This window comes from Nomascus leucogenys, chromosome 12, assembly GCF_006542625.1.
Source record: "Nomascus leucogenys isolate Asia chromosome 12, Asia_NLE_v1, whole genome shotgun sequence".
Taxonomy (NCBI): domain Eukaryota; kingdom Metazoa; phylum Chordata; class Mammalia; order Primates; family Hylobatidae; genus Nomascus; species Nomascus leucogenys.
Window position 1 is genome coordinate 64,580,139 of NC_044392.1, and position 144,179 is coordinate 64,724,317.

Here is a 144,179-nt window from a genome sequence, read left to right on the forward strand (position 1 = left end):
CCTCAAGAAGTGTTTGAGGAAAAGGTACAAAAAAGGTACTTTAAAAATTATTTTCTTATAGTATTACCTTCACACTTCTGCTAGGTCTCCTCTAGAAACACCAGTTCTCACACATTAAACCCTTAATCCACCCAGGGAACATTTTCCTACGTATAACTGTCCCTCATAAGTTGCTATAGATGCCAGATCAGTTTCTAGCCCTCCAATTCTAGGAGCTAGTGCTACACAGAGTGGGTGCCATACCTATTATTGTGTTACTTTTTCTTTTGGAAGCGTAGCCTCCAAGTCTTTAAGCCGGAGTCTGAAATTAAAATGTCCATAGGACCAGGCACCTGCCATAAAGATTGAAGCATGTGAAAGCACATGGCCATCTGTTTGACAGTACCTAGGTCACATATGAAACCCTTTTGCCTTGACAAAAAAAAATTATCTGAGCATGACGGCTTGTGCTTGTAGTCTCAGCTACTTGGGAGGCTGAGGTGGGAGGATAACCTGAGCCCTGGAGATTGAGGCTGCATTGAGCCACGATGGTGCCACTGCACTCCAGCCTGGGTGACAAAACAAGACCCTGTCTCAAAATAAATAAATAAATAAATATTTCTGATGAATCTGAGTTGTTTTTCTGCCCCGTCTTCTGCATGCACTTTATTCAAGGGCAACTTGCCTTCCAGTTTCTAATTTATCTATGTTTTTTTCTTATTTATAAGCTTCCTTGAACTTATCTCTTAGCCATACATTGATTGGGTCTTCTGTCTATCATCTAATCCAAAGCATAGATCAATGGGTGGTCAAGATTCTTGCCTCTGTTTATGATAGTTGTTAGTTGCAGATAATGGAATCCACTAAAGGTAATTTAAGAAAAAAGGCATTAGATGGTATTAGAGTTTCTGGGAGGATCAGGAAACCTAATGGTTTAGGTTAATGTATGTATGGGATACTATACATCTGGAAACAATATGTCCAGGAGATATGTATGACTCACTTTTTAAGACATACTGTTAAAGGTCTCAGCTTTTACCCTACTTGCAACCTAACAACCTAGCCTTTTGCCGTGTGTGTATGCACACTACAGAAAAACAAGACCTGTGGGTCAGAGACAAGTCAATGTATTAATAATAGCAAAAGCCAGATCAAAATCTTTTGCCAGTTCCACAAGCTACAAGGGAGATGCAATGAGGACCAAACTGTGCCTGCACATTCAGTGGGTGCATTTCAAGAGAGAAACCCCAAATTAGGAAACTATGATGTTATATATATGGCTGCTGATGACCAGCCCATTTTTCCCCTCTTCTTCCTTGTTGAGAGATAGAGATTTATCTGCAGTACTCAAGGCTATTTGCTATTCGAATATCCTTGAAAAGATAGTCCAAGATGTGCGGAAAGGCCAGATCCATGGAGAATACCTTGGGACTATTCTAGCAGTAATCCCACTGCTGTCACTGCCTGCAGCTCAGCATCCGTGATGTTGGAGACTGGATACTAGAATCTCTACCTCAGCTTTTCCAGAAGAGCTGGTCTCACCTATACATTAATTACCTTTATTCTATAATTCACCTAAGTTTCCTATAGGCACATTTGCTTAGCAGAACCTAAGTCACAGATGAAATCTTTACTTCAGGGAATCTGAGAATTCTAGGTTTAGCTTGCTAGCCTATGTCACAGGAAAGCACACTGGAGGGGGTTAAATGAGTACCGAGTTAGGCAATGTTACAGCTGTAAGGATCACTCTGGGGGTATGCAACATACATACATACATATTATTCTTCTCATACTTGAGTATCCTAACAACAATTGCAAAAAGCGCCCTTACCTAATATAATGCAAAAATTCATCCTCTCAATGAAAATGTGGTAGTGATGGGGGCAACTAAAAATGGAATACGAACCGTAACAAATGAACTCTACTTAACAACAAAAATGTAACTGCGCTGAAGAGGTTAGGAAAGAAAAGTACTAACCTTGGTAATTTTAACTTTGGAAAATAGGATTTTGAATTTATATGGAAAGGCTGAAGACAAAAAGAACTATACACAAATACTGCACTCTAGTTAGTAGATTTATTTCTTACCGGTGTATACATTAGCAATTTTTTTTTTTTTTTAAAACCTTTATTTTAGGTTCACGGGCAGGGGTGAAGTTTTGTTACACAAGGTAAACTTGTGTCACAAGGGTTTGTTGTACAGATTATTTCATCAGCCAGGTATTAAGCCCAGTACCCAATAGTTACCTTTTTCCCCTCCTCCCACTTCTCCCACCCTCCACCCTCAAGAAAACCTCAGTTTCTGTTGTTTCCTTCTTTGTGATTATGAGTGCTCATCATTTAGCTCCCACTTGTAAGTGAGAATATGTGGTATTTGTTTATCTGTTCCTGCATTAGTTAGCTAAGGATAATCGCCTCCAGCTCCATCCATGCTCCCACAAAATACATGATCTTGTTTTTTTGTGTGTGTATGGTTTTCTTTTTTTTTTTTGAAACAGGGTCTCGCTCTGTCTGTCGCCCAGGCTGGAGTGCAGTGGCGCGATCTCGGCTCACTGCAAGCTCCGCCTCCCGGGTTCACGCCATTCTCCTGCCTTAGCCTCCCAAGTACGACTTACAGAATGGGTAAGACTACGGGCGTGTGCCACCAAGCCCAGCTAATTTTTTGTATTTTTTAGTAGAGACGGAGTTTCACCATGTTAGCCAGGATGGTCTCAATCTCCTGACCTCGTGATCCACCCGCCTCGGCCTCCCAAAGTGCTAGGATTACAGGCGTGAGCCACCCCGCCCGGCCGATCTTGTTGTTTTTTTTGTGGCTGCATAATATTCCATGGTGTGTATATACCACATTTTCTTTATCCAGTTTCTCACTGATGGGCATTAGGTTGATTCCAGGTCTTTGCTATTGTGAATAGTGTTGCAATGAACATTCGCCTGCACGTGTGCTGTATCCTTTTTTTTTTTTTTTTTTTTTATCTGAGGCAGGGTGTCACTCTATCGCCCAGGCTGGAGTGCAGTGGCACAATCATGGCTCACTGCAGCCTTGACCTCCCCAGGCTCAGGTGATCGTCCCATCTCGGCTTCCCTGGTAGCTGGGACCACAGGCATGCACCACCACACCCAACTAATTTTTGTATTTTTGGTAGAGACAGGGATTGGCCATGTTGCCCAGGCTGATCTCAAAGTGCTGGGATTATAGCTGAGAGCCGCCGTACCTGGCCACATATGTCTTTATGGTAGAGCGATTTCTATTCCTCTGGGTATATACCCAGTAATGGGATTGCTGGGTTAAATGGTAGTTCTGCTTTTAGCTCTTTGAGGAATAGCCATACTGTTTTCCACATCGGTTGAACTAATTTACACTCCCATCAACAGTGTATAAGTGTTCCCTTTTCTCTGCAACCTTGCCAGCATCTGTTATTTGTTGACGTTTTAATAATAGCCATTCTGACTGGTGTGAGATGGTATCTCATTCTCGTTTTGATTTGCATTTCTCTGATGACCAGTGATGTTGAGTTTTTTTTTCATATGCTTATTGGCCACATGTATGTGTTCTTTTGAAAAGTGTCTGTTCATGTCCTTTGCCCACTTTTTGATGGGGTTGTTTGTTTTTCTCTTGTAAATTTGTTTAAGTTCCTTATAGATGCTGGCTATTAGATCTTTGTCAGATGCATAGTCTGTAAATATTTTCTCCCATTCTGTAAGTTGTCTGTTTACTCTGTTGATAGTTTCCTTTGCTGTGCAGAAGCTCTTAAGTTTTAGATCCCACTTGTCAACTTTTCCTTTTGTTGTGATTGTTTTTGGCAACTTGTCATGAAATCTTTGCCCATTCCTATGTCCAGGATGGTATTGCCTAGGTGTGTTCCAGAGTTTTTATAGTTTTTGGTTTTACATTTAAGTCTTTTTTTTTTTTTTTGAGACGGAGTCTCGCTCTGTCACCCAGGCTGGAGTGCAGTGGCGCAATCTCGGCTCACTGCAAGCTCCTCCTCCCGGGTTCATGCCATTCTCCTGCCTCAGCCTCTCTGAGTAGCTGGGACTACAGGCGCCCGCCACCACGCCCGGCTAATTTTTTGTATTTTTAGTAGATACGGGGTTTCACTGTGGTCTCGATCTCCTGACCTCGTGATCCACCCGCCTTGGCCTCCCAAAGTGCTGGGATTACAAGTGTGAGCCACCACGCCCGGCCACATTTAAGTCTTTAATCCATTTTGAGTTGATTTTTGTATACGGTTTAAGGAAGGGGTCCAGTTTCAATCTTCTGCATATGGCTAGCCAGTTCTCCCAGCACCTTTTATTGAATAGGGAGTCATTTCTCTTTTGTTTTTATCAGCTTTGTTGAAGATCAACTGGTCATAGGTGTGCATTCTTATTTCTGGGCTCTCTACTCTGTTCCATTGGTCTATGTACCTGTTTCTGTACCAGTACAATGCTGTTTGGTTACTGTAGTCCTGTAGTATAGTTTAAAGTTGGGTGATGTCTCTAGCTTTGTTCTTTTTGCTTAGGATTGCCTTGGCTATTCGGGCTCTGTTTTGGTTCCATATGAATTTTAAAATAGTTTTTTTCTAGTTCTATGAAGAATGTTCGTAGTTTGATAGGAATAGCATTGAATCTGTAAATTGCTTTGGGCAGTAGGCCATTTTAATGATATTGATTCTTCCTATCCACAAGCATGGGATATTATTACATTTGTTTGTGTCTTCTCTGATATCTTTGAGCAGTGTTTTTTAATTCTCATTGTAGAGATCTTTCACCTCCCTGGTTAGCTGTATCCCTAAGTATTCTATCCTTTTTGTGGCAATTGTAATTCCCAAATTAGAAAGGGATTGCCTTTCTAATTTGGCTCTTGGCTTGGCTGTTGGTGTATAGGAATGCTAGTTATTTTTGTACATTGATTTTGTGTTCTGAAATTTTCTGAAGTTGTTTATCAGCTGAAGGAGCTTTTAGGCTGAGACTATGGGTTTTTTTAGATATAGTATCATGTGGTCTGTAAACAGAGATAGTTTGACTTTCTCTCTTCCTATTTACATGCCATTTTTTTTCTTTCTCTTGCCTGATTACTCTGGCTAGGAACAATTCTTAAACTACCTCATGTATCTTCCAAAAGTAAGCAAGTAAATAAATGTCCTGTAGATAATGAGAGCTGTGTTTCTCACTGTCACAGAAATAAGTTATAAATAGGGAAAGAGAAGAGGCTAGAATGAACCCTTTGGTATTGGAATTGAAGGTATTTCAGTATTTAATTATGGTTTTATTTAAATATATTTTAAAATATATATTATAATAATATATTTTAAAATATATTTAAAACCATGATTATATATCCATACAGAAATTGATATAAAAATATGTATAACATATATTTCCCAGCTTTAACTGCTGAGAGGCCCTTGAAACAATTATAATATTATAATAATATATTTATAAATACGTATTTAAAAATATATTTAAAACCATGATTATATATCCATACAGAAATTGATATAAAATATGTAAACATAAATATATTTCCCAGCTTTAACTGCTGAGAGGCCCTTGAAGCAATTATATTCCAGTAGCAATATCTAGTGCCCAGATATTGGTTTTTAAATTCCATTCTTCAATAAAAAGGAACCAGGAGTCCCTGAAGAAATGGCTGATTCTTGGGCTGAGGTGAAGAAAGTAGAAGAAAAGACTGTAACATCTTATGGTTACAGAGAGTAGTAAAGAAGTGCAGGCCAGGCGCGGTGGCTCAAGCTTGTAATCCCAGCACTTTGGGAGGCCGAGGCGGGCGGATCACCAGGTCAGGAGATCGAGACCACGGTGAAACCCCGCCTCTACTAAAAATACAAAAAAGTTAGCCGAGCGTGGTGGCGGGCGCCTGTACTCCCAGCTACTCAGAGAGGCTGAGGCAGGAGAATGGTGTGAACCTGGGAGGCGGAGCTTGCAGCGAGCCGAGATCGCGCCACTGCACTCCAACCTGGGTGAGAGAGCAAGACTCCGTCTCAAAAAAAAAAAAAAAAAAAAAAGAAGTGCTTAAAAAGATGGTTGAGCCATGTCAAAAGGATACAAGATCCACCTTGAAGATGTTCCCAATGGCCAATCAAATCTGGGACGATTTGAGCAACAAAGTAAATGATAAATATAATAATAAAATGAATTATAGTTCACAGAATAAAGTAAATATCAGAGTCTATACTGTTGTCAATAAATAATTGAATAAATAAATAATTAGGGAAGAAACGGCAGCTCTTCCTTACAGTAGAATGCCACTTAATAAATGTAAAAGTGGTAGAAACAGAAAATCATGATTTGGCAAACACTACATGGTAATAATTGCTAGAGACAAGAAATATCATGGGATGTTAAAATTATTGTATAAAAATATGATAAGAAACAGGATATTTGCACAGTCTCAAAATATTCTGCTGCAAGATTTTAATTATAAAGGGAAAATAGTAACTTTATAATGAATGAAGCAAGGCAGACACAATTTAAACCAAATGATCAAAGTTGACATTACTTTCTCATCAACAATGAGACATGTCAACATTATGTAGCACCCGATGTACTGAGAAAGACACAATATCAGTTCTGTGATATTCTTTTCAAAAATACATAACTTGAATTCAAACATAGAAAACATCAGACATACCCAAATTGAGAAACATTCTAAAAAGATAACTGGCCGGTCCTCTTCAAATGTATGCAGGCCATTAAAGACAGGAATTGTTCCAAGTTGGAGGAGACTAAGGAGATACGACATCTAAATGCACTATAGGGTCATGGATTGCATTCTGGAACAAAGAAGACGTTTTCTTCAAGATAGGGTTAGTATAGAACAAATCTTACCATGTCCATTGCTACACTGGCCTGTGACACCTCTCACCTGGGTTACTAAGATAGCCTTCTTGGCTTCTCTGCTTTAAACCTTGTCCCCTGTGCTCTATTCCCAACCCAGCAGCCAAACTTTAGTCTTACAATGTTCCTTCGCAATGGCCCCTGATTTCGCTCAGGGTGAAAGACAAAGTGTTTACAACGGCCTAGGAGACTCTCCAGGATCAGGCCTCTCTCCTCACACCGTGCTGCAGTTCTGCCCATCTCCTTGTTGTTTCTTGAACACCCAGACACGGTTCTGACTCAGGACCTTTGAATGAACTGTTCTCCTGGCCTAGAACACTCTTTTCTCAGATGTTCCATAGCTCATTACCTCCATTCTGTCTTTTATTTAGTAATTCCTTTTTCAACAAGGCTTAAGCTGATCACCCCGTTGAATACTGCAAACTGCATGCTCCCTGCCCCCACACTCTTGATGTTCCTTACCCTGACTTACTTTTTCTTCATTCCATAGCAGCAAACCTTAGCTTTTTGAGGAACCATCACACTGTTTTCCACAGCAGATGTACTATTTTACATTCCCATCACAGTGTATGACAGTTCCAATTTCTCTACATCCTTGCCAACACTCATTTTCTATTTTTTATTATAGTCACCTTAGTAGGTGTGACATGGTACCATTTTGTGGTTTCAATTTGCATTTCCCTGATCATTAATGATGTTGAGCATGTTTTCTTGCACTTATTGGGCATATTTAACCCTCTTTTGAGTTTTTTTTGTTTATTATATTTTAATTTCCATGGTTTTATTTTATAGACTGTTTTTGCTTCATAATTGCCCTCACTAGTTTCATAACCTCCTTTTCTTTTTTGTGGGTGCTATTTCTACTTTATATATTGGAATGTTAATATATACTATTTCAAAATCATTTTTTCAAATCATCGTCCTTTTATGAATATTTCCATTCATGTTTTCCCATTTGTCGGATCTGCTGACTGAAAGACATTTTCTAATTCTTGTTCAAAGGATCATCATCATCTGACCATGCTTCCTCAGTGGCCCTACAGTGTACATCACCCCAGGGCAAGTCCTGTGTTTCCTGCTCAGTTCAGTGTCCTCCCCTTGTGCAGGTGGATCAACTTGGACCAGTATCTGGTCCCTGTGTGATGTGGATCTCGTCCAGTCTCAGACTCTCATTTGTCTCTGCTTTTGGCCACAGGCAAGGTTTCTACAGCCTTAACCTATCACATTGCCTGGGAGTGATCGTTTTCTCCCGTTTCACACTTCTTCCTGTTCAGGTGCAGAGCTGGGTGCTGCAGCAGCTGCAGGCTGCTAGAGTCTGCTGAGAAAGCATGCCAGAACCAGGAAGGGAAACCCCCTTTTCTCCTACAGTGTTTCTCTAGCATCCTGTACTGACGAAGCCTAAAATCATGCCAGCTGGCAAAGGAAAGCTATTTAAAAGGTCCAGTACCATATTTGCAGAGCAAGCAATAGAGAAGGAATGAATCTGGAACTGAGAGATAATATACTGATAATGCTCAGTAGATTACAAATATCTTTGCCAACTCTTTAACCCTTTCAATGATGCCTTTAGAGAAACAGAAATTCATAATTTTAATGTGTTCCAAGTTATAAGTTATTCCTTTATAGTTAATGAGTTATTTTTGTGTCCTGTTTAAGAAATCTTTCTTGCTATGGTTATGACAATTTTTAAATGTTATTTTCTAATAGCATTACTGTTTTATCTTTCACTAGAATTGATTTTTTTGCATGTGATGTGAAGTAGTCATTTTCCATGTGGTTATTTAATTACCCAGCACCATTCATTGAAAATACTATCCTTTTTTTTCCCACTGCTTTTCAGTGCCACCTTGGTTATAGATAAAATATCCATAATGAATCTGTTTCTGGACTCTCTGTTCTGGTTGTCTGTGTCTCAGTTGTCCCACATGTAACTATATCTAACCAAATAGATCCTTCACCATTTAGTTTCTAGGTCTACCCCATCTAAGTAACCACATCTTACATCCTGAGTTTATCATTACCTTAATTTCTTGAGATATAAGTTCAATTGTGGTAGGTGAATTTCCAGAGTATATATCTTTATTGTAGTTGTTTTAACTTTACAAAAAGGGTCTCATATACTTCATGGGGGACTTTTAAAAAACCTAACATTATATGTACTATTTATGGTTTCTCCAGAAAATGTTGAGGGTTTAGCTGAGGCACACATGAGCTAAGCTGCCTCTATGTAATGTCTGCCAGTGTTTGTCCTAATCTCCATCTCAGGCTAGCTGAACACCTTCCCCTGCCTTAGAATTTCTCATTTCCTTCCCATCTCACTCTCCACACTCTTTTACTCCTGCGTCCTAGGATCACCTTGCAATTAAACTACCTTCTCACAAGTCAGGCTCTGTTTTCAGGCAAAGTCGAACCAGGGCAGTGGATAACTAGCTGCCTCTGGCACTACCCCTCATAGTTAATAATAGCAGAAATAATATGACACTTACCAGGCACTAGACACCAGACCAGGCAATTTACATATTGTACTTTATTTAATGTATATAATAGCTTACGATGTAGTCACTACTTGTTATCCCCATTTTGCCAACGATGAAACAAGCACAGAAGTTGTTAAGTTCAGTCATGTGCTGCGTAAGACAATTTGGTCAACAATGAACTGCATATATGATGGTGGTCCCATAAGATTATCATATTGTGCATTTACCATACCTTTTCTATGTTTAGATACACAAATACTTACCATTGTGTTATAATCACCCACAGTGTTCAGTAAAGTAACAGGTTGTATAGTTTGTAGTCCAGAAGCAATACCATATACCCTAGGTGTGTAGTAGGCCATACCATCTAGGTTTGTGTAAGTACATTCTGTGATGTTTGCACAATAACAGAATTGCCTAACAACACATTTCTCAGAGCACGTCTCCATATTTAAGGGACGCACAACCATGGCTTGTCTGAGGTCACATAAGTAAGTGGCAGAGCCAGGATGCAAGTCAGAGCTGTCTGGTGTCTGAGTGCATGCTCTCAACCACTTTTCTATACTTCCTGTCACTGCCCAAGGTACATCACGAAGATTTCATAAAAGACAGGTGAAATAGAACTATGTGAACAGAATGCAAATGTAAAGTAAGATGCTAATATTTATTAGGCTGAAAGATCACAGAGGGCATAAACAGATGTCTATCCATTATTTAGCCCCACTGCACCTACTCTGTGGTGGTCAGTAGAGCTGGATGATTGATAATTATGACCACAAGCAAAGTTCATCATGGCCAAGGAATAGAACTTGAACGTTCACATTTCCCTTCTTCTGTGAGGCGAATGCACTTTCCCCATATCTACTCTCTAAAGACCTGACAAATGCCAGTTAACCCAAGAGCTGGGAGAACCTGGGACAAAGTTGGGTTCCTCACATTAAGGCTTAGTTTCCTTAACATCAAGTGTGGCAGAAGCATGATGTAGCAAAAGCATGGACTTTGGAGTTAGGCCCACTTGGATTCAAATCCTAGCTCAGCAATTGCTGGCTGTGTGACATTAGTTATATTATTTAATCTCTCTGAATATCAATCTTTTTACAGAAAAAGTTGGGATGATTTTAGCCTATTCATCAGGACTTAGAAAAATTTGCAAGTGGCAAACACTCGAAGGAGTGTAAGCAACAAGGGAATGTATTAGTTCTCTTTACGCAGGTGGGTCTAGATCACTGTCTTGTGATCATGCACTCTCTCTCCCCCCCCACCCCCTGCAACACACATATACACAAACACACACACATGCATACACAAACGTCTCTGCTAGCTTTTATTTGATTTTATTCTGCAGATAATCTTCATCTAGTTAAAACAATCACTACTGAAATCCCCAAGCTTGTATTTTTCCAGTGGAAATACTTGTTTCACCTAACAATTATATTTCAATCTCAAGAATGACTCTAGGCCACACGCAGTGGCTCACGCCTGTAATCCCAACACTCTGGGAGGCCAAAGCACGTGGATCACCTGAGGTCAGGAGTATGGGACCAGCCTGACAAACATGGCGAAACCCTGTCTCCACTAAAAATACAAAAAATTATCCAGGCGTGGTGGCGGGCACCTGTAATCCCAGCTACTCAGAAGGCTGAGGCAGGAGAATTGCTTGAACCTGGAGGCAGAGGTTGCAGTGAGCTGAGATCGCACCATTGCACTCCAGCCTGAGCAACAAGAGCAAAACTTTATTACACACACACAAAAAAAGAATGACTCTAATGGCCTTCATGGGAGTCATGCATGACTCCTGGTATCATCATTGTTTCTAGGGGAACGAAGTGCTAAAATCTTTCTGGACTGAAATAAAGTACCCATTGCTGAGGTTAGAGTTGGGAGAGAGTAACACCAACACTGTTCACCTCGTTAGAAGTACACTGGATAGGGGAAAGGTGAATTTCTAAGGAAGGACTTTGGAACCAACAAAATGCAATATAACCTGTGGTATTATGGTGAAAACAGGCTAAAATATGACATATAAAGCACCTGGTATTTTATGCTTGCTTCCGACTACACTGAAGGAACCATTGTTCCTGCTACAACAATTAGCAAAAGCCAACTAAATTACAAAAATTATGGTGTTAAATGCATCAGAGCATTATGGAGGCAATCAGGACAAGATAAACTGATAAAATCCAGAGACATGAGAACCCTTCTGAGGTGAGATGAAAAGAGCCAGCCACCTTTTTTCTCTGCAGACATTTGCCAATTTTGTACACATGCTGAGATATGCCCAAGAAGAAAGCCAATTGCTAAGGAAGGGCGAAATCAGCAACATATTTAAAGGTCACATTGAACTAGAATGACATGTGGAAAACTTCCGGGACCCCAAATACGTGACCAGTTTTCAAAAGGGCATTTGCTAGTTTCCGGAGTCATACAGGAGGCTGTTAAACCTTACCAAAAGCTTCTAAAAGGCAGATTGAATTCTCTTACAGTGTTCTCATGGAACTTTTAGAAAACAAAGACTTACCACGGAAAAGTGTCCACCTCAAACGTGTGTCTTCCCTTCAAGACATTTGCCAGATTTGAAGCTACACGGAGCAGGAAGCCATAGAGTTGAGCTGGGAACTTCTGATGATGAGAGATGAACCCCCTTAAGTCTTTCAAAGCTTAAGAAGAGATAGATAACCACCAACTGTGAAAGCCAGCTAATTCCAATCTATTTAGGGATTGAACTGGGTCAGGATTGAGTTGCAGCTTTTGAAATATTCATCTGCCTCTGATTTGTCCCTGTTGCTCTGGAATGACTTCTCTGGGATTTTGTTTGACAGTTCGTGGTTATCTGTCTCTTCTTAAGTTTTGAAAGACTTAAGGGAGTTCATCTCTCATCATCAGAAATTCCCAGCTCAACTCTATGGCCTCCTGCCCCATGCAGCTTCAAATTGGCAAATATCTTGAAGGGAAGACACATGTTTGAGGTGGACACTTTCCCGTGATAAGTGTTTTCTAAGCACCAAGAAAACACTGGAAGAGAATTCACTATAAGAGAATTCGCTCTGCATTTTAGAAGGTTTTGGTAAGGTTGCATCATCAGTAGTTTAATATTGAACACATAGCAAGGGCTTCATTAGACTTCTACTAATTTTGAGAAAGAAAACCTCTACATTCTGTGCCTGTTTTCCCCAGGACCCAGTGTGAAGCTCCATGTTGATCTTCCCAGTATCATCATTTGTCTAGGACATGGTGCCTACCTCTTTCCATTCTCATTTAAAATGTGTCTGGTCTCATCATTCCATTCCCAGCCAACAGGAAAAGGTAAACTATAGGCATGATAATATTAAAAGTAATGGCAAAAACCACAATTACTTTTGCACCAACCTAATAGGAGCTCTTTAATGAACTCGAACTGGCAAAATATGTATATTTTAACAGGACAGTTTGAAGTCCCCGTCTATACAGTTGGCTCATTCCATACTTATTAATGGGTGCCTCTACATAGAAGCCACTGTGTTGAGTACAGTCTGTGATATTTCAGGAACCAGGCTCCCACAAGACTTTAAAAATGATGAGGGGAATGATGTATCCCGGAGAATTCAGAGGCTGCTCTGCACTTTACATACATCCTTTCATCTTAGGCTGAGGAAACACTCAGAGAGCTTATCTGCTAATAACATGCTGCAAAGAAGACTGTCCAAACGTAGGAAGGGAACACTTAGAAAGTTTTCTGGAGTGTTAAAGGGACGAACACTATCGTGTTAAAGGATTGAGAGGTCAGACATGGATGTGAGATGGGGGAAATTTTAGAATAGCTGGAAAGGTGATGTTTTGGCTGCTTTGACGTGGGTGGGGAAAAGGGTTAGTCTCAGACAATACAAATGAACAGTTACATGTTGTCCTCACCTAGGAAAGAGCTGTGGAGATGTTAGGAGCCATTTCACATCTGACTTGGATTGTGAAACGTCAGTCACACTTTTCAACCTTTCAAAACCCTGTTTTTGTAAGGTAGGAATATTGCCACCAGGTGGCAGCAGTTATCAGGATTAAGTTTTTACATGCAGGCAGGAAACACCTAGGAAAGATGAGAAAAGCAATTAATATAGTTTTCCATAGAAAATTTTTTTTATTATACTTTAAGTTCTAGGGTACATGTGCACAACGTGCAGGTTTGATACACAGGTGTACATGTGCCATGTTGGTTTGCTGCACCTATCAACTCATCATTTACATTAGGTATTTCTCCTAATGCTATCCCTCCCCCAGCCTCCTACCCCCCAACAGGCCCCGGTGTGTGATGTTCCCCGCCCTGTGTCCAAGTGATCTCATTGTTCAGTTCCCACCCATGAGTGAGAACATGCGGTGTTTGGTTTTCTGTCCTTGTGATAATTTGCTGAGAATGATGGTTTCCAGCTTCATCCATGTCCCTGCAAAGGACATTAACTCATCCATTTTTATGGCTGCATAGTATTCCATGGTGTATATGTGGACATTTTCCTAATCCAGTCTATCATTGATGGACATTTGCACTGGTTCCAAGTCTTTGCTATTGTGAGTAGTGCTGCAATAAACATACGTGTGCATGTGTCTTTATAGTAGCACAATTTATAATCCTTTGGGTATATACCTAGTAATGGGATGGCTGGGTCAAATGGTATTCCTAGTTCTAGATCCTTGAGGGACCGCCACACTGTCTTCCACAATGGTTGAATTAATTTACATTCCCACCAACAGTGTAAAACGTTCCTATTTCTCCACATCCTCTCCAGCATGTGTTGTTTCCTGACTTTTTAATGGTTGCCATTCTAACTGGCATGAGATGATGTCTTACTGTGGTTTTAATTTGCATTTCTCTGATGACCAGTGATGATGAGCATTTTTTCATGTGTCTGTGGCTGCATAGATGTCTTCTTATGAGAAGTGTCTGCTTGTATCCTTTGCCCACTTTTTGATGGGGTTGTTTGTTTTTTTCTTGTAAATTTGTTTGAGTTCTTTGTAGATTCTGGATATTAGCCCTTTATCAGATGGGTAGATGGCAAAAATTTTCTCCCATTCTGTAGGTTGCCTGTTCACTCTGATGACAGTTTCTTTTGCTGTGCAGTAGCTCTTCAGTTTAATTAGATCCCATTTGTCTGTTTTGGCTTTTGTTGCCATTGCTTTTGGTGTTTTAGTCATGAAGTCCTTGCCCATGCCTATGTCCTGAATGGCATTGCCTAGGTTTTCTTCTAGGGTTTTTATGGTTTTAGGTCTAACATTTAAGTCTTTAATCCATCTTGAATTAGTTTTTGTATGAGGTGTAAGGAAGGGATCCAGTTTCAGCTTTCTACATATGGTTAGCCAGTTTTCTCACCACAATTTATTAAATAGGGAATCCTTTCCCCATTTCTTGTTTTTGTCAGGTTTGTCAAAGATAAGATGGTTGTAGATGTGTGGTATTATGTCTGAGGGCTCTGTTCTGTTCCATTGGTCTATATCTCTGTTTTGGTACCAGTACCATGCTGTTTTGGTTACTGTAGCCTTGTAGTATAGTTTGAAGTCAGGTAGCATGATGTCTCCAGCTTTGTCTTTTTGCTTAGCAAATTGTCTTGGCAATGCGGGCTCTTTTTTGGTTCCATATGAACTTTAAAGTAGTTTTTTCCAATTCTGTAAAGAAAGTCATTGGTAGCTTGATGGGGATGGCATTGAATCTATACATTACCTTGGGCAGTATGGCCATTTTCGCAATATTGATTCTTCCTATCCATGAGCATGGAATGTTCTTCCATTTGTTTGTGTCCTCTTTTATTTTGTTGAGCAGTGATTTGTAGTTCTTCTTGAGGTCCTTCACATCCCTTGTAAGTTGGATTCCTAGGTATTTTATTCTCTTTGGAGCAATTGTGAATGGGAGTTGACTCATGATTTGGCTCTCTGTTTGTCTGTTATTGGTGTATAGGAATGCTTGTGATTTTTGCACATTGATTTTGTATCCTGAGACTTTGCTGAAGTTGCTTATCAGCTTAAGGAGATTTTGGGCTGAGACAATGGGGTTTTCTAAATATACACTCATGTCATCTGCAAACAGGGACAATTTGACTTCTTCATTTCCTAATTGAATACCCTTTACTTCTTTCTCTTATACAACATCCAAAATATGTGAGATTCTGCAGCAAACTGGGAGTACCTTCAGGATTGGCCTGTTATCTTCTTTAGAACTAAGTTCATCTTAAAAATTTAAGAAGGTGGACATTTCAACACCATCAAGTGCATTTAGGTGACATGTTTAACCTGACTTCCTTGAATGACCTAGTTAGTAAACTAGTCACTAGTAATTTGGTCACCAGGCAAATCAAGCCTGCAAGAAAGGAAGCCAATATTCAAAATGCCATGTTACCATCTAAACCCATACAAATTAGTTTATTTCCAACAATAATAGGTAACTTCAATAATGAGAATCTAACTAAAGCAAGCTCCTCCAACAAGACCAAGACAGCATCTCTTCTTCTAAGGCTTAGGTTTTGCCCAGAATTCCCGATACACGGAATAGCCCATACCAACAGTCATTGCTCCTACGACAAAGCCTTGGGCTGCCACACGCATGTGGATCAGATGAATGGACATTTTAGTATTTCCCCTGCTCTTCAGTTTGTATAATCCATATGCAACAATTGCTGCAAAACCTGCTATTCCAACGGGTACAAATAGTGCCTCTTTAGCTTTTCGATAAGTTTGGATCCCTGATCTTCCTCATATGAAGGAAGGGAAACACCTGTGTCTGTTGACATAGTGATTGCTTGAAGAATCTCCCTAGAGTGAGAAAACATCTCACCCGCCAACCGGCTTCTGATCCCTGCATGCACACCCAGTCCTCCCGGCTTCTCCCCACCCCTAGAGATATAATTTCCAGAAAGTTCTCAACACAGTTACTGAGAGATAATCAAATTCAAGTCACTACAAGTCATCTGAGGTTTTTCGGCAGGTACCAATCTGCTAGAACAATTATAATATTTGCAAAGCCAGAGTTAGAAAATTCTATCTGCTCCCGTTTTCTAGAAAATAGCAACCAATGGCCTTGCACAGTGGCTCATGCCTGTAATCCCAGCACTCTGGGAGGCCAAGGCAGGTGGATCACGAGGTCAGGAGATAGAGACCATCCTGGCTAACACGGTGAAACCCTGTCTCTACTAAAAATACAAAAAATTAGTCAGGCATGGTGGCGGGCGCCTGTAGTCCCAGCTACTCGGGAGGCTGAGGCAGGAGAATGGTGTGAATCTGGGAGGTGGAGGTTGTAGTGAGCCGAGATCGTGCCACTGCACTCCAGCCACAACAGAGTGAGACTCCGTCAAAAAAAAAAGAAAGAAAATAACAACCAACAAAAGCTCCCCCATAGCTTAAGGTCTGTTCCACTTTGCTTATCATTTGTGGGGTGGGGACAAGACTTATTAATATGTGAGTGTTCCCCACCTTCCTCTAACACCCTTCTGTCTTCATTGTACTAAATAAAGACCTTGGCTGTCCAATTCCTATATTTTTGTGAAAGAGAATTGGGGGACTGCCAAAAACCAACAGATATTGGTGAGAATGTGGAGAAAAGGGAACACTTACACACTGTTGGTGGGAAAGTAAATTAGCACAACCACTATAGAAAACAATAGGAGATTTCTCAAATAACTGAAAATAGAACTACCCTTTGATCCAGTAATCCCACTCCCAGGTACCTACCCAAAGGAAAAGAAATCATTATATCTAAAGGACACCTGCACTCACATGTTTATTGCAGCACAATTCACAACAGCAAAGTCATGGAATCAACGTTAAGTGTTCATCAACAGATGATTGCATTAAAAAATGTGGTATACATATTTCATGTAATACTACACAGCCAAAAAAAATGTTTTTTGCAGCAACATGGATGGAATCAATGGGAGAGAAAAATAAGGAGGCAGTCTCTGCCTGAGTATGGAATTGCAGCATAGACATTAAGGACTCCGTAGTCCTTATCAGAGGCTATTATCACAAGCGAAATGATTCAGAAACAGAAAGTCAAACACCAAATGTTCTCCCTCATAAGAAGAAGCTAAACATACGGAGTGGAATAGTAGACAATGGAGACTACAAAAGGTAGGAGGGTGGAAGAGGGATGATGGATGAAATACTGCCTATTGGGTGCAATGTGCACTATTCAGGTGATGGGTACACTAAAAGCCCAGACTTCACCATTACACAGTATATCCACGTAACACACCTCCATCTGTAACCCTAAATCTATAAAAATAAAAACAATAAAAATAAAAAAAAAAAAGAGAAAGAAAACACATGGATAGCTAATGACAGTTTCAGAAAAGCATTTATCTCCCTATTGTCACCTGTCAGCCCATACTCAGTTGTCTGCTTGTTGAATGGATGCCTTCTGATTCTGGTCCAAGTACACTTTTATCCACAGGTGGACTTTCTCAAGGAGAACAATTTTGCTGGGTCCATGGTTTGGACCATTGATTTGGGTGACTTCTCAAGGTCCTTCTGCAATGAGAGGAAATACCTGCTCATAAGCAAGCTGAAGTCACACCTGAGTCTGTCCTCAGGTGCGTCATGACTAAGTCCAACATGCTGTTCTGAAGAAGATGCAGGTTAGGCTGCAAAGAACAGCAAAGACAGAGAGGCCACGGTGCATGGAGACAGCCAGGGAACTTCTAGGCCCTCACAGCTGAGAAAAAGGGATACACTTACAGAAAGTGCCCTCTTAGAAATCTGTTTTTTAGTTGTGGGATCAGTGCTAAGTTTGATAGCTAGAATTTGAATACACTAGATACCCTAGACCTAGGCCTTGTTGCTCAGAAAAATTTAGGCCAGGAACTGGGAATCCTGAAAACCAGCTTAATATACAGACATGTCTTGTTTTATTGCACTTCACTTCATTGTGCTTTGCAGATATTGTATTTTTCACAAATTGAAGGTTTGCAGCAACCCTGTGATAAGAAAATCTATCAGGGCTGTTTTTCCAACAGCATGTGCTCATTTTGTGTCTCTATGTTACGTTTTGGTAATTCTCACAATATTTCAAATGTTTTTACTACTATTATTTCTACTATGGTGATCTATGATTAGTGATCTTGAATGTTGTCATTCTAATTGTTTTGGGACACCAGTAATAGCACTCATGTAAGACAATGAACTTAACCAATAAATGTATGTGTTCTGACTGCTTCACTGACTGGCCGTTTCCCTATCTCTCTTCCTCTCCCAGAGCCTCCCTATTCCCCAAGACAGAATAAAATTGAAATTAGGCCAATTAACTAACCCTACAATATCCTAAGTGTTCAAGTGAAAGGAAAAGTTGCATATCTCTCACTTTAAGTCAAAAGCTAAGCTTAGTGAGGAAGGCATGTTGAAAGCCAAGATGTGCCAAAAGCTAGGCCTTTTGTACCAGTTAGCCGTGTTGTGAATGCAGAGGAAAAAGTTCTTGAAAGAAATTAAAAGTGCTAGTCTAGTGAACACATGATTGATAAAAAAGTAAAACAGTCTTATTGCCATATGAAGAAAGTTTTAGTGGTCTAGATAGAAGATCAAACCAGCCATAACTTTCCCTTAAGTCAAAGACTAATCCAGAGCCAGGCGCTAACTCTCTTCAATTCTATGAAGACTGAGAGGAGTGATGAAGCTAAAGAAAAAAAGTGTGAAGCTAGCAGAGGTTGGTTCATGAGGTTTAAAGAAAGAAGCCACCTCTACAACATGAAAGAGTAAGGCAAAGCAGCAAGTGTTGACATAGAAGCTGCAACAAGTTATCCAGGTGATGTAGTTAAGATCATTGGTAAAGGAGGCTACACTAAATAACAGATTTAGTTATTTAGGTAGCTAAGGTAGACAAGACATCCTTCTGTTGGAAGAACATGCTCATCTAGGACTTTTGTAACTACAGAGGATAAGTCAATGCCTGGCTTCAAAGCTTCAAAGGACAGGTTGACTCTCTTGTTAGGAGCTAATGCAGCTGGTGACTTTAAGTTGAAGCCAATCCTCATTAACCATTCTGAAAATCCTAGGTCCCTTAATAATTAATGTTCAAATTACTCCGCCTGTGGTGTATCAGTGGAACAATAAGGCATGGATCACAGCACATCTGTTTACAGTATGGCTTCTTGAATATTTTTAGACCACCGTTGAGACCTACTGCTCAGAAAAAATGTCTTTTAAAATATTACTGGCCGTTGACAATGCATCTAGTTACCAAAGGGCCTGGATGGAGATATACAGAGAGATTATTGTTGTTTTTATGCCTGCTAAACACAACATCCATTCTGCAGCAAATGGATCAATAGTAATTTTGACTTCCAAGTCTTATCATTTAGGAAATACATTTTATAAGGCTATAGCTGCTGTACAGAGCGATTCCTCTGATTAATCTGGGAAAAGTAAATGGAAAACCTTCTGGAGAGAATTCACCATTCTAAGATACTATCAACAACCTGTGTGATTCAAGGGAAGATGTCAAAATATCAACGTTAACAGAAGTTTGGAAGTAGTTGATTCCAACCCTTATGGATGACTTTGATGTGTTCAAGACTTTAGTGGAGGAAGTCACTGCAGATGTGGTGGAAATAGCAAGAGAACTAGAATTAGAAGCGGAGCCTGAAGATGGGACTGAATTGCTGCAATTTCATGATAAAACATGAACAAATGATGAGTTGCTTCTTATGGATGAGCAAAGAATGTAGTTTCTTGAGATAAAATCTACTCTTGGTGAAGATGCTGTGAACATTGTTGAAATGACCACAAAGGATTTAGAATATTACATAAACTTAGTTGATAAAGTAGCAGCAGAGTTTGAGAGAATTGACTCCAATTTTGAGAGAAGTTCTACTGTGGGTGAAATGTTTTCAAGTAGCATTGCATACTACACAGAAATCTTTCATGAAAGGAAGTCAATTTGAATTTGATGTAGCAGACTTTATTGTTATCTTAAGAAATTGGTACAGCCACCCCAACCTTTAGCAACCACCATCAGTCAGCAACCATCAACATTGAGGCAAGATGCTCCATCAGCAAAAAGATTATGGCTCACTGAAGGTGTAGATAGTTGTTAACATTTTTTAGCAATAAAATATTTTAAAATTAAGGTATGTACACTGTTTTAGACATAATGCTATTTCACACTTAATAGACTACAGTAGAGTGTAAACATAACTTTTATATGCACCAGGAAACCAAAAAACTTGTGTGACTCATTTTATTGCAACATTTACTTTATTGTGGTGGCCTGGAACCGAGCCTGCAACATCTTTGAGGTATGCCTGTATATACTGGCATTTATCTCTGAGCTAGATCAATTCTCTCACTCATGGCAGTGCACCATTTCCTAATTTAGATGCATAAATTTTGTTGTCTGGGTCTTGGTGAGGATGGCTAGAGGGACATCATAAAAAGGATCAGGGACAAACACTCAGGTGGCTGATGGGTCTCAACATATGAAGCAAGAAACTCCTGCCCTTCATGGGCTTTATATGTTCCTTGGATTAAGCATCCCTTGGGGCAGGTCCAAAACTGGAGACAGAGAAGTGGAAGATGCTCTCCGAGAGGTTCCTTAGGTCTCTAAGGAAATTAATATAATTATTGATTTTTAGAACTGTAAAAACCTATGAGAGATTATAAAATGATTTGCTTGGCTGGGCATGGTGGCTAATGCCTGTAATCCCAATACTTTGGGAGGCCGAGGCAGGTGGATCATGAGCTCAGAAGTTCGAGACCGGCCTGGCCAATATGGTGAAACCCTATCTGTACTACAGAACACAAAAAATTAGCTGGGAGTGGTGGCGCATGCCTGTAGTCCTGGCTACTCAGGAGACTGAGGCAGGAGAATTGCTTGAACTCAGGAGGCAGAGGTTGCGGTGAGCCAAGATCGTGCCACTGCACTCCAGCCTGGGCGACAGGGTGAGACTCTGTCTCAAAAAAACAAAAAAAAAATTATTTGCTCAAATTAAACAGTGAGCCAGAAAATTTTAGTGGTTGAGAGCATTCTACTGGTAGAGGAAAATGAAATATTAAACTTCTGAATCACCGTGGAAGAGGAAAGAAGGGAAAAACAGTGCTGAAACAAAGCAAGCAAACACAGAGCACAAAAGACAAAGCATAGGCCAGGCGCAGTGGCTCACGCCTGTAATCCCAGCACTTTGGGAGGCAGAGGTGGGTGGATCACGAGGTCAGGAGATCGAGACCATCCTGGCTAACACAGTGAAACCCCATCTCTACTAAACATACAAAAAATTAGCCGGGCATGGCGGCGGGTGCCTGTAGTCCCAGCTACTCGGGAGGCTGAGGCAGGAGAATGGCCTGAACCCGGGAGGCGGAGGTTGCAGTGAGCCGAGATTGTGCCACTGCACTCCAGCCTGGGTGACAGAGCGAGACTCCGTCTCCAAAAAAAAAAAAAAGACAAAGCATAACAAGGTAACAAAAACCCAAATATATTACATATGACAGAAATACTGACAGGTAAGCCTCCCCTATCAAAACCCAAATATTAATGAATCTCAACATAAAGTCCTTTCCTATCACTGTAGGGTTGGGTTTATTTCCCCTCTAGTGGAACTGGAATGGAAGCCCAGGCTTAACATCCTGCTAGGACCCCAGAGGCCTTTGTTTCCCTCCTCCCTGCTTTGGACATCTGTCCCCGTGCAGCATTCTTCCCAGCTACAGCTTCCCTCCAGTTCTCCGAGAACAGAACTGATATAGGGGAATGTGCAGAGCTGCTTGTTTCTATGTTTAAAAGAGGTTATGATGATGCTTTGAAATGTTTTTATTCTTTCAGAATGTATTCCACTAGCTGTCAACAGCTGGTATAACCGACCTGTGACACCCAGAAGTGAAGGCTTCTGTGCTAATATTGGCAGAGACAGTGGCAGTGGTGGAGAAGGTGGCAGTGATGGGGGAAGTGATGGAGAAGGCTGCAGTGATAGGGGCAGTAGGGGAGATGGAGCTTTCTGTAGTGGTGAAGCAGATGGCATTTACAGTAATCCTGAAGATAATAACAAATTCTACTGGTGTGTGGAAGGCAATACCTTTCACCTCAAGTATGCCCAAGGTTGGAGCAGAACTGTAAGTGTTGCAACTGGCCTTAAACGTACTCGTAAAATCCTAGTGTCACAGATTCTGTTGTCTGCATGTCAAACTACATCCTCCAATATGTCATGTAGTCTACATATTATATAAATCTGTCACATTGGAAGCTTTACCCCCCTAAAACAGCATTATAATAAAGCTTAACTCTATTAAGACCTAAAAATACTATAAACTCCTCGAACCAAGTCTAGATGTAAAATAAATACGGCACAGTATGTTTTAGTCTTCACGTTCATTTGTACTTTATTACTTTTATATACAATGTAGCACTTTAAAGGACCCTGAAGGTTAACTGAAGCTATATTAAAATTTTATCTTTCATCGAATCAGATTACTATTTTAGAGAGTTCCCTTCCCTGGGAAAAGCTTTGAGCGTCTATGTACCAAACAGTGTAAAAGATGTTCTATCCTCACCCCCACCCCCATCAATATCCTCCAAAGGGACCTAAGACCTTGAAGCAGAAAAAGAAAAACATTAAATGCTAAATTATCACCTCTGAAAAAATCTGCACATGTGGGTACAAAGGAGAAAAAGGAGGGAGCTGTGCAGGAGAGGTGATAAGAGTTAATCCTGACTTATCTCAAGTCATAAATACTTCTTGACGAGATAACAGAAATCATTAAATCATCAGATTAAAATAAGTGTATATATTAGGTATGTTCTTGCTGTGGCATCTTTATCATTATCTTAATATATCCTATGTGATTTCTCATAAAGATTTTTCTGTCCTTCACCATTATTATTTCAGAAGACCTTGGCCTTTAAGGAATTAGGCACCCCCAGCATCATATGGCCAGGAGGCTTCACCTCTTGCTAGCCCTTTCCCCAGCTAACGCTCATCAGGGGGTGGCCATGAAGGTTACAGTAGGCTTTCTTGCAGCCACTGGGAGCTTCTCAATCTTTGGTGTCCAGACACATGCAGGCTTATCACCTTTCTGGTAATTACGAAGAAGCCAAAGTGGGTACAAAAAGACACTCTTATTAAAAGATTAGATCATATTTAGTGCCAATCCTGAACAAACGATACTTGATTATTTCAGCTAGTTCTGGAAGGAAAGGGGTCTACCTCTCAGGCCTGAGTGTCTCGGTAAGTACTTTAAATGTAGCTGCTTACAGGTCAGTGTGGTGCTCTAAATGTTATGACCTTTTTAACCCCAGAATGACTTGTAAGGTTCTAGGGGGTCATTCAGATTGGAGGGCAGACCCAATCCACTAGCTGCCCTGGGGCGTCCTCCTCTGACTTCAGGCCAGGCCCAAGGACTTAGTAGATACGTTTATTTTGATTCCTGCCATATCCCCAGTGTTTACTGCTCTGCTCAACACATAGTAGGACCTCAGTATATATGTTGACTCACAGACTAAATGGATGATGTCATCGGAAAGGGGCAATTTTTTGGTTTTTGAGTTTTATGTCAATCTGGGAAAGTTAACCAAATCAAGACCTTCCCACTCCACATTGAGGAACACAACTGGAAGGGCTCCAATACATGTTTTAATCTGCCTTAAGTGTTTTCTGTATCTAGCAAGCCCAAATCCCATCCAAACCCTTGATATGTATAGGCTAACAGCCTCCTATGACCAGCGCTTAGTGGTAGAATATATAAAATTGGCTCCTGGGAATTAGAACTAGAGAGGAGGGGCCCACAAATATTTCACTAAAATGAAATCACCCAACTCAGCACCCAACAGGAACCCACAGACCCAGACACGCACGTGTACACCACAAGTCAGTAGATGGAGATAGCACTGTGCACTAGTCTTTATGTTCTCATACAGCAGCTATAAGCCCCTGTCCCTCCCTGGGCTCCAGGCTGCCAGACCAGAGGGCCACAGTAATGCAGAAGAAGAGCAGCTCTGTCCTCAGTCCTGGAGAGTCTGTGTATAAGAGGAGCACGTGAAGGTAGTCACAGCTGCTTAATTATAATACAGGCTTAGGTAGGCCACACGGTTCCGATGCCTTCTAAAGTCTTTGTCTGTGGACAGCTGCAATGAAAGAATGTTGTCTAGATCAATATTCTAATGAGAACCCTCTGCCTCTGGTCTTCCCAGTTATGCAAAAAAAAAAAAAACTGTACATTATGGAGGTGAATCCCAACTCCATAGTAATCTAGCCTTAGTGATTCTCCCAAAATTTGTATGTACATCTACCCTTTATCATCTTACTATAGTGTATACCATGCTAGGAATTATTTACTACTTAGTAAATCCCCAAGCAGTTGGTGGGCTTCTTGAAGTCAAGGACTGTATGTTTAATTTTTGAGTTGTTACCCATAGGCCCTAATGCAATAATGTTAATACATTCGGCATTTAATAAATAATTGTAGAATTAATGAAAATTTCCACTAGGAAAGAAAAAAATCACCTCTGGAATTATGATAGCTAACAGATTGAACAATTACTATGTTATCAGGTACTGTGTTAAATGATTTTCCACATTTTCTTTATAACCTTATCGGATTCATTCTATTGTAATACCCATTTTACAGATTAAAAAACTGAGGCTTTGAAAAGTCAAAAGATTTGCACAAGATTACACAACAAGTAAATACTGCAGCTAGTATTTGAATCCAGGCAGTTTTGTCCCCAGAATCCATGCTCTTAGCTGAATTCTCTATGGCTCCTCAGTGATCTAGTACTCAAGGGATATGTTGGAAAGAGCAATGTATTAGGAGTCACAAGACCCGGGTTCCAGTTGTGAAACCTGCACAAATCACTTAATCCAAAGTTATTTAGGGATCAAATAAGAAAATGTCACTTTTGTTTAGTCATATATACCTTTAAGAATCTAATGAAATAGTGTAATTCTCCAAAAAGTTCCTCACATTCATATACACACAAAATTGTGCATATAATTTTTTGGGATCAAGGACTTCCTGAAGTTCATTCACAGACCCCTAATTAAGAGTCCCTGATACCTATGAAAGTACTAGATTGAATAAGAATCTTCTACAGAAGTCCAATCTTATTACCTCAGCTTTTAGGGTTCTTTTCTGTAGACATGGAACCTGAGCCCAGTCTGGAGATCCAAATTTCATTGGCCAGGCAATTTTTGGCGGTGGCTTCTTCTCTGGGTTGTATGTGCCAGGGCTAGAAATAAAAATACAAGCATCATGTCTAATGAGTTAGTGACCATACACAAACTCCATCAGTACCAGAGCCGTCCCTGAACTAGGCCTAACCTCTTGGAAAAAGGCAACAGATTGATTAGCTTTTTAATTAAGCATGGGATTCCTTTACCTGTTAATGTATTTCAAGTTAGATGTTAGTGTTAAACATCTAACTTGACAATCTTGACATCCAGTTAGAGCACAGATCGACTCCAGATTAAAAGATATTTCTGTACCTCAGTATCTATAGCTGAGAGACGAGAAGGTCCTAGAAGCGGTGGGTGATGAAAGAGATCTAAAGCAGTGATGAATTAGTACTGCCCACTATTTAAAGTTGGTGATAAAAGTGCAGTGATAATCTATCTGCAATGTAGGCAAAGCAAAGCAAAGCATAGCCAGTTAAATTTTCTTGACAATGGGGTCATTTAAAAATTGTCTTTGTTCATCACACTTTGTCTTTTGGTGTAGACTCTTTACTGTCAGGAAATAATGGACTGGACATGGGGGTCAAGACTCAATGCTTCTACTTCCTTAATGCAACTTGAGAAAGTTACATTCACTCTGTGATCCTTGGATTTCTCATCAATAAGAGAAAGTCCTTGATCTTTTGCCCTACAAGTCTATACATTCTGAATAGCTTCCTAAAGCATTGAGAGTAAGCCTGTTGGCCTGCAAGGCCTATGTGCTCCAGCATGCCCTCCATTTCTGTCTCATTTCCTACTTGCTCACTACACTCTAGCCATGCTAGCATGCCTTTTTGTTCGCGTCAAATTCCTTCCCAATTTATAGCCTTTGCACTTGCTGTTCCTTCTGCTAGGAATGCTTGGTCCCCAGATCTTCACAGGGCTGGCTCAGTCTTGTCATTTACATCTCAGGTTAACTGCCATTTCTTCAACCCTTTCTAAAGTAGACTCCAGGCCATCACTCCCTATCATATTGTCATCCTGTTGTACCTTCTTTGTAGCCTGGACAACCTACTTCCTGGTTTGTCCATGACAGTCCCTACCTTATGGCTATTGTCTTGGTAGAATTATTAATAGGCCCCCTTTTACTCTCAGAAGTGTCATGGTTTGACTAACAAATTATATGGTCACTCTATTACTATCGATATTTTCTTGTGTATTTGCTTGTGCTCTGTCTGGACTCTAGAATGTAAGCCCCAAGAAATCAGGAGCCTTGTGTGATGGATTTACTGCAAAATCTATCAAACCTACAAAACTGCCTGGCATATTAGTAAAAATTCATTGAATGAGTAACTATGATTCTACGTTCTACAATGCCAGAAATCTATGAGACAATTAATTAAATCTCTGAATGGTTCCTTATTTAACTGGGATGGTTTGGATGTCATTCCTTCTTTATGTGCTTCTTTTCTTATTACGTACTTCTTTTCCTCCTATTGCTTTTTTGTTGAAGTGCACCAAAAGAGAGGAGACATACCTGGGATAGTAAGTGTCCTTTGGGTAGTTCTTAAATCGAGGCACCAAGACATTAAATGGAGCAAAATTTTGTTTGTGTTTTTCCTGCTGAGGACTTACTTTCTGGTACATGCCTGCATGAGGTGTCGTTTCCTGTTTCCAAGAAAAAGATCATTATGTTACAGAGTGATATGTATATATATACACATAAAGCCTTCCAGGTAGAAAAAACAGAATCATCCTCTTTCTGTTCATAAATCAGCTATGGTTCAGCCACCTCAAGCTACAGAAATAAGTCTTCGGTAGGTAGAAAACCGACACATGGGTGTGGTTCAGCTACCTAGTGATACATAATGTATAAGTTGTAGAAATAAATATAGGATGGGTAGAGAACCAAGGCAACTTATCACAGCCACTACCCTTAACATCTCACTCAGAGATTTTTAGAGATAGTATCTCTGCTCCTTAAGCTCAAGAGTCAGGAAAATGTCCAATAAGAGATTAGGATCCCCTACTGAACTTTACACTTGAAACCCAATCATACAAAAGGGTGGAAAAATTGGAATTTGTTTTTTAACTGACAAGATAATATAATGTATATAAACACAAGCTTCAAATGTTTAACCTCAGGCATCTCAACACTTAAAGCCCTGTGTTGGGACCATTTCTTCACTAAATTGTTTTCCACTCTCCCCAGTACACTCACACCCATATTTGCAATGTTAATGCCCAAGCTTTTCAGATAGGCTTTTTATTTTTTTTATTTTTATTTTTTTTGAGACGGAGTCTTTCTCTGTCCCCCAGGCTGGAGTGCAGTGGCGCGATCTCGGCTCACTGCAAGCTCCGCCTCCCGGGTTCACCCCATTCTCCTGCCTCAGCCTCCCGAGTAGCTGGGACTACAGGTGCCCCCCAACACGCCCGACTAATTTTTTGTATTTTTAGTAGACACGGGGTTTCACCGTGTTAGCCAGGATGGTCTCGATCTCCTGACCTCGTGATACGCCCGCCTCGGCCTCCCAAAGTGCTGGGATTACAGGCTTGAGCCAGCACGCCCGGCCTCAGATAGGCTTCTTAACAGCTTTTGCTTAAATGCCTACTTTTCTTTAATTTCAGGGCATATTCTTTTAGATCACCCCCCTCTTGCTCTCTGCCCTTTGCACGCCTGTGCAAATGCGTGCAAGAATGTGGATAACACTAAAATCCCAGCACATTACCTTCTGTATTGGCTTAAACCTCACAGCTGTTCTGGCTCCCAAAGTATATCCTTTTATACTGGTTGGGATCTTAGATAAGTCGTATGCCAAGCCATATCCCTTTGGGTGGTACATTAAAAAACAAACAAACAAACAAACAAAAAAAGAAAAAACAACACATAGTCAGAGAACATCAGGGCCATCGAAATGGAGTGAGCTTAGCATGTTCCCATCTGAACCTTCTCTGCAAGGGATTATTCTTTCTTGTCTTGACTCCTTTGAGGTCAAGACCATAGAATTACACAAGTAATACAGGTAACTTTGTAGAGGGGTGTGGCTGGATACGTAGACTATAGGACATTGCCATATATTCGAATGAATCAGTCTTCGGAGCCCCACAGAGCTGAACTTACTCTAATGCAACTGTCAGCCTAAGGTTTGGAGGAATGGGAGGGTAACTGGTATTGGCTCAGAGGCCTTTGGAAGTGAGGACGGAGTAGGGATTATATGAAGCTAGGGCTTGCGTTTAATGGAGGTGCAAGGCGGGGAGCAATAATCCTTTAATCTCTGGCATTGGCTGAAACAGCTGCTTGCAGAAGAACAGAGCGCTTTCTTATGCTGGGACTCTGAAGATCTCAAGTCCCATATAATTTTTTCTTTTACGAAACTTGGAAACTTGGCTATCCGTCAATAGCCGGGGAACGGAGGCGCATCTAAGGGGAGGTAAATACTCACATCTGATAAGTAACACCCAGGCCCTCTGTGGGGTGATCCCCTAAGAGGGACAAACTTGTTCCCAATCAAATTTGGGGGATGGAAGTGAGGAAAAAGTTTCCTCTGTTGACATGTTCCAAAAGGGTAGTTATCCGCAGCGTCTAAAATAAAGAGGAGAGGCTCCACGTGAGGGACGGCACCTGGGTCTACGTGAGCGCGTTCCGGGAGGGGAAGGTCGGGGAGACTGAGCAGAGGACAGGGCCCAACCGTGAGCTTACAAAACCTCGCCAAACTCCATGGAGGGGGGCGAAATGCACTTCCTCCCACTTCGTCTTTCCCAAATTCCCCACCCTTCCCCCTACCGGCCCTCTATTCTAGGCTTCTGGCAGCCCTCCTCACCTGCTTTGCTGTAGCACATCGCGAGCTGCTAGGGCTAGCACTTGTGTACTGCGTTGCCAAGGAAACGAAGGCTAGTCCCGTGATTCCCAGCTGCGGAGTGCGGGGATGGGGAGAGGGCCCGAGCGCGCCTGCGCGGCAAGTTGCGGCGTCCACCGAGCCATTACTGGGGCAGGAACCCGCACCTTGGAGCCCAAAGCCCAGGAGATTGTAAACTCAGTAGCTGGGCTGCCGGTAGAGGGTTTCCTGGATTCGTGGCTGTAGGGGCTGCAGGGTTGACGGGGCGGCAAATAGCTTTGGAAGCTGGGCCAAGAGGAATGCGCTGTTGCAGAGGGAAGGACAGTGGGGTTCTGAACGTCCCGAAGTCCAGGCCACCAGCAAGTAAAGTGAAGGTAGAAAGGCAGCCGCTGCAGCGTACCGGGGTGGACTCCCTGGGTAACACCCCAGCAGAGGAGTAGGGGGCAGAGTTGAGCTGACAGCTAGTTCCATATTAGGCTCTTAGACCATTTTTCCTTTTCCTCAAGCCCCTCCAATCAGGTTGCCCATTCTATCCCAGGGGGCCGGGGGAGGGGGCGCGAGGTTTTAAAAGAACTGGAGGCCTTGCGTGGACCGTAGAATGCCACGGAATCAGAGAAGACTAATAGTTTTTTTTCACAAGTTGGGGCAGTCAAATTTCTAAGCCCCAGTTTTCTCATCTCTAAATTGGGAATAAAAATTCCTCTATATAGGGTTGTTGAGAGGATCAAGATGACAGGATTAAAACAGTTCAGAACGTGGTACTTGGTGGGTGACATACAACAGGTTATTATCACTGAAAATAATAACTGAAGAAAAAAAGATCAGAGTGTGTTTTGTCTTTTTTGCCTTTGCCATGGATATTAATACTAGCTTGTTTTCACTAGATTTTTAGGATGGCTTTAGGAGTTGTCCGGGTGTTAGAGGTAACAGAACACCAAGGGTGACTGGTCCATACTTTGACCCTTTACAGGTGTTGACCCTGGAATCTACACATAATCCGCGTTAGCACGGCCTTCAGGGATGATTTTTATAGATCTAAGGTAGACTTTCCTAAAAGGGTGACAGTGACTCCCAGAGGGTGTTTTGGAAATTTGTGGAAGAATTTTTCCTTGTTAAAAATTGTTGGGGTGTTGTTCCTGGCCAACAGGCTAGGGAGGCTAGACATCCTACACTGCATTGCCCAGGCATACAGTGAATTTTCCCATGTCCCACATGACATTCAAATATGTCCTGTTGGACTCTACAAAAATAATTAGTAGTAGTCATATATATTAACATTGTGAAGACATTTATAGGAAATAATGCAGAAAGCCCAGTAATATAGAAGGTTGTTATGATGAGCTAAGCTTAAATGGAATAAAGACTGAAAATTATTGTATAATTTACGCCAAGCATTTTGTCTACTTAAAATACAGTTGCAATAATACTGATAATAAATAAAATGTAAAGAAATGCAATCACCCATTACTTAGTGATGAGGATGTTTTCTAAGAAGTGTGTCATTAGGCGACTTTGTTGTGAGAATGTCATAGACTATACTTAACACAGACCTAGATGGTATAGCCTACTACACAACTAGGCTTATAGTACGGCCTGTTACTCCTAGGCTACAAACCAGTACAGCACATTACCGTATTGAATACTGTAGACAATTGTAACATGATATTAAGTATTTGTGTATCTAAACTTACCTAAACATAGAAAAGGAACAGTAAAACTATGGTTTAAAATTAAAAATGGTACACCTATATAGGGCTGCTCCATTGTAATTTTAGGGAGCCACCACTGTATATACACTTCATCATTGATCAAAATGTCTTCATGCGGTGTATGACTGTATTGGTATGGATTTGATGATTTTTACTTTCATTAATAATTTAGGTAATATTAACGTTTGTAGGTATTAATGTGCTTTTTGAAAATAATGTTTACATTATTTGTGACATGAAACATATTTCGCAAAGTGTCTTGAAAATGTGGTAATCCATTCTTACTTTGGTAGACTGGTTTGCTTCAGACTAATTCTCCAGCTGAGAACAGGTGAATTGAATAAGTAAAATATATATGTTTGAAGATATCAAAGATATATCCAGAAAGAAAGAACATTCAGAGCCAAAATCTCAGCGAGAAGAGAAGCCCAAAGTGGTGAGTTCAACCTTGGTGCTGCTGTTCCATTGGAACGCTTGCTAAATAAAAAGCTGGCTGAGAAGCAGAAGATTTGAGCAGAACTTTGGTTAGACAGCCTCTGAGAACTTAGAAACAAGATTTAGGTTGGCCATGGAGAAGGGGAGACTGGAAAACACAGTTTGAAGTTTAAGTCGGAACTTCAAAGAGATAAACCCTAGGAATAAGGGTAAACCATAAATAGACCAGCTGTCAAAAAACCCTGAAGTTCAGCTTTGCACCAATTCAGTTCCTAGTTGCATTAAAGTGATCTACTGCTATCCTTATTGCATGTAATAAACAAAAGTAAGTATTTTCTGAAGATATCATCCAGAGACTCAACTAATTTTTACAATCTTTTTCATGCAAAATGTTTGGCATTTGATATAAAACAAGAGCTTATAATAAAAGAGAGTAGAAACAGACCCACAGAAAAATCCAGATATCGGAGTCATCAAACATGGACTTTAAAATAACCATACTTGGTTTGAGATTTTGGAGAAAGCAACAGGACTGCAAGGTGAACATAGGGAAGCCAAAGAAAGCAAGGAAATAACATAAAGCAAATGCTTGACTTCTTAGGTAAGAGGCTAAAAGAAAAAGATCAGACTCTAAAAACAAAGTCAATAAAGATCCCAGTATACCCAAGGAAAGAGAAATTTCCCATCAATCTCTGTTCATATTACCAATGTGATCAACGTAACTTAACTGGGCCCATCTACATCCTGATTGATGCAAAATTTATCAACTTTTCAGTAAAGCCAGACCGAACATCGTATAGTCAAAGACAGACTGTCTATGTGTCATGTGTATCTCCTGTATAACCATCAGTGTAATGATAAGAGGCTAATGAAGAATTTCAGCTAGCTCTAAGACATGCCAAAATGCCAGTTTTTGAATGATGACCATGCACGAAGGAACTCATGCAGGTGTCTGCTAGTACCAGGGAATACTTAGACAAAGTTTTATAGTGTAGCCAGTTTTGATGAAGACCTTAAGAATTCAGTAGTTTCCATCATGCACATTTTATAGTATCAAGAGGATGCCAGATGTTTATGGAGACTGTTATAGCTTTATGAGACAGTTAATGGCTTTTCTCACTTGACTGTCTCTGAGGACATATAAGAATTATTATTATTCCAGGGGATTACTTGCTCTGTTGCAAGTAAATTGTTGCTCTGGTCTAATTAAATGAGGATAAGTAGATTCAATTTTTGGTATAATGTTTTAAATAGATTTGTCTCATTTTAGAATTATTGAATTAAATAATAATCAATTCAACACAGAGGATAAAGCTGATTACCATATTTAAGAAATTAAATGACAAGATGAAGAGTTTAGAAACAATAAATGAATTGAATAAAATTGTAGAAATAAAAAGTATTATTGCTGAAAATAATAATTCAACGTATGGGTTTAACAACAGATTAGAAAAGCTGAAAAAAAAGAATGAATGGACTTCCACTTCCAAAATAGCAGCATAGAAGCAAACTGGCTTTACTCTTGCCTCCTCTAGAAAACCAAAACCAAATATACAGCAGTAGGATTATCACCAACAATATCCCAGAATTCAAATATGAAAACAGTTGCCAGGTCCATGAGAAGTGAAAAAATTCCAAGCAGATGGTAAGAGAATTGGACTTCCACATCTGTGGCACCCCTCCTGCCATTCTGCCCAGAGCAAGCATGTGGAAAATTTTCCTCCAGCTCAGTTTCTGCATTGGAAAAAGTGATATTGAGATGGACAACCAGTTTTCCCACTATCTTGGGTTTCCTTGCAGAAGATATGCCCCGGCCTTAACCCACAGGAAGCATCACAGTGCCTGGGGGGAGAAATATACCTGAAAACAGGCAGAGGCAAAGGGAGGAGGCAGGATTACCTAACCAGCCCTGAAAACTCTGTAACTCAGCTAAAGGAGATGCCAAATCACAGTGGCCGTTCAGCAGCGCAAAGCTGTAGGAAGTTCATCCCACAGGTCTCCTGGGCACAAACCCCTAGCTGGCCTTCTCACACTAAGAATTTATCTCAACAAGGGATATCTCAACAAGGGGTTCCACTTTTGGCTCCAAGGCTGATGCTCTTGCCAGGTCTCAGTTTGTGGAAAGAGAAAGGGACCAAGAAGGCAAGGCCTGAAAGTTGGACACATCATTTCCACTCATGTGCAGAACTTAGACATGGCCACCTGGATACGGTATTCTTTCTTTTTTTTTTTTTTCGAGACGGAGTCTTGCTCTGTCGCCCAGGCTGGAGTGCAGTAGCGCAATCTCGGCTCACTGCAAGCTTCGCCTCCCGGGTTCACCCCATTCTCCTGCCTCAGCCTCTCCGAGTAGCTGAGACTTACAGGCGCCCGCCACCACGCCCGGCTAATTTTTTGTATTTTTTAGTAGAGACGGGGTTTCACCGTGGTCTCGATCTCCTGACCTCGTGATCTGCCAGCCTCGGCCTCCCAAAGTGCTGGGATTACAAGCGTGAGCCACCGCGCCCGGCCAGATACGGTATTCTTAGCTGGCAGTTTTTTTCTTTCAGCACTTTGAAAATGTCATTACACTTACTCCTAGCCTGTATAGTTTCCATTGAGGAATCTGTTGCTGGATGAATTGGGGATCCTTATATGTTATTTGCTTCTTTCCTCTTGCCGCTTTTAGGATCTTCTCTTTCTCCTTGACCTTTGAGAGTTTATTCCTTGGGGTAGTCTTATTTGAGTCATATCTGTTTAACGTTGTCAGACCTTACTGTACATAGATGTTTATATCGTTCTCAAGTTTTGGAAAGTTTTCTGTTATTATTTCTTTGAATGAGATTCCACCCCTTACTCCTGCTCGACTCCCCCTTGAACACCAATAATTCTTAGATTGGGTCTTTTGAGGTAATTTTGTATATCTTGTAGGAAATTTTCTATGTTTTTTATTCTTTTTTTTCTTTTTCTTCTCTGTTTCTTTTCTTTCTTTCTTTCTTTCTTTTTTTTTTTTTTTTTTTTGAGACAGAGACTCACTCTGTCACCCAGGCTGGAGTGCAACGACCCCATCTCAGCTCACTGCAACCTCCTCCTCCCATGTTCAAGTGATTTTTCTGCCTCAGCCTCCCAAGTAGTTGGGATTACAGGTGCAGACCACCACGCCCAGCTAATTTTTGTATTTTTGGTAGAGACAGAGTTTTGCCATGTTGGCCAGGCTGGTCTCAAACTCCTGAGCTCAAGTGATCTGCCAACCTCAGCCTTCCAAAGTGCTGGGATTAACAGGCATGAGCCACCTTGCGTGGCATCTGTTTATTTTCAAATAATCCATCTTTGAGCTCACTGATTCTTTCCTTTCATTGATCCAGTCTGCTGTTGAGAGCCTCTAATGAATCTTTCAGTTCAGAAAATTCTTTTCTCAGTTCCATTTTTAAAATTTTTAAAAATTGTCATTTAAATCTCTTTAAAATTTCTCTGATAAGTTTCTGAATTGCTTTTCTGTGTTATCTTAGAGATCACTGAGTTCCCTTAAAACTGCTATTTTGAATTTCTGGTCAGAGAACTCACATATCCTGTCTCAGTAGGGTCAGTTACTGGTTCCTTGCTTTGTCCATTTGGGGAGGTGATGGTTCCCTGTCTGCTTCTGTTTCTTGTGAATGTACATCTGTGTCTTGGCATTGAAGTATGCCTTTTCTGTCTGGCTTGTTTTGGTTTTTATTGGATATATTTACTATTAGATTCTTTACTGCTAGGTCGCTGCCTCCTTTTGAGCTCTAGGTGGTGCCCTAAGCCCAGATTTGCCTCAGCTCTAGTAAATGATTGGAGCCCTGCCCTTCCTAAACTCGCCACTTTTCTCTCTGAGATTTTGGCTTTGCATGTTCTTTCTTTCTTGGTATATCTTTGATATCGTCAAACATACATATTTTAGTTATTTAGTCCAGCCTTTTCTACCTGTTCTCAGCTGGAGAATTAGTCTGAAGCAAACCGGTTTACCGATGCAAGAAAGGATTACCATATTTTCAAGGTACTTTGTGAAATATGCTTTATGTCACTGATAATGTAAACACTGTTTTCAAAAAACACTGTGATTACCTACAAATATTAATACTACCTAAACTATTAATGAAAGTAAAAAGCATCAAATCTATACCAATACAGTCACGTACCACCTAAAGACATTTTGATCAACGATGGACTGCATATGCAATGAGAATGACAGACCAGGCCTTCCAGCTCGGAATTGCCTACTTCAGTTTGTGAGGTTCTGAACATCAGCAAGAGGGCTGATTGCAGATGCCTGACATTTGTTTCTCACACTCCCCAAAAGAAGAAGTTACCAAGGCAATGAATAATTAGCTAAGATTTGACCAGAGTATCAGACAGAGAGTGCTATAGTACAGTGGGGGAGTAAAGATGCATCTGTGGTCATGGGAAGTCCAGGAGGGCAGAATGGAGGCACCCTTCCTCTGCAGCCTCTCCTTCCCCACCTGAATCAAATCTGCTGGGAGTCAGGAGGGACTTCCCATTGTGGGGAAAAGGTAAGCAGAAGATTCCCACCAGTCACCACAAACACCTACAGTCCTTACAACAGGAGAATACCACAGTCCTCATGAGCCCTGAGCCCAGTTTGGAGATATGCTGGGAAATCACACAGCTGCATTGCCCCAGATTAGGAGCACAAGGGTATACACCTCACCCCTCTATGAGCCAAGCTGCTGCAGCATGGAGCCATCTTGAGACCTGAGGTACTTCTGGAGTGCTTCCTTCTCTGGGGGCCAGTAGCCACTGCACCTCTCCAGCACTGCAGCTCCATCTTTATTCCACAAGCTTCCACTGGTGGTTGAATGTTGCAACTCCAGCAGTGTGGAGCCTGATCTAGGATAGGCTGTGATGCTGGTCCTGTACAGCAGGGAAACCAATTCCCACTACTTTCACCTCCATCCAGGGGAATAGCCTGAAAGTTCCATCCAGGGTGAACTTGCCTTCAGGCCAGCGAAACTGCTGTTCACCCTCCCCCGACAGGAGAGACTCTCAAGCCTCTGAGCAGCTGACATGCTCCCAGGCCAGTGGAGTGGCTATGGGCCTGCATCCAAGGCCTGAAAAACAGCCCTGAGATGCCCTACTCATTGCAGACAGGCCCTTGACCTGTCCATTGCCCCTGTGCCCACAATTAGAGCTTGAGAAACAGCTCCACAGGTGGCACCTGGTACAAACGCCTCTGGGCTGGTGGAGCAAATATGTATCTATGCCCCAGGACTGAGAAATTCACAGGTCACCCCTGGAAGGCAAGCCCCCAGGCCAGCTGAGCAGCTGTTTGCTCATGTTCTGGGCCTCAGAAACTGTCCTGTGGGTTACCTCCTGCAGACACATCCCTAGATCAGCCAAGCAGCTATGCACCATTGTCCCAGGCCCAAGAAGCAGTCCCACAGGCCACCCCTCCAGACCAGCTGAGCAGCCCTGTGTCTGTGTCTCAGAAAAGCCCTGTGCATACCTCCAGACCAGCCAAGTAAACCTTGAACCTACATGCCAGACCTGAGAACCAGCCCCACAGATCACCTCAAGCAAAGATACTCCTAGGCCACTTGAGCAGTCCTGTGCCTACATCTCAGGCCTCTGAAACATTCCTGTGGTCTACTGTCTGCAGAAATGCCCACAGTCCAGCCAAGTAACTGTGGGTCTGTGTCCCAAGCCACAGAAAAAGCTTTATAGGCCTCCCACTGCAGACTCATAACTAGACCAGCCAAGAAGCCATATGACCACAATCCGGGCCTGAGAAACAGCCTGATGGGCTACATATGACAAACATGGCCTTAGGGCAATGAAGCAGTCATAGAGTTGGGTCCCAGACCCGAGAAACTGCTGTGGGTTGTCTCCAGAAGACACATCCTCAGGCCAACCAAGAATTCAAACAACTGCATAACAGCCCCACAGACTGCCCAGGCAGGCACACCTCCAAGTAACCACATGCCCATTCTACTAGCCAGAATAACAGCCATGTGGCTCAAATCCTGGTGATCCAGACTCCAACTTGGCCAACCCACCCTATGCACACACATGCCCCGATCTGAAAAACAGCTTAGTGAACCCACTGTGACAAAACTAAATCATCATTGCCACCAATTCTCTTAGCCTAAGCCACTGAGAAACTCTCAAATGCCATCATTGTGGTTTATAGTTGGTCACTACATGGAGAACACACTACTACTCCACCTAGAACAAGGCCAATGCACCCTCCCTGAACTGACATCCCAAGACCCATTCATATAAATAAGTCTTTCTTTATGAAACCTACTGCATAACATTTGAAGAGATGACTTTCCTATCAGATGTGTAGAAATCAATGTAGGGACACATCAACATGACAAAGCAAGAAAACATGTCGCCACCATACACCAAAAAAAATATTCTCCAGTAACAGACCCCAATCACAAGGAAATATATGGAATGCCGCCCCCAAAAAAGAATTTAAAATAATAATATTAAGCAATCCTAGTGAGATACAAAGAATGCAGGTAGACAATTCAGTGAAATAAGGAAAACAGCTCATCATTTGGATAAGAAATTTAACAAAGGGATAGATATCATAAAAAAGAACCAAACAACTCCTAGAGCTGAATAATTCAATGAATGAAATAAATAAATATACAATTAAGAGATTCAAAAACAGACTAGACTAAGTAGAAGAAACAATTTCTGAACTTAAAAGACATGTCCTTTGAAATAACACAGGCAGATTAAAAAAAAGAAGAAGAAAGAATTAGAATGAAGAAAGATTACAGGATTTATGGACATCATTAAGTCCATACTATGGGCATTGCAGAAGTGAAGAGAAAATGTGAGAGAAACATATTTAAATGAAATAATATCAAAAAACTTCCCAAGTCTAGGGAGAGAGACAGACATCCAGGTTCAGGAAGCTCAAGAATGCTAAATTGATTCCACCCAAACAGGTCCTGAGGCACATTGTATTCAAATTGTCAAAAGTAAAAGACAAAGAAAGAATTTTGAAAGCAGCAAGAGAAAAGTATCAAGTCACACACAAAGGAATGTCTATTCAACTATTAGATTAGTAGCAGATTTCTCAGCAGAAACCTTGTAGGGCAGGTGAGAATGGGTTTGATATTTTCAAAGTGCTTTGAGTTTTCAAAGTGAATAGAAAAAACTGCCAGTCAAGAATATTATTCCCAGTAAAGATATTTTTCAGAAATGAAGGAGAGGAGAAGAGGCCAGTTCATCTCCCATGGGTCCCCACAACTGCTCATCACCAGACGAGGAACCCCTGGCTTGGGCCCACAGCACAGACCCTCCATCCTGGGCTGATTGCACTGAGTGATTGCTGAACTGCATCTCTTTGGGGTGGAGCCCCCAGGAGACAAGCAAGTAACCTTTGGCCACAACCACTGCTAAGATCTCTTCCTCTGCTGCCTCCATGGTGGGGAAGAAACATAAGCACTGAGATCACCCCAGAGCTGCAGTGAGCAGATCAGGAGTGCCAAGTCACAATCTACAGCCAGCACTGAAGCGGGAGAGGAACTCTGCAATTTCAGAGCATTGAAAAAGAAAATGCTGCAACTGTGCAGAAACATAGGGAGCTGCATAACCGAGCAAGAGTCCACCGACTGACCAATAAGCCTAAGTGCCACTTGCTGGATCACACCCCAAAGCTTCTACACCAAAAATACCTCACTAACAAACCTCCCTCTGAAACCAGAGACAAGAAGTCAGCTTCAAATAAAGGCCCTGCACGAAGCCTCAGCCTGGTGAAAACATCCAGAAAAGAAGTCTAGTGATTGTACTCAGTCTACACTGCAGTTAAACGAACATCCACAGACAGAGATGAGAAAGGACAAATGCAAGAACTCTAGTAACTCAAAAGGCCAGAGTGTGGTTTGTCCTCCAAATGACCATACTAGCTCTCCAACAAGAGTTTTTAACTAGGCTGAACTGGCTGGAATAACAGAAATAGAATTCAGAATATGGATAGGAACAAAGATTATCGAGATTCAGGAGGATAGCAAAACCCAATCCAGGAAAAATAAAAATCACAATAAAGCAATACAGGAGCTGAAGGACAAAATAGCTGGTATAAAAAAGAACCTAAAGGATCTGACAGAGCTGAAAAACACAATACAAGAATTTCACAATGCAATCACAAGTATTGATACCAGAATAAACCAAGCTGAGGAAAGAATCTCAGAACTTGAATACTGGTTCTCTGAAATAAGACAGTCAGACAAAAATAAAGAAAAAAATGAAAAGGAATGAACAAAACTTCTGAGAAATATGGGATTATGACTGGGTGTGGTGGCTCATGCCTGTAATCTCAGCACTTTGGGAGGCTGAGGCAGGCAGATCATCTGAGGCCAGGAGTTCAAGACCAGCCTGGCCTACATGGTGAAACCCTGTCTCTACTAAAAATACAAAATTAGCCAGGCACAGTATTGCGTGCCTGTAGTCCCAGCTATTCAGGAGGCTGAGGCAGGAGAATCACTTGAACCTGGGAGTTGGAGGCTGCAGTGAACTGAGATTGTGCCCCACTGCACTCCAGCCTGGGCAACAAGAGCAAAACTCCATCTCAAAAAAAAATATATATATATACATGTGTATACATGTATGTATATATACGTATATGTATATATATACATGTATATATATACGTATATATATGGGTTTATGTGAAAAGGCCAAATTTATGAATCATTGGCATCCCTGAAAGGGAGGGGAAGAAAGCAAACAACTTGGAAAACATATATCAGTATATCATCCATGAAAACTTGCCCAACCATGCTAGAGAGGCCAACAGTCAAATTCAGGAAATACAGAGAACTCCTGCAAGATTCTACACAAGAAGATCATCCCCAAGACATACAATCATCAGATTTTCCAAGGTCCAAATGAAAGAAAGAATGTTAAAAGCAGCTAGAGAGAAAGGTCAGGTCACCTACAAAGGGAACCCCATGAGGCTAACAGGGGACCTCTCTGCTGAAACCCTGCAAGCCAGAAGAAATTGGAGGCCTATATTCAACATTTTTAAAGAAAAACAGTATTCAACCAAGAATTTCATATCCAGCCAAATTAAGCCTCCTAAGTGAAGGAGAAATAAGATCCTTTTTAGATAAGTAAATGTTGAGGGAATTCATTACCAGGCCTGCCTTACAAGAGATCCTGAGAGGAGCACTAAATATAGAAAAGAAAGACCACTACTAGCTAACACAAAAACACACTTAAGCACACAGACCAGTGTAATTGTAAAGCAACTAAACAAACAAGCCAACATAATAACCAGCCAACAGCACAATGATAGGATCAAATCCACACATACTAATATGAACCTTGAATGTAACTGGGCTGAATGCCCCACTTAAAAGGCACAGAGTGGCAAGCTGGATAAAAAAGCAAGACCTAATGGTATGCTGTCTTCAAGAGACTTATCTCACAAGTAATGATGCTCATAGGCTGAAAATAAAGTGATGTAGGAAAATCCATCAAGTAAATGGAAAACAGAAAAAAGGAAGAGTTGCCTTTTAATTTCCAACAAAACAGATTTCAAACTAACAAAGATAAAAAAAGACAAAGAAGGGCATTACATAATGGTAAATGGTTCAATTCAACAAGAAGGCCTAACTTTCCTAAATATATATGCACCCAATACAGAAGCACATGGATTCATAAAGCAAGTTCTTAGCAACCTGCAAAAAGACATAGACTCCTACACAATAATATTGAGAGACTTCAACACTCCACTGACAGTATTAGACAGATCATTGAGGAAGAAAATTAACAAAGATATTCAGGACCTAAACTCAACATTGGACCCAATGGATCTGATAGACCTTTACAGAACTCTCTATCTAAAAACAACAGAATATACATTCTTTTCATTGCGACCTGGCACATACTCTAAAATCGACCACATAATTGGACATAAAATAATCCTCAACAAATGTAAAAGAACCAAAATCATACCAAACACACTCTTAAACCACAGCACAATAAAAATAGAAGTCGAGACTATGAAAATCACTCAAAACTATGTAATTACATGCAAATTAAACTATATGCCTCTGAGGGACTTTTGGGTAAACCATGAAATTAAGGCAGAAGTCAAGATGTTCTTTCAGCCAGACGCAGTGGCTCACGCCTCTAATCCCAGCACTTTGGGAGGCCGAGGTGGGCGGATCACGAGGTCAGGAGATCGAGACCATCCTGGCTAACACAGTGAAACCCTGTGTCTACTAAAAATACAAAAAATTAGCTGGGCAAGGTGGCAGGCGCCTGTAGTCCCAGCTACGCAGGAGGCTGAGGCAGGAGAATGGCGTGAACCCCGGGGGGCGGAGCCTGCAGTGAGCTGAGATCACGCCACTGCACTCCAGCCTGGGTGAAAGAGCGAGACTCTGTCTCAAAAAAAAAAAAAAAAAAAAACTTCTTTGAAAATAATGAGAACAAAGATAACAACATACCAGAATCTCTGGGACACAGCTAAAGTAGCGTTAAGAGGAAAATTCATAGCATTAAATGCCCACATCAGAACATTAGAAAGATCTCAAATTAACCTAACTTCACAACTGAAAGAGTTAGAGAAGCAAGAAAAAATCAACCCCAAAGCTTGCAGAAGATGAGAAATAACAAAAATCAGAGCTTAACTGAAGGAAATTAAGACAAAAAAAACTTCAAAAAATCAGTGAATCCAGGAGTTGGCTTTTGGAAAAATTAATAAAATAGGCCACTAGCTAGACTAATAGAGAAGAAAAGAGGGAGGATCCAAATGAATACAATTAGAAATGATAAGGGAATGTTACAACTGACCCCACAGAAATAAAAACAACCATCAGAAACTACTAAGAACACCTCTACACATAAAAACTAGACAACTTAGAAGAGATGGATAAATTCCTGGACACATACACCCTCCCAAGACTGAGCCAGGAAGAAATTAATTCCCTGAATAGGCCAATGACAAGCTCTGAAACTGAATCAGTAATACATAGCCTACAAATGAAAAAAAGCCTGGGACCTGATAGATTCACAGCAGAATTCTACCAGAAGGACAAAGAAGAGCTGGGACCATTTTCCTACAGAAATGATTCCAAAAAATTGAGGAGGAGGGACTCCTCCCTAACCCATTCTATGAGGCCAGCATCATCTTGATACCAAAACCTGGCACAGACACAACAAAGAGAGGTGGATATTCAAATGCAAAAGAATGAAACTGGACCTCTATCTCTCATGATATAAAAAAATCAACATAAGATTTATTAAGGATTTAAATGTAAGACTTGAAACTATAAAACTACTAGAAGAAAACATAGGGAAAACACTTCAGGACATTGGTCTAGACAAAGACTTTATGGCTAAGACATCAAAAGCACAGATAATTAAAAAATAGGCAAATTGACTATATTAAACTAAAAAGCTTCTGTGCAGCAAATGAGGCAATCAATAGAGTGAAGAGATAACCTGTTGAATAGGAGAAAATATTTGCAAAGTATTCATAAACAGGGACTAATATCCACAATATACAAGGAAGTAAAACAACTCAAAAATAAAAAACAAATAATCTCACTAAAAATTGGACAAGAGACATGAATAGGCAATTTTCAAAAGAAGACAAAGAAATGACTAATGTGTATATGAAAAAAAGCTCAACATTACTAATCATTGGAAAAATGCAAATTAAAACCACAATGAGATACCATCTTACCCCAGTTAGAATGGCTCTTATTAAAAAGACTAAAAATAGCAGATGGTGGTGAAGATGTGGAGAAAAGGGAACTCTTATATATTGTTGGCAGAAATGGGAATTAGTATAACTACTATGGAAAACAGTATGGAAATTGCAAAAATCTGGAAATAGAACTACCATATGATCTAGCAGTATATCAAGGGGATACCTGCATTCGTGTGTTTATTGCAGCAATATTCACAATTGTAAAGATATTAAATAAACAGATGAATGGATAGAGAAAATGTAGTATATATACCCAATGAAATACTATTTGGTTATAAAAAAAAGAGTGAAATCATGTCACTTTTAGCAACATGGATGGAACCCGAGGTCATTATGTTAAGTGAAATAACCCAGACACAGAAAGACAATGTCACTTATATGTAGGAGCTAAAAAAGTTGATCTCATAAAGGTAGAGAATAGAGAGTAGAATGATAGATACTAGAGGCTGGAAAGGGTGAGTGGGTGGTGGGGGATGAAGAGAGATAGGTTAACAGGTACAAACATACACTTAGATACAAGGTGTAAGTTCTGTCATTCAACAGCAGAGTGACTATGGTTACTGATAGGAAATTGTATATTTCAAAGTAACTGGAAGAGGGGACTTGAATTGTTCCTGATATATAGAAGTGACAAATACTCAAAGTACTGGACACCTCAAATACCCTGACTTGGTCATTACACATTCTATGCAAGGAACAATATCACATGTACCCCATAAATAGGTAAAATATAATGCATCAGTAAAAAAATAGCATATTTACACTCTCTTCCTTTTTTCATTTCAATGGCTTGTAATTTGTCTAGTTATTATTCCTTTTTCAACTAAAGCTATTTACCTTTTTCTGCTATCAGAAATTGGTAAATCTGGAGTGTTATTAATTCTCCTAATACTGGCTTTTGTTCTGGTGTCCACTTACAACTCTATTCTTTTATTTTCCTAAACTGCTTGTATGAAAGGACTTTTGATCTCTTTATTCTAGACTAATTCATTATACCACATATGGTGCAAGAATCTGACTACTTCATTGTCTCTAAAGTAGTTACATCTAAACATTTATATACTGAAATCCATATTATTTTGTAGGAATTTTTTTTTCTCCTTTACTTTGTAGTTAGGGCATTATACCAAGTTGTTTGTGAAATTATATGTAGTAGGTTATGTTATCCATGAATTAATTCTAATTTTAGGATAATAAATAGGGTGTTATAAAATAATCTACCACTCAAAGCTTGAGAATCCCTATCCAAGAGAACAGAGATCTCTATTTTGGAGAAGAGAGAAAGAGAGAAGGAAAATATACTTTCTATATACTATCTTCCAAACTTTCTTAAAACCTACATCTACCATCTGGTGGTAGAGGAATGAATAAAGGCTTTGAAATTTCTCAGCACTGGCTTTCAGTAAGTATTATTCTGTCATTGACTAGCTATGTGACCTTGTGGAAGTTACTTAAACTTCCTAAGCCTTTGTTTATCTATAAAATGGCATGCATCATTTCTTTCCTCCTAAGGATGCCATAAGAATTTCAGAGCTAACACAAGGACAAATCGTATACAGTGAGGGACTAACCTATATTTGGTATTTAACAAATATTAAGGCACTTCCACTTTACCACCTCCATGCCCAGGGCTGCAGCTAGCTCCAAGGGTATCTTTGCGCAAATGAAAAAACAGTGCAGGTTTATTAAGATGGGAGCTGGCCCTTGCTGAAGCACATAATTTGGTGAGTGGAACACTCTTTCTGCCTCCATCCAGAATCAGAGAACTTGTGTAATCAGAGACCTTGTGAATATTCTCCTTCTTTCCGGTTAGATTCCAAAGCTAAAAGGATGAGTTTTCATACGTCTACTAGAGTCCAAGAACATGATTACCATTACCAAAGTTCCAGATGTATGGCTGTCTGATCCATGATATGGTTTTGTTGCCTCTCAAGCTCCCAGGTAGAGAAGATAGCAAGTTCCTTCTGGATTTCTCAGTCGTTCTGGGCAAGAACAGATCCTCAGAGGAACTTCCAGTAAGCCTGGATCTCTCATGTATTATTTCCATGAGTTGCCACTCTCACATGGGGACTTTAACCAAGAAAATGAAGGGTGTAACTAAGACTGGCTGCTAAGCAACAGCCCCACTCTGGAAGTCCCTCTTCAAGTCATTGTGACATTGATTTGTGCAAGGCAGCATTGTGGTTTAAAGAGAGCCAGAGAGGCCTAATTTTTGAGAATGAGGCCCACTAATTACCAGCTCTGTGATCCTTGGCAAGTTGCTTATCCTCACAAGGTCTTGATTTCCTCCCCCTGAAACCTGGGGATAATACTCACTAAGTAGGAGATAACCTGTATAAAGTACATTGCCTGATGTTTGAAATATTCAGCTTTTTTTTTTCTGTACAGCTAAATGTTTAATAAGTCAGTACTGAAGGCATCAGGAGACACCAAATATGGTCAGGACACCGCACAGCAATGATTGGGATGCAAGTCATCTACAGGCTCACCACCATTTGTCCTTCCTGGTAGAGAATGGACAAGAGACTTTTATAAATTTATGTCCTGTTTTTTAGCCTATAGTGGGAAGGCAGAGAATTTCTCTTGTATGTGACTCTTTTCAGTTGCCTTCAAATCAAAATAATACTTATTTTGAGGCGGCATATTCTGGTCTCTTACCTTGTGTTCAAACAGGTTGCTGCTACTTCTCTATTGTCATTAATCTTTTTATCATCTTCTTATTTCTCTTAGCACAGTCAGGGCATAACATGTTATCTTCTATGCCTGGGGATGGGAAATTGCAGGCAGGTAACAAGAAGAGAGAATTCATCGTCCTGTGAGTGGTAGGCACCCAGGACTGGCCTGCAAGAAACTACAGGCCTACCCAACCCTTTGTGTCTGCTGAGAGAAGTCTGCCATGGACCACACACCACCTGACATGAGGGGTCAGCTTGTTAATTCCTATCTCACTTCCTTTACCTCATTCATTTATTAATTCACCAAGTATTTATTCCCTTATAATATGCCAGGCCTTGTTCTAGGCAGTGAGAATGTTGCAGTGAACAGAAATGCCTTTCCTCATGGAGGTTAATACTAGTGAGGGAGGTAGATGATAAAAAAGATAAATACATTAAATGAATGGTAGATCAGGTAGTGACAAGTGTCAAGAAAGGGCAAAAGAAGCACAGCAGGGAGAGGTGGAGAAAAGGGGTTTCAAAATTAGGTTGAGTGGCCAGGAAAGACCTCACTGAGAAGGTGACTTCCAGGAAAAGCCTGAAGAAAGTGAGGGAAAGAGTCAAATGGAAATCTATGGAAAGTGCGTTCTAGCTTGTATGAAGGCTCTGAGGCAACACATGCCTGGAATTCTTGAGAAACAGCAAGAAGATGACATAGTTGAAATGGAGTGAGTGAGAATTGTTGGAGGTGAGGTCAGAGTGGTCGGGGAGCTAGCTCATGCCCACCCTCTTTTTGCACATAGTAGGTGCACAGTAAACATGCATTTGAATGACCAATTAATATGTAAAAATAGGAAGAAAAATGGAGGGGACATTACTTTTTTTGGCTGCAATAATTTCCCTGTTCTAGAAATGGTGGCAGAATTCATCTTTGTGGGAAAATAGTGGCATTGAAAAAGGTGCTAGTTTTGAAAACCACTTTGATTTAGCCACTGGACACTATGTTGTTCAAAGATGCTCTTCCTCAAAGCCAACAGCTGATGTCATGTCATTTTTTCATTAACTGCAGAGTCCCACATCCCCATGTCCCCACTCAGTGCTATTTACCTTAGTAGTGACCTAAATAGGAAACCGCTTGCAAAAGCCACCCCCAAAATTTCTATGCTCTATTTTACTCCAGATTTCATCATTCTTTGACTAGAAATATAATGGCATTACTAGTGATACCCACTTTTACTGTCTCTTGCCTTCCTCTGTTCATTGAAGACACAAGTCCCCCACTTCTGTCTTCAATCTTCAAGGCATGTCACAAAGGTGCTCAGTCAATCCATTGGCTACCATCACCATGAGTGCCATTTTCCTATATTCTTTAATCCTATTCCAGTCTCATCTCATCAATGTTGAATTTAGATCCTGTCACCAACCTCATCCCCGCTATCACTCTCCAATGGCTTCACAGCCCACTTACAATAAAACACAAACTTCTAACCATGTTTCGAGACCTTGCATGATCTGACCCCTGCCTATTTCTTCTCTGTGCCCACCACCTCATGGCCATGCTGGGTTTCTTGTATCTAACACTCCATGTCCATTTCCACCTCAAGGACTTTGCACTTAGTCCCTCTGCCCAAAACACACTTTTCCCAGATCCCAAAGCAGACAACTCTTTTTGACTGTCAAGGCCATCTTGTATAGGACCTCCTCAGAGAAGCCTTCTGGGATTGCTCCAAATAAAGTAGTGTCCTCTTTTGGTCACTTTCTATCACTGTTTTACTTTTCTCATTTGTTCATTTGCTTATTTATCATCTAACACTTCCACAAGCAAAATATAGTCCCCATGAGAGTAGAGTATGTCTTATTTACCACTATGTCTTCCATACCTAGAATATCACCTGACACATAATAATCAATAAATGGTGTGAGTTTATGAATAAATGATGTTGCCCAGAGAGTGGTTGCACCTCCTCACTGCCACCAGTGCTGTCATCTTCCATGAGAACAATGTGGTGTGTGTCAAGGGAGGCAAGTAAAACATAGTAGATAAGACTCTGAGCTCTGGGGCCAGCCCATCTGGCTATGTATCTGGCTCTGCAACTAACTAGCTGTGTGATTTGGGGCAGGTTAATTAATTCATCTCTACTTCAGTTTCCTGGAGTTAACGTTATCCACCTCATAAAGTTGCTAGGAAAACTAAATAGGAAAATACATGTAAAACACTTAGAACAGTTTGACACATACTACGAATGCCAGAAAAAAGAAATGAGCCCTTATATTCTCATTACGTTATTTAGGTTTCTTTCATTTGCATGTAAAAGAAACAAACTTTAGTCAGCTTAAGCAGCAAAGAGGAATTTATTATGTAGTTATAGGGATATTTCACAAAATCCACAGGCAAAAGTGCATCTGTGCCTCAGGAAGGAACTATAATCAAAAGCTAGAAAGCCATCTATCTGGCCAGGCATGGTGTCTCACGCCTATAATCCCAGCACTTTGGGAGGCCGAGGTGGGTGGATCACTTGAGGTCAGGAGTTTGAGACCAGCCTGACCAACATGGTGAAACCTCGTCTCTACTAAAAATGCAAAAATTAGCTGGGCATGGTGGCACCGTGCCTGTAATCCCAGATACTTGGAAGGCTGAGGCAGGAGAATCACTTGAACCCGGGAGGCGGAGGTTGCAGTGAGCTGAGATCACGCCGCTGCACTGCAGCCTGCTGATAGATCGAGACTTCATCTCAAAAAAAAAGAAGAAGAAAGCCATCTATCAGTAAATGTTCTCTCTCATCTCACATCCTGGCTTTTGTCTGTAGCTCAGCTCTGCATCTAGGACAACTTTTCCTTCCCCCTAGTCCCTCGCTACAGCTCCTGATCTTACATATTGCAGACCCACCCGCACGAGTGATGACAGGCAATTCCTTGTTCCGAGCTGCAAATTCTGAGGTGTGATGATCTTATTGGCCCTCCTGAGCCTGATGTCTATCCCAGTCTATCAGCCAAGCCATGGGAGGGGGCATGCATACAAGCACAGCAGCTGGTGGCCACCACTACAATTCCAATGGTAGGTGTCATCTCCTGAGAAAGGGAGCCTGGCTGGCCCATGGGCTAGGCAGACACCCTAAATGGAGTCTACTGCACAAATCTTCCCAAAGCTGCCAGTCCAGGAGGTGTTGGACCAGATCTAGGTCTTCAGTAGAAGTGGAGAGGATGTCCCAGTCTTCCACTCCTTGAGCAAGCCAGGCAGCACTGCCTATGTCCCCCAGTCTTACAGAAGCACTTCAGCTCCTTCCTAAGGAAAATTGCCTGGTGACAGACCAATCCTCTTCATATCCTCATCCCTCCCATGCACCAAACATTCAGACATTTCCTCCTTACGGCTTCCAAACTTCATGCAGACAAACACAGGCAGATAGAAGACTGTGGTGCTGTTGGCTCCACCACTTCCTCCCACACTCTACTCCACCACTCCACCCCCATGCATAGCTCCTATTTTCATATCTGGAAAAGGTTTCCACCCAAATCACTTAAAAGCAAGGACAGTCATGTTTTGACCTGATTTTATTGCAGGACTTTTGGTAGGAGCAATATGTCCTAAGCAAAAAAGACTGGAACTCTAGGGAATATAGACCAGGTCAGGTTTATGCCCAGTTGCAGCAATCACAGCTGGTGTCGAAGACAAGCCCGGCCTGACAGTTCTGCTGGTACGTGACTCCATTCAGGCAGTGCCAGAAGGCATTTCTGTTATTTGCCACGGGGTAGAGGCCATTGGCTTTGCCAGCACAGAATCCACTGCCTCCTGAGCTGTCTCCAGAGCTGCTACTCCCGCTTCCGTTCCCGCTGCCACTGGGAGCAGCAGTTATTGGCTCAATGGGCTGAGCTGGAGCCGTGCAACCTGAAACATACAGCAGTAAGAGCAGACTAGTGGGCTTGGGAGAGGCTCTAAGCTTCACCTAGAGGTGAAGAGAACTGTGGGAGTGGAAGTGTGGAGGTGGGGTGCAGTTGGCTCTGGATCCCTGCAACTGAGAAGAGAAAGTAGCTCCATATTCAGGAGATAAGTAAAGCTATTATGTCAAGCCAGCCTGGCTTTTAATTGTAAAAAAAAGGCTGCTCTTTCCTTATAACATCTAAATCATTCAAAAAAATATTTACTAACCACCAAATGTATGCAAAACACTTTTCTAGAATCTGGGCATAAACGGTGAACAAATAAATTCTAGGAAAAATCTGGAAAAAATTTAGAGAATTGATAAGTCCCCTGAATCACTGACTAGAGGTATGTGAGCATTGGTGAGGGTTTCTTAAATCTCCCCAGGTGGGCTGAGAAAGACTTTGAATAAGGGATTCATAGAGAAGCAGATACTTATATTGATGTTAGTATAATTTCTTGAGGCTCTTCCACACCCTTAAGACTTAGCAGACTTAGAACACCCACCCAGTTAGGCCTGGCTTCCCATAAGTGCATAATGTTCCTGACATGGCCGTTCAAGGGTAAAACCTGTCTCTCATCTGGGCAAGAGCAGTGAGGTGAAGTGGAAAGAGGATCCCTGTGCAGGGGGGAGGTGGGAAGACATCAGGGTTGCTTTTTGAGTTGGAGAAGAGGCATTTATACACCTTGGCATTCCCCCTCAGTCACTTACTTGCACTCTGCAGGCCGAGGGCCTTCTTCAGGGTGGAGATTAGGGGAAACTTGCCCTGGTTGCAGAAAGTGCCAGTGAAGTCATCCAGATCAATGGCCCAGACCATGGCGCCTCCAAATTTGTTGTGCTTAAGCCATTGAGCCTGTTTAAAGAAAGAGGATAACAAGAATCATTTGTTTTCCTGGGACTCAGGGCTGGGACCTCAGCACATTTAAGGGACTGATCTTACCTTAATATCGAAGCTTTTGACGTTGTCATAGCCAACCCACACATTGCCCTGAGAGGCATAAGGCACTTCCTGAGGGGCATCCCATTCCTGAGTGGCTCCATTTTTCAGGAAGGTACAGATCTTTCAAAAGTCAAGAGATTCAAATCTTTTAAATGTTACTCCCATTAAAGAAAAACATGTTTCAAATTTTTCTTCTTTCATGTCTCCAGTTGGGGTTTTGCTCAATTTCTAATTACAGGTTTTTATTTGTAGTAAAGAGGATCAAGTTGCTTGTCAAATGATTTTGGGAACCCACAGTAATATGAGAGGTATATTTATTTTATTACCTGTGTGCTAATATAAATTACATTAAAAAGGTAGTCTGTTGTGTGAAGGGATATTATGCATTGTTAAATGCTCTTCATTTGGATTATGTAAATGAATGTTATTTAAACACTTTAAGCAGCTGTGTTTAAAGTATTTAGGTAGGAGACAGAATGAACATTCAAGATTTCAGCAGATTCTAGCCCTAAGGCACAGTGCATGGAATTCGCAGAGCACTTTTCAGTCCAATCTACATACCTCATAGTAAGCCCAGATCCCAGACTCCCTGGTATAGGGCCCAGCAGGACCAGCACCAGAGGTGGGGGCACCAATTCCAGTGTTGGAGGGGTTGCTCAGGATGAAGGTGTGTCCATAGGTAGGGAATCCAACGATGAGCTTCTCAGCTGGGGCCCCATTGTCCTTCCAGTAGTTCATGACATAATCCTGCAATGTCAGTGGGTTAGTTACAGGGCCCAACCAGCTGAGGACCCAGTGCTTAGTTATATTAGTCCCCTATTCCAACAGGCAAAACTCTATGCTGTTAATTGCAGATGGATTAGTGTTTTTTTCAAAACATTTTGGTGAAGTTGTAGTTAATGAAATACGATCAACTTGAGACAGTTGTTTAAATGAGACACTTGCAGAATTTATGTTTACTTTGCGTCCCAGTCTCTATGTGATTTTCGTCATCATCTCTGGTCTGCTCTTGCATCTGTACAGGGACTCACCACATTGAGGTAGGCATTGTTGCCATTGTCAGTCGGGTATTTGTAGAGGGGACTGTTCTCTCCAGTGTAGCCCTCCCAGGGGCCATAGAGGTCGTAGGTCATGACATGGATGTAGTCCAGGTACCTGATGTGGGACAGAGGCTTTAAAATCATTCTGATGGTCATTTCCCACACCTATGCAGGCACAGGACACCACTTCCAAAGTCTCCTAAACAAGGTCCCTGAATAGCAAGCCAGACAAGTCTAGTGTGCCCGAGTGACACCTCCAGGAGTTTGAAGATAAGGCACATCACTCACTGTGAGAGTTGGGGAATCTCATAGCCAGACTGGATGTTGGAGATACCAGCAGCTACTGCAGCAGTGACCATCAGCCTGGGCTTGTTGATCTGCTTGGCCTCCTGCTCAAAAGCTTCACGCATTTCCTGCAGAATAATAAGGCTTAATAGGACATCTGTGATGCTGGTTTTAGCTCCTTAAATAATAATAATAAACATATGTTTGTATAATGCTTCTTTCTCTTAAATTGCTTTCACATATTTTATTTTACTTTAGTCTCTCAACAACCTAATAAAGTAGATAGGATAGATAATATTATTGAATTTTCTGGCTATCTAATATGCATAAGAGTTAGGACACTTCACCAAAGTCCCACAGTGAGTTAGTAGGTAGGTAATGACCAAAACCCAGATCCCAGATGACCATCAGGACTCCATTGTATCTCTATACTTTGAAGCTATAGTTGCAGTGATACCCTACATCCAGCAGTATAGAAATTTGTTTCATAAAGTAGATGAACTACTTTATAGGACTGACATCCCATCAAATAAAATGGCGAATTGGCCAATAAGGAAGGCGGTAACAGCTAGATGATAGGTTCCCATTCAATACTAGAGATTAATCCACCTGTATCTGCACGACTGTAATCTCATTTGGAGTACTGGGTTTAGTTCTTATAATTGCACTATTAGGGTGTGCCAGAGTGTGTTCCAGTGAAGGCTGGTTCTGAAAATTGTCATGTGGTTATTGATTGAAGGAATTAAGATATTTAACTGGAATAAGAGAAATTATAGGCAAGGCATTACAGCTGTCTTAAGACATTAAGCCCATATACTGCAAAAGGTGCAGTCTTATTCTCTGTTGCTTCAGCAGGAAGAACTAGAAACAATGACCAGAAGTTATAAATTATGACTAGAGGCATGTTCCAGCCAAGAAAGAGATATTCCTTTATGATCATTAGAGCAATTCAACAAGTAAGTAAATTGACTTTTCACCTATTACTTAACATTGAAACTATTCAGAGGCTGGGTGATGATCTGTTACATAGAATGGTATAGCAAACGATCTGTCTTGGGAGACAGTAAGTCTAAAAACCAAGTATATCAAGTCAAATTTTTTTGTTCTGAACTCCAGATTGGTATTTATCTGATGCCCACTGGGCATTCCGTTAGGATGCTCTACAGATACCTCATACTCATCAAGTTCAAGGTCAATTCTTCTTTCAAATCTACACTTCTTCCTGTATTTACCGTCTTAGTTAATAGCATTAAAATCAAACCCATCCTCAAAGTCAGAAAACTGGAGGTCCTCTCCGTTTCCTATTTCCAGTTGATCTCCAAATCCTATTGATTCTATCCTCTTGATATCTCTTATGTACATCCTCTTCTTCCCTCAGTGTTAGAGCCTTTTTTGGGGCCCTGATCATTTCTTGCTTGATTTAATGCAATAACCTCCTAATTCTATCCATGCCTTCCCATCTCCTTTTAATTTATCCTCTATGGTTAAACCCAGCTCTCTACTATTTAAAATTCTTCAAAACAGTCCCATTGCATCAAGGGTAAAGTGCAAATTCCTGAACATAATATAAAAGTTCTCACATTATCTGGTTCTTCATGCAACTTCACAGCCATTACTCACCCACTTGCTCATGCTTATCTGTATATCATTTGTGCCATTCCCATCCTCACTTAATTGGTTAACACCAATTTCTTTCAAGACTGAACCCAAGCATTACTGTCTCTAGGAAACACTTTCTGATCCTGCCCCAAAGCAGAATTAGTTACCCTCTTTCCTTGTTACTTTTGTACTCTGCAGACCTCTAGCATGGCATTTATCACAATGCACTGTCATTGTTAATATTTTTTCAGTCTTCCACCTCAGAAGTTCTTCAAAGCCAAGGATAGTGTCTTATTCTTACATTTAGCCTGACAATGTCTGCCACAGAATATGTATTCAGTAATAATGGGCAGCCTACTGTAATGCTTAGAAGCAATGGACTCTGTAGCCAAACTGCAGAGGAAGTTATGATGCCTACTAGTTGTGTGATCTTGGGCAAGTTACTTAAACTCTCTCTGTACTTTAGTTTCCTCATCTTTAAAATAAAGATTATAATACTTATAGTATGTATGCCACGGAGTAAATATGAAGATGAAATGAGTTATGGTTCTTAAAACAACATGTAGAGCAGTGCCTGGCACAGAGCTCACATGTTGTTTTGTTGTTGCCATTAAATGTTTGTTTAATGAACGCATGATATATAAGAATCTTTGCAATGCTAATATTCTATCAGTTTAAATTCAAGTTTTGTTTTACCCTAGAGCCACCAATTCTCCTCGGAAAGAAAGACTTTGAATCTTTTTGGACTAAAGACCGTGACTTTCTTCCCCACCTGCACCAGGACAGTGAAGAGATGCTTGTCCTGAGGAGGGCTCCCACGAGAGCCAGGGTACTCCCAGTCAAAGTCCAGCCCGTCAAACTCATACTGGCGCAGGAATTTGATGACTGAGGTGATGAAAGTCTGGCGGTTCTCAGGAGTAGAAACCATGGTAGTGAAACTGAGGGAGACCCAAAGAAGGCAGGGTGAGGCCTTGGTGGTCCCAACACCTTGGAGTAAAATCAAGCTCTCAATTTCTGCCTCAGAGCCCTTCATCAGGACCCATAGCCCAGAGTAAAGCATGTTCTTGGTTTTCTCCTCTCCTTCCTTTGTAATCACTACTCTTCCCAGCCATGGTAGCTTAACATTCCCTTTATTTTGTTATCCCCTCAACTCTGCTCTTTCTCTCAAGTTGCCCTTGTTTCTTTGAATACCTGGCAAACCCAGCACACTGTGTTCCTTCCCCAAACGTGTACCCTCCAAGAAGTCCTCTTGTTTATTTGTGTGATTTTCTCATTCCTCCCCCCACCAGAAGATAAATAGAGGGAAGCACTATAACACTCTCCTCAGGGTTCGTACTCTTGAAATACTTTAAGAAGAGGTTGTTTGAGAACCTCAGTAAGTAAACCTCTGTGGATAGGGCCCCCAAATGTCCACCAAATTAAATGTATGAAATAAATTGTGTTCCACTTAATATTGAGGTTCTGGTATAGCAATTTATTTAATTCATATATTTGTTTATGTACATCCTCAATACCCTGTCTTAGACTGTGAAGTCTAAGGGGACAGTGATCACATGGGGCTAACTTGTTTTCAATAGCAAACGAATAACATGCTCTCCATAGAAGACTTACGGGACAGTCCCGAAATTCCAGCCTCCAATGGCCAGGAGAGTTTTCAGCTGGCTGTTTCTGTAAAGCAAAGGATAGAAACAGATAAATTTCAAAATTCATGACTCCCTCCATTTAAAATACATTGCTTTAGTATTGGATCTGGTCAGATATTTTTGTTTTGCCTTTTGTAGAACGATTTTCCTCCCCTACTGAAAACTTCCTTTATAAAAATTCTTTGTGGTGTTCTTGTCATGAATGCACTCAGGGTTCCCTAGGGAAATCTAAATTTTGAAACTGGGCTTTAAAAATATTGTGTATTGGCAGTATCTTTGATATGTGTAAGTTTAAAAAGCATGAATAGCTAATATCATATTCTATTCTATCAGATAAAATGGTAAATGTTGCTTGAGCTTAATTACATTTTTAGCCTCTGTAATGTTAAAATAAATTAATTGGCTTGAAATTATACACATTCTCTCTAATAGAAATTCCCAAACATTAACATACATAATAATTAAGTGCAAGGGTTGTGGGAGGACAACATTAAAAATCTGGGTTTATCACCCCTTCCTCTGAGATTCCAATTCGGTTGGATTGCAGTAGGGACTAACACTTACTCAAGTACCTCACATGATTTTGAGGCAAGTTGTCAATGGACCACACTTCAAGAAACACTGCTGTAAAGGAGTTTATTTACTCTTAGTCATTGTAACTTAAATTCTAGTAGCTGTATTCACGATAATGTCATTACTGATAGTAGCAATCACCTGTAGCTTTCCTTCTCTTAAATATGACTAAACTGAATAGTCAACTCAGAATGGATTAAAGACCTAAATTTACAACCTCAAATTGTAAAACTACTGGAAGAAAACCTTAAAAAAAGCTCCAAGAGCTACAGCAAGAATTTTTTGGATATGACCTGGAAAGTGCAGCAACAAAAGCAAAAATAGACAAATGGGATTACATCAAGCTAAAAAACTTTTGCATGACAAAGGAAACAGAGTGAAAAGACTACCTGTGGAATGGGAGAAAATAGTTGGAAACCATATATCAAGTAAGGAGTTAGTATCAAAACTTTATAGGAAATTTATACAACTCAGTAGTAAGAAAGCAAATAACCTGATTAAAAAATGGGCCAAGGACTTGAATAGACATTTCTCAAAAGAAGACATACCAATGGTCAACAAGTGTATAAAAAATGCTCAACATCACTAATCATCAGAGAAATACATATCAAAATCTAATGAGACACCACTCAATCCAGTTAGAATGGCTGTTATCAAAAAGATGAAAGGTAAGTGTTGGAGAGGACGTGGAAAAAAAAGGAACTCTTGCACACTGTTGGTGGGAATGAACATTAGTATAACCATTATGGAAAACAATATAGATGTTCCTCAAAAAATCAAAGAAATAACTACCATAAGATCCAGCAGTTACACTACTGGGTTTATATCCAAAGGAAATGAAATCAGTGTGTTGAAGAGATACCTGAATTTCCATGTTCATTGCAGCACTATTTACAATAGCTAAGATGTGGAATCAACCTAAGTGCCCATCAATGGATGAATGGACAAAGAAAATGTGGTCTTTATATACAATGAATACTAGTAAGTCTTAAAAAAGAGGTGGAAATCCTGCCATTTGCAGCAATATGGATAAACCTGGAGGATATTATGTTAAGTGAGATAAACCAGGCACAGAAAGACAAATACCACATGATCTCACTTATAAGTGGAATCTAAAAGAAGTTGAACTCATGGAAGTATATAGTAGAATGGTGGTTAGCAGAGGCTGGGGGTGGTGTGGGGATGGGGGTTGGGGGGAATGTTGGTCAAAGGATACAAAATTTCAGTTAGAAATGAGGAATAAGTTGCAGAGGTCTATTGTACAAAATGGTTACTATTATTAGTAATAATATATTGTATTTTGAAAATTGCTAACAGTACATTTTAATTGTTCTCACTACAAAAAACATTAAGTATTTGTGGAAATGCATATGTTGATAGTTCAATTGAGCCATTCCACACCGTATACATATTTCAAAACATTACATTGTCCATAATAAAAACACACAATTTTTGTCAATTATAAAAGAAAAATGAAATGCAGAGTCTTGGTCCCCATCTCAGATCCATGGATCTGAACTACATTTTAAGAAGCATTAATATTTGGGAAGTACTGAAAAAGGGGATACCAAATTAAATATCTCCCTCCTCCTACTTATTTTTCAGGCCATTGAAAGCTTGGTAGAGAGTCACATCATTCCATTCCGTGGTGGTGATCTCATTGTTCCGCATCCCAGCAAAGGCGTAGATCAGGTGGGTACAGAGGCAGGGGTCGATGTCATCAGGCATGAAGCGCCCCAGGCCTGGCCGATACTGGGCCCAGTTGGTGAAGTAACATGTCAGCTGGTAGGCAGAGCCTGTGTGTAGGCAGCAGGAGGGACAATGGCCTAGTTTAGGATCCACTGAAGTGTGCTGTGAATTTTGGCCCTGCCTCTGTTTCCCTCCCTGTGCCTCAGATGCCTGATCTCTGTGTGGAGGTAGTTAGTATGAACACTCTTGCAGATGCATCCTAAGATTCTAACTCAGAACTGGTCACTAACTTGGAGTTGTTTATTTTTAACTTTGACAGACTCATTTTGGGATTTTGGATAAGCCTAGCCAGCAGCCTTCTAAGAAAAGATGCCCAGAGTCCTATGAAGCCCAGTGAATACCAGTTTATAATTCAGATGGTCATGCTGAGGAGGATAGCAGTGACAGCCAATCTAAAACACTAGATTACTCCCAAATCAAACCCATCTGTCTGTGAAGCAAACAGCGGCTCTCTTTCCCTAGTATGGTTTATCTCGTATATATACATTCAATGATAAAACATGGAGTCCACGACTTACCCAGCTGCAAATTCAGTACAAGGACAAGACCTAGATAGAAAGAAAAAGCGTATAGTTTGAACCAATTGTCTGTACCCTGTAGAATCTAATTCTGAAGGATTGATTGCCTTCCAATTTGTCATAAATTGTTACAGCCTCAGTGAAATTTGCTGGTAATTCCAAAGACTTTTCAGTGAATACAACAGTAGATATACCTTTCCCCACCTTTATCAAAAATGGCCATGGTGCCTTTGTCTCACACCTTCCATGTCACAAATAAATGTTACTGAATGCTGAGTCCGAAGTTTACTATCTATGGAAGATGTACTTACTGAAATCACCAACTGATCACTGTACTCAATGATGACACATCCATTCGTTCTTCCCCTACCTGAGTGATAGAACACAGCCTTCCAACAGATAAGGCATCTGCTAAATCAGAGAATTCAGTATCTTCCGGGCTTTAGGGATTTTTTGGAATGACTTTCAGGAGGCCTTATATGAGGAGAGAAGAGCTAGGAACTATGGGGTGAGACTCCAGATGCCTTTCCCTGACTTCTACAAAGCAACTCTTCTACTCTGATTGTTTTATAAATTGAGCTTGAGGTTTCATTTGGAAAAGGTTCTGAAGCTTAAACAGTTTGCAAATCCCAGCTCTAGAGCAACTAATAAATTCTTGGTATGACTTGGCTCTAAACAACTTACTGAATCAACCTCTTTGAATAATTTAATTTCTAACATGTTTATGGTACATCATCAACTCAGTAGGATAATAGGGGAATAAATAGAGAAATAATTCTGAAAACAGCAGAACAAAGACAACTTGCATAACTCTATCTCAGTTCCTACTGATTTTCTTCCCCGAAAAAGCTAGTCCAAGGACACAAGCAAATAAATAAACATTATTCCAATTAAAATGAGACGGCATAGGAAGAAGAGTAAAGAAAAAGGAATGGCTGAACAAAAGATGAAAGAGTAAGGCTAACACTAGGAGAAAGTATGCTTTTCCTTTAGGACAAGGTCCATGGGATTAACAGAAGCAGAAATGTTACCAGAGTCAGCTGAAGTTAAGAGAACAAAAGGCAGACTGATTTGTATATAACAAGATTCATTTGAAATTTGAAATGATGAAAGAAGAATGGAAAAGTATAGGGATGTAGTATGAAGACCACTTCATGATTGTCAGAGCCTGTGAGAGAAAAACAAACTAGATAAGATAAAGGGTCAATCTCTGATTACAAACCCACCTGTGAGGAGAATAAGCTTTGTCATGGTTGCAGTCAGCACCAGTCCCACAGAGCCTAGATTGGCTTTTTATATGTTCTGATTCCGTGGTTATCACAAAGGCTTCTAAATGGAGAACAATTTGACCCAGATGTGTGTGTAGTTAATCAGTAAATCAATGGACCTTCTCTTCTACAAACACCCTCCCAAGACCTTCAACCTACACCCTCCCACCACCTTCTCTGCCCAACAAGGACAGAACAATGTCATGGCTCCTAACAGGGTGGTGGAGACCATCACCATGGAAAGCACCAGTTTAATAGCTTTTTTGGCAGTTCCAAGGGCTGATAAGCAACTATTTAGATACTGTGGTTAGATTTTCTGTTGTGGACATTTTGTATCTGGCATCAAAGCAAGTCTTTATGGAAAAATAAATAAAAAGAAACTTTGGAAGTTATTAGCTGTTCTTAAACCTTTTTTCCTGGTGAAACTATTCATATGTAATTCGTACAATCAGTGCCTAAGAAATCTTCCCTCTTTAGGTGCTACTTTCTCAATATTCTACTCACACATGTTCTTTGGAATGTCTTCAAGTCATGACTATATGATAATTTTATCTAAGAATGTTTGGATCCCAAAATGTCCCCTCTAAAGGTCACCAAGAACTCTCTAGTGTTCTGTAGTTTCAAATTACATCCCCTAAAAACTTTGTGTTGCTAATGGATAGAAATAATATTGATCATATTGGAATGAGTCTCTTCATAGAAATATTTGCAACTTGACCATTTCTGGAATTTTGTATTTAAATTAACTCCAATCTACCCCTTCCAAACATAATTCACTACCATTGTTCTATAATACATTTCTCCTTTGGCCAAAGGTCTATTCTTTGCCCTCAAACATGCCTTGCATGTCTTTGCTCAAGTTATCCCTCCACGCCTTGCCTGTAATGTCTTGCCTGCAGTGTCTCCTTATCCTCACTGCCTATCCCAATCTTAGCAGTTCTTCAAAGTCCAATTCAGATCTTTTCTATCTTAATGGTCTCTCCTTCTTCTGATTTACTTTATGTACTCTAGCACATATTTTGTGTATTCCTTATATGATACTGTCTTGTGACAATACCAGGAATGCAGTTGGCAGGAATATGGGTGATCATTATGGGATTTCAGCACCTTAGCAGAGTTCTTGTGAGTCCAGACAGGTTTATCCATTTATCACATTTGGAAATTAAATTGTATCCATTCTTCCTGTGATCAGTAGGTTAAGTGTTTTGTTCTACTCTCAGAAACAGAGAAAGTCTAACAGAAGTGCTGCCAGGAAAAATTTTTATTTTATTTTAGTTCCAGGGTACATGTGCAGGGTGTGCAGGTTTGTTACATAGGTAAACATGTGCCATGGTGGTTTGCTGTACCTATTAATCCATCGCCTACGTATTAAGCCCAGCATACGTTAGCTATTTTTCCTGATGCTCTCCCTCCTGCCACCCCCACTGACAGGCCCTAGTGTGTGTTGTTCAGGGAACATTTCAATTGTGAAAATAATCATATCAACAAACACTACAAGTACCTACTATGTGCCAGAGACTGTATTTGGTGCTTATATCACTTAGGCTTTAATTCTGTAAGCAATCAAAACCAACTCTAAGAAGCACAAATCAATATATTTGAAAGACATGAAGAAACTCACAGAATCAAAAAGAATACAGAACCTGCCTCTAATACAATAGAAACCAAGTCTTTCTATGGGGAGGGGTGTGGGAGGAAGGCTTAGGAGAAATAAACTCCAATTTTATTTTCCATCCATGAATGACAAGAATTAAATCCTGGGGAAAAAGCATATTGTTGTATGACACCAGACCCTCGATTAGGGAAAGGGCAGGGCACTTGGATTTACATTTTCACAAGGACTGGTCACAAAATGAAATTCTAAAAGAATAAAAAGTGAAAACTGAGTGACTAAAAAAAATGACTATCATCAGAGGGCTTGACTTTATTGTTTCTTTTACCCTATAAAGAGGATTATTACTATCACACCAATTTTGCTGATGAGAAAATTAATCAGCTATTAAACACCAGATCCAGATCCCTGCGTTAAGTAGACAAGTTTTGGTCCAAGTTAAACTGAGTGAGGCATTTTCCCAAGGTAGTCAAGAGAATACAGTTGAGCCAAAGAGTCAGAACGTCAAATTAAAGTCAAGGATTTGCAAAAACAAACAGCAAAGCCAGTAGCTCCAGGTTTATCGTATTCAGGACTATCGGGTGTAGCTATCATTTATATCTAGGGAGGTATTTTCTATTGAATTTGGCGTCCCTGGTTCTAAATAAATGACATGACCTACAGATTAAATATTTCTTTTTAATAGCTCCTTAAGAGCCCCAGCAAACTTGCATCCCATCTGAGCACTTGGTTATTGGAAAGAATTACTGCCATTATGAGTCATAGAATGAATAGTTTTTTTTTTAATTTTATTATTATTATACTTTAAGTTTTAGGGTACATGTGCACAATGTGCAGGTTTGTTACATATGTATACATGTGCCATGTTGGTGTGCTGCACCCATTAACTCGTCATTTAGCATTAGGTATATCTCCTAATGCTGTCCCTCCCCCCTCCCCCCACCCCACAACAGTCCCCAGTGTGTGATGTTCCCCTTCCTGTGTCCATGTGTTCCCATTGTTCAGTTCTGACCTATGAGTGAGAACACGTGGTGTTTGGTTTTTTATCCTTGCGATAGTTTACTGAGAATGATGATTTCCAGTTTCATCTATGTCCCTACAAAGGACATGAACTCATCATTTTTTATGGCTGCATAGTATTCCATGGTGTATTTGTGCCACATTTTCTTAATCCAGTCTATCGTTGTTGGACATTTGGCTTGGTTCCAAGTCTTTGCTATTGTGAATAGTGCTGCAATAAACATATGTGTGCATGTGTCTTTATAGCAGCATGATTTATAGTCCTTTGGGTATATACCCAGTAATGGGATGGCTGGATCAAATGGTATTTCTAGTTCTAGATCCCTGAGAAATTGCCACACTGACTTCCACAATGGTTGAACTAGTTTACAGTCCCACCAACAGCGTAAAAGTGTTTCTATTTCTCCACATCCTCTCCAGCACCTGTTGTTCCCTGACTTTTTAATGATGGCCATTCTAACTGGTGTGAGATGGTATCTCATTGTGGTTTTGATTTGCATTTCTCTGATGGCCAGTGATGATGAACATTTTTTCATGTGTTTTTTGGCTGCATAAATGTCTTCTTTTGAGAAGTGTCTGTTCATGTCCTTCACCCACTTTTTGATGGGGTTTTTTGTTTTTTTCTTGTAAATTTGTTTGAGTTCATTGTAGATTCTGGATATTAGCCCTTTGTCAGATGAGTAGGTTGCGAAAATTTTCTCCCGTTTTGTAGGTTGCCTGTTCACTCTGATGGTGGTTTCTTTTGCTGTGCAGAAGCTCTTTAGTTTAATTAGATCCCATTTGTCAATTTTGGCTTTTGTTGCCATTGCTTTTGTTGTTTTAGACATGAAGTCCTTGCCCATGCATATGTCCTGAATGGTATTGCCTAGGTTTTCTTCTAGGGTTTTTATAGTTTTAGGTCTAACATGTAAGTCTTTAATCCATCTTGAATTAATTTTTGTATAAGGTGTAAGGAAGGGATCCAGTTTCAGCTTTCTACATATGGCTAGCCAGTTTTCCCAGCACCATTTATTAAATAGGGAATCCTTTCCCCATTGCTTGTTTTTGTCAGGTTTGTCAAAGATCAGATAGTTGTAGATATGCGGCATCATTTCTGAGGGCTCTATTCCATTCCATTGATCTATATCTCTGTTTTGGTACCAGTACGATGCTGTTTTGGTTACTATAGCCTTGTAGTATAGTTTGAAGTCAGGTAGCGTGATGCCTCCAGCTTTGTTCTTTTGGCTTAGATTGACGTGGCGATGCGGGCTACTTTTTGGTTCCATATGAACTTTAAAGTAGTTTTTTCCAATTCTGTGAAGAAAGTCATTGGTAGCTTGATGGAGATGGCATTGAATCTATAAATTACCTTGGGCAGTATGGCCATTTTCATGATATTGATTCTTCCAACCCATGAGCATGGAATGTTCTTCCATTTGTTTGTATCCTCTTTTATTTCATTGAGCACTGGTTTGTAGTTCTCCTTGAAGAGGTCCTTCACGTTCCTTGTAAGTTGAATTCCTAGGTATTTTATTCTCTTTGAAGCAATTGTGAATGGGAGTTCACTCATGATTTGGCTCTCTGTTTGTCCGTTATTGGTGTATAAGAATGCTTGTGATTTTCGCACATTGATTTTGTATCCTGAGACTTTGCTGAAGTTGCTTATCAGCTTAAGGAGATTCTGGGCTGAGACAATGGGGTTTTCTACATATACAATCATGTCATCTGCAAACAGGGACAATTTGACTTCCTCTTTTCCTAATTGAATACCCTTTATTTCCTTCTCCTGCCTAATTGCCCTGGCCAGAACTTCCAACACTATGTTGAATAGGAGTGGTGAGAGAGAGCATCCCTGTCTTGTGCCAGTTTTCAAAGGGAATGCTTCCAGTTTTTGCCCATTCAGTATGATATTGGCTGTGGGTTTGTCATAGATAGCTCTTATTATTTTGAGATACGTCCCATCAATACCTAATTTATTGAGAGTTTTTAGCATAAAGCGTTGTTGAATTTTGTCAAAGGCCTTTTCTGCATCTATTGAGGTAATTATGTGTTTTTTGTCTTCGGTTCAGTTTATATGCTGGATTACATTTATTGATTTGCATATGTTGAACCAGGCTTGCATCCCAAGGATGAAGCCCACTTGATCATGGTGGATAAGCTTTTTGATATGCTGCTGGATTTGGTTTGCCAGTATTTTATTGAGGATTTTTGCATCAATGTTCATCAAGGATATTGGTCTAAAATTCTCTTTTTTGGTTGTGTCTCTGCCAGGCTTTGGTATCAGGATGATGCTGGCCTCATAAAATGAGTTAGGGAGGATTCCCTCTTTTTCTATTGATTGGAATAGTTTCAGAAGGAATGGTACCAGTTCCTCCTTGTACCTCTGGTAGAATTCGGCTGTGAATCCATTTGGTCCTGGACTCTTTTTGGTTGGTAAGCTATTGATTATTGCCACAATTTCAGAGCCTGTTATTGGTCTATTCAGAGATTCAACTTCTACCTGGTTTAGTCTTGGGAGGGTGTATGTGTTGAGGAATTTATCTATTTCTTCTAGATTTTCTAGTTTATTTGCATAGAGTTGTTTGTAGTATTCTCTGATGGTAGTTTGTATTTCTGTGGGATCGGTGGTGATATCCTCTTTATCATTTTTTATTGCATCTATTTGATTCTTCTCTCTTTTCTTCTTTATTAGTCTTGCTAGTGGTCTATCAATTTTGTTGATCTTTTCAAAAAACCAGCTCCTGGATTCATTAATTTTTTGAAGGGTTTTTTGTGTCTCTATTTCCTTCAGTTCTGCTCTGATCTTAGTTATTTCTTGCCTTCTGCTAGCTTTTGAATGTGTTTGCTCTTGCTTTTCTAGTTCTTTTAATTGTGATGTTAGGGTGTCAATTTTGGATCTTTCCTGCTTTCTCTTGTGGGCATTTAGTGCTATAAATTTCCCTCTACACACTGCTTTAACTGTTTCCCAGAGATTCTGGTATGTTGTGTCTTTGTTCTCGTTGGTTTCAAAGAACATCTTTATTTCTGCCTTCATTTCGTTATGTACCCAGTAGTCATTCAGGAGCAGGTTTTTCAGTTTCCATGTACTTGAGTGATTTTGAGTGAGTTTGTTAATACTGAGTTCTAGTTTGATTGCGCTGTGGTCTTAGAGACAGTTTGTTGTGATTTCTGGTCTTTTACATTTGCTGAGGAGTGCTTTACTTCCAACTATGTGGTCAATTTTGGAATAGGTGTGGTGTGCTGCTGAAAAAAGTGTATATTCTGTTGATTTGGGGGTGGAGAGTTCTGTAGATGTCTGTTAGGTCTGCTTAGTGCAAAGCTGAGTTCAAGTCCTGGATATCCTTGTTAACCTTCTGTCTCATTGATATGTCTAATATTGGCAGTGGGGTGTTAAAGTCTCTCATTATTATTGTGTGGGAGTCTAAGTCTCTTTGTAAGTCTCTAAGGACTTGCTTTATGAATTTGGGTGCTCCTGTATTGGGTGCATATATATTTAGGATAGTTAGCTCTTCTTGTTGAATTGATCCCTTTACCATTATGTAATGGCCTTCTTTGTCTCTTTTTTTTTTTTTTGCTTTCCATTTGCTTGGTAGATCTTCCTCCATCTCTTTATTTTGAGCCTATGTGCATCTTTGCACATGAGATAGGTCTCCTGAATACAGCATATAGATGGACCTTGACTCTTTATCCAATTTGCCAGTCTGTGTCTTTTAATTCAGGCAGTTAGCCCATTTACATTTAAGGTTAATATTATTATGTGTGAATTTGATCCTGTCATTATGATGTTAGCTGGTTACTTTGCCCATTAATTGATGCAGTTTCTTCATAGCATCAATGGTCTTTACAATTTGGCATGTTTTTGTAGTGGCTGGTACCGGATGTTCCTTTCTATGTTTAGTGCTTCCTTCAAGAGCTCTTGTAAGGCAGGCCTGGTGGTGACAAAATCTCTCAGCATTTGCCTGTCTGTAAAGGATTTTATTTCTCCTTCACTTATGAAGTTTAGTTTGACTGGATATGACATTCTGGGTTGAAAATTCTTTTCTTTAAGAATGTTGAATATTGGCCCTCATTCTCTTCTGGCTTGTAGAGTTTCTGCCGAGAGATCGACTGTTAGTCTGATGGGTTTTCCTTTGTGGGTAACCCAACCTTTCTCTCTGGCTGCCCTTAACATTTTTTCCTTCATTTCAACCTTGGTGAATCTGACTATTATGCATCTTGGGGTTGCTCTTCTCTAGGAGGATCTTTGTGGTGTTCTCTGTAGTTCCTGAATTTGAATGTTGGCCTACCTTGCTAGATTGGGGAAGTTCTCCTGGATAATATCCTGCACAGTGTTTTCCAACATGGTTCCATTCTCCCTGTCACTTTCAGGTACACCAGTCAAATGTAGATTTGGTCTTTTCACATGGTCTCATATTTCTTGGAGGCTTTGTTTGTTTCTTTTTACCCTTTTTTCTGTAAACTTCTCTTCTAGGTTTATTTCATTAAGTTGATCTTCAATCACTGATACCCTTTCTTCCATTTGATCAAATTGGCTATTGAAGCTTGTGCATGCGTCATGAAGTTCTCGTGCCGTGGTTTTCTGCTCTGTCAGTTCATTTATGGTCTTCTCTACACTGTTTATGCTAGTTAGCCATTCATCTAAACTTTTTTTCAAAGTTGTTAGCTTCCTTGTGATGGGTTCAAACCTGCTCGTTTAGCTTGGATAAGTTTGTTACTATCGACCTTCTGAAGCCTACTTCTGTCAACTCATCAAACACATTCTCCATCCAGCTTTGTTCTGTTGCTGGCAAGGAGCTGCGATCCTTTGGAGGATGAGAGTTGCTCTGGATTTTAGAATTTTCAGCTTTTCTGCTCTGTTTTATCCCCATTTTTGTGGCTTTTTCTACCTTTGGTCTTTGATGTTGGTGACCTACAGATGGGGTTTTGGTGTGGATGCTCTTTTTGTTGATGTGGAAGCTATTCCTTTTGTTTGTTAGTTTTCCTTCTAACAGCCAGGTCCCTCAGCTGCAGGTCTGTCGGAGTTTGCTGGAGGTCCACTCCAGACGCTGTTTGCCTGGGTATCACCAGTGGAGGCTGTGGAACAGCAAATATTATAGAATAGCAAATATTGCTGCCTGATCCTTCCTCTGGAAGCTTCGTTCCAGAGGGGCACCTGCCTGTATGAGGTGTCAGTCGGCCCCTACTGGGATGTGTCTCTGAGTTAGGCTACACAGGGGTCAGGGACTCACTTGAGGAGGCAGTCTGTTCATTCTCAGTGCTCAAGCACTGTGCTGGGAGAACCACTGCTCTCTTCAGAGCTGTCAGACAGGAACGTTTAAGTCTGTGGAAGTTTCTGCTGCCTTTTGTTCAGCTCTGCCCTCCCCCAAGAGGTGGAGTCTATAGAGGCAGCCAGCCTTGCTGAGCTGCGATGGGCTCCGTCATGTTCAAGCTTCCCAGCCTCTTCGTATACCTACTCAAGCCTCAGCAATGGTGGATGCCCCTCCTTCTGCCAGGCTGCTGCCTCACAGGTCAATCTCAGACTGCTGCACTAGCAGTGAGCAAGGCTTCATGGGTGTGGGATCCACTGAGCCAGGAGCGGGATATAATCTCCTGGTCTGCTGTTTGCTAATGCCTTTGGAAAAGCACAGTATTTGGATGGGAGTGTCCCAATTTTCCAGGTACAGTCTGCCATGCCTTCCCTTGGCTAGGAAAGGGAAATCCCCCAATGCCTTGCACTTCCTGGGTGAGATGATGCCCCGCCCTACTTTGGCTCACCCTCCATGGGCTGCACCCACTGTCCAACCAGTCCCAATGAGATGAACCAGGTACCTCAGCTGAAAATGCAGAAATCACCTGTCTTCTGCGTTGATCACACTGGGAGCTGCAGACCAGAGCTGTTCCTCTTTGGCCATCTTGCCTAATTCTCAGTGGTCAGATTATGAGGCTTTTATGAACAACTGTATGCCAATAAATTAGATAATCCAAACAAAATGAACAAATTTCTAGAAACAAGAAACCTAACAAGCTAAATCATGAAAAGGTAGAAAATTAGAATAGACCTATAACTACTATGGATATTTAATTAGTAACCAAAAATCTTACACTGGGCATGATGGCTCATGCCTGTAATCCCAGCATTTTGGGAGGCCCAGGTAGGAGAATCACTTGAGCCTGGGAAGTTGAGTGAGCTGTGATGGTGCCACTGCATTCCAGCCTGGGTGACAGAGTGAGATCCTGTCTCAGAAAAATAATAAAATACAATAAGCTTCCAACAAAGAAAAGCTGTAGACCAGATGACTTGAGAGGTGAATCTACCAAACATTAGTGACAAACTAACACCAATTCTTTTCAAACTTTTCCAAAAAAATGAAGAGGAGAAAACTCTTTCTAACTCATTCTATATGTCCAGCATTACTGTAATATCAAAGCCAGATAAACATACAGGCAAACTACAGACCAAAATCCCTTATAAACATTGATGCAAAAATCCTCAACAAAATAACTATTAAACTGAATTTAACAGGATGTTAAGGGATTATATACTGTGTTCAAGAGGGATTTATTCATGGAATGCAAGAAATGGTTCAACATATGAAAATCAATGAATGTAATACACCACATTAAAAGAATGAAGAAAAAAAGGCATAATCATCTCAATTGATGCAGAAAAAGTATTTGCCAAAAGTTAATACCCTGTCATAATAAAAACAAACTAGAAATAGAAGCAAACTACGTCAACATAATAGAAGCTATGTTTGAAAAACCCATAGCAAATATCATACTCAATGGTGAAAGACTGAAAGCTTTTCTTCTAAGATCAGCAACAAGATAAGAATGCTGCTTTTGCCACTTCTATTCAACATAGTCTTAACCAGAACATTTGGGCAAAAATAAGACACAAAAGGCATCCAATTTGGGAAGGAAGTAGTAAAATTGTCCCTGCGGATGTGGTCTTATATAGGAAAAACCCTAAAGATTCCACACAAAAAATTTTGTCAGAGCTAAAAAATGAATTCAGCAAAGTAACAGGTTACAAAGTCAACACAAAAATCAATTGCATTTTTGTAAACTAACAATGAAAATAAAAAAAGAAAAATTATAAAAATAATTTCATTTACAATAGCATCAAAAAGAATAAAATACTTAGAAATTAACTTAATGAAGTGAAAGACTTGTACAATGAAAACTATAGAACGCTGTTCAAATAAATTAAAGAAGATATGAATAAATGGAAACATGCCCCATGTTCATGAATTGGAAGACTCAATATTGTTAAAATGTCTATACTACCCAAATGATGTACAGATTCAGTGCAATCCCTATTGAAATCCCAATGATGTTTTCTTTGTTGTCATTGTTTTTTGAGACAGGGTCTCACTCTGTCACCCAGGCTCAAGTGCAGTGGCATGATCATGGCTCACTGCAGCCTTGACTTCCTGGGCTCGAGCAATCCTCCCACCTCAGCCTCCTGATTAGCTGGGACCACAGTCATGTGCCACCATGCCTGACTAATTTTTTTGTATTTTTTATAGGGACAGGGTTTTGCCATGTTGCCCAAGCTGGTCTTGAACTCCTGAGCTCAAGCAATCTGCCTACCTTGGCCTCTCAAAGCACTGGAGTTACAAGCATGAGCTACCAAATCTGGCCCCATTGATGTTTTTGGGGCATTTTCTAACATCATAGGCAAAATTAATTCAAAATAGATCAATGGCCTAAATATAAGACCTAAAAGTATAAAATTCTTAGAAGAAAACATAGGGCAAACATTTCATGACATTGGACTTTCAATGATTTGTTGGATATGGCACCTAAATCACAGACAACAAAAGAATACAATGCACAAATTGGACTTCATGAATATTTTAAATGTTTGTATATCAAAAGACAATGCAAACAGAGTAAAAGTGCAACTCACGGAATGGTAGAAAATATTTGCAAAGAGTTTATCTGATAAGAGATATTCAGAATACAGACAGAACTTCTAAAATTCAATGACACACACACACACAACCAAACAACTTGATTCAAAAATGGACAATGGACTTGAATATATATTTCTTCAAAGAAGATATTGAAATGGCCAATAAACACATAAAAAGATGCTTAATGTCATTAATCATTAAGGAAATGCCTATCAAATCTACAATGAGACATCACCTCATATCCACCAGGATGGCTACTATCAAAAAACAGAAAATAATAAGTGTTAACAAGGATGTGGAAAAATTGGAGCAGTTGTGCCCTGTTGGTGGGAATGTAAAATGGCACAGCTGCTATGGAAAACAGTATGGAAGTTCCTAAAAAAATCATACATAGAATTACCATATGATCCAGCAATTCTGCTTCTAGGTATACCCAAAATAACTGAAAGCTTGGTGTCAAAGAAATATTTGTACACCCGTGTTCACCGTAACATTACTCACCATAGCTAAAACATGCAAGCAACTCAAGTGTCCTTCAATGAATGAATGGATAACAAAACTGTTATATATACACACAATAAAGTATTATTCAGCCTTTAAAAGGAAATTCTGACTTGCTACAACATGGATGAACCTTGAGACATTATGCTCAATGAAAAAAGCAGTGCAAAAAGACAGATACTATATGGTTTTTCTGTTTATGTGAGATACTTAGAATAGTCAAAATCATGGAGACAGAAAGTAGAATAGTGGTTTCCTGAAGCTGGGGGAGGGGGAAATGGGGACTTACTGGTTAATGAGTATAGAGTTGGAGTTTTACAGGATGAAAGGAATTATGGAGATGGAAAGGAGAGATGGCTGAAGAATATTATGAATGTATTTAGTACCACCGAACTGTACACTTAAAATATTTAAGTTGGTAATTTGTTTTGGTCTATTTTACCACAAGAAAAACATTTTTAAAACATTGAAAAAAGGACAACGGAGACTGGCCCATGCATTCAATCTAAGTGAGAATGCCAGTTTATTCATATACAAAGAGGGTAAGGCTGTTAGAATAACCAATGCCAGTCAATTGCAGAGAGCATTCTCCCACACCTGTCCAGCACAAAGATCGCCACATGACAGAACAGAATATCAGCATGGTCCCTAGAATCGCTGACTTATATTCCAATTTTGCTTCTCCTCCTTTCTAGATATGTGACATTAGACAAGTTATTTCACCTGTGAACCTCAGTTTCCTCATTTGTTACACATGGATAATAATAGTTGTTGTCTTATAGGGTTGTCGTGAGAATTAAATGAGATAACCTACCTAGCACTGGGCCTAGCACATATTAGTTATTTAATAAATTTTAGTTAATGTTATTTTTCCCAATCTGAGGACCTCAAGTCCTTGGATAGCTGAGGAGTAATTGTAGGGGAAAGGGGAGTTTGCACACAAAACATTGTGTATGAATTAAATGCCTTACATGTTTCAAATATAAATTTATTACAATTATTGTTATTTTTAAGATTTAATTTAATTCTATTTTATTTTAAGTTCCATGATACATGTGCAGGACGTGCAGGTTTGTTACATAGGTAAATGTGTGACATGGTGGCTTGCTGCACCTATCATCCTATCACCTAGGTATGAAGCCCCACATGCTTTAGCTCTTTATCCTGATGCTTTCCCTACCCCCACCCCCCGACAGGCGCCAGTGTGTGTTGCTCCCCTCCCTGTGTCTATGTATTCTCATTATTACAATTATTTTTAAAATACAGATGTTTAAATAAAATACTAATTCATTTGGAAATTCCAGTTGCATTTTGCTATATATTTTCTTTTTTTTCCCCCTTTTAAAAAAAATTTTACTTTAAGTTCCAGGATACAAGTGCAGAATGTGTAGGTTTGTTACATAGGTATACGTGTGCCATGATGGTTTGCTGCACCTATCAACCTGTCATCTAGGTTTTAAGCCCCACATGCATTAGGTATTTGTCCTAATGCTCTCCCTCCCCTTGCCCCCAACCCCCTAGCTGGCCCCAGTATTTCTTGTTCCCCTCCCTGTGTCCATGTGTTCTCATTGTTCCAACTCCCTCTTAGGAGTGAGAACATGCGGTGTTTAGTTTTCTGCTTCTGTGTTAGTTTGCTGAGGATGATAGCTTCCAGCTTCATCCATGCCCTTGCAAAGGACATGATCTCATTCCTGTTTATGGCTGCATAGTATTCCGTGATGTATATGTACCACATTTTCTTTATCCAGTCTATCATTGATGGGCATTTGGGTTGGTTCCATGTCTTTGCTATTGTAAATAGTGCTGCAATAACCATACGTGTGCATGTGTCTTTATAGTAGAATGATTTATATCCCTTTGGGTATAAAATGATCTGTGTGAGAGATGTGTGAGGGGAAAAGAAAAGACACACACACAATACCTTTAAAAGTAAACAACCTTTATCTCACATAAATGGCAATGCAGATATAATAAGCAAATGATATAATAAGCAACTTGATATAATAAGCAAATTGATATAACAATCAAATTGCAATGGGAAAGGGAGAAGGGAAAAGATATATATATATACACATATATACATATATATACGTATATATATGGATATATACACGTATATATATCCATATATATACATATATATGTGTGTATATATATATACATATATATGTGTGTGTATATATATATACATATATATGTGTGTATATATATATATATACACATATATATATTTACGCTCACCAGACTATGGAGGATTCACCACCAGACTGGAAAGCAGCAGCCTGGGCTCCAGAGTCGGCCACCTGTTCGTGCACAGACGAGGAGCGGTTTCATGAAGCTTTGGCACCATCTGGGACTCTAGCTGTTTTTGTAACGAGTTGTTTGGCATGAGGCCCAGTAACGAGGGTCCTTCACTACTAGGTTCAAGGAACACAAAAAGATCAACTTGTTTTTTGAGATTGTCTATTGTTGTTCAATAACTAACATATAGGAATAGATTGAAATAGAGATTTTTCCAAATCAGTGCTGGATGAATGTCTCAAGGGGCTCACACAACTTGTTCCGGGACTTGGTGACCATCGTTTGTGTCCATGGTCAGTTGAGTTCAAATTTAATATTTAACTTTTCCTCCACATTCGGCCTCAATTTGATACTCAATTGCAGGAAAATACCCTTACAGATACATGGGGAAGGGGTATTTGATATAGTTTACAGGTACAGGTTAAGTACAGCAGAATTAAAAGCACAATTAATAAAAACCACACCCAACATGGCTTTGTGAGTAATATTGTGAGAATTGTTAGGGTTATACACAGAACATTCAGTATGCAGTAAGGTGCAAACCCCTCCTTGGGCTGGAGTAAGCATATCTAATGCCATTTGATTTTGCAATACAACAGTACGCAGCTGAGCAAATTCATCTGATAACAACTTAAGTCCAGTGTCCAACTCTGGAGCCTAGGCTGTTGCTTCCCAGTCTGGTGGGGAATTCGCCTTTCAAAAAGCAAAAGTTGGCTTCCTGTTGGGCTTTGCTGGAAACAGAGCACCTCTGCTTCAACCATCATGTCTTTATGAGGCCTGAAATTCCTATTATGACTTGGGTCATGAGTTTCCCCAAAACTCACTGGATATTTTTTTCCATAGACAAAGATAGGGACCATCATCAATTTTATCATGTTTAACCCTTTATATAGAAGCCATAATCACATAGACTTTCTAAGACAGAGCTATAGTGGGAGTCTACCCAGAAGTTCTGTTAGTTCAATCAGCCTATTTCAGATTATCTTCTTCGCTTGTTATGAGGGAACTAACCTCATAAGTCACATACTTTGTCTTTCCTTCCCTTTGCACCGACTTAACTGGAGCTCATAACACCCTAACAACATGACAACCTGTGCCATCTTGAACTGATCCTATCAGTCATAGGAAGAGGGTCAGAGGACGGAATTTGTTTGATCCTGCTTGGATAAGACCATATATAAATCATTTCACATTCACCAAGGTTTTCAAATTGTAATTTCATTCAAGATGCTGACTCAAGCTCCCCTTGGTCGCTTCCTTAGAGCTAATTCTTCCAAGGCCAGTAATAACAATCATGGGATGCTAGGCTCAATGATCTTAACTACGCAGTATCACTTTTATCACTCTGTATCTTCAGGAATTTAGTGGACTAGTCCCCATGTCTGCCATACCAATCTTTGAAAGTGATGGGATCATCTGAGAAACACTTTTTAAATCCCAAGTCCCTTGGTTCACTTCTAGAAGGCCATGGTAGGTGCCCCTAGTCTGACATCCAGCTCTCTACACCAGTTGTCAAGTGATTCAGGGTGAGTGGCCAAGCAGCATGCACACTGGGCTTTCTGGAATAGTACTTTCTGGGTAAAAAGTCAGAGACAGAAGCAATGGCAGATGAGTGATCCTCTGGTGTTTATTTTATTCTCAGGCAGCATACAACAATCTAACATAGCACATATCTAGCTCTGAGAAAGAGGCTCTGGGCCTTGGATGTTGGGACTCTTAAGCTTCTTAACAAAACTCTTCTTTGGTGAGATTAGGATAATGGGATCTAATAGCAGTATGATATAGCAGAACCTTGGCTTTCAGTCTTATCTACTACCTTAGCATTCATCTATTGGGAGAACACTTGGCTTTCTTCTGGTGTAATCCAACCCCATGATTATGCACAACTTCTTGGTGTAAACTTGGCTGAAGTTCTCATTCACCATGGTCAGCTCTCTGCCAGGATGGATTGCATTAGGACCTAGGCTATAGATTATAGCTGATTTCCAGAGGCAACAGGCCAACTTTCTTTTCCAGGAGGCCGCCTGCAGGTCTGTTAACTCAGGCAAGTTAACTCTACCTCTCAACTGTTTTATAGGAGAAATTGACAAAAACCATCATAAACAAGGCATAACCTGGTTAAGTTATTGAACTTCAAGAATAAATCATGAATTCTTCAGACACTCACAGGAAAGAAATCAAATAACTTTAAAAGTGTGGATTAAAGAAAGGGTGGTGATTATCCACTGTCTTCAAAATCCCCACAACAATATTCAATGCCAGGACACAATGGAGCAATGCCTACTATCTAAGGCTAAGTTCACCTGAAAGTAGCTCACGTAAGAGTAATTTGGGAGTGGAATGCAAGGAATAAGTAAGAGACAGGGGAGTGAAACAGGGAAGAAGGGAGGGCCAATAAAATCATGCTTTTATCATATTAGCTGCTGGTAGAAACAACTAAATGCTCCATCCCTTTGGAATGGTGTTAGAAGTCTTACAAAATGAGCTTCTAGAACATCAGGGAGGAAAGGTGGAAACATTATGTTCCCCTGATCTTTGTAAGTGACAGTAACCCCTCTGCATGTATAGACTGTACCTGCTTGAGTAGAAACCCGTATCTCAGAAGCCCTAGGAAGGGTAGCAAGAAGTACACAACACAGATCTGAGGTAAGATTCCATAACACCACGAAGACCATTAAGGCTTATGCAGAATTGGTGGCTGTAGCTTCAACTGGAATTAAAAGGTAAGGCAGAGATGATTTGAAATAATGTTAAGAAGTTTTGTCTACACCTGAAGAGTTCTGAGGAAAAGAAAGTACAAGCCTGTTGTATTATACTCTACCAAGTATAATATTCTTGAAGTATACTTTTCAAGAACAGAGCAGACAGGCAGATATTCTCACATATAAAAGAACTTAAGGCCTGTGGCAGCCACAGAACTACTTGAAAAAAACTATTCAACTACAAAACATCCAACCCCGAAAAAGTAAATGAAAGAGCCATAGGAAAAAAACTAGCTCAATATTCAATGCCAGAATAAAAAGCAGTAATATTTACAAAATTTTGAGTAAAAGAGTGAGCCACTATCGGCCGGGCGTGGTGGCTCACGCTTGTAATCCCAGCACTTTGGGAGGCCAAGGCGGGCGGATCACGAGGTCAGGAGATTGAGACCACAGTGAAACCCCGTCTCTACTAAAAATACAAAAATTAGCTGGGCGTGGTGGCAGGCACCTGTAGTCCCAGCTACTCGGAGAGGCTGAGGCAGGAGAATGGCGTGAACCCGGGAGGCGGAGCTTGCAGTGAGCCGAGATCGCGCCACTGCACTCCGGTCTGGGTGACAGAGCGAGACTCCGTCACAAAAAAAAAAAAAAAAAAAAAAAAGAGTGAGCCACTATCTATGTCCAAAAAGTTACCAGTCAAGTATAAAGGCAACACTCAGGCATTTTCATATATGCAAGAAAATGGAAGATACTCCAAGTCCTTCTGGGCAAACAAAAACAAAACAAACAACAAGATAATTAAAGAAATGAATATTGGATAAGCTGTAGTGTAAGTATAGGGGATGAACATTGCATTGATTTAAATATAGGACTTCAGTTCTGTTATAAAACAAAGTGATATTAAAAATTTGGGGCTGGATGTGGTGGCTCATGCCTGTAATCCCAGCACTTTAGGAGGCTGAGGCTGGAGAATTGCTTGAGTCCAGGAGGTTGAGGGTGAAGTGAGCCATGTTCGTGCCTTTGTACTCCAGCGTGGGGAAAAGAATGAGATCTTGTCTCAAAAAAAAATTTTTTTAAGTTAAAAAATTTTTTTGACTCTGTGAAAATAATAATAAAAATAAGAAAGTGAGAGGTATGGAAAGAATGTTAGATTTTTTATCTCCCATACCTCTAAATAAGTAAATGTGGGTTTGAAAACATAAATTCAGCTTCTGTTTTCCGTAATCTTTTATTCTTCATCCCATTTTTTCTTCCCTTTAATACATATAAGACAGGTTTTTGTATCCTTACTGCCTTCAATTCTTACCTTTCCATTCTCTCTGAAACCTACTGCACTCAGGCATTTGCCACCAAGATGTTTACCAACCCCACTTCTGTCAAGTTTGTCAATGATCTACAGGTTGTTAAACATAATGGTCAATTCTCAGATTTCATCTGACCTGACCTAAGTAGTATTTGACAAACTCGATCACTTTCTCCTCCTTAATATGTTTCTTTCCTTGGCTTTCAGGATACTTGACGCTTGATTTTCCTTCTACCTCACTTAGCCCTCCTTTTTTGGTCTTCATTACTTGGTCCTACTCTTCTCTCCAGCCTCTCTCTGAATGCTGAAATGCTCAGGGCTTAGTTCTTGAACGCTTTCCTTTCTCTGTCTCCCTTAATGATCTCATCTAATCTATTGACTTTAAATACCAACTACCTCTAAAAATGTTATGTCCAACTATCTACTCCACACCTCCACTTAGAAACCCAATAACAATCTTAAATTCAACATGTCCAAAGTTGAACTTCTGCTCTTCTTTCATAATCTACTCTACTTTTAGCTTTCTCCATTTCAGTTGATGATAACTTCATATTTGCAATTTCTTAAGCCAAAATGTTGAAATTATCCTTGGCTCCCCTTTTTGTCTCCCACATTCTACATACAACCCATAAAGAAACCTGCTGGCTTAACAAATCTTAAGAATACAGCTGAAATGCAATCACCTCTGACCGCTTCTACCGCTACTACTTTGTTCTGAGCCTGCACCTCTCCCCTGAATCACTGCAATAGCCTCCTAATTGTGCATTCTCAGCAAAAAGGGCAAATCAATCATTTTAAAATGACATTTGTTTATGGGTCATAGTTATCTGAGTCTTACATTCTTGGGCTCCCCAGCCTTCATCTGAATAGATGTTTTGAGAATGAAGGGACCACGTATTTTCTTTTAATCCCCCTGCTTCCGCTACCCAACATCCAGGAACAGCAGTGCATGCTGCAGGCTTGGGGTCTGATGGAGCAACTGTATATCATTGGGAAATAGGGATTAATTACATCTAAGATCCTACAGTAAAGAAGCAGAAGCGATTGTACAGTAACGCTCAACCTTTTATTGCACAACAACTTCTGAGGCTGGGTGAGGTGGTATCTGAAAACTGTTATCACTAGCTGCAGCAGGAGCAGGAGGCATCGAAGAAAAGGCCAGCCTGGCAGTGCTGAGTGAAAGTCTTTCCATTCACACATTTGTAGAAGGCATTCTTGTCAGTGGAGTCAGGGTACAGGCCACTGGCCCTGTTGGCACAGAATCCACTACCACTGGGGCTGCCCCCAGAGCTCCTGCCAGAGCAGCCCCCAGAGCTACCACTGTGGCTGACACCGTGTGTGATGGGTGCCTCGGCAATGGGAGCAATGGGTTGGGCTAGAGCTTTGCAACCTGAGAAGAAAAAAGAAAACAAATCCTGAACCTCCTTGCTTTTAGCCAGTGATACCTGATGTGTGAGAGCTAGTACCCTGGATTTTGTTCTTGGCTCCTTCTTCTATGTCTCTGCATATTTCAGTCTTCTGATCTGATATATCCTTCCTGCTCCACTCACTCCTTTGCTTACCAACTCCTTCCTCATCCTTCAAGTCACAGTGCATTTTTTCCACCTTACATCTTACTGATTGAAATTTTTCATTATCATGAACTCACAAGAAGGTTGCTTATTCTTTTGGGGGGCACAGTATCACATAATATCTCCTGTATTGTTGTCTAGCTTTGCAATTTTTGTAAATCCAATTTCTCTCACTAGATTGTACATTTCCATAGAGTAGATATGGATATTTATGCATTTGGATCACCTATGGAACCTACAGAGCACTGTATATGTAATAGATGTTCAATAAATTGCTTGTGAAATGAAGGAAGGAAGGAAGAAATGGTGAAGAGCCCTGTTTGTTCTTCCCACCATTAATCAATTGTTACCAGATAGGAAAGGACAAAGTCAGACAATTACTTGTGCAACGGCTCCATGACTTCCAAGGAACTTTTGGAATTTCTCTCAAGTCTGAGGCTTAGTATCCCTTCTCACTCCCTAACTCACTTGTACTCTGCAGGCCCAGAGCATCCTTCAGGGTAGTGATCAGAGGGAATTTTCCTTGGTTGCAGAAAGTGCCTGTGAAATCATCCAGGTCAATGGCCCAGACCATGGCACCTCCAAAGTTGTTCTTCTTTAGCCAATCGGCCTGTGGTAATTAGAAAGGAAGTCAGTTACGTATCGACACCAAGGCTGAGCTGTGGCTCCAGGGCTATAATGGGAACATGCTCACAGGCAACAACAGCCCATAGAACACAGTCTACCTTGATTTGGAAACTCTTGGTGTTGTCATATCCAAGCCACTCATTTCCTTTGTAGGCATAGGGAACATCCTCAAGAGCCTCCCATACTTCAGTAGCTCCATTCTTCAGGAAGGTAGAGATCTAACAGAATATAAGGAACAGACCAAGAGGTAGGCAGTGTCCTTGTGGTGGCAGAGGTAAAAGGACACGGGGAAGGGGAAGTAGAGGAATGTTGCATAAAAACTCCTTCAAAATGAAGGTCTATGGCTTTACCAGCAAATTTCTTAGTTATTTGGGATTCTGTTTGTTTACCCCTTTTGAGTAACTTATTTTCAATGTGGGGAGAAACTCTTAAATCAAGGAATGCCCTGGCAGTCAGAAGTGTCTACAGATTGATATACTCTCACTAATGACAGCCTGCTTTCCTACACTCTCTGTGTTTGGAATCTAGCCTCAAAGGACCCTAGTGAAGGCCCAATTAAAGTGGTGCAACAGGGGGGCTTATCTTGCCTCCCTTCTAGATAGCCACAAACATCCACTTTCAGCTCCAATCCAAGAATTGTTGAATATTGCTCATATTATTAGCTACATGGACCAAGAGAAAGCCACATTTCCTCTAACATTTCTGAGTGTACACCTCATAGTAGGCCCAGAACCCAGACTGCCTGGTATAGGGTCCAGCAGGGCCAGGACCACTGGTAGGGGCATCAATTCCATGGTTGGAGGGGTTGCTCAGAAGGAAGGTGTGTCCGTAGGCTGGGAATCCAACAATGAGCTTCTCAGCTGGGGCCTCGTTGTCCTTCCAGTAGTTCATGACATAATCCTGCAATGGCAGTGGGTTAGCTGGAGTTCTCACCCACAGCTGATGGCCTAGTGATTAATTATTAGCTAAACTTTTTTTGGTTTGGTTGTGCCCACTGTACAAAGTACTTGCAACATATTTTAGAGCATCATTGGCATATATCTGTTAAAGTGGTAGGTCTCATTCTCAACTAAATTCTTTTAATAACATGCAGGCTTTACATATACCCTTTGGATAAAAAATATATGATAGAAGAGCAGAGCTTTTAAAATGATATTCCTGGTATGATTCATTAGTTAATGGCTGAAATTCTATATGATATACATGGGCAAGGGATTAGAACAGTAGAAAATGGGTAAGGCAAAAGGGAAACAGAAAAAGAGGAAAAGTGGAAAAAGCCTTTTATAATTTATTGAAATAGGAGCAGTGGCATATCATTTTCTTTTATTAAAAAACAATGCACTTGTTATTAATCTTCTTTCATATTAGGTAAAATTATCAGTATGGTGTTAATAAATAGGCAAGTTTTTTAGTAAATGGTAAATGAGAACAGTTAATTAATTATGGCAGCGTAATTTCCCATTTGAGAAAACCACTAAACTTATGATGCCTTTTGTGCCTGAATCTCTATGTGATTTTCATTATCATCTCTGGTCTGCACTTGCATCTGTACAGGGACTCACCACATTGAGGTAGGCGTTGCTGCCAGTGTCAGTCGGGTATTTGTAGAGGGGGCTGTTCTCTCCAGTGTAGCCCTCCCAGGGGCCATAGAGGTCGTAGGTCATGACATGGATGTAGTCCAGGTACCTAAGGTGGGGTAGAGGATTTAAAATCATTCCGATGGTCATTTCCCATACCTGTGCAGGCACAAGGCACCACTTCCAAAGCCTCCTAAACAAGGTCCCTGAATAGCAAGACAGACCAAAGACAAGTCTAGTGTGCCCAAGTGACACCTCCAGGAGTTTGAAGATAAGGCACATCACTCACTGTGACAGTTGGGGAATCTCATAGCCAGACTGGATGTTGGAGATGCCAGCAGCTACTGCAGCAGTGACCATCAGCCTGGGCTTGTTGATCTGCTTGGCCTCCTGCTCAAAAGCTTCATGCATTTCCTGTACAGGAGCAGGAGAAAGTCTGTGAATAGTAACTTTAAGTTTACTTTCATGAGGTTCGTGACGCTGAATTAAATTAACTTCTTCCATCTTTCCATTCATTCCTCAGCATCCTTACTGGAATAGGATTTTCAGGTCCTTCATCCCAACTAAAATTGTAGGAAACTAGGTTTAAGGTCCCAGTGATCTTTCATATGAGATGGGTGTATGCTATCCAGTCAAAATGATCTGGAACTTAGCTCACCTGCACCAGGACAGTGAAGAGATGCTTGTCCTGAGGAGGGCTCCCACGAGAGCCAGGGTACTCCCAGTCAAAGTCCAGCCCATCAAACTCATACTGGCACATGAATTTGATGACTGAGGTGATGAAAGTCTGGCGGTTCTCAGGAGTGGAAACCATGGCAGTGAAACTGAGGGAGACCCAAAGAAGGCAGGGTGAGGCCTTGGTGGTCCCAACACCTTGGAGTAAAATCAGCCTAGGAAGTCATCTCCAAAAAGAACTTACAGAGCAGTGCCAAAGTTCCAGCCACCAATAGCCAAGAGAGTTTTCAGTTGACTATTTCTGAGGGAAAAGAAACAAAGTGTTTTATCAGAACAAATGAAAAGAAAGGGAAGCCATTTCAACATTTAGCTGCAATAGTGAGCAAGAAGGCAGGAAAGTGTCATGCAGCCTCTCATCCTGATTTATCTTTGTTCTTATCCTTATTTCCTACTTATGAATGTTGCAGTAGGTGACTATGATTGGTATGTTTCAATGTCTCCACAGTTCTTTTTTTTTTAACATACTTTAAGTTCTAGGGTACATGTGCACAATGTGCCGGTTTATTACACAGGTATACATGTGCCATGTTGGTTTGCTGCACCCCAATGTCTCCACAGTTCCAATTATTTCCCTAGGAGTGAATCTCCTGACTGGGGAGACTGAATGCTTTATCAGTGCCAGCTTTGGATTGCTTCTAAGTGGAAGATTGTTCTCATCTGATTCCACCATTAGTTGGACTTATAAGCTTCCCTTGGCAACTGAGCTGGGCTTTAGTTGGCAACTGGCTTCTGTGAGCCAGCCATTCCCCTTAAAATTAGAGTCATTCTTGCACTTGAAATAATAAGAAAGCTGAATTTACCTGCTTATTGGCCTGTTTGGAATTTCAGCCTGAAGTCTGCTTTGGAAGATCTTGTTTAAACTGTCCTTAAAGGTTAAAAGATTTGAAACTCAGGTTTTCCGTCACTTACTTGTTTTTCAGGCCATTGAAAGCTTGGTAGAGAGTCACGTCATCCCATTCGATGGTGGTGATCAAATTGTTCCGCATCCCAGCAAAGGCGTAGATGAAGTGGGTACAGAGGCAGGGGTCGACGTCATCAGGCTTGAAGCGCCCCAGGCCGGTACTGGGCCCAGTTGGTGAAGTAACATGTCAGCTGGTAGGCAGAGCCTGTTACCCAGAGGAAGAAGGTGAGAGACAAGCTCCCTAGTGAGTCACAGATTTCTTTAAAAACCACAGATTTCCAAATGATTTCCCTATCTGAAGTCTCAAAGGAAAGGGGAAAATCGATGTAAGAAGTTTATGTTGCAGCAAACCTATAATTATATAATTTGCAAGCAATAATGAGCAGGCAATTCAGGGCTGAAGATATCTCTTAGAGGTAGCTCTGTTCCTCCAAGAGAGAATTAAATAACCTTAGAAACCAGTGCCTTTAGCTGAAATAGAACCTTAAAGCTAGTAAACTATGATTTAGATGTATTCTAGCTCCCTTATGTGGGAGCTTACTTACCAAGCATTGCTCTGAGAAATTTACTTATATTTACTCATGAATCCTCACCAAAACCCTGTGAGAGAGGTATTATTATTTTCTCACTTTAACCCATTTGGAAACTGAGACACAGAAAAGATGATAGCATAAGCCTATTTAGCCCTTTTAGATATCTCCCTGAGGAATTCCGCCCAGGGGGAAATGAGTCATCCAGCAAGAGACAAGGGCCCTGGCTAGTGGTTCAGATTCTGCCATGAACTCTCTGTATTACCTGGGTCAGGTTATATGTCTTATCTCTGCCCTGGTTAACTGGTCTGTGAGATGGAGTGGTAATGCCTTTCCTGTACACCTCTCAAAGAAGAGTTATTTTAAAACTCAGTAAGATGACAGATTTAAAAATGTTTTAAGAGCAGAGGACACCATGTAGCTGCCTCATCACATTAGTTTTTACTGTTAACACGTATTCTTTAAGACTGCCATCTAGTTGGTTTCTGCTTTGGGATTTTTAGGCCAATGGTATCAATCCTTTAAACTTGGTTAGGGAATTTCGAACTCTCTAGAGAGTAGTTAATATTCTTTGTCCTATGTGGAAGGACACAGGGCCATACTGAGATTCCAAATTATGAAGAAGCAAAAGAGGAGCAATATAGTGGTTCATCCCAAGAAATATACCTGCCTATCTCAGCTGTCAGCACAAGGAGCAGACCTTAAAGCAACAGAGAGAATAATGTACTGGAGGAATGCGAGTAGAGTAGCCTTTATACATTAGTCACCTCACTTAAGCAGTAGGAAGCTTTTTCTATTTTTCATTCTTTTAAGATCCTCTGTAGATGACCAACCTACTGAGGCTGGCAAAGCCTCTGGATTTGTCCTGGAAACCCACGCCCCTCTATTTCCATTCAAAAGACCATTGAAGTGCCATGAGCCTTTGGGGCTTAGGGGAGGGGGACAGCAGGGCAGTGAGAAACCTATCACCAGGCAATTTGGGGCTGTCCCCCTGTTCAGTACGTCCCCATACTTTTGCCAAAAGCAAAAATCTCAGTTGATCTGGTTTAAATTTGAAGGTAAAAGAGTTTTAAAGGGGCAGAAAAACAAGACGGAGCCATTCAGAGGTACAGAGATGAGACGATCTCTTACCAGTGAGGAGGGTGAGCTTGGCCGTGTTGCCTCAGTGGTAGTGTCCCTCATCCAACCTGCCATTTGTACCCTCTTTGCCCTCTCTTGTGCCTTATCAGATTCTCCTTTATCGAGATTGCCTCTAAAGTAAATGTTGATATTGGCAGTGCTCACAAAGCTCAAGCCCATTTAAGAACCCATTATTGACAGGGAAACAATACTATCTTGATTTCATTTCACAAGAAGAAAAGATTGGGCTCAAGCCCAGGAACCACACTAATAAGCTCCATTATGGAGTAGCTTATATAATTCAAAATGGCTTATGTACAGTGGGCTATATTCTCCATTTGGATAGTGCAGCAACTAATTGGCTATTTCACGCACTCTTTGTCAGATGGAAGCATTGAGTAACTTTGCATTCATTTATTCTTTGCAGTCATTCATTCACTTATTGTAAGAACAAAGTTTCCTCCTTAAGCAAAGGCTATAGAGGGTCATTACTTACTCTGTCTTTTTGACCCCAAATTCATTACCTCTTTTCCTTCTGTTGATTTTTCTACTTCTATTTCTCCTACCCTTTCCCAGCCCTCTATCCCTGAAGTGGCCTTCACTTGGTTCTTCTATTCTCAGGAGGCTCCTTTCCTTTGTGATACTTCCTTGGATTCAGCCTGCCCCAGGGCCCCCAGTGTAACATACCTGACCACAGATCCTGTGTGGCTGACACTTTCCAGGTGGTTCTTTCCCCTAAGCCAGCACCTCTTCCTGTTGCTCACATTTCTGTGTGTGGTTCCAAGGTTCTCTTGATCACCCAGGCTCTCACTACTATAGCTTTTGTGATTCATACATTTCTTCTACTCTCCAAAACCCATTGGTCACTGATATCTATAGTCCTCTTCTCTTTGGTCTTAGAGTTCCCCTTCTCCTTGGAATCGTCAATTCCATTCCCCGCCACCACTTCTGTCAGAGTTCAGCACTGTGACCGTGCACTGTAGCTCCCTTCTTTTTCTTTCTAGATCTTTCTGTATATGGCTCCAGTTGGGGGCAGAGTTTAACAGCTTCTTATTGCCTCATAGAGTTCTCTCTCCTTCGCCTGTCATCGACTCCACAATTGTGCCTCAATTTAACTTTCCACCTTGCCTTCTGCTAGCCTCTCAATTTAAATCTTGCATATTAAGTTATACTGTTCTCCACACTCAAAAATGGTCTCATCTTCACCCTCCTGCTGAGGCCATTCCCTCTGTCTAGAATATAGAATATTGTCCTCCTGTACCCACCTCCCACTCCATTAAAGGCCCACCTCTGTGGCTTTCCCCCATGACACCTTCCCCAGTCATCACACCTGGAAGTGACTACTTTCCTCACCTCTACTTCTCTGGTATTTTGTTTGTACCATTCGGAAAACTCACTGCTTCTTTTTATGAAACATTGGTAGGGAAGAAACGTGGAACCAGTGGAAAAGGCCACACATATTGGAGTTCAAATTCTTTCTACCATTGAGGTTCAAATTCTTTCCATTGTTCATTTGGTTTGAGAAATTGGGACAGTTCCTTAATCTCAGTTTCCTAATTTGTGAAATTGGGATACAAATGCCTACTTTGCATGACAGTTGTAAGCATTAAATGAAATATTTGTAAAGAATCAGGTGCATAATAAACACTCTACAAATAATAATCATTATAGACTATTTGCAAGTGTGCCTTATCTTCTGTTTAAAAACTCCTTAAGAATACCAGTCCTCCAAAAAAACCCAATATTAGTCAAACCCATGTTAATTCCCATGTTGTACCTAAAGTCTATTTCCTATGCAAAATAGGGCTTCTAAATAAACATTCACCGAGCACCAAATAATTTCAGTAGGAGTAACTGTTGTATTTTACACATGAAAAAGCAGGCTGGCACAAGGGCATCTTTTGGGTAAAAAATCTTCTGATATTTTTAAAGTCACATCCTACAGAAGGATGTGTAGACATGCTGCCTACCTTAATGCAAGTGCTAGGAATTGCAAGATGGATTTTAGTTAGGCCTTTTCGCAGTTTGAGAAAGATTGCTGTAAAGCTCATAGCCATAAGACAGAGGCACTGAGGCACTGTGGCACTGTGTACGTTAGGAGCACCTGCAGAAAGGTAGTGGTTTCACTCATCTTGTGTTCTAGCTTTTCTAGATCACCACTGTTTTCTCCTGTGCCTCCCTAGTTGTGTTTTAGAATGCTTAAAGCCTTCCTTGTTCTTAAAAGTAAAATAGGCTGGGGGCAGTGGCTCATGCCTATAATCCCAACACTTTGGGAGGCCGAGGCGGGTGGATCACCTGAGGTCAGGAGTTCAAGACCAGCCTGGCCAACATGGTGAAATCCCGTCTCTACCGAAAATACAAAAATTAGCTGGGTGTGATGGCTCATGCCTGCAGTCCCAACTACTTGGGAGGCTGAGGCGTGAGAATCACTTGAACCCAGGAAGCAGAGATTGCAGTGAGCTGAGATAATGCCACTGCACTCCAGCCTGGGTGACAGCGTGAGACTCGGTCTCAAAAAAAAAAAAAAGTAAAATAGTTGAGCTAGGGAGTGCTCGCAATATAGCATATGTAGTTCTTTGCTGGTGGCTGTGGGTCCTAGATTCAGTCCTACCTTAGATATGTTTTGGGTTCTCAACCTGTAGTATGGCATCAAGGTCCTGACCCTGCATTTACTCCTAGATCTTAAGGCTTTCAGGTGAGTTCAAGGAAATTCACAATTGTTTGTGCTGGTTCAGTAATGGAACTGATTTCTTTGAAAGCCTACCAACCCTATTGTGTGGGCTCCTGGAAAGCTCACAAAGGGCTATTAACATTCCTTTGTTCTAGAATCAGGCTAAGATTCCAGAGCAGTGCTGCTTATATCTCTGAAAGAACTTGAAGGACTAAATATTACAGCAGTGGCAGGAGTAGATGTGAGGGTGGGAAATACAGCCTTTAAACCAAGGCTGAGATAATGAATGAGAAAGCATCCCGGACTTGAAAGTCAGGAAATGCCTAGTGTGCACTCTCCCACTAACATGTTGTGGCTTTGGGAAAGTTACTTAAATATACCAGAAATATACCAGTAGTTACATTAAATATAAATGGGCTAAATAGTCCATTTATTAGTCAAAGATCACTGATGTGTTTTCTTTTTTAAAAATGTTCAAGTAAATGCTACTTTTAAGAAAAATACGATAGTGGTACAGCAAGATTAAAATAAAAGGATGGAAAAAGTATGCTATGCAAACACTAACCAAAAGAAAGTAGATATAGCTATATTGATATCAGACAAAGTAGATTTTAAAACAAGAAGCATTCCTAGAGATAAAGACATTTTATAATAATAAGTGTCAATCTAACGGGGAGATAAAAAACTCTTAATCTCTATGTACTCATGAACATAGCTACAAAATATGGAAAGCAAAAATTGCCAGAACTAAAAGGAGAAAAGACCAGTCTACAATCATAGTAGGAGATTTCTAATACCTCTCATAGTAACAGAACAAAGAAAAAGTCAGTGTCTAGACCTGAGCATGTTATTAATATTTGACGTATACAAACATTACATAAAAACGTACACAATATATACTTTCACCCAGTCATATTCTTTTCAAGTGCATATGAAGGAGTGATGGGGAAGGGGCTCTTGTTTCTAGAGCACTCTCATCAGTTAAAGCACATACAGAGGAGAAACACTCTAATAAAGAGATAGAGTCTGGCAGATGGTACTCATGGTGTGAACACATGAAAGCTGAGAGTGTTGATTTGCATATGGGAAATCAGGTAGGAGATATTAAAAGAAGGTATCCTTCCAGTAAAAGATGAGTCACAAGTTAGAAGGAAGAAAGAGAAGAGGTGCAATTCCCATCCCCTACAGGGAATCCCCTATAGGGGATCTTATAGTTAGATGGTGTAGTTTGCAGTAAACACCTTGGGAATGCACCTACATCAATCTATTTATTAATTAATGTTTATTCATTTATTTAATAACTACCTACTGAATGCCTATATTGTGTCAGGTACCTTGTGAGTGCTTGGCTATACAAGTAAACAAGACACAGGGCTTACCATCACTGGTGCAGATAGATAGATAAGTAAATAAAAACTTATGACCTAGTGAGTCAAACATTACAGCACAAGTTAGCCCAAAATAACTATTGCAGCAAGTGAAAAGGAACCCAGCCTAAGGAGTGGACAGCCAGGCATCTGGATTTTAGGATTCCCAAGGAAATTGTTAGAGGCAGAGGGAGAGAGTCAAGGAAACACTTTTAGAGAAGATTGTTTTTATAATATTTAGCATTTAGCATTGAGATACAGCAAAGATAACGGAGAGACAGGGGAGTGAGGCAAGCCCAGCAAAATGATAATGCAAAAATTCACCACTAAAAAGAATAAAATACTTCTGATATGCTGATGAGATGAAAGAGTGTCTGAGAAAGTAAAAGAAAGTGATGCACAAAAGAGTAGTATGCTTCTGAATATATAAAATGTAAGAAACAGGAATTTTCTCATATAAAATATAAGAAAATGGATTATTCTAGAAAATGGGATGCAGGACAAGTGTGGACAATTGTAAAAACAGTCACAGTGCTTTTTAGCGCCTTGTATCAGGAATTGCTTACCTCACCCCTTGAATCTGGGCTAGCCTTGTTATTTGCTTTGACTAATAGGACACAGCTAGAGTAACACTGTGTGAGTTCTAGACCTAGTTCTGAAGAGGCCGTGAGGCTTTTGCTCATACTCTTGGAAAGCTGATATTGTCATGTGACCAGAGTTAGCCTGAGGGACAATGAGAAACATGTGGCCAGTCACTCCCAATGGCCTCAGCTGACAGCCAGGCAACCCCCAGAAGCAGAGCCCACTAGTTGACTGATCTCTAGGACTTTTTTTAACAACTAACTTTTAAGGTTTTCTTTTTTTTTTTTTTTTTTTTTTTTGAGGCGGAGTCTCGCTCTGCCGCCCAGGCTGGAGTGCAGTGGCGCGATCTCGGCTCACTGCAAGCTCCGCCTCCCGGGTTCATGCCATTCTCCTGCCTCAGCCTCTCCGAGTAGCTGGGACTACAGGCGCCCGCCACCACGCCCGTCTGATTTTTTTATATTTTTAGTAGAGACAGGGTTTCACCGTGGTCTCGATCTCCTGACCTCGTGATCCGCCCGCCTCGGCCTCCCAAAGTGCTGGGATTACAAGCGTGAGCCACCGCGCCCGGCCCACTTTTAAGGTTTTCTAACAACTAAATTTTAAGGTTTTCGTTTTGCAAAACGGAAACTCCGTACCCATCAAACGACTCCCAAACTTCCTCCACTCCCCAACTCCTGGCAACCACTATTCTACTTTCTGTTTCCATTATACTGACTAGTCTAGATCTCTCATAAAAGTGGGATCATACACTGTTGTCTTTTTGTGACTGGCTTATTTCATTCAGGATGATGTCCTCAAGGTTTATCCATATAGTAGCATGTTAAATTCTTGCCACTTTAAACCATTATATTTTGGGGGTAGTTTCTTACACAACAAGGCTTAACTAACACAAAAAGGGTGATCTCCAAGGGTCTGATTGATTATGTCTGGGGTGAGGACTTCACCAGTATCTGGTGAAAATACTAGTCTAGCTATTAGTTGAGGGAAAAGCTAGAGAAAAGACTTACAATGCAAGCCTTGAGCCATACGACAGATACATGAAGCGAAGTAAGGCCTATGAGCTTTATCTTCTACTCCAGTTCCTTAAACTCTCCTTCAGAATTGTATTAATGGGGGTTGTGTTTATGATGAAAAGCGTTCTTTGAGTGTGTTGGAGAAATGCTGTATATAAGATGCCTGTCTTAGACAATCATAATTCACATTACATTGAGAGTTCTAAGTCCTCCATTCTTAACTGGCATATCCCAAATATGTTTAATCCATAAAAATTTTTCCCCAAAATCTCAGGTTACCCTGCAGAACACAAAAAGAAGGAATATAGTAGGCAATGCTTTCCAAATTATTAAACTATGAAACCCTTTTTTCATATATAGTATATATATTGATATCTTAGAGTATATAGTTCAAGAAACATTGCAGCTCTGTCCAATAGAAAAATAATGGGAGCCACATATGGAACTCTAAATTTTTTAAATAGCCACATCTGGAAAAGTAAAAAGAAACAAGTGAAACTAATGTAATAATGTACTTTATTTAATCTAGTATACCTAATATATATCATTTCAACATGTGATCAATATAAAAATTACTGAGATAGTTTACTTTTTTCCCTGCTAGAAAATATTCAAAATCTGGCGTGCATTTCCAACTTATAATACATCTTAGTGTGGACTATTCACATTTTAAGTGCTCAGTAGCCACCTGTGACTAGTGACGACCATATTGTACAACATCGCTCTAGAGAGATCAGTAGGAAGCTGAAACCTGCCTTTTATATAAGCATCCCATAAGTTTGCTTTGATTGATTGCATTTTTTTTTAACTTTTAAGTCCAGGGATACACGTGCAAGATGTGCAGGTTTGTTACATAGACAAACATGTTTCACAGGGGTTTGTTATATGATTATTTCATCACCCAGGTATTAAACCTAGTATCCATTAATTATTTTTCCTGATCCTCTCCCTCCTCCCACTCTCCAGCCTCTGATAGCTCCCAGTGTATGTTGTTTCCCTCTATGTGTCCATGTGTTGTCATCATTTAGCTCCCATTTATAAGTGAGAATATGTAGAATGTATTTGGTTTTCTATTCCTGTGTTAGTTTGCTGAGGATAATGGCCTCCAACTCCATCCATGTCCCTGCAAAGGACATGATCTCATTCTCTTTTTTTTTCTTTTTTTTTTTTGAGATGGATTCTCACTCTGTCGCCCAGGCTGAGTGCAATGGCGTGATCTCGGCTCACTGCAAGCTCCGCCTCCTGGGTTCACGCCATTCTCCTGCCTCAGCCTCCCCAGTAGCTGGGACTACATGTGCCTGCCACCACACCCAGCTAATTTTTTGTATTTTTAGTAGAGACGGGGTTTCACCATGTTAGCCAGAATGGTCTCAATCTCCTGACCTCGTGATCTGCCTGCCTCGGCCTCCCAAAGCGCTGGGATTACAGGCATGAGCCACCGCACCTGGCTGATCTCATTCTTTTTTTATGGCTGCATAGTATTCTATTGTGTATATGTACCACATTTTCTTTATCCAGCCTACCATTGGTGGGCATTTAGGCTGATTCCATGTCTTTGCTATTGTGAATAGTGCTGCAATGAACATAGGCATGCATGTGTCTTTATAAGAGAATGATTTATGTTCCTTTGGGTATAATACCTGGTAATGGGATTGCTGGGTCAAATATTGTTTCTGTCTTTAGGTCTTAGGAATCACCATGCTGTCTTCCACAATGATTAAACTAATTTACACTCCCACCAACAGTGTGTAAGTGTTCCTGATTCTCCACAACCTCACTAACATCTGTTATTTTTTGACTTTTTAATAGTAGACATTCTGACTGGTATGAGATGGTATCTCATTGTGATTTTTATTCGCATTTCTCTAATGATCAGTGATGAGCTTTTCTCATATGATTGTTGGCTGCATGTTATGTCTTCTTTTGAGAAATTTCTATTCATGTCCATTACCCGCTTTTTAATGGTTTTTAAAATAGGGTTGTGTGTTTCTTTCTTGTAAATTAGTTTAAGTTCCTTATAGATGCTGGATATTACACCTTTGTCAGAAGTATAGCTTGCAAAACTTTTCTCCCATTCTGTAGGTTGTCTGTTTACCCTGTTGACAGTTTATTTTGCTGTGCAGAAGCTCTTTAGTTTACTTAGATTCCATTTGTCAATTTTTGCTTTTGCTGCAATTGCTTTGGCATCTTCGTCTTGAAAGATTGATTGCATTTTGGACTTAAGCCCTCCCTTTTAAGGGATGCTCTAGGGAGCATTCATATGTAAAAATAGGCCTTTGCGTTTACTGTGAGGATGTTGATCCTTGGATTATGCAGTATTTTGGCAATAAAAATCCTGGAGGGAAGAATATTTCTGGTCTTTCAATCTAAAATAGGTTGCCTTGTTGGTTTGCTCTGATTTTCTGCACATTATAAATTGTGTAAATAATTTTGTTTCTAATTTTTCACTGGTCTACCAGAAATATAAAACCAAATTTGTGGCCCACACATAGCATGAGTATAAGATAGCATTTCCCAAAAAACAGGTTTAGTTTGTTACTAGCTTTCAAAAAGCTAGTGTTATTTGAAACACTTTGTGAAATGCTGCTGCAGCTGATGGAACTTGTCACATCCAAAGGATTACTCTGATAGCGATTTTTTAAAAAAACAACAGAGTGATGGAGTGAGGAACTAGAGATAGAACAAGAGTGAAGCAAGTGTCATTGGGGCGGGGGTGGGAGACAATGGGCAAGTCTGGGCATCTGGTCCCACAGACTTGCCCACCCCCGATCTGGACACATGGAGCTTCTCAGTCAGGAGATTTAAAGACTCCCGGTGTCGCTCATCTGGAGACGGTGGTGACTGCCCCGCTTCTGCCCCTGACCAGATAGTGGTGGCCTGTACGGGCTGGAGAGAAGAGAACCCTAGCGGCCAATGCCAAGTCGTCTTAGGAATCAGAGCCACGCGGTTGCCAGCGTCACCGAAGGTCTTCACTTCCCTCGTGAGTTTCCCGTGGCAGGTGGGGCGCTCCCTCCAGCCAGCTTCGTGCCTTGGGGGATCCTGTACAGTATTTCACTTGGAATCGGACCAGCATTTGTTTTCCTCGGCAGTTTAGGCCACCTAAAAAATGTTGAATGCCCCTCCAGAGTTTTTGGAAAACGTCGGCAACCTTTAGCTTTGAGTCACCCAGCCAGTGGGTAAATGAAAGGTGCAGGTAGCCATATGAATTGTGAATTGCAGAAGGCCTTTTTCTTGGACACTTCAAGCTCGCTGCTACCTCCAGAGTGTGCCTTACTCCATCCAGGGACGTGGATGAGGATCCGCTCCCTTGCCCCGCCCCACCTTGTCGCACCCCGCCGGTTCCTTCAGTGCCGGCAAGAGGGAGACCGATGACCTTTCATCGCCCTAAGTGGAGATTTTGGCGCTTCCGCGCCGTCACCTCAGCTCAGTGCTACTCCTACCGGACATCGCCTGGCGAGGGGTCGGAGCGGCCAAGGACAGGCGCTCGCTGGCACTCAGGTTGGGTTCTCTCTGGCTGGGGTCCAGTCACACACGGGAGGAAGTGGCTGTTGCGGCCCCGCGCGGGGCTACCCTCACCTTGTCGGATCCTTCCCGCAGGCTGTGTGGATGTGAGGCGGCTCCCGGTCCGCCTTGCTGTAGGCCACCAGGGACTCACCGGTGGGTCACCGCTCGGGGGCGATGCTCCATCCATCCGTAGAGAGGGCCGGGGGCGCAGCGGGGGCGGCCAGGCAGCCAGGGGCGGCGTCATGGATAGGGTGCTTTGAAGAGAGGGAATCCTGAAACTTGAGGTGGTGCCACCTGACCTGCTCCACCCAGCTTTCCCTCGGTCCTAAGGTCCAAAAGCTGGCGCCTGGGCAGGAATGAGAGGTGGCCTCCAGTTGCGGTTGGGCCAAAGGACAGCAGAGTGTGAGCTAAGATCCTGGACACTGGAGCCAGACAGCCAGCTTTGAAATGCATTTTCGAGCTATTTGACCTTGGTCAAATCTCTTAGTGTCTCTGTCAGTTTCCTTGCCTGGGAAGTGGCCATGTAAGAACCATAACTACTGCATAGGGTCGTTATGAAGATTCCCATGTTCACAGAGTGTTCAGGACAGGGCTTGCTCAGAGTACTGTTGTTAAATAAGTAAAGCGGCAGGAAGGAGGTTGGAGAGAGAACTGGGGGAATACCAAGGATGACTCCAGCCAATCTTCCTCCCCGGACTAGCCAGGGCAATAAGATAAGGAGCCATCAGGGTGTGGGGATTCTCGTGATGAAGATAATCCAGACATATATACAAAGAGCTAAAGTGCAACCTGCAAGATCACAGGGGAATCGAGAAACCCTTGTCCAGATCCACTCGAATGGCCGTGAAATATATGCAAAGTATGTCAGATTCACAAGAAATTAAATTCACGTTCTCTTTTTGTCATTAGTTCACAAAATGGCTGGGCTAGCAGTTGGTGCACATATGGGTTTTCCTTTTCTGCTGATTGTTTATGAGAACATTCAATGAATAATGGAATGTCCACTCAGCAATTCTAGTCTCTTCACGTGATTCATCATCCAAAGCCCGACACACTGGAGGCTGAAAGGGGGCATTAAAATTATGAAATTTTTGAAATATTTATTTTTGATTGAAAAAGTGTTTTATTATACTAATGGACTTATAAAACAAAATAAGTAGTTCTTTAAAAATAACTATAAAATAGTTCTATTAAAACTATTTCCAAAAATATGGTTTCTAAAATGTAAAAATAAATATCTGCACAGTAAATAAAACTGTAGAATTCTGAATAATTATTCCTGCTACATATTCACAAACTTAAATTCGTTTCTTGGCCCTATTTCTAATATTGTGCCACTGGCATTTTTCTGAAGAAAAGTTTTTTCAATATGATTTTATTAATTAAATTTTTAAATAATATTGCCTGCAATCTTCTTCAAAGTTAATTTTTATGGTTAGTCAATTTAAAAATGCTGGTACCTCCCATTTTATCTTACTAGGGCTGCCATAACAAGTACCTCAGACTGGGAGGCTTAAACAACAGAAACTTATTTCCTCACAATTCTGAGGGCTGGAAGTCCATGATTAAAGTTGGGAAGGCCTCTGTCCTTGGCTTATAGACTACCACTTTCTCCACGTGTCTTCACAAAGTCTTCCCTAGGTGTGTGTCTCTGTCTTAATATCCTCTTCTTACAAAGACGCCAATCGTACTGGATTAAGGCCCACCAAAATGACCTCATATTACCTCACTTATCTCTTTAAAAGCCATATCTCCAAATACAGTCACACTGTGGTAGTGGAGGTTGACACTTCAACATATAAATTTTGGAGGGACATAATTCAGCCCATAATACCTTCTACTGATTGTCTTTGTAGACCAGAAAATTTTTAACTCAAAAACTTTAATCAAGAAAAAATATCTCTACAGATGCTTAGAGCAAGTTCTGTCAAATTTAGGGTATTCTCAGTTCTATTTTTTCCATTAAAATGTTGAAATATTTCAACTCAAATGTTTCACAGGTGCTCTGTTTGCCTCTGTCCAGAGCTCCTTGCTTCAACAAACATCTTTACCAGAGGAAACTTGTCAAGTAATTTATCTCTATGACTCTTTGAAATGTTTCACCAGATTTAGATGTTGCAAGATCATAGGTCTCTTAAGTTTCTTTCCAATCTAATATAGCAATAAATGTATCTGATTAAAAATAATATCTTATAAAATAGTTGCTCCATCAAAAGATTCTCCCCAAAAATTGAAATATTGTAAAATGCCATTATAGAATTTGTATATTGTATAGCATTAGAGCACTCATTTGATTTGTTCTTGCCTCTTTCAAAGTTTCACTATTTGCAACATTCTTTGTTCAATATCAACTTACTAAAATTTCCCAAGTTTAGAGCATCTTGGAGCTTCACTTGCTGAATACTTTGATGAAAAAATTTATAACTGCTCATTTGAGATGAAGGCAGAGCAAGATGGCCAAATAGAAGCCTCCACTGATTTTCCTCCCTGCAGGAACACTAAATTTAACAACTCTCTAAAGAAAAAAATACCTTCATAAGAACCAAAAAATCAGGTAAGTGATCACTGTATTGGGTTTTAACTTCACGTCAAGGAAAGAGGCACAGAAGAGGATAGGAAAGACAGTCTTGAATTGCCAACACCACCCTTCCTGCACCCCTGGCAGTGGCTGTATGGTGCAGAGATGGAATCTGTGCACGTGGAGGAAGAAGAACACAGTGATTGTAGGACTTTGCACTGGAACTTAGTGCTGCCAACACTGGACAGAACTTAGCTGGCACCCATGAAGGGAACATTTATTTAGACAAGCCCTAGCCAGAGGGGAATCGCCCACCCCAGTGATTGTAGCTTCAGTTCAGCAAACCTTGACACCATGTACTAAAGTTCTCTGGGGTCCTAAAAAACTGGAAAGGCAGTTTGGGCCACAAGGACTGCAACTTCTAGACAAGTTCCAGTGCTATGCTGGGCTCAGAACCAGTGAACTTAAGGGGCATGTGATCTAGTGAGACACTAGCCAGGGCAGCTAAGGGTATACTTGCATTACCCCTCCCCTAACCCTAGGCAGTGCAGCTCACAGCTCAGAAAGAGAATCCTTTTCTCTGCTTGAGGAGAGGGGAGGAAGAATAAGGAGGACTTTGTCTTGCAACTTAATTACCAGCTCAGCCACAGTAGAAGAGATCACAAGACAGAGTTCTGAGACCCCCATTCCAGCTCTAGCTCCCAGATGACATTTCTAGACACATCCTGAGCCAGAAGGGAACCTGCTAACTTGAAGGGAAGGACCCAGGCCTGGCAGGATTCATTACTCACTGACTAAAGAGCCCTTGGACTGTGAATAATTGGCAGTCGTACCCAGGCAAGTACTCATTGTGGGCCTTTTGTGAGACTGAGAGCCATGCTGAATTTAGGTGTGTCCCAGCACATTCCCAGCTGTTGTGGCTATGAAGAAAGAGGCCCTTTCTGCTTAAGAAAATCAGACGGAATAATAAAGAGAACTTAGTCTTGTAGGTTAGGTACCAGCTCAGCTGCAATAGGCTAGAGCACCAGGAGGGCTCTTGGGGTTACCAATTCTAGGCCTTGGCTCTTGGATGGCATTTCTGGACCTCCCCAGGGCCATAGAGGATCCCACTGCTCTGAAGGGTGAATCTCAGAGTGAAGCATTCATCACAAGCTGACTGAAGAGCCCTATGGCCTTAAGTGAACATCAGTGGAAACCTGGCAGTATTCCCAATAAGCCTGTGGTGATGGTGGCCATGGGGAGAGAGTCCTCTGCCCATGAAAAGGGGAAGTAAGAGAGGGAAGGACTTTGTCTTGTGGCTTGGGTGTCACTTAAGCTACAGCAGAACAGAGCATCAGGTAGATTTCTCAGATTTCTGACTCCAGGCTCTGGCTTCCAGACAGCAGAGCTCAAGAGAACTCACCACCTTGAAGGGAAGAACACAGCCTGGCTGGCCTTGCCGCCTGATGGTTGCAGAGCTCTAGGGCCTTGAGTGAACATAGGCAGTAGCCAGGTAATGGTAATGATGGGCCTTCGGTGATACCCAGTGCTGTGCTGACTTCAGGTCTGACCCAGCACGGTCCCAGTGGTGGTGGCCACAGAGGTGCTTGTGTCACCCCTCCTGCAACTCCAGGCAGCTCAGCACAGAAAGAGAGACTTTGTTTGTTTGAGAGAAAGTAAGAGAAGAGGAAAGAATCTCTGCTTGGTAATCTAAGAAATTCTTCTGGATCTTTTCCAAGACCAACAAGATGATACCTCTACAAGTCTGCAAGAACCATAGCTTTACTAGGTGTGGGATGCCCACTAATGCAGATGTGACATCAGTGAACAAAAACTTAGAACACAACACTCAAATCCCCTCAAATACCTGGAAAGCCCTCCCAAGAAGGATGGGTGGGAAATAGCCCAGACTGCCAAGACTACAATCAATACCTAATTCTTCAATGCCCAGATACTGACAAATATCCACAAGCAACAAGATCATCCATGGAAACATAACCTCACCAAAAACATGAACACTAAATAAGGAACCAGAGGCCAATCCCAAAGAAACAGAGATTTGTGATCTTTCATACAGAGAATTCAAAATAGCTGTTTTGAGGAAATTTAAAAAAATCAACATAACACAGAGAAGGAATGCAGAATCTTATCAGATAAATTTAGTGAAGAAATTGAAGTAATTAAAAAGAATCAAGCAGAAATTCTGGAGTTGAACAATGCAATTGACGTACTGAAGAATGGATCAGACTCCCTTAATAGCAGAAGTGATCAAGCAGAAGAAAGAATTAGTGAGCTTGAAGACAAGCTATTTGAAAATACACAGTCAGTGGAGATTAAGAAAACAAAACAAACAAACAAACAAAAACAAGAAAGAACGAACCATGCCTACAGGAGAGCTAGAAAATAGCTACAAAAGGGCAAATCTAAGTTACTGGCCTTAAAGAGGAGGTGGAGAGAAATGTATATTAATGCATGGAAAGTTTATTCAAAGGGAAAATAACAGAGAACTTCCCAAACCTAGTGAAAGATATCAATATTCAAGTACAAGAAGGCTATAGAACACCACACAGATTTAACCCAAAGAAGACTATCTCAAGACATTGAATAATCAAACTCCCAAAGGTCAAGGGTAAAGAAAGAATCCTAAAACAGCAAGAGAAAAGAAACAAGTAACATACAAAGGCGCTCTGATATATCTGGCAGCAAACTTTTCAATGGAAACCTAATAGGTCAGGAGAAAGTAGCATGACATCTTTAATGTGCTGAAGGAAAAAAAAAACTTTTATCCTAGAATAGTATACCCAGCAAAAATATCCTTTAAATATGAAGGAGAAATGAAGACTTTCTCACATAAATAAAAGCTGAGGAATTTTATCAGCACCAGAATTGTCCTACAAGAAAAGTTAAGGGAGTTCTTCAATCTGAAAGAAGAGGGCATTAAAAAACAGCAAGGAATTATCTGAAAGCACAAAACTCATTGGTAATATTAAGTACACAGAAAAACAAAATAGTATAACACTGTAATTGTGCTGTATAAACTACTAATATCTCGAATAGAAAGACTAAAAGATGAACCTATCAAAAACAATAATGACAACTTTTCTAGACAGACTGTAAAATAATATAGATATAGAAACAAGAAAAAGTTAAAAAGCAGGAAGATGAAGTTAAAGTGTGGTTTTAGTTAATTTTCCCTTTGCTTATTTATTAGTTTTGTTTATATAATCAGTGTTAAGTTGTTATCAGTTTAAAATAATGAGATTTAAGACGTTACTTGCAAGCCTCATGGTAGCCTCAAATAAAAAAACATACAGCAGATACACAAAATATAAAAAGCAAGAAATTAAAAATACCATGAAAGAAAATGACCTTCAATAAAAAGAAGACAGGAAGGAAGGAAAGAAGTAAGAGAAGACCACAAAGCAGCCAGAAAATAAATAACAAAATGGCAAGAGTAAGTCCTTACTTATCAATAATAACATTCAATGTAAATAGACTAAACTCTTAGATCAAAAGACACAGTATGGCTGTGTAGATTAAAAAACAAGACCCAATTATCTGTTGCCTACAAGAAACACACTTCACATATAAAGATATATATAGACTGAAAATAAACAGATGAAAAAGATATCCCAAGGAAATAGAAACCAAAAAAGAGTAAGAGTAGCTATACTTGTATCAGATAAAATATATTTCAAGACAAAATCTATAAGAAAAGACAAAGAAAGTTGTTACATAATGATAAAGGGGTCAATTCAGCAAGAGGCTATAACAATAATAAATATACATGCATCCAACATTGGTGCACCCAGATATGAAAAGCAAATATTCTTAGACCTAAAGAGAGAGGTAGACCCCAATACAATAACAACTGAAGACTTCAACACCCCACTTTCAGTATTGGAAATCAACAAAGAAACATTGGACTTAATCTGTCCTATAGACCAAATGGACCTAATAAATATTTATAGAACATTCCATTTAGCAGCTACAGAATACACATTCTTCTCCTCTGCACATGGATCATTCTCAAGGGTAGACCACATGGTAGGACACAAGTCTTAAAACATTCAAAAGAATTGAAATAATATCAAGTATTGTCTCTGAGCACAATGGAGTAAAACTAAAAATAAATGACAAGAGGAATTTTGGAAACAATATAAACACATAAAAATTAAAAAATATGCTCCTGAATGAACATTAGGTCAATGAAGAAATTAAGAAGGAGATTAGAAATTTCCTTGAAACAAATGATAATGGAAACACAACATACCAAAACCTGTAGGATAGAGTGAAAGTAATACTAATAGGGAAGTGCCTACATTTAAAAAGTAGAAAATCTTTAAATAAACAACCTCACAATGCATCTTAAAGAACTAGAAAAGGAAGAGAAAGCCAAACCCAAAATTAGTCGAAGGAAAAAAAAGTAATAAAGATTAGAGCCAAAGTAAATGAAATTGAAACAAAAAATACAAAACATCAGTTAAACAACAAAAAGTTGTTTCTTTTGAGAAGATAAACAAAACTGACAAAAGTTTAGCCAGACTAAGAAAAAGAGACAAAAATAAATAAAATCAGAGATGCAAACGAAGGCATTGCAACCAATACCACAGAAATTCAAAGCATCATGTGTCTATATGTCAATAAATTGGAAAACCTAGAAGAAATGGATAAATTTCTAAACACATACAACCTACAAAGAGAAACCATAAAGATCTCCAAAGCCCTGAGCAGACCAATAAGAAGTAGTGAGATTGAGCCTGTAATAAAAGTCTCCGGCAGGGAAAAGCCCAGGACCCAGTGGCTTCTGTATTAGTCAGTTCTCACATTGCTATGAAGAAATACCTAAGATCGGGTAATTTATAAAGAAAAAAAGTTTAATTCGCTCATGATTCCACAGGCTGTACAGAAAGCATGATGCTGGCATCAGCTCAGCTTCTGAAGAGGCCCCAGGAAACTTACAATCATGGTGGAAGGCAAAGGAGGAGCCAGCACATCACATGGCCAGACTAAGAGAAAGTGATGGGGAGTTGCCCAGCTCTCTCAAGAACTCACTCATTATCATGAGAACAGCATCAAGAGAAAAATCAGCTCCCATGATCCAATCACCTCCCACCACCTCCAAGACTGGGGATTAAGATTTGACATGAGATTTAGGCAGGGATGCAGATCAAAATGATATCAACTTCACTGCTGAATTTTACCAAACATTTAAAGAGGAACTAATAATAATCCTATTCAACTATTCTGAGCAACAGAGGAGGAGGGAATAATTCCAAACTTATTCTATGAAGCTAGTATTACCCTAATAACAAAACCAGACAGACACATCAAAAAAAGAAAACTGCAGGCCAATATCCCTGATGAACATTGATTCAAAAATCCTCAACAAAACAATGGCAAATTGAATTCAAAAACACATTAAAAAGATCAATATAACCAAGTGGGATTTGTCTCAGAGATGCAAGGATGGTTCAACATATACAAATTCATCAATGTGATCATTCATATGATCATTTCAACTGATGCTGAAAGAGCAGTTGATAAAATTCAACATCCATTCATGATTTAAAAAAACACTAAAAAACTGGATATAAAATAAATATACCTCAACATGATATAAGTCATATACAACAGACCCACAGCTAGTATCATACTGAATGGGGAAAACTGAAAGCGTTTCTTCTAAGATCTGGAACATGACGAGGATGCCCACTTGCACCACTGTTATTCAACCTAGTACTGGAAATTGTAGCTAGAGCAATAAGACAAAAGAAAGAAATAAAGGGCACCAAAATTGGGAAGGAAGAAGTTAAACTATTCTTCTTCACAGATGATATAATCTTACGTTTGGAAAAACCTAAATACTCCACCCAAATCTATTAAAACTGAAATAAATTCAGTAAAGTTGCAGAATTCAAAATCAACATAACAAATCTGTAGCATTTTAATATGCTAACAGCAAATAATCTGAAAATGAAATAAAGAAAGTAACCTCATTTTCAGTAGCCATAAATAAAATAAAATATGTGGAAATAAACAACCCCAAAAGAGAAACATCTCTACAATGACAATTGTAGAACATTGATGCAAGAAATTAAAGAGGAGACAAGAAATGGAAAGATATTTCATGTTCCTGGATTTGGAAGAATCAATGTTGCTAAAAATGTCCATACTACCCCAAGCAATTTATAGATTCAATTCAATCCCTATCAAAATACCGAAGACATGTTCACAGAAATAGAAAAAAAAATGCTAAAATTTATGTGTAAGCACAAAAGACTGAGAATAGCCAAAGCTATCCTGAGCAAAAATAACAAAACTGGAGGAATCACATTATCTGATTTCAAATTATACTACAGAGCTATAGTAACCAAAACAGCATGATACTGGCATGCTGACACATAGACCAATGGAATACAATATCGAACCCAGAAACATATCCATACATCTACAGTGAGTTCATTTTTGACAAAGACACCAAGAACATACATTGGGGAAAGAACAGTCACTTAAAGAAATTGTGCTGGGAAAACTGGATATCTATATGCAGAATAATGAAACTAGACCCCTATCAGTTGCCATATACAAAAATCAAACAAAATGGATTAAAGACTTAAATCTAAGAACTCAAACTATGAAACTACTAAAACAAAACATTTAGAAACTCTGTAGGACATTGGACTGAGCAAAGATTTATTGAGTAATACCCCAAAAGCACAGGCAACCAAAGCAAAAATGGACAAATGGGATCATATCCAGGTAAAAAGTTTTTGCATAGCAAAAAAAAAAAAAAAACCTAACAAAGCGAAGAGACAACTCACAGAATGGGAGAAAATATTTGCAAACTATCTATCTGGCATATATATATATATATATATATACACATATATGTATGTATATATATGTATATATATGTATGTATATATATATATATGTATGTATGTATATATATAGAGAGAAGAAGCTCAGACAACTCTATAGGAAAGAAATCTTTTAATAATAATTCAATTAAAATTGGCAAAAGACAAAAATTCAAAAGAAGACATAAAAATGGCAAACACTTGTATGAAAGGTGCTCAACATAATCAATCATCAGAGAAATACAAATCAAAACTACAATAAGATACAATCTCACCCCAATTAAAATGGCTTTCACCTAAAAGACAGGCAAGAACAAATGCTGGCACATATTTGGATAAAGGAGGATGCTCATACACTGTTGGTGGGAATGTAAATTAGTACAACCAATATGGATAACAATTTGGAGGTTCCTCAAAAAACTAAAAATAAAGCCGCCATATGATCTAGCAAATTCACTGCTAGTATATACCCAGAAGAAAGGAAATCCTTATATCGGAGAGATATCTTCACTCCTGTGTTTATTGCACCACTATTCACAATAGCCCAGATTTGGAATCAACCTAAGGGTCTTTCAACAGATGAATGAATAAAGAAAATGTGGTGCATATACACAACAGAGTACTATTCAGCCATAAAAAGTAATTAGATCCTGTCATTTGCTACAATGTGGATGGAACTGAAGGTCATTATGTTGAGTGAAATAAGCCAGACACAGAAAGAGAAACTTTACATGTTCTCACTTATTTTGGGAGCTAAAAATTAAGACAATTGAACTCATGGAGATAGACAGTAGAATGATGGTTACCAGACCCTGGAAAGGATAGTGGGTGGGTGAGGGAGAAGTGGGGATAGTTAATGCATACAAAAAATAGAGAATGAACAAGATCTAGTATTTGATAGCACAACAGGGCGACTATAGTCAATAATAGCTTAATTGTACATTTAAAGGTAAAGAGTCTAATTGAATTTTTGTAACACAAAGGATAAATGCTTGAGTTGATAGACACCCATTTACCCCGAGATGATTATTATGCATTATACGCCTGTAACAGAATATTTCGTGTATCCCTAAATATATACAGCTACTATGTGCCTACAGAAATTAAAGAAGAAAAATTTATAATAATTTTGAATAAAATGCAACCAAACTTAGAAGACTTGTGTACCAAAAAAGTTCAATACTATCATGAGACACTTCAAATTAATTAAAAAGTAATTCTTCAATGGCTCAAACATTTCTAAAATCCTATTGACAATAGGCAGCAAGGAGAGAAAGCACATAGTGCCGTGATGTGTGTTGTCTTGTATTCAGTATCAGTGTTGTTAATAAAATTTTATAGATCAGTTACTCTATGTATATAAAAATATCTAAAAATTTGACAATTTTTATTTTGAATGATAAAATATCAGTCTGGGGGACATATAGAGTGATTTATAGCCTGCAACCAATTTTTAGAACATTTCTGCCCTATAGTTGTTTTAATTTAGAAGAAAATATACTTTATTGTTTTTCATAATGTTATGCTTCCATCAATATTTGAATTCATATTATCGCCATAAAAATAATTGATTTTCAAGGCCGAACTTTTAAACTGAATCTACAATAGCTTTACAATGATGTCAGATGTATCATGTTTCTATGGTTCGAATGTGTCCTTTCCAAAATTCAGCTGTTGCCAATGTGATAGCATTAAGAGGTGGGGTATTTAAGAGGTGATTAGGCCATATGGGCTCCTCCCTCATGAACAGGATGAAGGCCCTTTTTTTATTATTATTATACTTTCAGTTCTGGGGTACATGTGCACAAAGTGCAGGTTTGTTACATAGGTATACATGTGCCGTGTTGGTTTGCTGCACCCATCAACTCATCATTTACATTAGGTATTTCTCCTAATGCTATCCCTCCCCCAACCCTCCCACCCCCTGACAGGCCCCAGTGTGTGATGTTCCCCGCCCTGTGTCCAAGTGATCTCATTGTTCAGTTCCCACCTATGAGTGAGAACATGTGGTGTTTGGTTTTCTGTCCTTGTGATAGCTTGCTGAGAATGACAGTTTCCAACTAGGATGAAGGCCCTTTTAAAAGTGGCTTCATGCAGCAATTGAGCTAGCCTGCCCTTCTGCTTTCTTGTCATATAAGGATGCAGCAAGAAGGTCTTCATCAGAGACCAGATACAGTCAACTTGATCTTAGACTTTCCAGCCTCCAGAAATGTGAGAAATAAATCTTTGTTTTCTATAAATTACCCAATTTGTAGTTTTCTGCTATAGCAGCATAAATGGACTAAGACATTTAGAAGGAATATTGTTTTTACATAATGTTATGTTCCATCAATATTTGAATTCATATCACTACAAAATAATTAATTTTAGTGTCGAACTATTTAACTGAATTTAAAATAACATTTATGATAACATCTGATGTCTCTCCTTTAACGAAATGAACTACCAAAAAGCTTTATTTTTATTTCATAAGCTGTGTGAAAAAAAAATCCAACTATCCCATCATTATTTGAATAACTATCTTATCTGATTTTCTATTTGAAATATTTGATGACATTGATATTAACTTGGTATTATTTAAAAGCTTGGAAAATTGTTCTGCAAATAGAACTTCACTTTTATATAGATACACACACATATAAAACTTGGAATAGAAAAAGAGAAAAGTTAATTTGAAGCATCAGTCACTTGATCTACCTAATGAAAATTTATGTTTCATTTAGTGTCTTAGTCCACTCAGGCTACTGTAACAAAATACAATAAACTGGGTAGCTTATAAACAACAGACATTTATTTTCCCCAGTTCTGGAGGTTAGGAATCCAAGATGAAGAAGTGGGCAGATTCAGTGTCTGGTGAGGACCCACTTTCTGGTTTATATATAAAAGCTTCTAGCTGTGTCCTTACATGGTGGAAGAGGTTTGCTAGTTCTCTGGGTTTGCTAGTTCTCTTTATAAGGCCCCTAATTCTAAGCACCTCCCATAGGCCTCATTTCCCAATACTGTCACCTGGGGGTTAGGATTTCAATGAATTTGGCTAGGGACACAAATGTTCAGACCATGGCACTTAGTGATATAAATAATACCTTTGGCAGCTACTTTTGTGAAATCATCATCTTTAGGCAAAATCCTCTTAAAATAATTTTTTGAAGTAGACACTGATGCTTGTTCAGCAGATTTATGTCTTTTGGTTTTCATGCTATATCATATAACCCCATGGTGATTGGTAAATGTCAACCAACATCTTATGCAAGTTGTACATAAGTTATACATTCACCATCAACTTTCTTGGAAAATGGAAATTCATTACTTAATTTTTTATTATGTAGACATTTGAACTTTTAAAGCTCATTGCTGACAAAAGCATTTATTTGCAAAATAGAAAGTGTCACCAAACAATAAAATAAATAAGTGGTTGTAGATTTATACTACACAGTAGACAATAAAGCCCTTGTAGGAAGAGCATTCAGACTACTCTCTACAAACTCAGTGGAATGTCTTTTTAGTTTCTCTTAATATTTCCCTGTTTATATTCCACATACTCTTAACCTATAATTACCCACTGACCCTACTGACATGTGGCCTGATGGCTTTATGCATCTCACAGGCCATGGCACAACTGGCTGGCCCACGAAGGGGCTGGCAGGAGCAGTAGTCCCTCACCAGTCCTGGAGACCAGAGGTGAGAGCTATCTCTAGCTACTTCTGTCCTAGCGCACATCAGTTTATTAGCAAGCACCCAGCAAGTAGTCATTGAAAGGGGGCTGTAATTTGTTTTGTCAGAAAAGGGCCAGGAAAGGAGAGGGGTTATCTCTGGTAAATGTTTAGATTTAACCACATATTAAAGAATTCTGTTTATGAAACACGGCAAAAAGTAGTATAAAGTGGAGGTGTAAAAATAGTAATAAAAATACTTTATAATAAAAAATTTAAACCCACACAATTGCTAAATGAATTGGACACTGGAACAATAGTTAACCAGGACTTTCCCAAGCAAACAGAGATGTATAGACATCCTGCTTATACTCCAGCTAGCCAGATGGGAGGGACAAAATAAACTTCTGGGGATTCTGTTTATGACTGATTATGACAGTTTTGTCAAAAGCGTATAATCCACAGACTCCCTCCCTATCTACCAATAAACAAGTTAAGGTGGCTGGACAAAGAGGTGTCTCCCTTGCTTGGTGAGCTGCATTCTTCCTGCCTTCTGCAGCATGGTAGCTGGGGAAAAAGCCAAGGCCAGGCTCTGGAGATGGTAGGAGAAAGAGAACCTCTGACTCCTGCTGTAATGTGGTTTTTCTTCTAGCTTTCTTATTGCCTTCCCTAAGGGAATCAAAGCGTATGTTGCAGCATGGTGTGGCAATAAAATGATAATAAATGAATTTGTTTTGAAAATGAAGTAATCTTGAAATCATCGGTGATGGTCTTTTTTCCTAACCTCATAGGTGTGGAAGTGGTGTGTGTAAACTAGCCCGTGGTTGGCCCATCATTCTGTGTCCTTAAAACACAGGCTTTCTTAGGGTTGTTTGCCATGGAGTTGGGAAATGAGTAAACTTCGTGAAGAGTTCCTGAAGAGGGTGGATGCCGTAAATTAAGTGTTCCAAGTCCAGCCACTCTTCTGGGTCTTTCCGCAAGACCCTTTGAAGGCATATTTGTGAGAAAGAATGAGGCTTTATTTTCTCTTGTTCCTTAGAGCCTATTTCCGCTCTCGTCCTGCTTCAGGAGGGGCCAGAGTGCCAGAACTTCCCAAAGAGATGCTCAGAGAGGTCCCAGGTACCTGTTCCTTCTTCTCTCTCAGCCTCAATGTTTGGGCGTCTCCTGGGAACTTGTGAACAATGAGGATTAGGGGGTGGCAGTAGGTTGTCTTTTACTTGCAGGATACTATCACACAGATTTATAAATCAAAACAGACAACTTGGCATTCACATGAAAAACTTCCCTTTAATCATCCTTTAGTCTTACAATCTCCAAGGGACCCAACAGGTGAACAGCTTATGCCCAGTTACAGCAAGAGCAGCTGGTATCGAAGACCAGGCCTTCCTGACAAGCCTCCTCATAGGTGTGCTCATCCACACAGTTGCAGAAGGCACGCTTGCTGGTAGGGCTAGGATACAGACCTTTGGACTTCCCAGTACAGAACCCACTGCCACCAGTGCTGCCACCCCCAGGTGCTGCAGTGATGATGGGAGCCAAGCTGGTGCCCAGGATAGAGGTGGGTACTCTGCAACCTGAAGAGAGAAGGAAAATGGTCCCCATATGCTCAGGAGAGGACTCCTTTCCCAGGATGAGTGTCATGTCTGTAAGGTCACTGTAGGTTTCTCTCAGTACACATCCTATCTAAACCAGTGGTTTAATGCTCTGAGCCTGAATCGAGGATACCCAAGTTCATAGCCCAGCTCTGCCATGAGCTATGTGACCATGAGAAATTCATTAACACTTCTTGGAGCCTCAATTTCTTCTCTGAAATGATGGCATAATTGTATTATCTCTTAGAATTATTAGGTAAAGCATTTTCCAACGTGCACGCTATATAGCATAGTGAGTACCACATAATTATTAGCTTTTATTTGTAAGTAAACTAATACACCTGGCACCAAGAGTGCCTATGAGAATTATATGAAATCTAAAAGAACCAGCAGGCTTGACACGGAGTAAAGATCCAATGATTAGCACTAGCTTTTTCCGCAGCTTCCCAGCCCCTCTTTCTTCCTGGACTTGCCCTGTTCTTGGGGCTGGGATAGAATCATGTGTTGAGACCATCTGTAGCTCTGCTTTCCACTTCAGGAAAGATGCTAGCTGAGCCCCTTTAGAGTCCTCCTTCTCTCATTCCTTTCCTCATCTTCTAAGTTTTTAATCCCTCCCTTGCTTTTTTTTTCCTCTGACCCACAGAGTTCATAAAAGCTGGAGCTGAGCAGCAGTGACAGGGAATATGGTGTTTTTGTCCCCTTCCCTACCCAGGCTCCAGCATGTTCAGTTCACTTTATAGAAGCTTCCCTGAGTAGCTCTACAGAGGAGAATCCTCCAGAATATTGATAGGTCCCCTTTTACTTGCCAGGGCTGTCACTCATGGCCTGCCCCCTAGTAAGTCCACTGGGTCTTGCTTTATGGGTCCTAAATGCAAGTTCCAACTGGACACGCTAAGACAGCTGGAAGATCTGGAGGAGGCCTTGTTTGAGGTGAGACTGGGAGGAGCTCTGGTCTTCTCTTCTTCTTAACCATGTCTAGTTATCTCATGGCTGGTAGGTCATCACTACTTACTGGGTGCAGAGACACCAAGCGTGGATTTGAGCGCATTCATGAGAAGGTATTTGTCTCATCCACAGAAAGTGCCTGTGAAATTATCCAGGTCAATGGCCCAGACCATGGCCCCTCCAAATCTGTCCTTTAGCAGCCACTAAACAAGTGGGAGAGAACCAGGGGGACTCTGGGCTGTCCTTGCACAAATGCAGGGAGCAACTATAGCAGGATGGCAGGAGGACTATGATCTAGTCATGGAGAGGAGAGACTGGGGGTGGGTTTTGAGGAGGCAACTTTGAGGAATTCATGAACATATTTGTATGTACAAGACTGTAGGACTAAGTCACGGAGAATGAGTCTTGGCCCCAAGCATCTCTTACCCCCTGCCCTTTGTTGTCACCAACCACCTTCCGAGAAGTCACCTCAGAGCTGGAGTTTGGGTGGGTTGAGTGCTATAGAGATATAGGGCCCTTCACAAAGCAAAGTACCTGGGCAGTGAGAGGGCTCTAGATGGAAGATGTAGGGTGAAGGGCCCTGGGATTGATAAACAGCAATTATGTCCTCCCCAGACCTGAGCATAACCTCACAGGTCAGAGGCTCTATCGCCTCCTGATTTGGGCTCAGCTTGTGTGAATTTGCCATGGGCAGGAGATTGGCAAAGGAGAGAAAAAACTCTGTGGTCTACACTTTGTCTCTGGAGTGGGGAAGAACACCTGTCTTAAGAAGCAGGAAGCACGAATCAAAGAGCTGCATGAGAAGCAGAGAAGAGCAGGGGAGGGGGCCAAAGGTGAGTCTCCAGGGTGGGAGGAAGGAGAAAGTGCAGGAGCCAAGGAAAGGAAGGAAAAGGAGGTGAAGGGGTTGCTCCAGCTGCCAGGCTCTGTGGCTGGGTCACTGGCTCACCCTGAAACTTCACAACCTCCCTGTATCTCTCCTCACCTCCCTCAGGGGTCTCCTGGGATTGCAATTCAAGGGCAACTGGAGGGCAGGTCCCCCAACTCTCCCCAACCATGCATTAGGAAGATTGTGGAGGGCTTTACCTTGAGAGTGAAGCTCTCGGAGTTGTCATACCTGATCCACTGGTTCCCCTTGTAGGCATAAGGCACCTCCCGGGGGGCATTCCACACCTCGGTGGCTCCTTTCAGGAAGGAGCAGAACTGGGGCAGGTACAGAAGGAGCAGTCATAACTCAGATGTGCCCTGCTGTACTCAGGCCAATTCTCTGTCCTCCCTCCATTTCTTTTCTAAGATCCACATCCCAGCCCATTCCCCTTTGCTGGAAATAACAGAACCTGGTTCCAGTGTCACCCAGCTCCCTGCCTTGCTTTTGTCCTGTGGGACAGTGGAGTGCTCTAGCTAGAGAGATGAGACATGAATTCAGTCCTTTGTCTGCCAGTAACCTCATGTGCAACAATGGACAAGCAGCTTCTTTATGCCGTGTGTCCTGGTTTCCTTTTGAAATGAATTTGTTCCTTTTGTTTGAAAGAGTTGTGTCTCACAAGAGCTAATAAGAGGACAGTGTAGCATAACGGGTAAGGTCTGAGATTCTGGAGGTGGACAACTTAAGTTTGAATCCCAGCTCTGCCACTTACTAATTCTGTGACCTTGAGCAAATTACCTAACCTCTCTGTGCCTCGGTGACCTCTTGAATAAGATGGGGAGAATGCAGTACCTTATTGTTTGTTAAATGAGATGATACATAAAAAAATCACTTAGAGCACAACCTGGCTCTCCATTTGCACTCAGTAAGCATTAGCTAGTTCTAGTATTAAAGATGCAGGTTTACTTTAAAAGGTTAACATTTAAGATGTTTTATCAATCTTTGACTTTTCCTTTCTCTCACTGCCACGTATATTCAGAGCAGTCAGCAACAGGGTACCCTCTACTGGAAATCGGAGTGTAGACTCTCTCCCCATTGACGTATCTTCAACCTTGAGAACAGAGAGAGTGGGTCCTCTAGGCCCTCTGAGGACATTACCTCAAAGTAGGCAAGGGTTCCAACCTCCTGTGTATAGGGCCCAGAAGTCCCAGGGTCAGAAGTGGGAGCATCCAGGCCATGATTGGCAGGATTACTGAGAGTGAAGGTGTGAGCATAAGCCCCAAAGCCCACCATCAGCTTCTCAGCAGGGGCACCTTGGCTCTTCCAGTAGTTCATTGCATAATCCTGGAGGCAAGATGATGAAGATATCATGAGAAAGCAGCTGAGCATGTACCCAGAGGCCTTGGAACAGCCTAGGTTTTCTGCCTAATTCCCTAGTATCTCCAGGTACAGCATCCAGTCAAACCCCTTCTACAGTCCGATCTCATTGAAAGGAAAGGAGTGCTGCCCCTTCTAGAATGTGTGTTACGACAGGTTCATTGCTTTAGTAGCAGGGTCCAGTGTTAGCCAGAGATTCTCTTTTTCCTCACACTGGAGTTCATTTGGGGCATGACTGGTGTTCAGCCATGCATCCACTTGTCTTCCCAATGGGCTTACTACAATGCTGAGAATTGTTCGTGCATGGAGCATCGACTGGGAGATTTTCCCATGTCAATTTTTAAGTCCCTGGTTGAAATCTCCACTGAAATGACATCTAGCCCATTTACTCACCTACTAATCATTAGTCAGACTAACTATTACAGCTGCCTAAACCATACAAAGTAGGAAGAAAGACGGTGGAGGGGAGGGAAGGAAGAGTGGAAAGAAGATGGATCATGAAATGTGCTCCTAGCATAAATGGAAAATATATATTTTTAAATTCCCTAATGTTTGGGATTATCCCAAGCCACTATCCTGCTTCCTTTTTTGTGAAAGATGAATGGATACAATCAGTCACAGGGACAGGGAGGTAGAGAACATGAGCTGTCCATCAAGTTTCTTGGTCTCCCTTGCAGTCTGGGGCTGGGGATCCAGTGACAGGCTTTGAAGATGTCTGTTAGGACCAGCTTCCTCACTCACCATATTAAAGTATTTGTAGTCTCCCTGGTCATTAGGTCACGCAAACGGGGGTGTCCTCTCCTATGAAGCCCTCCCAGGAGCCCCTTAGGTCACAGGTCATCACACTGATGAGGTCCATGTACCTTAGGTAGTTGGGGGAGGGAGCAAGAAGAAATAAATGACCCAAGGGAAATCATTCTTTCTAACCCACTACCCCTAACACTCCTAGTCCCAAATCGGCTGATTGCAGATTTGCCAAACAGCCAAATCTGCTGTTTACCACTATGCAATAAGGTTTCCCTTATGCATTGTTATTCTTTATTCCATTCTCCCTCACCCTCATCTCAAGAGCACCTGGAATATAAAAGGCACCCATACCATGATTACTATCTGGCTATACTCAGACTTTCAGGACTTGTAGAAGCTTGAGACTCAATTAACCTCCAAATGACCGTTTACCCTAGAGAACCTTGGAGATAGACTTAGAAACAAGGCCAGCATTCATACTGTCTCCCTCTGCCTCTTCCTCAGGAATTGAGGTCATTTCATTCCTCTGAGATAGAGTCCTCTCTATCCTGGGTAGCTGAGCATTGGTCACTGGTATCTGGGCATTTGACAATGCCCGGGGAAGGTCTAAGGGTCACTTAGCTCTGAATATGAGCTCCTGGGTTTGCTTACCTTGACATCTCGGGAGTCTGGAGACAGTCTCAATGGTACCTTTGCCAGCTGACACAGCAGCAGACATCAACAATCTGGGCTTTTTGCTGCGGGTAGACTCTTGCTCAAAAGCCTCATACATTTCCTGTGAAACAGAAGACACTGAACACAGGCTAGAGGGACAAGTGGGCATGTGACAAGGTCACAGCTCTTATGAAGAAAGCTGCAAAGTGCTCGGTTTAGAGTACTTTGATCTAAAAGCTGTTGTCGGTCTCTGGGGACAACAGTAAGCTGTCTTCTGAAAACTTGGAAATGAGGGAAATTCGGTCATCTTCTGGCAGTTAAATTTTAAAGTAAACAAATAATGTCCAGAGTAGAATTTTTTTTTTTTGAAAAGGAGGGAGATTGTATTCAAGAGACAAAAAGGGCCTCCAGCACTGCAAGCTGTATATGTGATTGCATCTAATAGTCAGAAAAATGGAAGAAGGGGAAATAAGAGCATCGAAGCCAACATTGGTGCTCAAAGATATACTTCTCACTGCCAGTGGGAGTTTTCCCCAAAAGAGAGATCTGCTCTTACACTAAAGAGATGAGGCTGTGAGCCAGAAAGGGTGAGATCCACACCCCTGGCCAGCATATATTCAGCCTCTCTCAGAACCCGTCTCCAGAGAGAGGCCTTGTCCCAGCCCGCTGTGGGCCAGATCGTGTGTTCTTTGGACACAGTGAGGGTGAGACACCTTCAACAGGATGGTGAAGAGCTGCTGGGTGTCAGCTGGGCTGCCATGGTTGCCTGGATACTCCCAATCAATGTCCAGCCCATCGAAGTTGTGCTTCCTCAGAAACTGTATGGCTGACTGCATGAAGGTCTGGCGGTTCTCAGCAGTGGCCGCCATGTCAGAGAATCTGGAGTCAATAAGTCATTGTAGCCTAAATCACAGTAGCCTCAGCTCCTGGATACCCTGTCTTGCCACTTATCCTCCTTACTATTTGCCTGGACATACATTCAGTTATTCTGTCATCTATTGTCATTTACTGTCATTCAGTTTTCTGTCATTTATTAACATTGCTGGGATAGAGTGGTGAATAAAATAGTTTCTGCCCTGGAGGAGCTCATATAGAGGAAGGTATAGATAAGTAAATGGAACTTAAAATACAGTGTGGTATAGGATGACTATAATGTATAGTTTCAAATGGCTAAAAAGAGAATATTAAATGTTGTCAACACAAAAAATGACGAATGTTTGAGATGATGAATATGCTAATTACCCTGATCTGATCACTCTACATTATACGTATTGAAACATCACTATGTATCCCATAAATATGTACAGTTATTATATGTCAGTTAAAAAACAAAGTTAAAAATAATATAACAAAAAATCATGAAATGTCTAATTTAAAAAAGTAGCGTGGTAAGAGCTATGATGAAGGAAGAGCAGACTTCAGGAAGACCTGGTCAGAGAAGAGTTCTGGGATGTCTACCCTGGGGTCTGAGGCACAGGGTTCACTCACTTTAGAGAAACTTACAGTCCTTGAAGTTTGGAAGAGACTGATTAATCTGGAAATGATTCAATCCTGAATACTAGGTCTTATCCCTGGGATCCAAAGTTCCAGCCACCAACAGACAGCAAGGTTTTCAGTTCTGTGTTGCTAGAGATAAAAAGATGCTAGTGTAAAGAAATTCCACTTGCAGGAAGCTGTCATTTGCCAGTCAGTCCCTCCACCCTCACATTCCACACAAGGCCTTTGTGTTGGGAACAGAGCTCTCTGTAGGATCAAGGGGCCCTTGTGTCATGAGTCCTCCAGGGCACGTTATAAATAACTCGTTGAGTAGGTTCTTGCTCCCATCTCTGCCAGTGGGCTGATGGACTCTGGTGCAGAAGGGAGCTTCAGGGAAGAAAAGACAGGGCAAGCTGGGGAGGATGAGGGAGCCAGAAATCAGCCCCTTAGCACAGAAAGTAGATTGGCTGGAGCTTCCGGGATACACAAGACCAGAAAGCTAGAAGTCAGAGTCAAGGAGAGAGCAAGGAACACAGGCAGTGGAAGTGTCTACCATTTACTGAGTGCCTGCTAAATACCAGGTACTTTACACGCATTTCTTCTTTAATCCTTATAATCCCACAAGACAGAAACTGTTAATATCATTTGACCTTTAAGTGGCATTCAGAGAGATTAAGCAACTTGACCAAGATCATCCAACTTGTAAGGTGGCAGAGCCAGGATTCACACCTAAGTCCTTTATACCATGGTCCTGTGAGCTTGACCGTAAAACCTACCCATTGGATTCCTGATGGGACAAAAGCATCAACCTAGCTGATAAGGTGATCTGGCCTTCCGGGGTTCTGTGGGGCTAGGGAAAGCTTTTAACCTCCTTATGACTCAGTTTCCTCAAACTTAACATGGTTTTAATATACCCATTTCATTGCATTTAATGTGTGGGTATATAAAATAATAAATGAAAAGCACCTCGCACACAGTAGTTACCCAATAAATATGCTAAGCATTTTGCTGGTGCAATTTTAGGTTACATTGGCAGCTAGTTGATAGGTTGTTGTGGGGCTGTACAGCAACATGGAAAACTTCAGGTGATACTATTCACAGAGAATCCTTTGTGGATGGCACCTCCTGTGACACACAGAATAGAATGCTGGGGAGTTGAACTTCCTGGAGAAAATAATCCAGAAAAATGACAGCAACTTGCCTCTCCTGGGGAGAAGGATGCTGAAGGCTCTACCGATGAGGCACGGCATGAGAGTGACTGTGGACAACACTCAAAGGCTAAACATTCTGCTGTTGGTATCTTTTGGGGAACTCGTGAAAGCCTCATGTAAAAGCCTTTAACCCAGCACAAAGCCCAAGTCCAGAGCTCACTAGCTTTAAGGCCATTGATGCCAGTGTAGAGGGCCTCATCATCCCACTTGATGGTTTTGATCTGGTTGTTGGCCATGCTGGCGAAGGTGTAGATGACGTGTGTGCACAGGCAAGGGTCCGCATTCTGGGGCATGTAGTGAAAAATCCCAGGGTGGTACTGGCTCCAGTTGGTGAAGTAGCAGCTGATTTGGTTGCTGTGCACAGAATGACAGGGAAGTAAGAGTTGTGCCCTGCCCTAATGTCCCCCTCCCCATGCTCCGGCACTCCTCACCCTCTCATGGGATACTTACCCAGCTGCAGCAGGAGGGCCAGACCTAAAGACAAAGCGACCTTGGTCAGAGGGTGCCAGGGTCATCCTTTCTCTGGCTGGGAAGGGGCAAGCCTAGGGCAGCCCTGGCCAGTAAATGGGGAAAGGGAGATGGGGCTTGACGCCCCCTCTGCTCTATAAACCCTTTCCCAACATAGGCTACTGTATGATGTGTTTGGAGCAGGTGGCTAATGTAGGCATTCACTTGGCTACCTGGAAGCTCAGATGATGGTGTGTGACTCAGGAGCCAGGAGGATGTGTTGTTATTCTTTCAATAAAGCTATATTAATTACTAGGTGGTAGAGATCAAAAGACTACATAGGCAGGGTCCCTGCCCTCAAGGAGCTCACAGCCTGGCCGAAAGTCACACCTGTAAGCACATAGGTGCAATGCCATATGACAAGTGATAAAATTGAGACACAGAGGTCAGGGAAGACTTCCCAAGAGTGGTGACCTTGGGACTGAAACTCCCTGCTGTCCCTCTAGGCCCTTTTGACATTTGTGCTTATCCCCATCACAGCCCTTACCACACTGAAAGATGATTGTTTATTGGTCTGCCCATCAGACTGCGAGCTCTGTGAGGGCAAGGACTGTGCTGACACTGCTGAGTCCCCACTACCCAGCACGCACTCAGCTCTCTATCAATATGTGTTGAATGAATGGACCCTAAAGATAAGCCAGATTGGTGGGGAGGGGCACAGGAGGCATTGAAGGTGAAGAAGGGGAAATTTCAGGCTGAGGACCCCTTTCCATAGCAGTCTCTTCACCCTAGAGCTACAACTCACCTTTTCCAGGAACAGCTACACTCTACTTTTCAACTCAGATGAAGCTTTTAAATTGTATCCTTTTCCAAGCCACCCAACCACACCCTGGATGTGCTATTGTGCCATCCCGGTGATCACCCTTATTGGGCTTCTTTCTACAGTTTGGTCACTCTCTCTGGGAAACAAGTTAGCCATGGGGGAGCTGCATTAACTCTTTAAGCCCTTTTCTTCCTCTCTCCCAAACCCCCTCCTATGCACCTGCTCGCAGAGTTCTACATTCAGAGAAACATCTGCCTCATTCATTTTTCTACTAATTGCTCCTAGTAGTTGGTTAATCTTTGATTAAGTGAGTGTCTTGAGCTCCTGCTCTGTGGCTGGCACTGAGCGAGAATCACAGAACACTGGAAAGGGGTTGGGGTGGGGGCTGGCCTAAGTCTTCTATTATTTCATGTGGTGGAAATGGCCTTGTCCTGGTCTGCCGGAGTTATCCACTTTCCCTCCTGTATGAAGCCCTAAGGTGCTCAGTGAGCTCTTCCTTACTTCCCTACCATGTTATGAACTCAAGAAGGCTGCAAGAGAGGGAGGAAGGAGACAGTGCAGACCTTTGGAGCGTAGGATAGGGGAGGAGACAGCAAGTGAACTGAGGAGAAAAGGCAGCTGCTCTGAAAGCTAAACTCAGCTTGCCTGGGAAAGACTCATCAGCAAGAATCAGCAGCTTGTTCATTTTGCTGGGAAGTCCTAAATGCAAATTCCAGGTCTGAGTGGGGTACTCAACAGCTTTTTATAGGCAGCATGCAGGCCCTCTCATCCTGCACCTGGCCCCCTTCAGCAGGCATGATGGGATATCAGGAATAAAGGGATAGGGGTGGCATACGGCTCCCCTTAGCTCTCTGAATCTTATCTGTATTTTCCATCTTGGGTAATCAACCCAGGGACACATGAGAAGGCAGCTTTAAAAGGGTGTTGACTGAAAGTTCTTTAAGGAAAATGGCGTATTTGGCACATGTATGAGGCTGACCTAGGGTCCAAAGTCATTTGGGGTCAGAGTAGGCCCCATGTATCCAAAGAGACCAGCTGGATGCTAGCAGAGGAGTATGGACAAAGGACATCAAGTAACCATTTGACCATATTCCTGGATAAACCATCCTGGGTGGGTGGTCCCTGCCTAGGCCCTAACACCTTGATTCTATTATAGCAATAGATTTGGGTAGTAGCTATAAGATGTTTGTGAGTTCTATCAAGTTTGGCATGAGAAAGCATCATTTTCCAAGGTTGTTTCTGTTTATTCGAAGGTTGTCTGGTTTACAGAGGATAGAGAAAATTCACCTGGGACAGACATTTCTAATTATGCTTTGACTGAGAAAGGAGAGGCAGCAAGCCCTGGGACAGGTCCCGGAAACAATGTATATCAGAGAAAAGACAGCTGCAAAAATGCCCAGGGATCAAGGCTTTGAAAATCACAATATTTTAAGACCTACCTCCTTCCACTCCATCCCCAGTCTTACTACCCATACATAAAGGGATGCCACCTACAGGAAGCCCACCATGATGCCACATCATAGGTTTCTAGACCATTTCTGAGGGTCCCTCTGCCCCAGAAGACAACGAAAGTACCAAAGATGTGGTCTGCTGTCCTCCAAGGCAGGCCTTTTTAAAAAACCTTTGGTATTGACATTAGTCCCGAGGCATCTACATAGCCTAATTTAATGAAATCCCATCTAGGAGACAGTCTTGCTGCTGGCTCCACTCCCAGTATATGCCAAGATACCTCCTTCTTAAGAGATCTGCCAGGTACATTTTCAAGATTTTTCTGGGAGATGCTACTCAGACCGTTGGGATCTTTGAGGCCAGATCCATTTAAAGGCAAATTAGATTCACAAAGAAAACAGAAATGGGTCCTACAAACTTTAGTACATGTGTGTGGTTGTGCAGAGCTGATGGCATTTCCAAAGCTATTTATTACCTACAATCTGTCCCCATCCTTCCCAGGCTTTTGACTGTTTAGCTTCTGTTTGAACACTAGAAGAATGTCAAAAACTGGAGGCATCGATTAACTAAAAGTGGAGCAGTATTGAACACAATAACAGCGAACATTCATTCAGCACTTACAACGTGCTAAATGCTTCATATGTATTAATTCGTTTATTCAAAACTATCCTTTCAGGAAGATGCTATTACTGTCATCTGTTTTACATATTAGGAAAACTGAGGGACAGGAGACTAAGCAAACTGCCAAAGATCACACTGAGAAGTAGCGGAGCTGTAATCCAAGTGGAGACAAACTGACTCTGGGGCCTGGGTTCTTACGACCTCCTGACTCTTGCCCATACTGCCCCTGAGCAAGTCTAAGATATGGTTCCTCCTTGGCATAAGTCTCAGCCTACAAAGATCTCCTCAAAGGGGTTGTAGTGGGTAGGGGTGTAGGGGAGAGGAGAGGAGAGGAGAGGAGAGGAGAGGAGAGGAGAGGAGAGGAGAGGGAGAGGAGAAGAGAGGAGAGGAGAGGAGAAGGAAAGGATGACCAGAATCCATCCCCAACCCCAGCCAAACAAGGGGCCTTGATTTCCTTAATCTTCTCCTGGATGTTTGCAAAACAAATGGTTCTATCCTCACAGCAAGCATGAGAGAGGGCTCCATAGAGTTCAAGGCTTAGAGCCCAAGACATAGACCTTTAATGGGCTCTTAGGCTCCATGCAAGGCCAAGGTTAATGTGTTGGGCAGCTGCCCATACTCTCTCTTGTGCCCGTTATAGCAGCTAGATAATGGAAGTGTTAAATTAACTTTGGCCTGAGGTCATCTCTGTAGTTTGAGTGCCTACTAATGAACTGGAACCTAATGTAGCATGTAAATAAACTGAAACCTAACTTAGAAGTATATTTTTTTGTAACAGTAACCAGATCTCAGCCAATCACAGGCAGCCAACTGATGGGACCATGTTTAAATAAGGCAAACTCCTGGCTGTGACCAGTTAGACTATTTCTCTACTTTCTGTTCTGTCTATAAATACTTATTCTCCATATTGCAGAGGAGAGCTCTCTGAACCTCTTCTGGTTCTGAGTGTTGCTGAATTCATTGAATCATTCTTTGCTCAAATAAACTCTGTTAGATTTGTTCTATCTAATGTTTTCCTTTTAATGGAAATAATAACAAACACAAATAGTATTTGTGATGTGTCAGGCATTTGCCCAAAAGCCTTACAAATATTAACTTACCTAACCATTATCATATCCCTGAGAGGTAGATACTGTTATTATCCCCACCTTAAAAATGAGAAAGCTGGGGGCACATAAAAGATAAATAACGTGCCCAAGGTCACATAGCCACTAGGTTGGTGACAAAGCCACTGTGTGTGAACCCAGGAGATCTGGCTCCAGACTATGTTCTTAATTACTCTGCTCTTCTCCTTCTTGAGAATTCAATTACCATAGGAAGCAAAGTTAGAAAGCCAGAGTTAGAAAGCCAGAGAGGTGCCCAAGCAATTTCTACCTTGTAGTAAGAAGATCTGAGCACTGGAGCAGCATTCAAGGGGACCTTGGGGACTAACTTCCCCTAGTATCCATCAGTGCTTGCCACTCCCATTCTTTGGTATGTATGTCTGGGGTTTTCCATCATAATAGGATATTCAAAGCAGTTTTTAAAAAAGTCTTCCGGTATTCCCACCTTATGCCGCTTTGATCATGTAGCCACCTCTAATGCCCTCCTCCACAGACATTCTGGTGCGGCCGCCTTCTTGGATTCAGTCTAGTTGCCACCACTTATCAGACATGTACCCTTACACTGATGCCCCAGTTAGCTCATCTGAAAATTGGGTTTATTATCACTTACTTCACAAGCCATGAGAATTCAATATTGCATGGAACTGTTGTCCAAAGCTCAGGATAAAAGTGGCTTTTCCAGAAGGAAAAGATTGGAAGAAATTGGGAAAATTGGGGAAAAGAGTTCATCCTAAAATTAAGGAGTCTGACACCAGAATCAGCCTTAGACCTGGTGCTGTGTGCACCGTGCTTTAGAAAAGGAGTTGGCAAACTTTTCTGTAAAGGGCCAGATAGTAAATAGTTTAGGCTTTGCAGGCCATACCATCTCTGTCATACTTCTCAACTCTGCCATTGTTGGGACAAAGCAGCCACAGACAATATGTAAACAAACTGAGTGTGGCTGTCTTCCAATAAAATTTTATTTACAAAAACAGGCAGTGGGCTAGCTTTGATCCATGGGCCGTAGTTTGCTGACCCTCCTTTGGAGGGTCCCACTTGGGCCCTCTTCCAGTTGCACCCCTCCCGACAAGGTAAGGAGACTGCCAGGCTAGGAGCACATTCACCTAAAGCTCACATACCTCCTCTTCTAAATCATGATCCAGATATCCAGCATTTCTACCCAAATAGCCAGAAGAGCCTGTGCGCTCTCTCAGGGCCTGCACATGACTTTTCCCTGGGCCCATCTTCACTGAGAGTGGACCACAACGTTGGTGTGCACATGCATAGCCCAGAGGCGGGTGTATGTGTGTGTGGGTGGGTTTGTGTGTTGGAGGTTGAGGGTAGAGGGTAGAGTGCAGATGAAGCTTGGATACAAAGCCTACAATGACCACAGGTATGCCCATGAGGCTTCTACTGTGAGAGACAGAGGCAAAGATGGGAATTCTGGTGTGGTATTCCAAGGAGCCTGAGAATTTTAAATTTTCAGGTTCTGATCTTCTAGGTGGTTGCAAAGTTGTATGTGTGAATGTTGGAGCGTAAGTCATATTTTAACAGCATGTTAGCTGTTTTTAATATTTAAACATGATATGCAAACCTTCGTTTTCACCCTAGCTCTGGACCCCACAAATAGTAGGGACAGAACAACCTGATATCACAGGGTCAAGGACTGAACAAATAAGGTCATACTTACTAGAGCAAAATGAATTTTTTTTATTGTACTTCAGGGCAACAAGTCAACAGCTGCAGGAAAACAAAACCAGGTCCAATCCATGATCTAAGAGGAAGTCAGGAAAGGCTTGGAAGAGAGATCCAAAGGCCAGCCTGGCAAGGGGAATCCCACATGAGAATTCCTGGGAGAGAGCAGGCCCCAGGCAGCAAGGTCACCTTGCCTGCTTCTCTGTAAGTTAATCCTGGAAACAAAAGGAAAAATATTTCAAAGCCCAACTCAGTAAACTGAGGCTTAAGTTAAGTTACTAAACAATGGATGCTCAGAGTTGGAAGGCTGCTACCCTATCATCTAATTAGGAGTTTTCAAATGGTTCTAGGCCCTTTGCCAGGATAGCAGAGCCAGTCCCTTTCAGTTGTCTGTCTGCAGTGAGCCCCAGCACCCTGCTTCTCCACCCTCTGCCCTAGAACCAATGTATCACAGCATAACTGGATGGTCAGCAACAGCCTTCATCTGTACAGGAGGATACACAACACACCTAGAGAACTGGGGGCCCAGGGATGGAGCAGCAGCAAAGCCACTGACCTTCAAGGTAATAGGGAGGTTTGGGTAAAGGCATACCAATAATGACCATGGGAGCTCCCAAATGTCTAGACTAAGTAAGATCAACTGTGGGTGGGGGAAAAGAGCATCAGGTAATGACTGAGATGGAAATTATCATCAGTCCAGTGAATTGAGGGCATAGAGTCAGATTTATTGTGATTTAGAAAATTAAGACAGGCTGATGATTTTGTAACCAAGAATTGTGGTGGAGTCAATATTTATCCCTTTTATATATGTAATGAAAGTCCTTAGCTCATACTATGCTCAATAAATGGTAGCCAAAATGTATCAATATTATTATTATTATTTTAAAAGTCTATGGGAAGCCTATGAAAAGGGCAGAACCAGCCTAATTGCTAAGAAAACATGGCAGAAGAGCCAAAGGAGCATGAGAAAGGATTAGTCCAAATATGTGAAGATGATCTCCCCCAGTCTCCTGTGCCCTGTTCTGCCCAGCTCTCTGCCCACTCCCAGCTCCAGCCTGGACTGTTACCTTCACAGGGAGCCAAGGCTTCTCTTGACTGCTTGGACAAGAGGGTAAGGGCCCTGGTTGCAGGATTTGCCAGTGAAGTCATCCATGTCAATAGACCAGATCATGGCTCCTCCCAGGTTTAAATTCTTCAAGAACTGAACCTATGGGAGACACAGAAGGACACACAGAGATTAGAAGGGTGGCCCTTAAATGCCCAGGACCATATCAGGTTCAGATGAGGGTCTGAGATTAGAATACAGCAATAGACTAACTGGTTTTCTGGAGTTAGAGACCCCCTGAGGGGTTAAGATTGCTCAGGGAGAGAGAGCCACCAAATCAGCATTAGCCACCTCTCATTCTGACTTGAGTCACCACACTCAAGGTCCGGCATTCTTGGAGGCTGAGAAAACTCTCCATAATAAGAGAAGAAACTAGGAAGCCCTTAACAAGATAAGTGGCCAGCATTGTCAATTACACTCAAGCCTCCTTTTTGCCCTAACCCTGAAAGGACCACAAATGTCTTACCAAGGTCTAAGAACTGGTAGGCTCAGGAATCTGGAGCCTCCTAGCTAGGTAAGTCATGAGAAGGACTGAACAGTTTGTCCTGAGATAACTAACAAAGTAGATTACCTATACAGGCACCAATGTCTCCTTTATTCCCTCTCCCTTATCCTTGCCTTTCTCTTCTCTCCACTCCTCTCTTATCAGAATAAACTTACTTATTCTCAACTCTTTTTTCATCCTTTCCAACTCTTCTACCTGTACCACAGCTGCTCGCGGGTATGACACAGAGTCACTACTAGACTTGAGCTATAGAGGCTGCTGGATCCCATCCTAGAGTCTGGGGCCTCAGAAGTTTCTCTCTTTCAACATAGAGTATTCAGGCATTTTACTACATATCACCATTCCCCACCTAAAGGAGTATCTGCCTGTTGCCCACCTACCTTGGTCTCCATACTCTCCACATCATCATAGCCCACCCACTGGTTCCCCTTGACTGCATAGGGAACCTGCTGATCCTGGAGCCTCGTGATCTTGGCTCCTTTCAGGAACTGGCAGATCTGGCAGGGGAAAGGGAAACAAGAGGGTCAGTAATGGGTTATTCTTGGTTGGGGTAGACAGGGCAGGTGAGCCACCAGGGACTTGGGGAAAAGATCAGAACCTTTATCCCAAGGATCAAACAATGAGAGAAATGACCACATAAATCATATGAAGTGTGTGTTCCAAGGTGAACCACTAAGAAGTGTCTGTGCTAAAGTCTCATCAGGAGGAGACACAGCAACTAGAAATCAGAAAATACTTGAGTTCCAGATCAGACCCCAGCACCGACCAATAAATCTTCCAATTTCTTCGTTTGCAAAATGGAAATAATTATAATAATGCTTTCAACATATCTACCTTACAATGTTGTTGTTAGGATCAAATGAACTAATACACATTAAAAAATTTTTTTGAAAACAGTAAAGTGCTCTACTTCTAAAGTGAAGTATTATCATGACCATCACCACTATTCCTCATCTTGTAGCATCTCCACTTAAATCTCATTACTCCCCCTCTGTCCCATCCCATTCCCAATATGCCCTGTCCTGGGGCTCCCCTTCTATCATTAGCTACATTCTTTCTGTTAGCTTAAGGAAGAGCTCTAAAAAAGATAAATCTTCAATTAAAAATGCATTTCAACATCACATAGAAAATCCATTTTGGATTACTCTTTTTGGATGAACTACATTCATGCTTACTACAATGAGGGCAGAAAATGAAAGTTGAATATTTAAGCAAATATCAACCTGTCAAAGTTATAATGACCTAGAGTCATGAACTGAACAATCAAATCAAACTTTCCATGAGATGGGAAGTGCATATCTAGTGGTTGATATCATAACCCTACCAGGAGATTCTGAGCAATGACCTCTCTTCTCCCTTATATTAAGAGTCTTATTGCTATCAACCTAGAAGTACCCAAGGATGGGTCAGCCTCTCTCCCACCTCCTATCTATCAGGCACCCTGAGATTCATTGAGGACTCTCACGATGACCCATGTCCCATTCTTGTTGCCAATTGAATTGATGATGTGTCAATCATTCCTATGTGTAAGAGGAAGGGAAAAATTGAGCATTACACTGAATGGGTACCTTGGTGGGTGCCAAGTCATTCAGCATGGGCCGATGGCATGTCCACACTTACAATGAGAGGTCAGGCTGGGACTCCAAAGATAGACCAGGATATAGAATGATATTTTTTCTCTACCTGATCAAATTTCTACTCATCCTTCAAGGCCCAGCATAAACTTATCCTCTTCCATGGAGCCTTCCCCAGTCACCCATCTCTGATCTCATGTCACTCTACACCATTCATTGGTCATTGAATCCCATATTGTTTTACAATACCTCTCTGATTTTACTAAATGTTATAGTAATCTTGTTTTTGAACTCTTGTTTAACTAGCTATGTCTGTATTTCACATTCTTTCCACCTTGACAATAACCGCTTTAGAGACAAGGATGGATAATTACTTATTTCTAGCTTTCACAGTACCCAGTGTTTGGGATATGGGAGTGTCCAAAGAGTTTCTGTTGGTTGACTTATTGCTAGATTTATATCTTCCCCTATGCTTTTTAAATAAATTTCCCAGATTGGAGGGCAGAGAGGAATGATGGTATAATTAGCTGAACGATTTTGTTATCCCTGTGATCTATCTGACATCTGCACAGAATTTGACACATTTGACCACTCCCTCCTTTTAGAAACACCTACTTCTCTAAGGTCTTTGGCACAGATCTGGGTGGGTTCCTCCTATCCCTCTTGTAGTTCCTTGCCAGTTACCTTAATATGTTTCCCTTCCTCTGCATGTCCCTCAGGCTTTGGGGTTTGTCTGGGGCCTCATTCACTTCTCACTGTATGGTTTGGCTTCAGGTACCAGCTTTATGCTGATATTTTTGAATCTACCTCTCTAGTGCAGACTGGCCTGCTGTGATCCAAACCCATATATTCAATGACTCACATGTTATCTATATGTCCCACAGGCTCCTCACACTCAGAACATCCAAAACTGATCTCATGAGCAGGACCAATGTCCACTCTGTTCTCCCTCCAGTCTTCCCTATCTCTGTAAATGGCATTGCCATCCACTTAGCTGCTCAAATCAAGAACTTGGGGTAGGCTTCCTTTTTCAATTTTTCATACCCTCCTCTGCCTATCCCCATTCCTGGCTAGCTCCATCTCCTCTTCAGAGTTCAGATTTTTCACTTCCTCCAGGAAGCATTCCCTGACCCTCTCCCAACCTAGAGTTAGGAGATCCCCTCACATATTCAATAGTACTCTGCCCTTTCCCCTTCACAACACTCAGGATGCTTTACTCTGCTGTCAAATTGAAGATGGAACATCTACCCAGACACGGCAGGGAGCTGAGGGTACAGGGGGTTTCCAGGTACCTCATAATAGGCCAGGAAACCTGAAGACTCTGTGATGGGTCCAGCAGCTCCAGGGCCAGAGGCAGGGGCCCCCACGGTGGTTTCTGCAGAGGCCAGTGTGAAGGAGTGCCCATATGTGGGGATGCCCATGACCACCTTCTCTGAGGGCATTCCCTTACGTATCCAGTACCCCACAGCATATTCCTAGAATGGGAAGAGAGATGGAAGCTCAGAGTGTGGGGAAAGAAAGGCATCAGACATTTTTTAGCCTCTATCCCAAACTTCACAGAGGTGACTGCCTGGTTTCTTTTCTACATCCGAGTGTGAACAGACCAGACCCCCCAGACCAGAGTGCTTGTTCTAATGCACATATGCTCTTTAGCAGCAAGACGCTTATGCAACTTTTTCTAATTTCTGAAAGGAACTAGACAGTGGATCACAAAAGAAATCAGTCAAGAAACCTATAATACATGAAATCAAGATTGTCACCATCTTCCTTTCCCTTTTGAGTCAACTCAAAATCCCTGTGGAACTTGTCTACACAATGGCTCATTGTGAATACTGACAAAGGTGGCTGTCAGATTCCTAGTCCATGAGGCCTCGCAATGACCTTGGACCCAATGGGACATATCAACATAAAGAGTCAAACTCTGTAAAATATTTGAAGAGATTTATTCTGAGCCAAATATGAGTGATGAATGGCCCATGACACAGCTCTCAAGAGATCCTGAGGACATGCGCCCAAGGTGGTCAGGCTACAGCTCGATTTCATACATTTCAGGGAAACATATGACATCAATCAATACATGTAAGATGTACATTGGTTCACTCCAGAAACACAGGACAACTAGAAGCTGCAGCTTCCAGGTCATAGATGAATTCAAAGATCTTTTGATTGGCAATTGGTTGAAAGAGTTATTATGTAAAGGCCTAGAGTCAATAGAAAGGAATGTCTCTGGGTTATGATAAGTGGTGTAGAGACCAAAGTTTTATCATGCAAATAAAGCCTCCAGGTAGCAGGCTTCAGAAAGACTAGATTGTAAATGTTTCTCATCAGACTTAGAAACTCTCTTCTGTCAGTCTTAAGGTCTCTGTATTGATGTTAATGCTGGTCAGCTGTGAGGCATGTCTGACACCCAACTTCCCATGATGACCTGAATTAATTTTTCAGATTAACTTTGAATGCCCTTGGCCAAGAGGAAGGATTTGTTCAGATGTTTGGGGGGCTTAGAATTTTATTTTTGGTTTATAGACAGATTGGGAGGTAAGAGGCTAATTTTGACTTTCCTGCTCTCAGAACAAAATAAAGGGTTAGAGAAGACAAAGATATGTCTCCTCATCCTTAAAGATAACTGATAGAGAGAGAGGAGTGAAGGAGGCTGATGTGATTTAGCCACATGAAGGCCTAGAAAACCCTAACCAGAAATCATATCTAGCTCTGGACTGATCCATTTTGTGACTTTGAATATGAAGGCCTGGAAACATGCAACACAGATATTTTTTCTCCCAGAATTTTAGAAATATACATCCATATATATGAAACAGACTTTGCAAAAATTGTAACTGAGAAAATTATGACAGTGAAAGAGATCTGACCTAACCGACTCCATCTTGCTTGTAACCTCCAAGCTGTCCTTGTTCATTCCTGGGTGTAAGCCAACTCAATTTGGAAGGAATTTAGTCTATAGGTTAGCTTTGAAACAAAGATGATTAACAGCCCTTTTTGGAAACAAACTCTCTTCTTGCCTAGAGACCAGTCTGCTTTTGTAGAACTAACAAATTAGCCATGAAGTTATGGTTTAGGAGTCATGCGGCCAAAGGCTGCAAGATTCTAAGCCTCCCCAAACTGCAGCTGGGAATAGCACCACTGTTGCAAAACCTAAGATCAGTGCTTGAGATATTTTGCAGATCTTGCATTCTGATGCACCAGCTGACACCACCCAGACCCAGGAATCTGGCTCAACCAGTTCTGTGATTCTCAACCAAGAACAAAAGACAGCAAGAAAAACCCACTTTTAATCCTTATGATTTCATCTTCAACCTGACCAATCAGCACTCCCCACTTTCTGACCCCCCCCATCCACAAAAGTATCCTTAAAAATCCTGATCCCTGAATTTCCAGGGAGACTGATTTGAGTAATAATAAAATTCCAGTCGCCCACACAGCTGATTTTGCATGACTTAAACTCTTTCTCTATTGCAGTTCTCCTATCTTGATAAATCAGTGGGCAAGGAGAACCCATTGGGTGGATATGTTATGTTCAAGAACAACATCAACATTTTTTTTTTTTTTACTTTTCATTTCCCACCACCAGGACCTTCACATCACATGACCTTGAAGAGTCAATGGAATCTGCCGAGCTTCTGTTTCATCATCTGTGAAGTGGGAGTAACACTTCCTACCCAGCTGACCTCATGGGGTTGTTTTAAAGATAGAATTAAATAGGGAATGTAGATGGACACAGGAAGGTACAAGTTCTGTTCTCCTGTGTAGATGCCAAGAAATGTATCAAAGATGGAGAATCCAGAGAAGACTGGGATGGGGGACACTCTGAGCCAGAGACAGAGCTTAGGGCACGTTAGCTATCAGCACTTCTGACATTTTCCAGGTGACATTTTATTGGTGCCTGGTCAAAGCACTTCTCCTGCACTCACTTGCTCCTGGGGCTACCCAATTCCCTCTTGGGCTCAGTTCAAGACAGAAGTAACTCTAGACATGCTGGACTCTCCCCGGCCCCACCCCCACAGTCAGTACTCCTGAGGTTCCCCTGGCCTACTCACCACATTGTAATAGGAGCTTGGCCCTCTGTCCTGCCACCCCTTGCTCAGAGGGCTGTTGTGGCCAGTGATAAGGGGCTTTTCCCAAGACCCATGGAAGTCAAAGGACAGGAGGTTGATGAAATCCAGATCTCTAAAGTGCCAAAAGCAAAGGGAGAGATTTTGTGACAAGCAGTGGTAGAAACAATTGTAAGTAATTGTTTTGGCTTTGAATGATGCTGCTAGAAGGATTGAAAGTCTGTAAATATGTTGTTCCTGGCTGAATGATGCAGGGTTAGGACAATGACCTTCTCTGTCTTCCTCCTCCCCTCATCCCTCAAACATGCTGATGCATCATTTGCATGGACCAAATTGGAAGCAGAGGGATGGGAAGTTGCTCTGATGTACTCACTTTGCCAGTTTCTCAACTTGATAGCTGTTATCAATCATTTGCCTCCCTGCAGATACGCCTGCAGTCAAGAGAAGCCTTTCCTTGGTGGATTTTGTGAAGTCCTTCTGAAAGGCTTCTGCTAACTCCTAGGAAAAACAAGGAAACAAGGTGTTAGATTCCCCTTCCTAGAGCACAGCGCTAAGCTTCTTGCCTGGAATCTATGAGGATTCTAGAACCACATTAGATGCAAAAGATCAACCCTTTCCTCCCCATCCCACATGGGGATGCCCTATGCCTGTATCTGCTCAGGAAGTTTCCACATTAGGCAGGAGGACCCCAGCCTCACTGTACCCAGGAATAACTATCTTGGTTACTACCTGATAGATTTTTGGATCTATCTGATAGATCTTCAATGAGGCTACCTCAGTACTCAGGAAATCCTATGGCTACACACTCTTTTATATGGATGTTGCTTTATTTTGATGTTCTTCATTGAAAAGAAGAACATCAAAATAAATGTACAAGGGGGCTCCATTGTTTCATATTGTTCCCTCCTTAAAATAGGAACCGGGGCTTTTCTCTCATTAGTGGGCGCTTCAGAAAGGCTGGGGCTGTGTCTTCCCACCAGACTCAATCGCTTCCTTTTTGTCTCCCAATGTGGCTGTGGATTCTGGATATCAGAGTACTGAGTATACCATGGCATCTGACTTACACTAATCAGCACAGTGAAATGAGTGTTTCCTTTCTGATCTGGGTAGATCCAGCTTACATCCAGCCCATCAAAGTTATGGTTCCTTAGAAACAGGATTACGGAGTTAACGAATTCCAAGCGTGATGTAGAAGAATCCACCATGGGGTGGAACCTGGAAAGAAGCAATATAAGTGTCTTTTTGGAAAGAACAAGTAACACTTGTAGTGTAACACATTTTTCACAGAAATCCTGAGCAGTCTTCTCTTCCCCAATATTCATTTACAATTTGTATATTCTAATGCTTTCCCCTTTTGGAACAGATGAGAGAAGAAGGATTGTTGGGCCAGAACATTGATCCGGCCAGGTAAAGGAAGACTGGGTTCTCTGCAGACCTTCCTAAGGGTAATGGAGCTGCCTTTGACAAAGACTCTTGCCTTGACCAAACTTAGGTAGGCTTCTCTGAGCCCTCTTCTCAACTGTACCTCAACCTTGGGCTTCTGTGTCTGTCTTTGCAGTGTCCGATTCTAGCAAAAGTCCTGCCAGGTCAGTTTAGCGAGAAACCCCCAGCCCTGGTACCTGATCACTCACCCCCTGCCATCCCCCAGGTGGTATCTCATCACTCTGGCATCCTTTGGCAGGAATCCTGTTGAATCAGTTTAGCAAGAATACCCCTACCCCAATGTTTCCTCTTTATGATTTTCCATCCTCTGATTGCCCCCAGCGTGCTCTTTGGCTATATTTCCTCACTTGCCTTTGCTGCCTTTGGAATAGAACCCAGTACTATACTGAGGTCTTTTTCCCCGTTTCAATATTTCCTGAATAAAATCTGTTTTACTGCTTTAAATACTGTCCAGCTTTGGTTTTCTTTAACACTTTACACCCTTGAAAAGCAGTTTGCAATGTGGTGGGCTTAGGGTCAGGAAAACTAGATTCAAGTCCCAGGTCAGAGTCCTTTCTGATTGATGGCCACTTTGTCATTAACCCGCTCTCTGGGTTCCAGTCTGGCCACCTCTAAATTGGGACTGAGGGTACTAATCCTGCTTCATGTGCCTCAAGGGGGTAACATTTAGGGAAGTTCCAGGAAAAAGAACTAGACTCCAGTGACTTCATGGTCCCCAAACAAGCATCCCGGTCACAAATAGGCAACACACTCCCACAAATAGGCAGATCTGCCACAAATAGGCAGATCTCCCCAACCCCAGGATTTCTGATGAAAATAGGACTTGAAATCAGCAGCTCCTCAAGGGCTTCATCTGAACTAGAATTCTGAAGCCATGAAGTTGATTCTCAGATGCCCACACCAAGGGCACCAACAGCATTTAAAACCCAAAGCTGTAGATGAGATACTGGTATTTTCCTGAGGACATAACCTTTAAGTTGTGTCACTTTTCACCTCTTACAATACCTCCCACCCCCAGGCTCTCTTAGAGCCTTGAATTAATTTTGTTTTACTCAGTATTAAATTGAGATTTTTATTCCTGCATGTATCTCATCTTCGAAGTGGAAGAGATAGCAAGAAACTGGCCTGATATCAGAAAACTACAGTGGAAACAGTTTTCTAGATTTTCTCTTGCATTAGAAAGTGCTTACAATGATTAGAAAGCCATTGCACCTGAGCCTCCGGGCCCGTGCCTCCAATTTTAGGTGAGATGCCCATTCAATAGAAATTTACTAATTTGTTCCTTAGAAGCAAGTTTGTATATTACACGTATATAATTATTCTGCACAGCACCTGGCACAAAGCCTGGCATTTACCTAATAATAACAACAATAATCATATAACAATGATTACTGCAGCCATTGAGCCCTTATCGCACAGGGGCACTATGCTAAACAGTTTGCTTGCATTGCCTGCCTTTACAACATCACCCTGAGGTAAATTCTGTTATTATTCTTACTGTATAGTTAAAGAAAACTGCGGCATACAGACATAAAGAACTTGATCAAAGTCACACAGCTTGCATGCGTCTAAAGGGAAATCCAAACCAAACACGTCTATCTCCAAAATTCTACTTTTAATCACTAAACTGGCAAACAATTATTTACTGAATGAATTTACTGAATGAATGAATACAAGAATGAATGAATAAATGAAGACATTTTTATTTGCATCAACACCTAAGCAAGTATTAGGAAGGGGAGAAAATTTGAGAATTAGAAGGATGGGTGCCATGGAAGCCCATTCATATTGAAGGGTGTTCACGGAGGAGTTAACACAGAACCAAAAAAGTTAGGTAGCCTGATCTTTCTTCCTTCTTTCTGTGTGCAGAAGTCTAAATAGGTCTTCTAACACTACTTCTTCTCTCTGCCTACTCTGGCTGTAACTGACTACTGACAGGTTGCACAAGTTGTACTATCAGATTTCTATAAAAACTCCAAGACTCTCCCAGCCAAGTTTAAGATCTCTGGACTTTTTAAGATGTTAGCACTTTAAATAATAAAGCAGAAGAAATTCAAAATTAGATAAACTGTAGTTGAAGATTGAAAAAATGTGATATTTATCCTTATGTATTTTCATTTAGCTCTTGATGTAAATGAGATATCATTTCCATGTGAATAGATAATATTATTTAGAATGTGTGCTTTGTATCAGTAGCTATTTTGATTTTAAGCAAAGCAGAGCTGGTTGTTTCCTCTGCTGCTCTGATGGTGCTCAGGCCATCTGGCTGCACAGCCGTGATCCCAGACATTGTAGTCCACTGACTGCTATGGGCCACGGTGGGGCTTCTAAGTGGAAGCAACCCATCCAACCCATACCAGGGTGCAAAGTCAAACCCTCAAGTGATTAAAAAAAATTGCACTTTCCAATTAAAACGATCTCTATAATCCATAAAGTGAAAAACATTCATGTAAATAATTAAGAATTTTCTGAATATTGTTCATGGCCCACTTTCTCTCAAGCCTTGAGTGTCTGGGCTTGTATTAAGCTCCAGAAGAATTCCTTCAAAGACCCCAGGAAACTTAATGCTGTGCCTCTGCTTATGATAAAACTCAGATCAGTTTGGCCACCTGGCCAAGGGAAAACCTCTTAAAGCCTAGTTTAGTATCTCTTCTCGGGAGGAGGAAAAATGGTGATGATCAAAAATTACATGGGGAAATGAACAAAAAATAAAGATGTAGTCTTACCCTTTGGAACCAAACAGGTACCCTCCAATGGACAAGAGAATTTTCAGTTTGGGATTCCTGAAGTAGAAGAATAAGATGATTATTTATCTTCTGGCTGCCAGGAAAGCCTTTGTCTAAAGAACAGAGTTCTTAAGTGTAGAGAATGTGGACAATTAGGGCCTGGCTGTTTGAACCAAAGCAAAGTTCAGTGAAGGGATGAAGCACTGGAGAGAACAGTTAGGATCAGAAATACACCCAGAGAAATACATAGGAATGAATGAATGAATGAGATAGTATGTCTTAGGCTCAGCTTAAGACCAGCTTCCCTCCTCTAAAATCCATGCAGGATGCTTCCACCCCCATCTTACTGACTTGGTTTTGAGACTGTTGATGGTCTGGTAGAGCATCACTTCACTCTTGTCCTTGATGATAACCTTGTTGTTCTCAATGCTGGCAAATGAGTAGATGAGATGAGAGCATAGGAAGGGGTCAATATTCTCAGGGGTGAATTTTCCTGGTTCCTGCCGGTCCTGGGACCAGTTGGTAAAGTAGCAAACCAGTTTGTAGGCAGATCCTGGAGTAGAGTGAAGAGAGCCAATGAAACTCTAGTGCTGTTGCTTTAGAGCCCAGAAAGCCACAACTTTCTCCCCAAGACAGCCATTGCATCATTTGCTCATTCCTCCAGAGCCTCTGAGGGTCATTCAGCCGGGGCCTTTAGTGCTGGCTCTTGAGTACCCAGACCCCAGTTAAGAAATACACTGAGGCTGGGCACAGTGGCTCACACCTGTTATCCCAGCACTTTGGGAGGCTGAGGCAGGAGGATTGCTTGAACCCAGGAGTTCAAGACCAGCCCTGGCAACATAGCAGAACCCCGTCTCTACAAAAAATTTAAAAATTAGCCGAGCATAGGGGTGCATGCCCATAGTCTCAGCTACTCAGGAGGCTGAGATTGGAGGATTGCTTGAGCCTGGGAGATCGAGGCTGCAGTGAGCCATGGTCACACCACCGCACTCCAGCCTCCAGCCTGGACCACACAGTGAGATCCTGTCTCAAAAAAATTAAAAAAAAATACACTGAGAGACAGAGATACCATCAACATATGAAACACCCATGGAGCACTAAGATTCAGTGTGTATGGATGGATGGATGATACAGATCAGTAGAGAAACAGATAATACAAACATTGTGTATGTTTGTATTCACACACACATATTGAGGCCAGGTATGGGGGAGGGGTGAGAGAGAGAGTGGCTGAAAAAGAACTAGAACAAGGGATACACAAAAAGATATGGAGAACAAAAACTCAGTGTCATAAATATGTGAGTGGCAGAACCAGAGAGAGTAATCAAGAGAAAAACCATGTAGCAGAAAAAGAAACTGGACATCAAAAATGAAAGCATGCAAGCCAGGAGATCCAGGTGGTAGTGACTTATTGACTACTTACCTCCCTGGAGAAGCAGCAAGACCACTACACCTGCAATAGATGGGTGGAAAGAGAAATCTGTTGAGCCAAACCTGGTTCTGTTGTCCCAGATAATGGTAGTGAAAATGTGGGTGTGCTCACATACAAGATAGAGCCACACTTCATCTGGGCTCCCCAGCCACAGATGCTGTGGTTTCTTTACAGGACCTTGAGGTCCCCAACCCTGGGGTGCCTTGTGTCTCTGCATTCCTAGGCAGAAATATTTTCCAAGCTGGGAATTTATTTTTTCATTCATTTATCCAACAAATTCTATTGAATCATATGCTCTGTGCTAAGTATTGCTCAGGACACTGGGGAAATTATAATGCAGTTAATGTCTTCCCTGCACTCAAGGAGCTCATAGTCTAGTCTGGAGTTGAATATAGGTAGGATGACCATATAGTTTATTGTCCAATGAGACACTTCAAAGAGTAAAAAGGAGCATTATTAATAATTTCCCTAGGATGATAGCTTGAACCAGAACTATCTCAGGCAAATTGAGATGGTCACACTATGTATAAACAATTAACTCTTAGAACAAGGTAAGCAGTGTGAGCTGGCCCTGGTAGTGCTTTAAACTTATATGTTTGAAATTACGCCCAGTCTCTTCTCCATAGGACATCTACCCTAGGAAGACTGGTGAGATTATTCTATACTTAACACATCCTCCTAAAGGAAAGAAAGAGCAGACCCCTGGCTCATAGAAACTTTGCCCAATGCACAAGACTCCGGGAACTGCGATTCCCCCAGCCTGGGGATATTGTTCACTCTGAAACACTTACAGGTCCAAAAATGAAGAGAGGGGCAGCCAAAAAGGAGAGAAAACTTTCAGTGACAGCTGCTGGAGCTGATTCCTCCCTTGCAGAGCTTAGGGCTGGAAAACAGGGCTCTACTGTTCTCTCTCGATGATTCACATGTTTTTTTAGGCAGGGAGGTTAGGCCCTGGTTCTCCACACACTCACTAAGTAAATGGTCAGAGAAATTCTGTTTGGCACATCCACTGTCAGGTCAGCCTCCAGGCCCTTCTCCAAAGTGTGGCCTCCCTACCGGCTCTACCCTGTCAAGGGTCAGTCCAGGGCTCAGCTAAGTTCAACAGGGAACCCAAAAGGCTCTTGCCGAGTGGGTGCTTCATGGCTTGAGAGGGTAAGACAAGGTGAAAGAGGTATGGACACAAATAAATTATTTATTTCCTCCAGCAGACATATTCCCTCTCCTCCTCTCCTGGTAAACGTCCCTCATTCACTCATAGTCTTGTTCATTTAGACTCATCCGCACTCTCATCCCAATTCCCAGCCACCACAAAAGCCAGAGTTTTGGATCAGAACTTTAGAGTTGAAAGGGAGAGTTTAAAAAACATGTAATTCAATAAACCATTCTGCAGATGAGAAATGTGGGGTTCTCCAAAAGTTGTAAAATATAACCGCAGCAAAGCCCATGAAAGATGTGACTCGTAATACAATGCTCATACACCAAGAGACTAAGAAAGCTTGGCCTCTTTCCTATCTTAGCTCCAGTTCTAATGTGGACAAGAAGCACCTCTGTGCAAACTGAGAATATCCTGCCAGTGCAAAGGGTTCCGGCTACTGCTGCCTTCTTGCCCATTCAGGAAAGATCATGTGGTTCCCCTACGACAATTGCATTGGCTTGAAATTTTTTGACACTAAGGTCAACAGAAAGACTGAAATCCCAGGAAAGGAGGAAGATTACTTCCTCTACAGACCTGTTACCTCTTCCTTCCTCACCAACTTTCCTGCTGAATTATCAACCCCAAGCATGCTCACCTGCCCAGAGAGACTTCTGGTCCATGGTGGTTGCTCCCATATCCTTGGCCAGCTTCTGGGATGCACATTCTCTAGGTCTTTTATCCACTGAGGTTTCGACAGCCTGTCCCTACACGAAAGAAGCAAGAAGTCCAGGGACTTCCCCTGGCAGACTTGTGAAACTTCTCGGAAATGAAGCCCAGATTTCAGCAATGCCAACTCTGACCTGTCAGAAATTAGTTGCTGTGAGACAGCTGCTGAAGAACCCTTTTCATCTAGTCTCACCTAAAAGGGACCCGGTCCTGGAGAAGGGAAGGAGGTGATACTCAGGCTCTGCCTCCTGGTATCACCCTCGGCCCTGAATCTCCTTCCTCATCATCCCAATCTGTCTCCTTCTTCTTGCCCCCACCTCTCTCTGTGCTCACACCACCTCTGGCTTGCTTAATTTTTTAGAAACAGGATCTTGTTCTTGCTGTATCACCCCAGCTGGAGTGCAGTGGCACAATCACGGCTCACTGCAGCCTCAACCTCCCGGGCTCAAAGGATCTTCCTAGCTTGGCCTCCAGGGTAGCTGGAACCACAGGCACGCACCTTACACCTTGCTAATTAAAAAAAAAAAAAAAAAATTTGTAGAGACAGGGTCTCACTACATTACCCAGGCTGGTCTTGAATTCCTGGGCTCAAGCGCCCCTCCTGCCTTGGCCTCCCAAAGTGCTGAGATTACAAGTGTGAGCCACCACACCCGACAACAGCTATTGTTTCCCAGGCACCTCCAATGACACCTTCTCTGTAGCTCTTCCCACCGTCCCCCGAGCCGAGACTAGCTGGCACCTCTGCCTACAGTGCATTCTATTTCCTTTCATTCCTTCACACTGTATTGTGATGTATTGGTGTGTGTCTCCACTGTGCAAGTACAAGAAGTATGCGAAGGAAAAATTAGCCAGGCATAGTGGCACATGTTGATGATCCCAGCTGCTCAGGAGGCTGAGGTGGGAGGATCACCTGAGTGAGCCCCAGAGGTTGGGGCTATGGTGAGCTGAGATCACACCACTGCAGTCCATCCTGGGCAAAGCAAGACTCGATCTCAAAAAAAAAGAGAATTATGTGAAACACAAAAAGAAAAACCTCAACAAATGTCTGTTCAGGATCTTGCCTTAACCTGTGAGAATAGATTTGCACTCCAGACTCAAAGGCTCAGATCCTCAGGGCCTTGCACATCTCCCTACCTATCTCCCGGTGCCTTTTTCATAACTGGCTCATCGGTGTCACCCAAAATGTGTATGTTGAAGCCCTAAGTCCCAGTGTGACGGTCTATGGAGAAGGGGCATTGCGGGTAATTAGATCATGAGGGTAGAGTCCTCATGAATGGGATTAGCACTCTTACAAGAATAGACACAAAAGAGATGATCTCTGTTTACCACGGGAGTATGCAGCAAGTAGGTGGCTTTCAGCAGACCAGGAAGAGGGCCATCACCAGACACCTCATCTGTGTGCAGCTTGATTTTAAACTTCCCAGCCTCCAGACTGTGAGAAATAGACATTTGTTGTTATGCCACCGAGTCTGTGGTATTTTATTATAGCTGCTTGAACCTACCTACTCAGTTCTCAAGGGCTCCAGAAGCCTGCAGAACCTTCAGTGTGAAAATACCTCAGCTCAGCTTACTGAAAGGGTGCCAATTTTGTTCTTGTTTCTTTGTTGATAACAAAATATAGTATGGGTTCATACTAAACTTCTTATGCATACCAGTGTATTCATTCTTCTTTCAGATTTAAAATGAGGTTTAAAAAAGCACTCACGGTCTAGCCTGGGTGACAGAGCAAGACTCCGTCTAAAAACAAAAAAAAGAAAAAAGAAAAAGAAAGTACTCACGGTATTGTTTGCTAGTTTGAACTGAGGTCTTCTCATCTTCTGATAGGTATTTCCTGCCCTGCTGAAGGAGGTAAATGTAGCATTTCACAAGTGTGCCTGTGCATTCACTCTCGCTGGCATTGCTTTGCAGTTGTCTATCTCCGTACTTCAATCAGATGACCATATTGGCACTGATAGCATAGTAAAGAAAGGCATTAATGTTTTATCTCTGGTTTCCTGACATTATGCCTTATTATGTTGCTGGATGGAGAGATGTATCTTTTTTCTCCTGGCATTTTAATTCTAGAAAATGATAAACTTCTCCCCAGGACTAAAAGAGAAAACTTAGTCAATCAGATTTTGACTTTCATGGTCAAGGTCATGGCAATTATTTGCAAATTTTTTTCTTAAACAACTTTCCTTCCAGACTTAAGCTGTGGATTCTCTCCTAAGCAAGGTCTTCATCTGCTCCAGTGCCTATTCCAACTGAAAACCTAACTTGAGTCACAAGAGACATTAGTATGTTCTAAACTCAAACCCCACCGTGGAAAAGGAAGATAATATGGGTGGGGGGGTTGGAGCCCAAGGAGGAAAAATGGCTTTCAATCCTTCAGCATCCAACAAGTACAGCAAACACCTATGGAAAATCTACACCTTGTAAAGAACTGATAAGAGCTTATAGAGACCCTATTTGATCTGCCTCAAGAAACTTGTACTCGGGGAGGCAAATGTATAAATACAGGTAAATATAACATTATGGGGAATGAAGTATGTGCTAAATAAAGCATCCACTCTTAAAATGTATAAAATAAAATTAATTTAAAAAATTAATGGAGTGTTTACTTTTTGTCAGTCACTGCATAAATATAATTTATACGGTAAACCAAATATGAACCAAATATAATTTGATTCCAGCTTTCTATTGACTTATGTTTTTAGTGGGGGAGACAAACATGTAAACAAATTATTCCTTTTTTCCTCAAATTTGAAATTTAAAAAATTAGGCTGGCCACGGGGGTTCACGCCTGTAATCCCAGCACTTTGGGAGGCTGAAGTGGGCAGATCACCTAAGGTCGGGAGTTTGAGATCAGCCTGACCAACATGGAGAAACTCCATCTCTACCAAAAATACAAAAAATTAGCCAGGCATGGTGGCATATGCCTGTAATCCCAGCTACTCGGGAGGCTGAGGCAGGAGAATCGCTTGAACCTGGGAAGCAGCGGTTGCAGTGAGCCGAGATCGCGTCATTGCACTCCAGCCTAGGCAACAAGAGCGAAACTCTGTCTCAAAAAGAAATTTAAAAAATTTAATTGTAGCAAATTTACATTGCAGCAAAACCCTAAGAATATTAAAATATATAAAGCAGAAAATTAAAGTACCTATTCATTCTCTAAAGAAACTTCTGTTAACAATTTTGGTATGTATCATCCCTAACTCCTTTCTCTCTCTCTCTCTTTCTCTCTCTCTCCTCTTTCTTGACACATACATACACACACACACACACACACACTCTCTCTCTCTTTCTCCCCTACTCTCAGCAATTTATGGCAAAGCATCCTTTCACATAATCAAAATAGAGGCTATCAATTTATACGCAATTTTAAATTACTACATCCCCCATTGATGGATATTTCAGTTGTTTTCAAATTTCACAGTCACAGATAATTCTGCAATGAGATGATTTTGTATAAAAGACATCCATTTACTATTTTTATACTACTTTTCAAATTGTGCTTCAGCGTGTACTCCTTCCAACTACATATGAAGCATGCTTATTACCCCCATTCTAGTAAACAATAAATAATGGGTATTATCAGTCTATCTTTTATATTAAAATTATGCCTTCTTATTTTAATTTACATTAAAACTAAAGGTTGGACAACTTTTTAATGTATATATTTATTGGCCAATACTTTTTCTCCTTCTCTGAGTTGCCTGGCCATATCTATTGGATTCTCCATCTCTTTGGTATGGCTTTTTAGGAATTCTCTCTGTATTATATAAATTAATCCATTATCATATTTATTGTATTTTTTCACTTTTTACTTCCTATTGTGTTTATATTGTTTTCATTATATAATTAAAAAATATTTTTATGCCTGCCAATCTTCATTTACAGCTTTTGCATCTAGCTCAGGAAAGAGATATGTAAGAGGCAGAATAAAGGAGCAGAGAATTAAATACAAACACCACAGTCGTACAGAAAGAACGGAGGACTGCTGAGAATAGAAAGGCCACACTGCCCTGGTAGGGACCTGGCTGGCTTCCTCCTGAAAGCAAGCTTTGAGAAGGGATTAGAAGGAGGATCCGGGCATTGCCAGGAGGAGAAGAATAGGAAACACACAAGGAGACCAGTCTTAGTGAAGTCTCAGAGTTGGACTCTGTAACTCTGTGGCAGACGTGGGAACAAGGGTGACTTAATGAGAGTGTAGGTGTGTCATGGGAACTGAGATCACCAGTGGGGTGGAAGCATGAGGATGTCCATTTCTTGGCATATAAGGCCAGATTTAAATGCCACTTTCGATTCACCTTGATTTACAGGGGTCTGTGAAGGCAGGATCTAGCTCTGTTCCAAACCCCAGGGAGAACTTGAATCCCTAAAGATGGGAAAGTCTATACTTATTAACCCAAGGTTAGGTTAAAAATATGCCTTGGGGACTTGCTTGAGGAGAAATTCAGAACCCATTTCTGCCACAGGGAGGAAATAACAATGAAGGGTGGCCTTCTATTAGTCAGTGATGAGGCAGAGGCACTGTCACCGTCCAGATACGAGCCTGTGTCCAGGGCCTGCAGCACTTCTGACCCACCCCAAGCCTGGACTCTCGAGGGAGCCTCCGCAGCAGAGGCATGGGGAAGGGGCGCCCTCTGGTGGTTGTTGGTAGGCAGCTCAACACCTAGCTGGCCCTGGGCAGGTGTCCTGGGAATGTCCTACCTCCCCTAGCTTCTCAGTCTGTTCTTGGCCCTGGGATTGTCTCAGAAAGGTTGGAAGGATGAGTGGGGACAGAGGGATGATGTCATAACCTTGTTCACTGCAGAAATAAGTATGACACAAAAAAGAGAATGCAGAGGGAGAACACCAGGGAAGATCAAAGGGAAAAATGAAAATAAAAATAAAGGAAGGAGAAATGCTCTGTTCTAAATATAGCAAAGTGGATTTTTCTTGTTTGCCCTAACATGCTTGCATTCCTGAAGCTTGGCACTGTCCCATCTTGCTTTCTGGGGCCGGATTCAGGCCTAAAACTGGTGTAACAGAAAGGGACTTCTGTTAATGTGCTTCAAGGTTGAGGAAGAGCAGGCTCTTTCAGCATATCTCAGCATGGGACACACGGGCCACACTTGCCCAGTGTGGCCATCAATAAGGGAGGACTCTGGAGGGAGGTTTAAAGACGCCAAGTGCTCACTGGGACGGGGCGTGGGGGAGAAGAGGTAGCAGGTTCAGAGAGAGGCATGTGCTCGCTGGGGAGAGCAGTGGGTCTGTGAGGCACCCAGAGAGCCTAAATAGAAAGACCTGGGCCCAGTGCAGAACCAGGGAGGAAGAAAACAAACTGCAGCAGCCACCTCAATACTCACATTATCTGAGACCCTTTTTGTGTGAGATGTTATGAGCCATCCCAAACTACAAATCTCTTGTACATTCTCCTGGACTTTGTGTGCCTGCGACTGGACTGTTACGAAGTTGTTTGATAATGGACTATAAATGTTATTTCTTCCACTAAGTGGAACATGAGATCAAGACTCTTTCTTGCTACCCACCACATCTTTATGACCTGTGCTTCAAACAAAATAAGACGGCAGTAAGTCACTGTTAGGTGAAAAAGTATAAGAATAAATGAATGAATCACTCATCTGTACACTTCCAGTTTCCCCCCACACACACACACAGCAGGTCCGTCACTGGTAGTCCCTTGCTGCTAAGTGAATGAGTGACCTCTTGGGAGCCCAACTTTGGTGGTTGCTAGGTTGGCTATGAGCTGGAAGATGTCGCATAAATGTTTGCCTGCATTGAACCACTGGTGGGAACTTTGCTCAAATGCAGGATGTGGTCTGAGAGTTTCTCTTCTTCCTATTTTTGAGGGTGGGGGATGGGCATTGAAATTGCCTCTGATTTGCTGGTGGGGTCTGAGCCGTGCTGCCAGATCTGCAGAACTGAGAGCTGGGGGAGGAAGGAGGAAAAAGAGGAGATAAGCAGGAGCCAGCAATGAGAATGAAGCTGCTCACAGAGATTCATGCTGTAGAAGACAGGCCAGGACCCTGGAGGGCATCTGAGATCATCACTCATTGCCCTCAGGCCTGCCCCAACTCTCATAAGACAGAGGCAAAGGACTTTATAAAATGGGGATAATGAGATTACCTCCCTGGGAGGTTGTTTGAGGGAATGAAACTTGATAATGCAAGTGAAGCACTTAGCATATTACCTGGCTTAGAGTGTATACTCAATAAACATAATCTGATCTCATGTCCCAGTAATTCATCTTCATTTCAACTTTCTGTCACATTGATAAAGAAGAGAGGTTGGCCACGTGCAGTGGCTCATGCCTGTAATCCCAGCACTTTGGGAGGCTGAGGTGGGATCACTTGAGGTCAGGAATTCAAGACCAGCCTAGCCAACATGGTGAAATCCCATCTCTACTAAAAATACAAAAATCAGCTGGGCATAGAGGGCACCTGTAAGCTCAGCTATTCAGGAGGCTGAAGCATGAGAATTACTTGAACTCAGGAGGCAGAGACTCCAGTGAGCCAAGACTGTGCAATTGCACTCCAGTCTGGGCAACAGAGCAAGACTACATCTAAAAACAAACAAACAAAAAAAATGGAGGTAAAAAGTGTTGAGAAGCTGAAGCCTGTGGTATCCGGATGACTCTTCTGTGGAGTCATCATCCCCTGCCTGACCTGACCTTTCCCTGTCTGCAGGGAAACGGGACTGGACTGTAGCTGCCAAAGCCCATGGTCATGGTCATTCCCTGTGTCATGAGTTGGGCCCCCTAGAAGCAGGTGTGGAATTGAAGTGTGGGCACAAGCTGTTAATTAGAAATTATCTGTTATGAAAGGAAAGAGGGAGCAAGATTGGGTAGAGGAAGAGGCTGAGTTTGGATGCAGCTCCGACAAAGCTTCAGCCAACCTAGCCGGGAGATCCAGAGCAAGTGACGTACATCAGAGTTGTCTCACTTCAGACTAAAATGCCTAGGTCTTTATACGCCCTCCTCATTCAGCCACAAGTGATGGGCTTCCCTGGTAAGTCATGACCTTGGGCAAAGGGATCCTTTGCCTTATCTGCATCTGAGGCAGACCCTGAAACCACTGGCAGCAGGGTGTTTTCTGCTAACTGAACCCCACAGTGGGCAGCCAGTCTCTAGAATAAGCGCTTCTTGAGAAGACAGGCCTTTTACCTGTGCCCCTTGTGGCCTGGCACACCAAGGCAGATGCTTATTGCTCCAATTATTGATTAAATAATCCAATTTGCTTGAGTGTTGCTGTTCATGGCATGGTTTCACAGACATGGTCTCATATTGCAGGCTGCATGGTGGTGAGAGGGCCTTTGGGCAAATTGGAAGCGGGAGTCAAAGCAGGGACAATCAGAAAGCTCATCCACTGGCTCATGATGGAGCTAGGGGGTCTTGATCTTTCCAAATGATCTGATACACTTGGGATGGAAAACCTCTTTCCACTTTATCTGAATGTGGGTATGGGGAGGGCTTGGAGGGGGCTTGGTTGAAGAAGTCAGCATCCCAAGTGCTGGAAGACATAACTGAAGAGGAGGAGACAACTGAGGAGGAGGCAGTGCTCAGAGCAGCTAAGCCAGGGAAGAGATGACCTGGCTTGAGAGTGAAAGCACAGCCCGAGGATGCAAAGCACCAGGCCTCTCCTCCTAGGTCTAACAAAAGCTTTGTCTTGGGCAAATTCCTCCTCACCCACCCACCCCGAGTTTCAGTTCCTCTACCTCCTCTATGCACACTAACTCATCTTCACAGCCACTTCACACATCTAATAAGTATTTGTGGCCTCCTCCAGCAATGACTGAGTAACTCTCACACAATAAACTAGAATATGATATAAAATATACAAAATGATTGTTTTCAGACATTGGGCAATATGCAATGCAGGGCTGTGAAAACAAATGAGGTGAGCCCTCCCACAACTCCAGCTTTGTGCCTTGTGCAGACTGCAACACAAGAAGGGGGGCCTACAGAGAGCATGCAGGTCCCACTGAGGCAAAGAATGGAGTTTGAAGAGGCTGAGAGGCTTGGAAACTTCACAATAGAATGCCAGAGATAAGGGAGTAGTATAGAAAAAGAGCTTCAGAAAACTGCATGGGGTTCTTTCAGATCTGTGGCTGAATACAAAGCTCTCATACAGGGGGTGAGACTATGGCAGAATGGGCAAAAACAACAACAACAAAAAGTACCAAGGAAATAAGCACCACCAGAGATCTGGAAGCTGAACAATCACTAGAGCTTGCACTGGGCTGGGAGACATTTGATAAGACCGGCTAGAGTGGAAATTCCTTCTTGAGCAGCTGGGAATTTAATAGAAACCTCAGAAGCGTCAAACTTTAGTTAAGGGCCTCACTAGCCCCATGGTAAGGGTGGCTCTAGACCTGTTCTAACAAAATTTAAACACAAGCTTCAAGATGTTCAAGTTGAGTGGGGCACAGTGGCTCACACTTGTAATCCCAGCACCTTGGAAGGCCAAGGTGGGAGGACTGCTTGAGGCCAGAAGTCTGTGACCAGCCTCAGCAGCATAGAGACTCTTTCTTTACCAAAAAAAAATTTAAATAATTATTTGGGCATAGTGGCATACCTCTGTAGTCCCAGCTACTTCAGAGGCTAAGGCAGGAGGATTGTTTGTGCCCAGGAGGTCGAGGCTACTGTGAGCTATGATCACACCACTGCACTCCAGCCTGGGCAACAGAATAAGACCTTGTCTAAAAAAAAAAAAAAAAAAAAAAAAAGGTCTTGTCAATCTCCAAAT

At 41.4% G+C, this 144,179-nt stretch overlaps 4 protein-coding genes and 1 pseudogene across 13 annotated transcripts; all 5 read right to left on the reverse strand.

The window, feature by feature from the left end:
- Window positions 1-15,597: 15,597 nt before the first annotated feature.
- Window positions 15,598-16,048, reverse strand: LOC101178698 (annotated as a pseudogene).
- Window positions 16,049-22,587: 6,539 nt separating this feature from the next.
- Window positions 22,588-29,299, reverse strand: PIFO (primary cilia formation). 2 transcript variants are annotated; one of them, XM_003267963.3, is made up of 6 exons: window positions 29,188-29,285; window positions 28,810-28,949; window positions 28,096-28,194; window positions 26,904-27,034; window positions 25,326-25,443; window positions 22,588-24,339 (listed from the first exon to the last, which is right to left on the reverse strand). In XM_003267963.3, the coding sequence occupies exons 1-6, from the start codon at window positions 29,204-29,206 to the stop codon at window positions 24,271-24,273; spliced, it is 576 nt and encodes a 191-aa protein (XP_003268011.1). In that variant the 5' UTR covers window positions 29,207-29,285; the 3' UTR covers window positions 22,588-24,270. The 2 variants fall into 2 exon arrangements, with proteins under 2 accessions (XP_003268011.1, XP_003268012.1); XM_003267964.4 differs by lacking the exon at window positions 28,096-28,194 and having other exon boundaries at window positions 23,831-24,339; window positions 29,188-29,299.
- A 19,936-nt stretch (window positions 29,300-49,235) lies between these two features.
- On the reverse strand, window positions 49,236-72,592 carry CHIA (chitinase acidic). 7 transcript variants are annotated; one of them, XM_004089987.2, is made up of 12 exons: window positions 72,491-72,592; window positions 59,195-59,297; window positions 57,969-57,998; window positions 57,296-57,497; window positions 55,097-55,153; window positions 54,258-54,423; window positions 51,890-52,014; window positions 51,593-51,716; window positions 51,123-51,308; window positions 50,562-50,681; window positions 50,333-50,474; window positions 49,239-49,587 (listed from the first exon to the last, which is right to left on the reverse strand). In XM_004089987.2, the coding sequence occupies exons 2-12, from the start codon at window positions 59,217-59,219 to the stop codon at window positions 49,334-49,336; spliced, it is 1,431 nt and encodes a 476-aa protein (XP_004090035.2). In that variant the 5' UTR covers window positions 59,220-59,297; window positions 72,491-72,592; the 3' UTR covers window positions 49,239-49,333. The 7 variants fall into 7 exon arrangements, with proteins under 7 accessions (XP_003268008.1, XP_003268009.1, XP_012355825.1 ...); XM_003267960.2 differs by lacking the exon at window positions 57,296-57,497 and having other exon boundaries at window positions 49,236-49,587; XM_003267961.3 differs by lacking the exons at window positions 57,296-57,497; window positions 59,195-59,297 and having other exon boundaries at window positions 49,236-49,587.
- A 5,012-nt stretch (window positions 72,593-77,604) lies between these two features.
- LOC100603319 (acidic mammalian chitinase-like) lies at window positions 77,605-83,193 on the reverse strand. Of its 2 annotated transcripts, none has more exons than XM_030823235.1 (8): window positions 83,164-83,193; window positions 81,247-82,168; window positions 80,986-81,151; window positions 80,617-80,741; window positions 80,313-80,436; window positions 79,465-79,650; window positions 78,849-78,968; window positions 77,605-78,733 (listed from the first exon to the last, which is right to left on the reverse strand). In XM_030823235.1, exons 2-8 carry the CDS (start codon window positions 81,366-81,368, stop codon window positions 78,563-78,565), a joined length of 1,014 nt encoding a protein of 337 aa, XP_030679095.1. In that variant the 5' UTR covers window positions 81,369-82,168; window positions 83,164-83,193; the 3' UTR covers window positions 77,605-78,562. The 2 variants fall into 2 exon arrangements, with proteins under 2 accessions (XP_030679095.1, XP_012355826.1); XM_012500372.2 differs by lacking the exon at window positions 83,164-83,193 and having other exon boundaries at window positions 77,674-77,942; window positions 78,592-78,733; window positions 81,247-81,308.
- Window positions 83,194-120,731: 37,538 nt separating this feature from the next.
- On the reverse strand, window positions 120,732-135,484 carry CHI3L2 (chitinase 3 like 2). 2 transcript variants are annotated; one of them, XM_030824847.1, is made up of 11 exons: window positions 135,383-135,484; window positions 133,584-133,613; window positions 132,512-132,713; window positions 132,161-132,217; window positions 129,056-129,206; window positions 128,365-128,489; window positions 127,977-128,106; window positions 125,217-125,399; window positions 122,731-122,847; window positions 121,808-121,947; window positions 120,732-120,955 (listed from the first exon to the last, which is right to left on the reverse strand). In XM_030824847.1, the coding sequence occupies exons 1-10, from the start codon at window positions 135,420-135,422 to the stop codon at window positions 121,810-121,812; spliced, it is 1,173 nt and encodes a 390-aa protein (XP_030680707.1). In that variant the 5' UTR covers window positions 135,423-135,484; the 3' UTR covers window positions 120,732-120,955; window positions 121,808-121,809. The 2 variants fall into 2 exon arrangements, with proteins under 2 accessions (XP_030680707.1, XP_030680709.1); XM_030824849.1 differs by lacking the exon at window positions 132,512-132,713 and having other exon boundaries at window positions 135,383-135,468.
- Between the last annotated feature and the right edge of the window lie 8,695 nt (window positions 135,485-144,179).

What these genes read in the sequence shown, in the direction of transcription:
- PIFO (XM_003267963.3), bottom strand. An exon ending in CTGGGTGTTACTTATCAGAT is followed by an intron (nt 28,195 to 28,809) that starts GTGAGTATTTAC and finishes TACCACCCAAAG; the next exon opens with GGATATGGCTTGGCATACGA. An exon ending in AAGGACACTTACTATCCCAG is followed by an intron (nt 25,444 to 26,903) that starts GTATGTCTCCTC and finishes TTTTATTTCTAG; the next exon opens with CCCTGGCACATACAACCCAG.
- CHIA (XM_004089987.2), bottom strand. Translation starts at nt 59,219, where the DNA reads ATGACAAAGCTTATTCTCCTCACAG. An exon ending in TGTACTGAATTTGCAGCTGG is followed by an intron (nt 57,498 to 57,968) that starts GTAAGTCGTGGA and finishes GCCTACACACAG; the next exon opens with GCTCTGCCTACCAGCTGACA. An exon ending in TGGAATTTCGGGACTGTCCC is followed by an intron (nt 54,424 to 55,096) that starts GTAAGTCTTCTA and finishes GGTCTCCCTCAG; the next exon opens with TTTCACTACCATGGTTTCTA.
- LOC100603319 (XM_012500372.2), bottom strand. Translation starts at nt 81,141, where the DNA reads ATGGTTTCCACTCCTGAGAACCGCCAGACTTTCATCACCTCAGTCATC. An exon ending in GGTTCTGGGCCTACTATGAG is followed by an intron (nt 78,969 to 79,464) that starts GTGTACACTCAG and finishes ATATTCTGTTAG; the next exon opens with ATCTCTACCTTCCTGAAGAA. An exon ending in TCTGGGCCTGCAGAGTACAA is followed by an intron (nt 77,943 to 78,591) that starts GTGAGTTAGGGA and finishes TTTTCTTCTCAG; the next exon opens with GTTGCAAAGCTCTAGCCCAA.
- CHI3L2 (XM_030824847.1), bottom strand. Translation starts at nt 135,422, where the DNA reads ATGGGAGCAACCACCATGGACCAGAAGTCTCTCTGGGCAG. An exon ending in CAAGCTCCTATTACAATGTG is followed by an intron (nt 125,400 to 127,976) that starts GTGAGTAGGCCA and finishes TTCCCATTCTAG; the next exon opens with GAATATGCTGTGGGGTACTG. An exon ending in GTTTCCTGGCCTATTATGAG is followed by an intron (nt 122,848 to 125,216) that starts GTACCTGGAAAC and finishes TTCCCCTGCCAG; the next exon opens with ATCTGCCAGTTCCTGAAAGG.